At 37.0% G+C, this 144,179-nt stretch overlaps 2 protein-coding genes across 2 annotated transcripts; both read right to left on the bottom strand.

The window, feature by feature from the left end:
• Nucleotides 1-45,714: 45,714 nt before the first annotated feature.
• On the bottom strand, nucleotides 45,715-48,103 carry LOC145001017 (putative CoA ligase CCL7). The gene is made up of 5 exons (XM_078960335.1): nucleotides 47,068-48,103; nucleotides 46,400-46,744; nucleotides 46,248-46,315; nucleotides 46,056-46,158; nucleotides 45,715-45,979 (listed from the first exon to the last, which is right to left on the bottom strand). The coding sequence occupies exons 1-5, from the start codon at nucleotides 48,061-48,063 to the stop codon at nucleotides 45,866-45,868; spliced, it is 1,626 nt and encodes a 541-aa protein (XP_078816461.1). The 5' UTR covers nucleotides 48,064-48,103; the 3' UTR covers nucleotides 45,715-45,865.
• A 28,151-nt stretch (nucleotides 48,104-76,254) lies between these two features.
• On the bottom strand, nucleotides 76,255-137,287 carry LOC145001128 (putative CoA ligase CCL7). The gene is made up of 6 exons (XM_078960477.1): nucleotides 137,156-137,287; nucleotides 77,414-78,440; nucleotides 76,888-77,223; nucleotides 76,694-76,761; nucleotides 76,502-76,604; nucleotides 76,255-76,433 (listed from the first exon to the last, which is right to left on the bottom strand). Exons 2-6 carry the CDS (start codon nucleotides 78,407-78,409, stop codon nucleotides 76,320-76,322), a joined length of 1,617 nt encoding a protein of 538 aa, XP_078816603.1. The 5' UTR covers nucleotides 78,410-78,440; nucleotides 137,156-137,287; the 3' UTR covers nucleotides 76,255-76,319.
• Between the last annotated feature and the right edge of the window lie 6,892 nt (nucleotides 137,288-144,179).

The following is a 144,179-nucleotide window of genomic DNA, read 5'->3' as shown; positions in this document are numbered from 1 at the left end:
GCTCAGGAGTTCTTGGAGCTGAAACAGGAATCAGAATCGGTGACGGAAATTACCAGGATGTTTACTGAGCGGGCGATGTTTTGCCCTGAGTTCGCTTCGGAACAGGCTCAGATGTCCCGATATCTGAGCATGCTAAAGAGGGATATCAGACAGTTTGTGTCTGCGCAGAGGTGCGAGACTTTGCTAGAGTTGCAGGAGGCCGCCAGGCGGCGTGAGTTAGAGATTGAGTTACAGATGCGGGAGCTGAGGCAAGCTCCGGTTCAGTCGCAGCCGGCGACGAAACGGTCTAAGACCGTCGATTTCAGGATGGGAGATCAGGGTGGCCACGTCTGTGGTAAGTGTGGAAGGGGTCATGCCGGGGTTTGTCGGTCTGGTGGAGCATGCCACAAGTGCGGGAAGGAGGGACACTATGCGAGGGATTGTCGGCAGTCGGTGCCGGTTCGGGATTTGAGGATATGCTATCATTGTCATCAGGTTGGACATTTGAAGGTCAACTGTCCACAGATTGCTGCAGGATCGGTGCAAGCTCCAACACCGGCTACGTTGAGGATCACAGGTGGAGGTCAGGGTGGAGCGGAGCCCCCAAGGGCTTAGGGTCGTGTTTTCAGCTTGCTGCTGCGGGTATGTTTCTTTCTGATGTTTCGATTATTTATGATTGTTGTGGAGTATTGTTATCTGCTGGTTTCATTGGTTGGCTTTGGAATTGCGTTTCGGGTCTCTTGTGGTATTCGTTGTTCCTTGAGGGTTTGGCGAGTGGTGATCGAGATTTTGTTTTAGTATCGTGTGTTCCTTGAGGGATCGTTATGGTTTTGGGATTGTACTTCGGGCCATCATTGGTTATCTTTGTGAAGATTAGTGGCGGATGCGGCATTAGTGTGGAGACTAGTTGGATTCTGCAGTCTGAAGAATGGAAAGATGAAGATTGAGTTGCTTCCGAGCGAGTTGTATAGCGTGGGAGCATGATTTGTATGAAAGCTGTCGGTACTGGTGAAACGCACTGGAGTGCATGTGTTGATTCCTGCGAGGTGCTTTGGGAGATCGGTGATGGCGGCCGGTGATTTTCTGTCAGTGTCTTAAGTGGGGGAGAATTGGGAATTCTCCGGATGATTGTTGGGCATGGAAGGTTGTTTAGTCGCTTGGGGAAATGCAGCGGTATTTCTATCAGATGAGAGCAGGCTCGTTCGGGTGAGCAGTAGGCGTACGGGGCGAAATACAGACCTAGAGCAGTTGATTGAGGAAGGCATGGGGGCAGGCCGGGATCGAGTATGTATGATGGAGGTAGGGTTCGGAACCCCTAGAGGGTTAGAACGGTATGCACGGGAGGATTTTCCCGAAGAGATAGTTCGGAACGATGATTGATTGTGGAGCGGTCCGGATAGACTGAAGGCCGGTAGGCGTACCAGTCAGGCCGAAGGCTCGGAGGACGGTCCAGTCAGGTTGACTGAAGGTTCTGAGAGTGGTCCAGTTTGGCTGAAGGCCCGGGGAGGCGGTCCAGTCATGCTGAAGACTCTGCGGGTATTGATAGATCGGTTAGAGGTTATGGGATTGCATTGGGAGGTCTGGCCCCGGCTAGCGATCTTGAGCGGTAAAGGTAGTGCATGGGCTTGAGAGTCCTTGTGATGAGAGGCAGAGTAGCGGTAATGCATGGATGTTGAGTGCGCTGTAAAGAGGTAATGTGGCGTAGGATGAGCACCAGGGTGCCTGTCATGGTGAGCGGGCAGACGAGTGGTTTCCTTGGCAAGGGAAGAGGGAGGAATGAAACTCCGGTAAGGGAGAGCGATTCACAGAAGTGAAAACGGCAGTGTGGAGTTGTGATCACTGTGGTCCGTCGATGGTCTTTGAGTAGTGTGTGCGGCGGCGGAACACAAGCTTATTCGACTCGATATGTTGCCATAGGCGCAGAGGGAATATCGCGACGTGGAGTCAGGGAGAGGAGTTCGGAAGGGATGCAGGGCAAGAGTCTTGGACTCTCAGTGAAATCATGATCAGGGTTCTGGGTATGTATCAGTGGTTTATCCTGGAAGGATGATGAGGATATCGTCTGTATGTCAGGTTATCCGCACCTGAGGGTGCTAGAGCTAGATCGGCATGTATGTGTGATTGCGATAGGAGAACTCGGGGGAGTTGCTCCGAAATGGAAGAATGGGTCTTTCGGTCGTCATAAAAAGGGTGGAGTGGGATTCGGATCGGGAATCCGAGAGTCGTGGCTCTATAGCCATGTGAGTCAAGTGGAAGATGAGATTTGGAGCAGTAAGGCATCATGGGAAATTCTCGGTTGTTGAGTGTGGTTATCGGAGGGTACAGTGGATGCCGGTTTGAGTAGGTGGTGGGAACACCATATGGAAGGAAGAAGTGAGCTTCTGGTTCTACGTTTGTACTTTGAGGGACTTGGTTTGGCCAAGGTCAAGTGGCGCATAGTGGGAAGTAATTTGAAGATGAGATGTCGAAGGCTTCGAGGACGAAGCCTAATTTAAGTGGGGGAGAATTGTAACATCCCGAAATCGCAAGAGTAGAGTTGAAGGGCTGGAAGTGCAAATTTTAGAGGATGACTCGGCGAGTCCATGGCTGACTCGGCGAGTCAGGTCGCGATCTTAGTCGCGTGCCGGGTGGCCTACTCGGCGAGTCCCAGGTATGGACTCGGCGAGTAGGTGCTGTATGAAGAAAACCCTAATTTCCGGGGTTGAGCCCTATATAAGGAACATAACACCCCTCCACAGCCTCTCTTAGTCCCCCCTTGAGTTCCAGAAACCCTAATCTCGTGGAGAAGAGCATTGGTGGAGCAAATTGGAGCTTGGAGAGGTGTTGCTTGGAGGAATCTTGAAGGAGAAGTGGTTTGGATCAAAGGGCTTTGCTTGGATTCGTGTTTAGCTGTTGTTGAGGCATCTTTGGGAGGTAATATCTTCGTCCTTGAGCTGTGCATTTCTAGTTTCATCATTTGGGGTTGTGTGGGATGCTTGGTTGTGTAACATTTTGGTGTTGGAGGATGGATCTGAGGTTGCTACCTCAGATCTGGAGTGGAGAAGTCATTGAGTGCATTAAAGTCCCAACCATTGTGCTATGAATGAAGCTATCATGTCCCAAGCCTTGGTTTTAAGGTGAAAATGGCTTAGATCTCGTTAGATTCACGTAAAGTTTGCCACTTTACGTGATGGATGGATTGTAGGAGGATGGATCTGCGTTTTGGATCAATTGCATGGCCTGGGATGCTTCTGTATGGATTCAGACCGATGGAACTCGGCGAGTCACATGGGTGGACTCGACGAGTTGCTTGAAGATGGCCTTGAACTCGACGAGTTGGAAGAACAACTCGGCGAGTAGGTTGAAGATGGCCTTGAACTCGACGAGTTGGAAGAGCGACTCGGCGAGTAGGTTGAAGATGGGCTTGGACTCGACGAGTTCAGTTGGACTCGGCGAGTCTTGTCGAGGAAGTCCCAATATTTCTGGTTGAGTCGATGAATCGGTGAGTCGAGGGACGACTCGGTGAGTGGGGTGCGAGTGGACTCAGAGTTATTGCACTCGGCAAGTCCTGGGGCGACTCGGCGAGTTGGGTCGCTAAGTGAGGGAAGTTCTGAGCATAAGAACTCGGCGAGTCATCGGGTTGACTCGGCGAGTAGGGTCTGTCAGGAGTTGACTTTGACTTGTCCAGGGTTGACCAGTTGTCTCCCAGGGGTATTTTTGTAATTATGGGTATTTATTGGGTTATTGTTTGATGTTCAGTGAAGGAGTTGTGTCAGAGTTCGGAGCAGCGGGATCTTATCCTTTCAGCCGTCAGTTTCGAGGTGAGTTATCCTCACTATATCAACAGGGTCTAAGGCACCAAGGCCGGCCCTTTATTGTATTGAGATTCAGTTACCTTTATCATGTTAGTGCTGGTTGTGTCTGCATCCTGGTAGTTAGGATGGTACATGCTAGGGGACCTTGTAAAGGTCAGTTCTCGATATGCAGAGTATTGCTATGCTAGTGATCGGTTAGGGCGGTAGCCCGGTTAGAGTAATGATATGCTATGTGATCTGTTTACTCGGTTTGTTGATTATGACTGTTATATGACTGTATGTTTGTGCACATGGTTGTTTGGACTAGAGATGGGTTGAGGCGGTCCTGCTTTGTGCTGTAGGCCAAGATACCCAGGGCGGACCGGTTGTTCCGAAGGCCCAGCGAGCGGTCCGGATAGGCTGTAGGCCCCACGAGGGCGGACCAGACGTGCCGAGGCTCGGAGAGTGGACCAGGCCGACTGAAGGCCCGATGCGGGCGGACCAGTCATACTGTAGACTCGGAGAGTGGACCAGGAGGGTTGAAGGCCCAATGCGGGCGGACCAACCACACTGTAGACTCGAAGGACATGACTAGACCCGGAGGTTGGATCCGAAGGACTGAAGGCCTGTTACGGCGGACCAGTCACGATATACCCGATATGCATGATTGTTCTATGTTCTGTTATGCTTTATATGTTTTGGACCGGAAGGTCACGGCCTGGAAAGGCGTATGCGTGGTTGGTATTTTGGGGGTATCTCACTAAGCTTTCGGGCTTACAGTTGTGGTTTAATGTTTTTCAGGTTCTTCAGGAGATAGTGGCAAGGCGAAGGCGCGATCGTACCATTCCTCATGATTTTGTAACAACGTGATTCTGGGGACACTTAAATGAAATGTATTGAAAACCTTTTTGTAAACATTTTAATGAAAATCGGGTTGTTTTGAAAATTTTAAATTTGGTTGCATTTTTCGGACGTTACAGATCTAAGATCAAGGTACCATCAGTTGCGAGTTCATGAGAATGATGTGCCCAAAACAGCATTCCGAACTTGCTACGGATACTACAAGTTCGTAGTAACGCCCTTTGGTCTAACCAACACACCAGCAGCATTCATGGACCTGATGAAACAGGTGTGCCGCCCTTTCTTACACAACTCATGATTTGGAGTTGGGAGCGGTGGTCTTTGCATTAAAGATCTGGAGACATTATCTTTGCGGAACCAAGTGCACTATCTTCACCGACCATAAGAGCTTGCAGCACATCTTTAATCAGAAGGAGTTGAACATGAGACAGCAATGATGGGTCGAGCTACTTAGCGACTACGAGTGCAAAATTCGCTACCATCCCAGCAAGGCCAACGTGGTAGCAGACGCCCTTAGTCGAAAGGAGTATTCATGGCATAAGGTGAAGGCACTACCAATGACCATCCATTCCTATCTATCCGCACAAATCAAGGAGGCTCAACTGGAAGGCTAAAAACCCGAGAACGTGATGGATGAAGCTTTGCGGGGAATGGACAAGAACTTAGAGGTCAAAGGAGCTGAAGTGTACTATTTCATGAACCGAATCTGGACCCCAAAGTTCGGTGGTTACAGAGAAGTTGTCATGAATGAGGCGCACAAGACTAAATACTCCGTTCACTCATGTTCGGATATGATGTATCTGGATCTCAAACAACTCTATTGGTGGCCAAACATGAAAGTAGAGATTGCTACCTTCGTGGGCAAGTGCCTGACTTGCGCCAAGGTGAAGGTTGAATATCAAAAACTCTCATGTTTACTTCAATAGCCAGAAATACCTGAGTGGAAGTGGGAAAGGATAACCATGGATTTTATCACCAAGTTACCCAGGTCTCCGAGTGGGCACGATGCCATCTGGGTAATTATTGATCGGTTGACGAAGTCCGCCCACTTCCTGCCAATCAAAGAAAGCTTCAAGATGGAAAGACTCACATGGATCTACATGCAAGAGATAGTTCGCCTTCATGGTGTACCTGCATCCATTATCTCCGATCGAGATAGCAGGTTTACATCAAGGTTCTGGCAGTCTTGGCAGAAGGATCTTGGAACTAAATTGGATATGAGCACGGCTTATCATCCGCAGACTGATGGACAGAGTGAGAGGACAATTCAGAAATTGGAAGACATGTTGAGAGCCTACATCATTGACTTCGGCACGTCATGGGACACTCATCTTCCTTTGGTTGAATTTTCCTTCAACAACAGCTACCATACCAGCATCAAGGTTGCGCTGTTTAAAGCCCTCAATGGCCGCAAGTGTAGATCCCCTCTGTGTTGGGCTGAGGTGGGCGACATGCAGTTAGCCAGGGGTCAAATCCCCCGACAGTACTCTCACTGGTCCTGAGATCATCTGATAGACAACTGAAAATATTGTGCAGATCCGGGAACGACTGAAATCCTCACGAGATAGACAAAAGAGCTACGCCGATAAGAGATGTAAACCCTTGGAGTTCCAAGTTGGCGACCGCGTCCCTCTGAAGGTTTCACCCTAGAAAGGCATGATACGCTTCGGAAAGTGGGGAAAGGTAAGCCCAAGGTACAATGGACCATTCGAGATCCTTGCTAGGATCGTTCCCGTAGCATACAAACTCTTGCTATCGCGAGAACTCAGCAAAATCCATCCTGTTTTTCACGTATCAAACCTAAAGAAGTGCCTGTCTGATAAGACACTTGTCATTCCTCTCGACGAGATTGAAATCAACAAGAACCTCAAATTCGTGGAAGAACCTGTCGAAATCATGGATCGGGAAGTCAAACGAACGAAACAAAGTCGCATTCCGATAGTGAAGGTTCGTTGGAATGCCAAGCGGGGACCTGATTTCACTTGGGAGCGCGAAGATCAGTTGAAACATAAGTATCCGCATCTATTTTCTAATCCATGATTTGTATTCTACGTTCGAATTTCGGGACGAAATTCCCTCTAATGGGGGGATGATGTGACAATGCGAAACTCTTTCCGTTTCCGTTACGCGATTTTCGTTAATAAAATTTCAAATTCGTTAACTTTTCCGTCAAACTTTTTGGTTTGGAAAATAATCCAGTTATATTTAATTAAATTATTTGTGAGTCGGAAGCAAAAATCACGCCGAAAACCCGAATATCTCGAAAAATCAAACATTTCCGGTCTAAGTGAGATTACAGTCGTAAACTGGTTTACGACCGTAAACATGTTTACGGTCAGTGACGAGTGGACCCCACCACACCCCTATAAAAACAATGCCTCCGACTTCATTAGGAAGTTTCTGGCCACATTCTCTCCTCCTCTCTCTAAGAAACTCAAACCGTAAACACTCAAAAACGAATTTAAACTCCGAGAAATGTCGAAAAACACTGTTTGGAGCCCTTTGGAATGTCTGGAAACACTCAGCTCGTTGAAATCAGGATCCAAACACCATTTTTCCGAGTTTACGGTCCAACCTTCAAGAACCGTAAACTCTTTAAGCCTTCAGAAACCGTAAACACCCCTTTTTGGTGGTACTTTTGGCTGAAAACTCATTTCTTCGATTCAAGCAAGTCTTGGTAACATTTTTCAACCGAATTCAAGTGTTTTTTTGACACCTTATTTATTGAAATCTCTAATTTAGATACGCATACGTATTTATTTGATAATAAGATTTCAATAAGTTTCACGTGCAACAACTCGGGAATCTTCTTTTCTTCAGCAGTTTTATTTATACCAAATAGAACTAAACACACTATGCATACTGGCTGAGCCAGCATTTTCAAAACCGAATCATTTATGCTACGGTTTTACATATTAAATACTTGTACTTCATGATTAGCTTTAGCTAGTCACATGAGGTAGTATTTTCGCATATCACTACTTCTTTCAGAAACGGACATTCATGGTTGTATACGAAATCGATAACGCTACGTTTTTCACTAAAGAAAATATCGGGTTTTCTTGAGATTATGCACATATTTTGGCTCGTTCATCAACAAGTTTTCATTACAAATTACTGCTTATGAACTCACCAGCTTTATGCTGATATTTTTCAAACTGCTTGTATTCTCAGGAAATCAGTAGACGGGTACTTGCTGGATTTTTGAGGAACTGAAGCATTAAGAGTTTTTTTGTTTTAGTTTTTGCTAAAAAACTATTGAATGTAATTCAAACTAAGTTTCAAATAGATGTAAACGCTTTTACTAAAGTATTCACTATAATGGTTGTGTTGCTATGATTGCTGTTATTCATTGGTTGTGATGCTATACATGACGTCCTCCGCTCCAGAACGTTTCCGCCATCGGTTTCGGGGTGTGACATTGAATATTTTGGCTTATGCAACTCACAAAGATTTTGATGGTTATCAAATGGATGTGAAATGTACTTTTCTTAATGGCGAACTCGAAGAAACAGTTTATTCGAACAACCTCCAGGTTTCAAAAATGAAAAATATCCTGATCATGTTTATATATTAGATAAAGTAGTATATGGGTTAAAACAAGCACCAAGAGTCTGGTATGCAACTCTTACCAATTTCTTAAAACAATCAAAATTTAAACAAGGATCAGTTGACCCCATATTATTTCGAAAGAAAGTTAGGAATCATCTAATGCTTGTTCCAATTTATGTCAATGATATTATTTTTGGCTCTACTAAGCCTACATTGTCTAGTGAATTCGAATGTTTGATGAAAAGCCAATTTGAAATGAGCATGATGGGAAAATCAATAATTTTCTTGGTTTAAACATTCATCAAAGCAGAGAAGAAATTTTCATCAATCAAGAAAAATATACAAAAAATTTGCTCGAAAAATTTGGAATGACAAATAGCACGAAGTTAAGAGTACCAATGGCGGTTGGAACAAGGCTGACACCTTCGTTAGACACTCTTGTTGTTTATCTTACTTTATACATGAGTATGATAGGTTCATTGCTTTATATTACATCAAGTAGACCTGATATCATGTTTTATGGCTGTAATTGTGCTAGTTATCAATCAAATCCAAGAGAACCACACTTGATTGCAGTGAAGTGTATTTTTCATTATCTCATGGGAACAATTTCTTTAGGATTATGTATCCTTCGAAATCTGGAATTTTTATTCAAGCATTTTCGGATGCAGATATGGGAGGATGTAATCTTGACAGGAGAAGTACAAGTAGGGGATGTCAGTTGTTGGATGGGAATCTTGTAAGTTGGCAATCGAAAAAGCAAACATGTGTTGCAATTTCAACTGCTGAAGCTGAATATGTTGCAACTGCTGCTTGCACTTCGCAAATCATATGGATCCAAAGTCAATTACGTGACTATGCAAATAATATGAAAAATATTCTATTATGTTGTGATTCACAAAGTGCTATACGCATTTTTCAAAATCCAGTACAATATTCGAAAACCAAACATATTGCACTTCATTATCACTTCATAAAAGATAATGTAGAAGATGGCAATATTGAAGTTCATTTTGTAAAAACAACTAATCAGCTTGCTGATATTTTTACAAAAGCATTGGATGAAAAATCATTTGTTATAATTTTGACAGGGTTGGGAATGATCGAAGGTGGTTCTGTTCGTAAGAATGATTCGAAAGAATAGAGAATATGGACAGCTGTCAAAGTCAAAGGTTACTGTTCATAGTCAATGCTTCGATACCTTCATTTTTGACATTTGGGAAAGAAAAGATTCGATATGTTGGTAAATTTTTTTAAAGTTTTCGATTAGTCTTTAACTTCGAAAATTTTGAAAAATCAAAAACATTTTTTGTTGTTCTTAGTGTGAATTCTTTTCGAAAAATCAAAAATACCAAAAAGACTTTATTTTGTTATTTGTTTTAATTTTTGAAAAACTCAAAAACACAAAAATATTTTCTTTCTTTTCAAAAATATAAAAGACCAAAAAGATTTTTTAGAATTTTTTTTATTTTGTATTTTGTATTTCCTTCTAATGTGCAGAAATCAAGAATACCTTTCAAGATGCATGCTAGCATTTATAGGACAAGGTATACTTTCGAAACTTTGTACTGGTTAGGATGTCCCTAGAAGCATGTTGCAGGATCACGACTCAAACCTCCATTGACTCAATGTGTGATTTCGAAAACCTTAATGAAATCTTTTCATATGAAAACTTTCTTCCCAATCAGGCTTGTATTCACATTAGTCTACTAAGCTACCTAACTCTTCTAAAATGAGTTAAGAGTTTTCTGTTTGGTCCAATCATAACAGAGGTACAGTTGAATTCTTAAAACAATATTTTTCATCTCAAACATGTAACACAGTTCACACACAATGAAATATGTCCAAGAGGTTATTAATCAAACCTATCATGACTTAGACATATCAAAATTCTATGTTTATGATCTTGATTCATGAGACCGTGATGAAAGTGAAACCCAATTTCCTAAACTTTTAAGGAATTAACGAGCAACTATGTTCCAGGTTTTTACGAAACATTTGTTTCAGTATAAAATTTTTGATACTCCAAATCATATTCTTTCGTTATGAGTGGTCTTGATCAAATGTTCGAAGCCCACGACATTTGTCACCCAACAAGATCCAGCTAAACATTATTTTTCTTTGAATATCATTTCCGAGTGACTATTCATTCTTTCAAATGTCACTTTCAAATTAATTCAAAGAAAACTTGTCACTGAATACACTGGTCAAACAAGTAATTTCTGTTACAATTACTCACCTTATGTTTAGGATGATATGTAATGAAATTCTTAAGCTACCCATGGAACCTTGAAAAAGAAGCCCTTCGATACTTATTTACAAGTGTTCGATTGTATTTCATGGGAAACCACACAAGCAGTTGGTCAATATCTCTTGAAGATTAAGGAAGCAACCTTTTCCCAGGGTTTAACTGCTTTTGTGTAGAAATTGTATTTTTCGACATCACAGATCCAAATTTTTTGTTACCTTGCTGCTTATCTTATTCATTTGGCACACTGCACACACGGAATCCTTGAGGTTCTGAGTAATACCAACTCAGGCTGATGATTTCGAAAGTCTGGCATATGACTTCGCTTTTCATCCTAAAAGTGAAAGAGCCCTACTTTAATATCGAAGGCTAGTGACGGTTACTATTATATTAAGGGTACAAAAAAGGTTGTTTAACAAGACGTTTTTTATTACTTCCGGTTTTCAAGGAGATGTGATGGTCGTTTTTCACGCACGGTTAGTTTATCGGCTATAGGGTGCGAGTTTCAAGGAGCCACGTCGGATCTCATTTAATGCTAAAACAGTTTCAAGTTCAAATTATAGATATACATATAAAAGGATACTCTTATATCTTTTTATAATTACGCATTCCAAAACCCAGATGATCAAAAAGCCCAAATTCTTTGTTCTTTAAAATTACTCTCAAGCTTTCATCAATGGCGCCTACTCAAAATACTACTACAGAAGAAGTTGTTTCACAACCAATCATGAAGATTCAAAGCACTAGTTATCAAGTTGAAGGAGATGTGTCCTTGTATCCAGATGAACTCAAAATGCTGATTGTTGCTCTTCAGCATTCAGGATTAGCTACGACAATGTTTGATGCATTTGTTGTTCTGATGACATGGTTATACGTGGTTGGTTCCACTGCTTCTTACAGCAAAGCCATGTATGTCATCACATTTAATTTGGTGTATGACAAGAAAATTCGACTTACGAAGAACATGTTTATCAAAATCTTGGCTATTCCTAATTCTACTCCATTCTTTCAACCAACAAACTCTCAGGTCATGTTCATGTTTAATGAAATGGGACATCAGCCACCACTTGATAAAATCAGTAAATTCAAGATATCAAGTCTTCCTTGTTTGTGGAATTTTTTGTTTGGTATTTACCTTCGTTGCTTAACTGGGCAAAGTGTAGGTCTAGACAAAGGGAGAATGGAAGTATGCGCTATGGTAGCAGGTCTGTATTGTGACCTCAATGTTGATTATGTGACTCAATTCTGGAAGGAGTTCATCAAAAGCATCGAAAACACGAATGCAGTGAAAGGAATTTTGTGTGCACGCTACTGGAGTTTGATTCTTCAATCGATATATGAGAAAGTTCCCGCATATGAAGAAACAGCAGAATTTATCAACTATCATATTCCGAAGTCTATTAAAGATGATTCTGAAATTTTTCCCAATGTTGCTCGAATTCCTGATGGAATGTTGAAGAAAGTCGATCCAGCAATTCAATCTTGGTGGAATATTTGGCTTGTGTGAATACTTCTCTCAAAACTCGGATTTTGCTACAAGTTACTAATGTGAGATCATCTAGAAAGGTGAAGAAATCGAAGAAGGAAACTGATGGTGTTGTTAAAGAAAGCCCCAAGAAACAAGTTAAGTCAAAGTCTTTGAAGAAGCTTAGAACTGAAATTGAAAAGCCTGAGGAAAAGGTAGTTGCAGAAACTTCGAAAGAAGTGCTTTCTTAGAAATCATGGTTGCTTAAGCGCCTGAGGAAATTATCTCACATGAGAAGACCATCATCAAATGATCAATTTCCTTCATTCCAAAAAGCTCATAGAATGAAAGTTCGTGAAAATCAGGCTTCAATTTCTCCATCTTCAAAGAAGCGCGGAGCTGAAGATATGGAGAAACACATTTCAAAGAAAAGCAAGACTCGAAAGTTCGTAGCTCGTGATGAATCCCCAGACAGTGAAATTATTCCTAAAACTACGTTGGGTACAAATTCTCCAAACCCTTCACAACCACTAATCATTACACCTGTTACAATACTAAGCACAACAGTTCCACCAGAGCTTGTGGTAACCAAATCAGTTTTTGAGGAGGTTCCACTTTCTAACATTGTTGCAAACGTATCTAATACGGGTGCACGTGTTTTCGTTTATGTTGCTCCAACTTCTCAAAGCACTCATACTCCAACTTTTCCCAAACCTATCACCAGTACTTTTGTTTCACTTCCTCCTTTTCTTAAACACATCTCAACCACCACCACTTCACCTACATTTGATCAAATTCTACAACAACCTATCCCTACACTTTTTCAATCTCAATCCACTGATCCACCAAAATCCAATTCCGATGATGAAATAGAAGGAGGAGGTTTCGGAGGAACATTTGAGGAACTTGAATTTGATCCCGAGGAAGAAGACATCCCAGATCACATGTTAATGTCTGGGAAGCAATTCAAAATTATTAATAAGAAGATAAATGCCATAATCCAGTCACAAGTTGATGCAGGGGGGAGTCATTCGGTGTCTAGCATGGAAATTGATGTCATGCTGAAAACTTTCAAAGCCAAATTGTTTAACAAATTCACTGGATTTGTTCAAGAATCAGATAATCGTATTATGGAGAAGGTGGATAAGAATGATAAAAACACTGAGTTAAGGCTTAAGTCTCAGCCTTCCAATTTTATTGGAGAAGTCAAAGATTTCAAAAGAGTTGCGAAGGAACCCCGTGTTCTGTTCGTACAAGATGTGAAAAAGGTGAGGGAGGATGTCAATTTTAAGATTTAAGAGCTTCGTGTGGATATGCAAAAGGAGATTGCCATTGTTCAGCAAGACTGCATCTCTTAATCAAAAGATGGATATCATTGTTGATGTTGTCACGAAGTTTGTAAAGCTATACGAAGCCCCGAGTCCACAACTTACTCAACTATCTGCTGATGACAGTAAAAACTTCATAGATCTCACACCATTGTTGAAAGAGTTAAAAGCATTAATCTCCAAGCCTGCTTCATCTCTTGGTTCAACTTTGATCACACTAGAATTTTTATCATAGAAATTTATGTGATTCAAATCAATCCTTCACAAGCAGTTAGCACCTTTGTCGCAAGTTCTCAACTTTTTACCTTCGAATGCCCCGCCTATTGTCACAGGGGTGCAAGGGGGAGAAAAGAAAGTTCAAGAAGTTGAAAAGAAAAATATAGTTGAGAAGAGTGTATCGACTGCTGCTATAATGAAAGTGGTGTCCACTCAAATTCCAACACTAATTGTTTCTAAAGTAAGTACAACAGAGGCTATCAAGACAACGACAAGACCCATTCTAAAGGGAATTGTTATTGGTGCTTCTACAGAAGGAGGAATTTAAAGCTCTTCGAAACCAAAACCTACAGAAGATGATGGAAAAGGAAAGTGGATTTTAGTTGAAAAATCAAAAGAATAGTTACAGGCTGAAGTCGAAGCAGAAATTGATAGACAAAGAAAAAATCAAAGTATCTTAAGACTTCGTGAAAATGATCCACCAGACATGGATAAAGGTGATCCCAAGAAGGTTTACAGTTATGAGAGTATCGAAGCTAGAGTTGCTTTCAATTACATGTACGCATTCAAGAAGAAGCCAAAGAAGAGTTATTCTATCACTAAGACTGATATGAATCAGCTTGATTTTCCAATAAAGGAAGTGATGTTCATTATTATCAATACAAGATTGTGGAGAAGTTTGATAATGAAGATGATTACATCCACATGAAACTTAGGTTTCATGCAGTCTTTGGGAAAGAACCTGAAGAGATATGGTCCTAGTGAAGATTAGGAAAGTGATCAACATAACAAAAGATGCATTATTCGAGAACATGATACAAAACTTTAGGTATCATGTTGTAAGGGCGAACAATCAAGTCTGTGATTTTTCTGTAGCAGATTTTCCACTAATGAAATTGAATGACCTAATTCAAGTTGCATTGATTTTGAAAGATATGAAAGTTTCACAACTTCAAGGAACTGAGAAAGATGTGTTGAGGCTTGGACTAGAACATATCAAAATTTTCATCGACAATTACTGTGATTGTCTTGCCTTAATAGATGTGGAATTAGCTTCAGCTCTGGGTAAAGAAGTGAATGTTGCGATGGAAGCCACAAAGACCTAGGCTGAGTTGAAGAAGTATGCTGATGGGGAAATCTGTTTGAAACCATTTGGGTTGGTTTTTTTTGGGAAAGACAAGAATGGAAAAGAAAAAAAGATTTTTGTTTCAAGCGTGCGAAGCCGAAAGATATACTACTTCCCAATATACGAACTTCATTGTTCGTATGAATAATTGCATGCAATATATTCAAGGGGATAAAAAGGAGCTAAGGACGATTATGACTTGGTATTCTGAAGTTCGAAGGATGACGCATTATGTTGCACAGATTCTCACAAATTGAGAAGTTCGAAATTATTACAAAGGGGGAGATTGTAGAAGTCGAAGTTTTTGTTGTAATATGTCAAAGGGGGACACAAGAAGTATATTCTCACAAATTGAGAAGTTCGAAAATATTACAAATAGGAGCTTTACTTAGAGTTAGATAAGAGTTCGAATATACTTCTTGTCTACTTTTCTCTCTATAAACATTGAAAGCATAATATGAGTTGAAACCAGATTCTATTTACTCTCATTGTTCATTTACTCAATTACCCTTATTGAATCATATACTCGATTAAACTCTTCTACATAAAATGATCGAGAAAATGGGGATGTCACATCTGATGGGTTTTAACCATAAGAACATCATATGTGCTCATGCAAACCCTAATGCTTCGATCTAGGTTTCTCTATTGTACATGCAATGTATCCAAGACTTACAATCTTAGATGTAACATATTATAAACTGAAATTAGGGTTTAGAGAATTACCTTTGATTGTTATGTGGTAATAAAAATCTCAAATCCTCCTTGTAATGACTTTAGAAAGCTTAGAGTCACAATTGTCACTCCTCTAATGGCTGTCAAACACCAAGAGCAAGAGCATGAAGAATGAGAAGAGAGGAGGCTGCTCAAAACGTCCAGAAACCCTAGTGGAACTCTTTGCCACGTTTTTGGGGCTTAAGGGTACTATATATACATGTAGGCTATTAGGGTTTTCAACTAGGAAACCCTAATCTGACTACTTAAGCCCTAAGCAGCCCATGGACCCTTTTAGAATATCCCTTGGACGATTTCTAATGGGTTTCCCCAAAGAATTCGTCCAACCTATTATTCCAAGGTGATCCATAGCCCAAATGCAATTATCTTATAATTACAGTTCCAGTCCCTTAAGTTTAATTAATCTCTTTCAGCCACAAAATTAATTATCAATTAATTCTTGACTAATATTAATTAAACAATATGATTTCTCCTTTAATATATTATTCTCATAATATATTAATAAATCATAATTAATCCTTTCTCTCCATAATTCATCCTATCAAGGTACTTTGGTGAAGGCAACCCGAAAGGACCATGCACCATCGGGTCAAGTACATACCAAAATAGTTATGGACTTAGAGACTAATCCAACAGTCTCCCACTTGGATAAGTCTAATAACTATTCTACGTGTGACTTTAGATCATGATCTGCAATCGTAGCTTTCAAAAGCCGTTTTCAACTTTGATCTTATCAGATACGCGTGTCCTTTAGATAAGGGATCATATATTCCTCCATTCTAGATATCGTATAGACGTGTGACATGAATTCAAATCATTCTCTCTATATTGTTTCCCAACTTCCGATTTATGACGACTGACAACAGACTACAATTGAACACATCAAATTAGTCCCGACTTGGCCAAGCGCTTAGGTGCCATCACTAAATTATCGAGGGGCCCAAAGAGATCGCTTTTATCCTACTTTGGATAAAAGGAACGGATAAACTTTGATTCAATGCTTGCTTGCACTTACTTACCGAATCACACACAATAATATGTTTTATAACACCAAGTTACTGGTGCGTTTACATATTATCAATGTGCAACTGACTCGCAAGATACAACTCACACATCTCGGTTTCAAGAATATAAGATGTTATCCTCTCACCAATTATTGATGATACAATTCATGAAGTGATCCAAGTGAGCGTGGGTTTAATTCAATGCTCAAAACATATTCATAAAAACTCATTAACGTTACAACAAACATTTTCTTATGTCTAATACACTTTAGACAATCCACACACCAATTCATGACAATCTTCATTCATACCTACTTGTAACATATGAACGACTATGGTCTGTTTGAATAATTTGATTATTATGAAATAATTTAATTATTCAGGAAGTCAAAACATGCAAAGTGAAACACAAGAATAATACTAATCTCGTATGGCCCCAAACTCTGGGTATAAATAAAACATTTTATTTAATCACCATATTGATTACTCAATAATTTGTTGTTTTGGGTAATCAACTTCTTACTTGAATTATTACTACACTTGTCCCATGCTCTTAGCATACACACAATGTTTACCTACGGTCCTTACTTTGTGAAATAGATCAAATGAACACATTTCCAATCATACTCATTTCACAACTCCCAATTCTTATCACAAGTGTAAGAATATCAAATTCTTGCCACTCATAGAATATGCTAGATTCTAACATTTATGCAATGATCCTTTCGTAAAGTCACAGCGCAAAAGTCACAATGACTACTGCCAATGAAATTACAAAATTCTTTATTGGAGATTGTTACAAGACAAATCCATAGACGTGATGACTCTCACTCAAAGTACATTCCTTGAACATCCTTTTGCATAAAATTTTCTAATCTTGACATAGGCTCTCAATATCCAACTCCTAATATGGAAACATTTCCATATTTGCCATATGCCAACTCATTCTTAATAGAATCTTATCTATTCATAATAATATCGATATGGTCCATCCAATACCATACTTCCAACTACTCACAAGCAACCAATCATCAGCGAACTTTGGATCGTCCTTTGATAGTTGTTTAATTATCTTAGTCAAAACCAATTCTTTTCCTTTTTCCCTCTAAATATGCTAGACATTCGGAAAATTTTAGAATGTTCAAATATTATAGCACTTGCAATCGATTTTATACCTGAAGTGTATGGGACACGATGCATAATGTCTTACATAAAGATATGATATTTTATCAATCTTCTGCCATAATATTTAATGTGTCACGTTCTCCGAATTCGAACTATGAAGAGGGATGCCATTATCATAATCGAAATTTTGAGAACGCACTATGTATCCTTAACTAAATTTATTAACATTTCACAACCTAAGCCTTTAGATTTGAAATGAAGCATAATATTCTCTACCTTAATTATAGCAAAACAACTTTTCAACCCTTACGACTTTGCAAAGTATAACTCCTTTTTTCTATAACTAATATTGCTAACTTGCAATACTTACCTTAATAATCATATAAGCACAACATTTATGCTCCCACTATGATGATTATTATCATATAAGCATAACTCTTATGCTCCCACTAGCTTTGACATGTATTCAGAAACAACTTAACTTCCAGAAAACAATACCTATTGAATTTCTTAAGTTCATATTTCTAATACCTAATGCTTTGATAATCCTTTATCTAAGCTTCTCAAACTTATAAACCTTTTCCTTAGATAGTTCATATGTGTGTCTAAACAATTCAGACTAATTGCCAAATCTCACAATTCGAATCATGGAAAGGGATATCGTAACCATAATCGAATTCGAGAATACAATTTCCACAATCACTATCTTCTTAATATCTCTCTTAGTGAAAGCATTTCCTCACAGTCATTTTCATGAAGGAGGGAATCTTATGAAACTTAGATTTTAATGGTGTATGTGTTCCTGTCCATGCGAATTTGTCAAAACCAAAGTTTGTGACAAATCCAGACTCATATGGACCGAACTTTCTCAATCTTGATTTCTTGCCTTATGGTAACACGAGTGCCCACCATGTCTTCCAAGTAGTTAAGCGGCTCACCCTTTCCTATCAATGTACTTTCCATTGATCAAGGTGCTTGCCTTTTATACGTTCAAATGAGAACTCATAGAACTCACATGCATAATTAACTCAATTGGAACGGCACATAAACAAGATAGTGTCAACACGATAGGTTGTGAACCTCAAGTCGTGTGCTAGTGATGATCGATAAGGTTTATTCTTGATTAGTTCTTGAACTTTTGAATACATTTAAGACTCCCACTGACTCCTTGACATATAATATTCTCTTGTCAATAAACATTTCTCGACAAACAAATATTCAAGAGTTAGTGTAGCTTTTATCAAGACAAAACACTTCACAAAATTGATCCTAGTTAGTCTTTGTCTTATCCAAGACATCACAACTTACCAATTCCAAATATGAAAGAATAAGAAAAACCTTTTCCCAAATTTTACATTTGATGAATGTTATAAACCTTCTTAAGACTTGTCACTCAATGTCATCATCTTAGCTCTAAGACTTGTTTTGGAACGAAGTATGATTGACTTTTTGATTTAAACATTTCTTCAATTCTTAATTCCTCTTCTCAGAGATACAATTGTACTAAGACTCACCTAGAGGATTAAATTATTTGCGAGTCGGAACCAAAAATCTCGCGGAAAACCCGAATATCTCAAAAAATCAAATATTTCCGGTCTAAGTGAGATTACGACCATAAACGTGTTTACGGCCGTAAACTCATTTATGACCGTAAACACGTTTACGGTCAGTGACGAGTGGACCCCACCACACCCCTATAAAAACGATGCCTTCGACTTCATTAGGACGTTTCTGGCCACATTCTCTCCTCCTCTCTCTAAGAAACTCAAACCGTAAATGCTCAAAAACGCATTTAAACTCCGGGAAACGTCGAAAAACACCGTTTGGAGCCCTTTGGAACATCTGGAAACACTCACCTCGTCGAAATCAGCATCCAAACACCATTTTCCGAGTTTACGGCCAACCTTCAAGAACCGTAAACTCATCAAGCCTTCAGAAACCGTAAACACGGCTTTTTGGTGGTACTTTTCGTTGAAAACTCATTTCTTCGATTCAAGCAAGTCTCGGTAATATTTCTCAACCGAATTTAAGTGTTTTTCTAAAACCTTATTTATCGAAATCTCTAATTTAGATACGCATACGTATTTATTTGATAATAGGATTTCATTAAGTGTCGCGTGCAACCACTCGGGAATCTTCTTTTCAGTCAACAACTCCACGCAATAACAGTGAGTTCATACCCCTACATTTTTCGCATTTTTAATGTTTTCACGAGGGGAATACAAGCTAAACATAAATGTTTTATGGAATACACATAAAACTTATGCAAATTTCATACTTAAATTTCCTTTTGTACTATGTCGAGCATAAGAACATTTTCTCAAAAATTGCATAGTTTTTCTGGACACGCTATTCGCTACGTTACATACAAACTATAATTGGTAAAGTTTGGGATTTTCCTAAAACTTATCAAGCATAGAAACTTTCACTACTAAACATATGCACTGGAACAGAAACCGTTTACAACTTACATCACTACTTTATCATGATTTTTCATGACTGTAAATATCACTATGCGCGGTATACATACAGATTTTCACTACCGTAGAACACTACTGCATTACATGTAAACTAGATTGTACGATACTGTAAGGCGCTACTTCACTACTGTACCCTTAGGTGTACAGGGATAAATCCTACCACTGTATAACCAGAGTCTCCTGGTGGGAGAGCGTGAGATTTTTGAATAGTTCTATTCGGGACTGACAATCCCACATCTGGACTGCTAGCTACAGTTAGGCGGGCACGCCTGAGATGTATAAATGTCATTTCACTCAACGACTGAAGAACGTTGGAAAGGTCACTAGTCATATCAAGCATGGTTATATGACTCACATTATGTATAAATCACCTTTAGTTTACCAACTTGGCTTTCTTCAGCAGTTTTATTTATACCAAATAGAACTAAACACACTATGCATATTGGCCGAGCCAGGGTTTTCATAACCGAATCATTTATGCTATGGTTTTACATATTAAATACATATACTTCATGATTAGCTTTATCTAGTCACATGAGGTAGTATTTTCGCTTATCATTACGGTTTTTCAAAAACGAACATTCATGGTTGTATACGAAATCGATAACGCTACGTTTTTCACTAAAGAAAATATCGGATTTTCTTGAGATTACGCAAACATTTTGGCTCGCTCATCAGCAAATTTTCATTAAAAATTACTACTTATGAACTCACCAGCTTTATGTTGATATTTTTCAAACTGCTTGTATTCTCAGGAAATCAGTAGACATGTACTTGTTGGATTTTCGAGGAACTGAAGCATTAAGAGTTTTTTTTAGTTTTTGCTATGCAAAACTATTGAATGTAATTCAAACTAAGTTTCAAACAGATGTAAATGTTTTTACTAAAGTATTCACTGTAATGGTTGTGTTGCTATGATTGTTGTTTTTCATTGGTTGTGATGCTATACATGACGTCCTCCGCTACGGAATGTTTCCGCCATGGGTTTCGGGGTGTGACCGATTGGTATCAGAGCCCATGTTTATAGCGAACTAGTATACAAAACCTTACGTGGTATAAAACTATAAAAACTAAAGGGGCCTATGTGTTCTACACTAAAAGTATACATAACAAGATTCGTATCACTAGTAGAGCAGAACAAAAGTATTTGTGTGTTGGAACGCTACGGTTAAACCTGGGTAGTTATGTAAGCATGTCTAGAGCGAATATAGCATGATCAACTATATTCAGTCGAGACATGATCAACATGTGTTTGGGAGTGACTGTTGTGCTACAGCAAGCCTAAAACTTACAAGAATCATCTCACATAAAATATTATAGGAGTATTTTCACTAGAGCCAAACTTAGTACGCAGATTCACTCTAAGTATTGCTACCTTTCCTTCCTTAGAGCGATAACTTACTTGTGTTAGTAACCTTTCTATGATTATTGCTCGGTAGAATACTTTCATTATCAGGATGAGATATATTTTTTTCTTTTATATATCTCGAGGACTTAGCATCCTCTTCTTCCTGATTGTTTCTAGAACAAGATGCCTCCCCGACCAAGAGCCATCAAAAGGAACAACGACACTCCGCCACCACCACCACCTCCTCAGTTCGACCCCGTCGTGTTCCAGGCAGCAGTTACTGCCGCCGTGACTGCAGCGATGACACAAGTGAACACTGGTGGGGATGGAGGTGGAACCGACCCACATAGATAAGATGGAAGTCAGGGACATCAAAAAGAGTGTTCCTACAAGGACTTCATGACTGCGAAACCCAAGTCCTTGTATGGAAATAGAGATGTCATTGCTCTGACTCGATAATTCGAGAAGATCGAATCCATCTTCGAAATCTACATCTGTTCTGAAGCAAACAAGGCGAAGTTCGCCGCTTGCACCTTCACCGACAGAGCCTTGACCTGGTGGAATGGTCGAGTCAAAACCCTAAGCCTGCCAGTAGCTAATGCCATGGATTGGGAAAGGCTGAAATAACTCATGCTTGCTGAGTACTGCCCGAGGGGCGAAGTGCAAAAGTTGGAGCATGAACTTTGGAACTTGAAGATGAAGGGTTCCGACATCGCTGCCTACACTGCTAGATTCTGTGATCTGGCGCTTCTCTGTCCGGCAATGGTCACCACGGAAAGCAAGAAAATCGAGAGGTACATCTGGGGACTTACGCAACCTACCAAAGGAAATGTCTTGGCTGCTAGGCCGACTACATTTGAAAGCGCCAAGGATCTGGCACAGACTCTGATTGATCATGGAATCGATCGGGATGAAGTGGCAGTTGTCGCCGAGCCACCCAAGGAAAGCAGTGGGAAGAAGAAGAAGTCTGAAAACAAACGAAAGGGTCAGTCTTCGCAGGAGCCATCCAAGAAAGATCAAATAGTGGCAGTTCATATTGTCAGTGCTCCTGCTGCTGCTCCCACTGTTGTTCCAACCACCCAATCTCCTACTGGTGCTTATGCTGGAAAACTACCCCTGTGCAAGAAATGCAACATCCATCATCACGGAACCTACTGTGAGTTGATCTGCAACAACTTTGGAAAGAAGGGACACACAGTTCGATACTGCAAGACACCGGCTCAACCAACCAACCAGGCTCCGGGAGCGGGCGCTGGTCAAACTTGTTATGGATGTGGAGAGGCTGTGCACTTTAGGAGAAACTATCCCAAGGCAACAACTGGTGGCAATACAGGGAGAGTTTTGGCTATGGGCCAGAATGAAGCAGTTGTTGATCCTACCATTGTTATGGTTATGTTCCTCCTTGAAAACTCTTATGCATGCATTCTCTTCGATTCTGGTGCGGATAGGAGTTTTGTTAGTCATTCATTCAAACACCTAATCAAATGTAAATCCCAACCTCTAACCGAAACATTTACCGTCGAGATGGCTAACGGGAAAAAGGAGAGCACTAACAACATATTCATAGGCTACACTCTTACTCTAGACAATTATTCTTTTCCCATCGACCTTATGTATGTGTCCATCAAGAGCTTCGACGTCATTATCGGCATGGACTGGTTAAGCTCCAATCATGCTGATATTCTTTGCTTTTAGAAAGCTATCCGCCTAAATCTTCCTTTTGGTGGAACCCTTATGATTTATGGTGATAAGCTCAGTTCGAAACTCCGTATCATTTGTGCATCAAAGCTCAGAAATATCTGCAGAAGGAGTGTCATGCATTCCTAGCTCATGTTGTCGACGAAACACGAAAAGTTAGAAACCTCGAGAGCATCCCCGAAGTCTGTAACTTTCCAAATGTTTTCCCTGAAGATCTCCTAGGAATCCCTCCCGAGCGTCAAGTGGAGTTCCCTATCGACTTGATCCCCGGAGCTACTCCTGTAGCTAAATCTCCATACCGTTTAGCGCCAGCGGAAATGCAAGAATTATCCAGCCAGCTCAATGAGCTGATCAGCAAAGGATTCATAAGGCCGAGTTCCTCACCCTGGGGAGCTCCGATATTATTCATGAAAAAGAAAGATGGATCCTTTCAGATGTGCATTGACTACCGAGAGTTGAATAAGCTTACCATCAAGAACCGATATCCCTTACCCAGAATCGATGATCTTTTCGACCAACTTCAGGGAGCCAGTTATTTCTCAAAGATCGATCTAAGATCAAGGTACCATCAGTTGCGAGTTCATGAGAATGATGTGCCCAAAACAGCATTTCGAACTCGCTACGGATACTACAAGTTCGTAGTAACGCCCTTTGGTCTGACCAACGCACCAGCAGCATTCATGGACCTGATGAATCAGGTGTGCCGCCCTTTCTTAGACAAGTCCATGATTGTGTTCATTGACGACATACTTGTGTATTCGCGGAGTGAGGACGACCATAAAAACACTTAAGGCAAGTGTTGGAAATGTTTAGGGCAAAAAAGTTGTATGCAAAATTTTGGAAATGTGAATTCTGGATCAAGAAGGTTAATTTCCTTGGGAACGTGATTAGCATGGAAGAAATACACGTGGATCCTTCCAAGATTAAGGCGATTGAGAACTGGTCTACACCGAAGACACCCATAGAAATTCAACAATTCTTGGGTCTCGCAGGCTACTACCGCAGATTCATCCAGAACTTCTCCAGAATCGCTAAGCCTTTAACTACCCTAACGCAAAAGGGGTAATCTTTAGTTGGGGAGGCAAGCAAGACACTGCGTTCCAAACATTGAAGCATGCCCTATGCAGCGCAGCTATCTTGTCCCTGCCTGAAGGGACAGAAGACTTCGTTGTCTACTGTGATGCATCCAATCAGGGCCTAGGATGTGTTCTCATGCAAAGAGGAAAGGTTATCGCCTATGCCTCAAGACAATTGAAAACACATGAAGTCAATTACACAACTCATGATTTGGAGTTGGGAGCGGTGGTCTTTGCATTAAAGATCTGGAGACATTATCTTTGCGGAACCAAGTGCACTATCTTCACCGACCATAAGAGCTTGCAGCACATCTTTAATCAGAAGGAGTTGAACATGAGACAACAATGATGGGTCGAGCTACTTAGCGACTACGAGTGCAAAATTCGCTACCATCCCGGCAAGGCCAACGTGGTAGCAGACGCCCTCAATCGAAAGGAGTATTCATGGCATAAGGTGAAGGCACTAACAATGACCATCCATTCCTATCTATCCGCACAAATCAAGGAGGCTCAACTGGAAGGCTAAAAACCCGAGAACGTGATGGATGAAGCTTTGCGGGGAATGGACAAGAACTTAGAAGTCAAAGGAGTTGAAGTGTACTATTTCATGAACCGAATCTGGACCCCAAAGTTCGGTGGTTACAGAGAAGTTGTCATGAATGAGGCGCACAAGACTAAATACTCCGTTCACTCATGTTCGGATATGATGTATCTGGATCTCAAACAACTCTATTGGTGGCCAAACATGAAAGTAGAGATTGCTACCTTCGTGGGCAAGTGCCTGACTTGCGCCAAGGTGAAGGTTGAATATCAAAAACTCTCATGTTTACTTCAATAGCCAGAAATACCTGAGTGGAAGTGGGAAAGGATAACCATGGATTTTATCACCAAGTTACCCAGGTCTCTAAGTGGGCACGATGCCATCTGGGTAATTATTGATCGGTTGACGAAGTCCGTCCACTTCCTGCCAATCAAAGAAAGCTTCAAGATGGAAAGACTCACATGGATCTACATGCAAGAGATAGTTCGCCTTCATGGTGTACCTTCATCCATTATCTCCGATCGAGATAGCAGGTTTACATCGAGGTTCTGGCAGTCTTGGCAGAAGGATCTTGGAACTAAATTGGATATGAGCACGGCTTATCATCCGCAGACTGATGGACAGAGTGAGAGGACAATTCAGAAATTGGAAGACATGTTGAGAGCCTACATCATTGACTTCGGCGCGTCATGGGACACTCATCTTCCTTTGGTTGAATTTTCCTTCAACAACAGCTACCATACCAGCATCAAGGTTGCGCTGTTTAAAGCCCTCTATGGCCGCAAGTGTAGATCCCCTCTGTGTTGGGCTGAGGTGGGCGACATGCAGTTAGCTAGGGGTCAAATCCCCTGACAGTACTCTCACTGGTCCTAAGATCATCTGTTAGACAACTGAAAATATTGTGCAGATCCGGGAACGACTGAAATCCTCACGAGATAAACAAAAGAGCTATGCCGATAAGAGACGTAAACCCTTGGAGTTCCAGGTTGGCGACCGTGTCCTTCTGAAGGTCTCACCCTGGAAAGGCATGATACGCTTCGGAAAGCGTGGAAAGGTAAGCCCAAGGTACAATGGACCATTCGAGATCCTTGCTAGGATCGGTCCCATAGCATACAAACTCTTGCTACCGCGAGAACGCAGCAAAATCAATCCTGTTTTTCACGTATCAAACCTAAAGAAGTGCCTGTCCGATAAGACACTTGTGATGCCTCTCGACGAGATTGAAATCAACAAGAACCTCAAATTCGTGGAAGAACCTGTCAAAATCATGGATCGGGAAGTCAAACGAACGAAACAAAGTCGCATTCCGATAGTGAAGGTTCGCTGGAATGCCAAGCGGGGACCTGATTTCACTTGGGAGCGCGAAGATCAGTTGAAACATAAGTATCCACATCTATTTTCTAATCCATGATTTGTATTCTACGTTCGAATTTCGGGACGAAATTCCCTCTAATGGGGGGATGATGTGACAACCCGAAACACTTTCCGTTTCCGTTATGCGATTTTCGTTAATAAAATTTCAAATTCGTTAACTTTTCCGTCAAACTTTTTGGTTTGGAAAATAATCCAGTCATATTTAATTAAATTATTTGCGAGTCGGAAGCAAAAATCACGCTGAAAACCCGAATATCTCGAAAAATCAAACATTTCCGGTCTAAGTGAGATTACGGCCGTAAACTGGTTTACAACCGTAAACACGTTTACGGTCAGTGACGAGTGGACCCCACCACACCCCTATAAAACCGATGCCTCCGACTTCATTAGGAAGTTTCTGGCCACATTCTCTCCTCCTCTCTCTAAGAAACTCAAACCGTAAACACTCAAAAACGAATTTAAACTCCGAGAAATGTCGAAAAACACTGTTTGGAGCCCTTTGGAATGTCTGGAAACACTCAGCTCGTTGAAATCAGGATCCAAACACCATTTTTCCGAGTTTACGGTCCAACCTTCAAGAACCGTAAACTCTTTAAGCCTTCAGAAACCGTAAACACCCCTTTTTGGTGGTACTTTTGGCTGAAAACTCATTTCTTCGATTCAAGCAAGTCTTGGTGACATTTTTCAATCGAATTCAAGTGTTTTTCTGACACCTTATTTATTGAAATCGCTAATTTAGATACGCATACGTATTTATTTGATAATAGGATTTCAATAAGTTTCGCGTGCAACAACTCGGGAATCTTCTTTTCAGTCAACAACTCCACGCAACAACAGTGAGTTCATACCCCTACATTTTTCGCATTTTTAATGTTTTTAGTGGGGGAATAGAAGCTAAACATAAATGTTTTATGGAATACACATAAAACTTATGCAAATTTCATACTTAAATTTCCTTTTGTACTACGTCGAGCATAAGAACGTTTTCTCAAAAATTGCATAGTTTTTCTGGACACACTATTCGCTATGTTTTACATACAAACTATAATTGGTATAGTTTAGGATTTTCCTAAAACTTATCAAGCATAGAAACTTTCACTACTAAACATATGCACTGGAACAGAAAACGTTTACAGCTTATATCACTACTTTATCATGATTTTTCATAACTGTAAATATCACTATGCGCGGTATACATACGGATTTTCACTATGGTAGAACACTACTGCATTACATGTAAACTAGATTGTACAATACTGTGAGGCGCTACTTCACTACTGTACCCTTAGGTGTACAGGGATAAATCCTAGCACTGTATAAACAGAGTCTCCTGGAGGGAATGCGTGAGATTTCTGAATAGATCTATTTAGGACTGACAATCCCACATCTGGACTGCTAGCTACCGTTAGGCAGGCACGCCTGAGATGTACAAATGTCATTTCACTGAAAGCCAGAAGAATGTTGGAAAGGTCACTAGTCATATCAAGCATGGTTATACGACTCAGATTATGTATAAATCACCTTTAGTTTACCAACCCGGCTTTCTTCAGCAGTTTTATTTATACCAAATAGAACTAAACACACTATGCATACTGGCTGAGCAGCATTTTCAAAACCGAATCATTTATGCTACGGTTTTACATATTAAATACTTGTACTTCATGATTAGCTTTAGCTAGTCACATGAGGTAGTATTTTCGCATATCACTACGTTTTTCAGAAACGGACATTCATGTTTGTATACGAAATCGATAACGCTACATTTTTCACTAAAGAAAATATCGGATTTTTTTGAGATTATGCAAATATTTTGGCTCGTTCATCAACACGTTTTCATTACAAATTACTGCTTATGAACTCATCAGCTTTATGCTGATATTTTTCAAACTGCTTGTATTCTCAGGAAATCAGTAGACAGGTACTTGCTGGATTTTTGAGGAATTGAAGCATTAAGAGTTTTTTTGTTTTAGTTTTTGCTGCAAAACTATTGAATGTAATTCAAACTAAGTTTCAAACAGATGTAAACGTTTTTACGAAAGTATTCACTGTAATGGTTCTGTTGCTATGATTGTTGTTATTCATTGGTTGTGATGCTATACATGACGTCCTCCGCTCCGGAACGTTTCCGCCATCGGTTTCGGGGTGTGACATTGAATATTTTGGCTTATGCAACTCACAAAGATTTTGATGGTTATCAAATGGATGTGAAATGTGCTTTTCTTAATGGCGAACTCGAAGAAACAGTTTATTCGAACAACCTCCAGGTTTCAAAAATGAAAAATATCCTGATCATGTTTATATATTAGATAAAGTAGTATATGGGTTAAAACAAGCACCAAGAGTCTGGTATGCAACTCTTACCAATTTCATAAAACAATCAAAATTTAAACAAGGATCTATTGACCCCATATTATTTCGAAAGAAAGTTAGGAATCATCTAATGCTTGTTCCAATTTATGTCAATGATATTATTTTTGGCTCTACTAACCCTACATTGTCTAGTGAATTCGAATGTTTGATGAAAAGCCAATTTGAAATGAGCATGATGGGAAAATCAATAATTTTCTTGGTTTAAACATTCATCAAAGCAGAGAAGAAATTTTCATCAATCAAGAAAAATATACAAAGAATTTGCTCGAAAAATTTGGAATGACAAATAGCACGAAGTTAAGAGTACCAATGGCGGTTGGAACAAGGCTGACACCTTCGTTAGACACTCTTGTTGTTTATCATACTTTATACATGAGTATTATAGGTTCATTGCTTTATCTTACATCAAGTAGACCTGATATCATGTTTTATGGCTGTAATTGTGCTAGTTATCAATCAAATCCAAGAGAACCACACTTGATTGCAGTGAAGTGTATTTTTCGTTATCTCAAGGGAACAATTTCTTTAGGATTATGGTATCCTTCGAAATCTGGAATTTTTATTCAAGCATTTTCGGATGCAGGTATGGGAGGATGTAATCTTGATAGGAAAAGTACAAGTGGGGGATGTCAGTTGTTGGATGGGAAGCTTGTAAGTTGGCAATCGAAAAAGCAAACATGTGTTGCAATTTCAACTACTGAAGCTGAATATGTTGCAACTGCTGCTTGCACTTCGCAAATCATATGGATCCAAAGTCAATTGCGTGACTATGCAAATAATATGAAAAATATTCTATTGTGTTATGATTCACAAAGTGCTATACGCATTTTTCATAATCCAGTACAATATTCGAAAACCAAACATATTGCACTTCATTATCACTTCATAAAAGATAATGTAGAAGATGGCAATATTGAAGTTCATTTTGTAAAAACAACTAATCAGCTTGCTGATATTTTTACAAAAGCATTGGACGAAAAATCATTTGTTATAATTTTGACAGGGTTGGGAATGATCGAAGGTGGTTCTGTTCGTAAGAATGATTCGAAAGAATAGAGAATATGGACAGCTGTCAAAGTCAAAGGTTAATGTTCATAGTCAATGCTTCGATACCTTCATTTTTGACATTTGGGAAAGAAAAGATTCGATATGTTGGTAAATTTTTTTAAAGTTTTCAATTAGTCTTTAACTTCGAAAATTTTGAAAAACCAAAAATATTTTTTGTTGTTGTTAGTCTGAATTTTTTCGAAAAATCAAAAATACCAAAAAGATTTTATTTTGTTATTTGTTTTAATTTTTGAAAAACTCAAAAACACAAAAATATTTTCTTTCTTTTCAAAAATATAAAAGACAAAAAAGATTTTTTAGAATTTTTTTTATTTTCTATTTTGAATTTCCTTCTAATGTGCAGAAATCAAGAATATCTTTCAAGATGCATGCTAGCATTTATAGGACAAGGTATACTTTCGAAACTTTGTACTGGTTAGGATGTCCCTAGAAGCATGTTGCAGGATCACGACTCAAACCTCCATTGACTCAATGTGTGATTTTGAAAACCTTAATGAAATCTTTTCATATGAAAACTTTCTTCCTAATCAGGCTTGTATTCACATTAGTCTACTAAGCTACCTAACTCTTCTAAAATGAGTTAAGAGTTTTCTGTTTGGTCCAATCATAATAGAGGTACAATTGAATTCTTAAAACAATATTTTTCATCTCAAACATGTAACACAGTTCACACACAATGAAATATGTCCAAGAGGTTATTAATCAAACCTATCATGACTTAGACATATCAAAATTCTATGTTTATGATCATAATTCATGAGACCGTGATGAAAGTGAAACCTAATTTCCTAAACTTTTAAGGAATTAACGAGCAACTATGTTCCAGGTTTTTACGAAACATTTGTTTCAGTATAAAATTTTTGATACTCCAAATCATATTCTTTCGTTATGAGTGGTCTTGATCAAATGTTCGAAGCCCATGACATTTGTCACCCAACAAGATCCAGCTAAACATTATTTTTCTTTGAATATGATTTCCGAGTGACTATTCATTCTTTCAAATGTCACTTTCAAATTAATTCAAAGAAAACTTGTCACTGAATACACTGGTCAAACAAGTAATTTCTGTTACAATTACTCACCTTATGTTTAGGATGATATGTAATGAAATTCTTAAGCTACCCATGGAACCTTGAAAAAGAAGCCCTTCGATACTTATTTACAAGTGTTCGATTCTATTTCATGGGAAACCACACAAGCAGTTGGTCAATATCTCTTGAAGATTAAGGAAGCAACCTTTTCCCAGGGTTTAACTGCTTTTGTGTAGAAATTGTATTTTTCGACATCACAGATCCAAATTTTTTGTTACCTTGCTGCTTATCTTATTCATTTGGCACACTGCACTCACGGAATCCTTGAGGTTCTGAGTAATACCAACTCAGGCTGATGATTTCGAAAGTCTGGCATATGACTTCGCTTTTCATCCTAAAAGTGAAAGAGCCCTACTTTAATATCGAAGGCTAGTGACGGTTACTATTATATTAAGGGTACAAAAAAGGTTGTTTAACAAGACGTTTTTTATTACTTCCGGTTTTCAAGGAGATGTGATGGTCGTTTTTCACGCACGGTTAGTTTATCGGCTATAGGGTGCGAGTTTCAAGGAGCCACGTCGGATCTCATTTAATGCTAAAACAGTTTCAAGTTCAAATTATAGATATACATATAAAAGGATACTCTTATATCTTTTTATAATTACGCATTCCAAAACCCAGATGATCAAAAAGCCCAAATTCTTTGTTCTTTAAAATTACTCTCAAGCTTTCATCAATGGCGCCTACTCAAAATACTACTACAGAAGAAGTTGTTTCACAACCAATCATGAAGATTCAAAGCACTAGTTATCAAGTTGAAGGAGATGTGTCCTTGTATCCAGATGAACTCAAAATGCTGATTGTTGCTCTTCAGCATTCAGGATTAGCTACGACAATGTTTGATGCATTTGTTGTTCTGATGACATGGTTATACGTGGTTGGTTCCACTGCTTCTTACAGCAAAGCCATGTATGTCATCACATTTAATTTGGTGTATGACAAGAAAATTCGACTTACGAAGAACATGTTTATCAAAATCTTGGCTATTCCTAATTCTACTCCATTCTTTCAACCAACAAACTCTCAGGTCATGTTCATGTTTAATGAAATGGGACATCAGCCACCACTTGATAAAATCAGTAAATTCAAGATATCAAGTCTTCCTTGTTTGTGGAATTTTTTGTTTGGTATTTACCTTCGTTGCTTAACTGGGCAAAGTGTAGGTCTAGACAAAGGGAGAATGGAAGTATGCGCTATGGTAGCAGGTCTGTATTGTGACCTCAATGTTGATTATGTGACTCAATTCTGGAAGGAGTTCATCAAAAGCATCGAAAACACGAATGCAGTGAAAGGAATTTTGTGTGCACGCTACTGGAGTTTGATTCTTCAATCGGTATATGAGAAAGTTCCCGCAGATGAAGAAACAGCAGAATTTATCAACTATCATATTCCGAAGTCTATTGAAGATGATTCTGAAATTTTTCCCAATGTTGCTCGAATTCCTGATGGAATGTTAAAGAAAGTCGATCCAACCAATTCAATCTTGGTGGAATATTTGGCTTGTGTGAATACTTCTGTCAAAACTCGGATTTTGCTACAAGTTACTAATGTGAGATCATCTAGAAAGGTGAAGAAATCGAAGAAGGAAACTGACGGTGTTGTTAAAGAAAGCCCCAAGAAACAAGTTAAGTCAAAGTCTTTGAAGAAGCTTAGAACTGAAATTGAAAAGCCTGAGGAAAACGTAGTTGCAGAAACTTCAAAAGAAGTGCTTTCTTCGAAATCATGGTTGCTTAAGCGCTTGAGGAAATTATCTCACATGAAAAGACCATCATCAAATGATCAATCTCCTTCATTCCAAAAAGCTCATAGAATGAAAGTTCATGAAAATCAGGCTTCAATTTCTCCATCTTCAAAGAAGCGCGGAGCTGAAGATATGGAGAAACACATTTCAAAGAAAAGCAAGACTCGAAAGTTCGTAGCTCGTGATGAATCCCCAGACAGTGAAATTATTCCTAAAACTACGTTGGGTACAAATTCTCAAAACCCTTCACAACCACTAATCATTACACCTGTTACAATACTAAGCACAACAGTTCCACCAGAGCTTGTGGTAACCAAATCAGTTTCTGAGGAGGTTCCACTTTCTAACATTGTTGCAAACGTATCTAATACGGGTGCACGTGTTTTCGTTTATGTTGCTCCAACTTCTCAAAGCACTCATACTCCAACTTTTCCCAAACCTATCACCAGTACTTTTGTTTCACTTCCTCCTTTTCTTAAACACATCTCAACCACCACCACTTCACCTACATTTCATCAAATTCTACAACAACCTATCCCTACACTTTTTCAATCTCAATTCACTGATCCACCAAAATCCAATTCCGGTGATGAAACAGAAGGAGGAGGTTTCGGAGGAACATTTGAGGAACTTGAATTTGATCCCGAGGAAGAAGACATCCCAGATCACATGTTAATGTCTGGGAAACAATTCAAAATTCTTAATAAGAAGATAAATGCCATAATCCAGTCACAAGTTGATGCAGGGGGGAGTCATTCGGTGTCTAGCATGGAAATTGATGTCATGTTGAAAACTTTCAAAGCCAAATTGTTTAACAAATTCACTGGATTTGTTCAAGAATCAGATAATCGTATTATGGAGAAGGTGGATAAGAATGATAAAAACACTGAGTTAAGGCTTAAGTCTCAGCCTTCCAATTTTATTGGAGAAGTCAAAGATTTCAAAAGAGTTGCGAAGGAACCCCGTGTTCTGTTCGTACAAGATGTGAAAAAGGTGAGGGAGGATGTCAATTTGAAGATTTAAGAGCTTCGTGTGGATATGCAAAAGGAGATTGCCATTGTTCAGCAAGACTGCATCTCTTAATCAAAAGATGGATATCATTGTTGATGTTGTCACGAAGTTTGTAAAGCTATACGAAGCCCCGAGTCCACAACTTACTCAACTATCTGCTGATGACAGTAAAAACTTCATAGATCTCACACCATTGTTGAAAGAGTTAAAAGCATTAATCTCCAAGCCTGCTTCATCTCTTGGTTCAACTTTGATCACACTAGAATTTTTATCATAGAAATTTATGTGATTCAAATCAATCCTTCACAAGCAGTTAGCACCTTTGTCGCAAGTTCTCAACTTTTTACCTTCGAATGCCCCGCCTATTGTCACAGGGGTGCAAGGGGGAGAAAATAAAGTTCAAGAAGTTGAAAAGAAAAATATAGTTGAGAAGAGTGTATCGACTGCTGCTATAATGAAAGTGGTGTCCACTCAAATTCCAACACTAATTGTTTCTAAAGTAAGTACGACAGAGGCTATCAAGACAACGACAAGACCCATTCTAAAGGGAATTGTTATTGGTGCTTCTACAGAAGGAGGAATTTAAAGCTCTTCGAAACCAAAACCTACAGAAGATGATGGAAAAGGAAAGTGGATTTTAGTTGAAAAATCAAAAGAATAGTTACAGGCTGAAGTCGAAGCAGAAATTGATAGACAAAGAAAAAATCAAAGTATCTTAACACTTCGTGAAAATGATCCACCAGACATGGATAAAGGTGATCCCAAGAAGGTTTACAGTTATGAGAGTATCGAAGCTAGAGTTGCTTTCAATTACATGTACGCATTCAAGAAGAAGCCAAAGAAGAGTTATTCTATCACTAAGACTGATATGAATCAACTTGATTTTCCAATAAAGGAAGTGATGTTCATTATTTATCAATACAAGATTGTGGAGAAGTTTGATAATGAAGATGATTACATACACATGAAACTTAGGTTTCATGTAGTCTTTGGGAAAGAACCTGAAGAGATATGGTCCTAGTGAAGATTAGGAAAGTGATCAACATAACAAAAGATGCATTATTCGAGAACATGATACAAAACTTTAGGTATCATGTTGTAAGGGCGAACAATCAAGTCTGTGATTTTTCTGTAGCAGATTTTCCACTAATGAAATTGAATGACCTAATTCAAGTTGCATTGATTTTGAAAGATATGAAAGTTTCACAACTTCAAGGAACTGAGAAAGATGTGTTGAGGCTTGGACTAGAACATATCAAAATTTTCATCGACAATTACTGTGATTGTATGGCCTTAATAGATGTGGAATTAGCTTCAGCTCTGGGTAAAGAAGTGAATGTTGCGATGGAAGCCACGAAGACCTAGGCTGAGTTGAAGAAGTATGCTGATGGGGAAATCTGTTTGAAACCATTTGGGTTGGTTTTTTTTGGGAAAGACAAGAATAGAAAAGAAAAAAAGACTTTTGTTTCAAGCGTGCGAAGCCGAAAGATATACTACTTCCCAATATACGAACTTCATTGTTCGTATGAATAATTGCATGCAATATATTCAAGGGGATAAAAAGGAGCTAAGGACGATTTTGACTTGGTACTCTGAAGTTCGAAGGATGACGCATTATGTTGCACAAATTCTCACAAATTGAGAAGTTCGAAATTATTACAAAGGGGGAGATTGTAGAAGTCGAAGTTTTGGTTGTAATATGTCAAAGGGGGACACAAGAAGTATATTCTCACAAATTGAGAAGTTCGAAATTATTACAAATAGGAGCTTTACTTAGAGTTAGATAAGAGTTCGAATATACTTCTTGTCTACTTTTCTCTCTGTAAACATTGAAAGCATAATATGAGCTGAAACCAGATTCTATTTACTCTCATTGTTCATTTACTCAATTACCCTTATTGAATCATTTACTCGATTAAACTCTTCTACATAAAATGATCGAGAAAATGGGGATGTCCCATCTGATGGGTTTTAGCCATAAGAACATCATATGTGCTCATGCAAACCCTAATGCTTCGATCTAGGTTTCTCTATTGTACATGCAATGTATCCAAGACTTACAATCTTAGATCTAACATATTATAAACTGAAATTAGGGTTTAGAGAATTACCTTTGATTGTTATGTGGTAATAAAAATCTCAAATCCTCCTTGTAATGACTTTAGAAAGCTTAGAGTCACAATTGTCACTCCTCTAATGGCTCACAAACACCAAGAGCAAGAGCATGAAGAATGAGAAGAGAGGAGGCTGCCCAAAACGTCCAGAAACCCTAGTGGAACTCTTTGCCACGTTTTTGGGGCTTAAGGGTACTATATATACATGTAGGCTATTAGGGTTTTCAACTAGGAAACCCTAATCTGATTGCTTAAGCCCTAAGCAGCCCATGGACCCTTTTAGAATATCCCTTGGACGATTTCTAATGGGTTTCCCCAAAGAATTCGTCCAACCTATTATTCCAAGGTGATCCATAGCCCAAATGCAATTATCTTATAATTACAGTTCCAGTCCCTTAAGTTTAATTAATCTCTTTCAGCCACAAAAATAATTATCAATTAATTCTTGACTAATATTAATTAAACAATATGTTTTCTCCTATAATATATTATTCTCATAGTATGTTAATAAATCATAATTAATCCTTTCTCTCCATAATTCATCATATCAAGTTCCTTTGGTGAAGGCAACCCGAAAGGACCATGCACCATCGGGTCAAGTACATACCAAAATAGTTATGGACTTAGAGACTAATCCAATAGTCTCCCACTTGGATAAGTCTAATAACTATTCTACGTGTGACTTTAGATCCTGATCTGCAATCGTAGCTTTCAAAAGCCGTTTTCAACTTTGATCTTATCAGATACGCGTGTCCTTTAGATAAGGGATCATATATTCCTCCGTTCTAGATATCGTATAGACGTGTGACATGAATTCGAATCATTCTCTCTATATTGTTTCCCAACTTCCGATTTATGACGATTGACAACAGACTACAATTGAACACATCAAATTAGTCCCGACTTGGCCAAGCGCTTAGGTGCCATCACTAAATTATCGAGGGGTCCAAAGAGATCGCTTTTATCCTACTTTGGATAAAAGGAACGGATAAACTTTGATTCAATGCTTGCTTGCACTTACTTATCGAATCACACACAACAATATGTTTTATAACACCAAATTATTGGTGCGTTTACATATTATCAATGTGCAACTGACTCGCAAGATACAACTCACACATCTCGGTTTCAAGAATATAAGATGTTATCGTCTCACCAATCATTCCTGATACAATTCATGAAGTGATCCAAGTGAGCATGGGTTTAATTCAATGCTCAAAACATATTCATAAGCACTCATTAACGTTACAACAAACATTTGCTTATGTCTAATACACTTTAGACAATCCACACACCAATTCATGACAATCTTCATTCATACCTACTTCCAACATATGAACGACTGTGGTATGTTTGAATAATTTGATTATTATGAAATAATTTAATTATTCAGGAAGTCAAAACATGCAAAGTGAAACACAAGAATAATACTAATCTCATATGGCCCCAAACTCTGGGTATAAATAAAACATTTTATTTAATCACCATATTGATTACTCATTATTTGTTGTTTTGGGTAATCAACTTCTTACTTGAATTATTACTACACTTGTCCCATGCTCTTAGCATGCACACAATGTGTACCTACGGTCCTTACTTTGTGAAATAGATCAAATGAACACATTTCCAATCATACTCATTTCACAACTCCCAATCCTTATCACAAGTGTAAGAATATCAAATTCTTGCCACTCATAGAATATGCTAGATTCTAACATTTATGCAATGATCCTTTCGTAAAGTCACAGCGCAAAAGTCACAATGACTATTGCCAACGAAATTACAAAATTCTTTATTGGAGATTGTTACAAGAAAAATCCATAGACGTGATGACTCTCACTCAAAGTACATTCCTTGAACATCCTTTTGCATAAAATTTTCTAATCTTGACATAGGCTCTCAATATCCAACTCCTAATATGGAAACATTTCCATATTTTCCATATGACAACTCATTCTTAATAGAATCTTATCTATTCATAATAATATCGATATGGTCCATCCAATACCATACTTCCAACTACTCACAAGCGACCAATCATCAGCGAACTTTGGATCGTCCTTTGATAGTTGTTTAATTATCTTAGTCAAAACCAATTCTTTTCCTTTTTCCCTCTAAATACGCTAGACATTCGGAAAATTTTAGAATGTTCAAATATTATAGCACTTGCAATCGATCTTATACCCGAAGTGTATGGGACACGATGCATAATGTCTTACATAAAGATATGATACTTTATCAATCTTCTGCCATAATATTTAATGTGTCACGTTCTCCCAATTCGAACTATGAAGAGGGATGCCATAATCATAATCGAAATTTTGAGAACGCACTATGTATCCTTGACTAAATTTATTAACATTTCACAACCTAAGCCTTTAGATTTGAAATGAAGCATAATATTCTCTACCTTAATTATAGCAAAACAACTTTTCAACCCTTACGACTTTGCAAAGTATAACTCCTTTTTTCTATAATTAATGATGCTAACTTGCAATACTTACCTTAATAATCATATAAGCACAACATTTATGCTCCCACTATGATGATTATTATCATATAAGCATAACTCTTATGCTCCCACTAGCTTTGACATGTATTCAGAAACAACTTAACTTCCAGAAAACAATACCTATTGAATTTCTTAATTTCATATTTCTAATACCTAATGCTTTGATAATCCTTTATCTAAGCTTCTCAAACTTATAAACCTTTTCCTTAGATAGTTCATATGTGTGTCTAAACAATTCAGACTAATTGCCAAATCTCACAATTCGAATCATGGAAAGGGATATCGTAACCATAATTGAATTCGAGAATACAATTTCCACAATCACTATCTTCTTAATATCTCTCTTAGTGAAAGCATTTCCTCACAGTCATTTTCATGAAGGAGGGAATCTTATGAAACTTAGATTTTAATGGTGTATGTGTTCCTATCCATGCGAATTTGTCAAAACCAAAGTTTGTGACAAATCCAGACTCATATGGACCGAACTTTCTCAATCTTGATTTCTTGCCTTATGGTAACACGAGTGCCCACCATGTCTTCCAAGTAGTTAAGCGGCTCACCCTTTCCTATCAATGTACTTTCCATTGATCAAGGTGCTTGCCTTTTATGTGTTCAAATGAGAACTCATAGAACTCACATGCATAATTAACTCAATTGGAACGGCACAGAAACAAGATAGTGTCAACACGATAGGTTGTGAACCTCAAGTCGTGTGCTAGTGATGATCGATAAGGTTTATTCTTGATTAGGTCTTGAACTTTTCAATACATTTAAGACTCCCACTGACTCCTTGACATATAAGATTCTCTTGTCAATAAACATTTCTCGACAAACAAATATTCAAGAGTTAGTGTAGCTTTTATCAAGACAAAACACTTCACAAAATTGATCCTAGTTAGTCTTTGTCTTATCCAAGACATCACAAATTACCAATTCCAAATATGAAAGAATAAGAAAAACCTTTTCCCAAATTTTACATTTGATGAATGTTATAAACCTTCTTAAGACTTGTCACTCAATGTCACAATCTTAGCTCTAAGACTTGTTTTGGAACGAAGAATGATTGACTTTTTGATTTAAACATTTCTTCAATTCTTGATTCCTCTTCTCAGAGATACAATTGTACTAAGACTCACCTAGAGGATCAATTGAGATATGGTTCTTAATCATTAAGACCTATCATAAAACATAATAAAAGGTACTCTCCCTTCTTCTTAGAATAGAAAAACTTTTATCTTTCTGCCTACTTGATTCTTCTTATCCGTTCTGCTATTGATTTAAACTCTTTCAATCAATTCAAAATTACACTTAATATTATAAGTATAATCATATTTACTAAACCTTTAGTAAATCATGATGAATATCTTTGTCACTCTTGTGGTGGACTTGATCAACATACAACCTTGTGTACTCGATCTCCTTCACTTTGTCAACGAATTAGTCTAATTTCCAAATATGAAATTTCTCATTCATCATGCAACCAAGTTGCATGATTCCAAGTTTCTGTCCAATTGAAACTTAGGCGATGAGAAACTCTCCCTATTTGGTAAATTCTCGACATTTCCACAAATAACATAATTAAAAATCAAATCCATTATTGCTAATAATAGAAACCTTCAAACATCAATTTTTCATACACGCCATTGCAAGGATAAATAAATAATATAAAATCAAAATTTATTTTATTGCGGAAAATTTTTTCCTTACAATGCAATTCAATGAAAAACTATGTTAATACATATTTCTTAGCAATCTTATTCTAACTCCAAGTAGTAGCTCAAAATTATAATCTTCAAGCAATGCGATCGAAATCCATTTCTTCACGATTAGATTCAGCTCACTTTTTCCCTTAAGCTTCCTTTCTTTTCTTCGATCCTACAAAACATCAAATGTAATCTTATCACATCATGTATTAAGAATCTAGAATAGGAACTTAAAAGAGTTAATTAATGAATTTTACCTAAAGCAGAGCCATACGTTTTGACTCTCCCATCTCTTAGACCTCTTAGGTAAATAGGGAAGCTTCGTCTCCAATGCCCCTTCTCTTGGCAATAAAAGCAAATTGACTCTTTTGGAACAGCACATGGAACTACTTCATACTTTTCCTTTCTCTTATGATCAAACTATTCGATCATGGCATGCCTTTCGTTGTCATTGCCTATATCCATAGAGGTATGGAATGTAGATTCACCAATCAACTTTGCTTTTCCAGTGCGCCAAACCATTATTGATTCAGCAGCAATAAGCATGTAGGTGAGATCTATAAGGGTTACATCGTGGTTCATCATATAGTACTCTCTTACGAACTCACTATATGAGTTAGGAAGCCAATGAAGAACCCAGTCAACAGCCAGCTCCTCACAGACAACGGATCCCAACATTCCTAACATATCAATGTATGACTTTATCTCTAGGACGTGTGCACACACCGACTTTCCTTCTTCATGTTTACTTGTCAAAACGGCTTGAGTGAGCTTGAACTTTTCAAGCCTTCGAACTTCTAGGTTAGAGAGAATAATTGGAGGAGGTGGAGAAAGTGAAGCATGATCTCGAGTTCCCCAATCAAATCTTGGAATATCATCTTCATGTGGAAAGCTTGTTCCACGGGATTTGGAAATACCATAGTTGTTGTACTTCGACATCTACAAAACGGGAGAAAATAAATTCAAGTTAGTTGATTAGAATCCCCGATGCGACACCCAAATGAAACATCGAGGCTAGGATCCAACACAATACTCTACAACCTAGAAGAGGGATGTCATAATCTAGTTGCAGAATATTTGAAGGTAAGTGAATGACGATTCACTAATTTTCTACCATGAAAAACGAAAAACAGATTTAGTTTTAAATGTTTTTGAAAACTCCTAGATCCTTTGAGATTCATTGAACTTTTCAATGGCATGTTTAAATCTCGATATGCCCCTCGATTTGTGACTGGGATGCCGATGATCACAAAACAGGGTGTGAATAACCATGCAAACTTACATGGTGCCCCCAATGTTACAATCACCTATTCAATGTGTCGGTTAACCACGCACCCTCCACCGAACTATGACTAACATTGAGTCACCCTTTGCTACCTTTGCTTAGAACCATTTAGTGTGCCGGTTAACCACACACGATCCACTAACGTCTTCGCAAGGGCACAAAGTGTAATTTCATGGAATTGCATCAATTCACTTTTGCCTAAAGTAACTATGATTTGGGAATTTGTAAAAGCATTTAGTTACTTTAGACCTTCATTATACTTATAATGGAAGGTTTCTATCCTATCCTACCCGTTCGACTAATGACCCTCCACTAGTCAAGAGTGTGGTGGGTAAGAGTGGATACCCATTCAATCGCCATTTTATAAGCAATTTCCTTAAGCACCCCTTATAGACCAGCTTCGTGAATGAGACCTACTAACGGTAAGACTGACTTTTACTCATACATATATATAATATTATACTTTTAATGTCATATATAGTATAGGATGTATTTTACACTTTTAAAATACTAGGTGGTCAAATTTAATAATTATACTTTTAATTTAATTAAATTGTAGACCAAAACATTATGGATTTATTAAATCTCTTTTAATTATACACTTTAATTAATTAATAAAACCATAAGGGTGTGATTTGAACTTTTCAAAACAATACTAGGGTTTTAGAATTTAACATTTCTAAATCAAACTTTTAATCAACTTTTAAATTCCAAAACTTGAGGGCAAGTTTTGAAACATTTCAAAACATTAGGGTTTCAACTATTTAAATTTCAAAACAAAACCTTTAAGTTCAAATTTAAACCATAAAACTTACATGGGCACAATTAAATATACTTCTCACAAATTGAGAAGTTCGAAATTATTACAAATAGGAGCTTTACTTAGAGTTAGATAAGAGTTCGAATATACTTCTTGTCTACTTTTCTCTCTGTAAACATTGAAAGCATAATATGAGCTGAAACCAGATTCTATTTACTCTCATTGTTCATTTACTCAATTACTCTGATTGAATCATATACTTGATTAAACTCTTCTACATAAAATGATCGTGAAAATGGGGATGTCACATCTGATGGGTTTTAGCCATAAGAACATCCTATGTGCTCATGCAAACCCTAATGCTTGGATCTAGGTTTCTCTATTGTACATGCAATGTATCCAAGAATTGCAATCTTAGATCTAACATATTATAAACTGAAATTAGGGTTTAGAGAATTAGCTTTGATTGTTATGTGGTAATAACAATCTCAAATCCTCCTTGTAATGACTTTAGAAAGCTTAGAGTCACAATTGTCACTCCTCTAATGGCTTACAAACACCAAGAGCAAGAGGATGAAGAATGAGAAGAGAAGAGGCTGCCCAAAACGTCCAGAAACCCTAGTGGAACTCTTTGCCACGTTTTTGGGGCTTAAGGATACTATATATACATGTAGGCTATTAGGGTTTTCAACTAGGAAACCCTAATCTGACTGCTTAAGCCCTAAGCAGCCCATGGACCCTTTTAGAATATCCCTTGGACGATTTCTAATGGGTTTCCCTAAAGAATTCGTCCAACCTATTATTCCAAGGTGATCCATAGCCCAAATGCAATTATCTTATAATTACAGTTCTAGTCCCTTAAGTTTAATTAATCTCTTTCAGCCACAAAATTAATTATCAATTAATTCTTGACTAATATTAAATAAACAATATGATTTCTCCTTTAATATATTATTCTCATAATATATTAATAAATCATAATTAATCCTTTCTCTCCATAATTCATCCTATCAAGTTGCTTTGGTGAAGGTAACCTAAAAGGACCATGCACCATCGGGTCAAGTACGTACCAAAATAGTTATGGACTTAGACACTAATCCAACAACATCTACACCTGCAAGAAGCAAGTCTATTTAAAGAAAGGGGGGGGGGAGGGGAAAAAGAGGAAAAATGAGAAAAAGAAGGATATAAGAAAAGAATAAATAAGAATAGCCAAATACCTTTCGCCATAACATCAAATTTCGACATCTTGCTGCATAGTCACCGCCAAGTACTCATCTCGGTACGAGCAAGTACATACTCCGGGAAATGATCATCCACCCCAGAGAAGTTCGCAAAACCCCAGCCATTTTCTCCTATTAGAGTAAAGACCAAACAACTAATTCGAAATCGGAGTAGTTCTATGATCCAGAAACCACACGCTCAGCGTTCACCCAATAGTAACGACTCACCTAGTTCTTCGGAGACTTCTTTTGGTCCACCACAATAGCATGACTGTGTCACCGAGTGGCGAACGTATAACTCTCACCGAGTGAAGCAACAGCAAAATGGAAAAATAACGGAAGACCCACATACCAGGGATGATTTCGTGATCTCGAAAAAACATCTCAAACGTAGCCACCTTGTTTTCCCCATTAGGAACCAGTAGATTGATGTAAACCTTATGATGACGAAGAACCTCTCAGAAGAAATCGAACGTCGGAAGACGGTACCCAACGTCGAAGTCTATTAGATAAATGGGAACTTTTCCCTCTGGTGGATTGATAATGTTATCAAGCTCCCCAGGAAAGGTCACACCATCTTCCGACTGAAACAATACTTCTCTTGGAGAGCAGCAAACTGACCGGGGGTAGGAGCAATAATGACAAAACAAAGAGTAAACGTAGAGTGAGAATAAGAGAAAGAACATTTGAAAATGCAAGAATGAGGAAATATGAAGAGGAAAAGTCTATAAAACATAGAAGGGCGGTACATTCGAAATCCCTAATGATGGAGGTTGATGTCACGGCTAGAAACCGCTGGAGCGTGCAGTCGAAAAGGCGGTGACCAAGCATAGCAGAATACGTTACTTGAGACTAGTCATATCCATTACAACTAATGAACCTTACATCGCTACAGATAAGATAATGGAGACTACATAGCGTGCCTCTTAGGCACGTCATAAATACCAAAGAAATTATCCATATGGCCAAATGTGGCGGCCTCCTCTACTAGCTAGCACTCATTCCATCCTGAATTAGGCCATCCCTCGATGACCAAAATCCGGCCTGGAACACACACAGGAAATCCAACAAGTTACAAACCATCACTTGCTAACTCCAGTATAGGTGCACACACCACTACCATGGAAGGGGACAAAGGTACGATCTACCAATCACTGCCTCTGTCCCGATCGAGGTCTGACACCCCTATCCCATGAGCGGGATCTGTACCCATAGCCTTACTATAAAAAGACCCCATACCTTCAACGGTAAAGGGATATGAACCATAACTCTCTAAGCCTACCAATAAGAACACATTTCCTTCTCTCAGGAACTGGTTTAACTGTCAGAGCGCTCTCCCGGACATCCTCCCGGAGAACGACTTACAACCTTGTTCTTTGTTGTGATTGCAGATCCCCACCAAAATCCACCATAATAATTGACTCGAATCACTCTGGTGGTCCAATATCACATCACCCTTCTATACCAAAAGGGTTTAATTCTTAGTTCTTCACGGTCATCCCGAAGATTATAGATCCCAAGTCCATTAAAGATTTCAGACCTATTAGTTTGATCAGATATCAGTGTAAGATTATTGGTATGCTTCTTGCCAATAAGTTATCTCAAGTATTGGTAGTATGATTAGCTAGGAACAGTCGCCCTTTGTTAAAGGTCGAAAAATCTTAGATGGTCAGTTTCTATTGAGTGAGGTTATTGCATGGAGTAAAGCTTCACTTCAGAGTCTCATGATTTTTAAAGTTTATTTTGAGAAAGCATATGATTCACTTTCTTGGGATTACCTTCTTAAAATCATGAATATTATGGGTATTAGATCGACTTGGTGCGATTGAATTAGGGCGATTCTGTCTTTGGCTAGAGCTTTGGTTCTAGTTAATGGATCACCTATGCTAGAGTTTCTTATTATGAGGGTGTTGAGCCAAGGAGATTCATTGTCTCGTTTTCTTTTCATTTTGGCTACGGAGGGTCTTTATGTAGCTTTTGTTAGAGCCAAGCAAGAAGTTCTTTTGGAGATATCAAAATAAGCGGGACTGAAGAAGAGCCCTCTCTCTTGTTTTATGTCGTTTTCCTCAGAGACCTTCTTGGAAAGTAAAGTCTATATCAAAATGGTGTTCGTCTTACATTATTGAAATCCGTTCATTAATCCATTGGGACTTATTCGATGTCTATTTTCCATGTCCTTCTTTTCGTTTTGAGATCTTTAAGGATATTACGAGCTCAGTTCTTTTGGGGTCTAGAATTGTGAGAGAGGCGTATGCATTTGGTTAGTTGAGATCGTGTTGTGGCTAGTAGAAAGGAAAGGATTTTGGGAGTGGGTAGTCTGTTTTCCTTCAATAGAGTTCTATTGTTCAAATGGAGGTGGAGGCTCTTTTATAGTATGTATGCCTTATGGGTTAGAGTTGTGAAAGTTATATATGGTGAGGATGGGTGTTATAGTTCTTTACTCCACTCCAGGTTCCCTCAAGATCCTTGGAGCGACATTCTTAGATCCACCCAACAATCCAGATTCCTACACATCTCTCTAATCAGGCTCTCGTTGGGTGATCTGACTTGGTCATACTTCATTCGAGACCTCTAAAGGCGTTTGATGTTGTTGCTATTATTTCTTTTTTGGTTATTTGGAATTATAGGTATTCCACTGTTTTTGGGCACATGTGCTCCTAGGAAATCTTCTATTTTTTATTATGTGATAGATCTTATTTTTAGATTTCTAATAGGTATAAGAAATCGAAATTACATTGGGTTGGTTGGCTTCATAACCTTTCTTTATCTTATGCTACTATGTAATGGTTTATTTCTAAAGTCTTGCTAGTTTTTTAATAAATCTCCACCTTTCAAAAAAAAAGATTAAAATATAAAAAAAGTATAATTTTATTTTCCTTTTACATACTCATTTTTCCCCAAAGTATGCGAAATGAAGATAACATCCATAAATTGCTTTAGTTTTTATCCAAAAATTGTATTCACATGATTATCCTTACTAAAATTCGAGCATCACCTATTTGTTTACTTCACATCACTAATCATTACACGAACTACCAAATTCAATACACATGAAATCTTATATCCTAGATCGGATTTCTTCAACAAGTACACGTTTGAGAATCTTCCCTGAAGCCGACTTCTTAATGCGATCTACAAATATCACTCGCCTCAATTGAAAATAAGGTGCCACCTATATGATCATTTATAGTCCAATGAGTATCATCTTTTCTAAAAAAATTATCACAAAAAAGAATATGAATCCTTACCTGGTTAGCAATGAACCTCTTAACATCTTCTTCAGTCAAAAAACAGTTTGGAAACCGAACCACAAATGCAATCGGGACCTCACCCCTTTCATTATCTGGATACCTAATAGAAACGATCATAAAGTGTTTATATAGAACCCTAATTAACAAATGGATATTAAGGTTTGTAAAAAGATTTTCTTTTTGACTTACGGGATGACTGCAGCCTCTAATATTTCAGAATGTGAAAACAAACGTGCTTCAAGCTCTGCGGGTGCAATCTGAAGAACATGAACGTACATCAAAGATTAGATATTATCAACGCAACATCTTCATAATATATGCATGATCAAAACACTTTTTACCTGAAACCCATTTGACTTAATGAGATCTTTAACTCTATCAACCACGAACAAATAACCTTCATCATCAAGATATCCAAGATCGCCAGTATGTACGAAGCCATGTTCATCTATAGTAAGCATCGTCGCCTGAGGATTATTGAGATAACCTTGCATCATGCTTGCTCCTCGAACCCATATCTCGCCAATATGATTAGGTGGAAGAGACTTGTAGTTGTTGGTATGTGGACTAACTATTTGAGCCTCGATTCCTGGTAAAAGCCTCCCGGTTGAACCGGAGAATACTCCATGCTCAATAATTGGACTCCCCATTGAGATGGCTGCTGTTGTTTCAGTCATACCATATCCCTGTTGTATACAAGCTTGCAATTATTACCTCATTTAGAGTAAATTACAAGAATGGTCCCTTTTCTTTCTGATTTTTATCATATTTAGTTCATGAAATGATACATTTTTTCAAATTTGGATGAAATATCAAGGTTTCATATCAAATTTCTTGCCTGAAATCTTGAAATAAGGATAAAAATTGATATAAGACCATGCAATGAGGGCCAAAACGGATTAAGGTTTCTTTCTTGAAATTAACATGTTATAATGTGAAAGAATAGGGACCATTATGGTAATTTTCTCTTAAATTTATTATCTCAAATTCAAATGCAATTGAAGTTTACCTGAAGAACGAAAACATGAGGGAACCTCTTGGCGCACTCCATTAACAGCCCTTTCCCTAATGGTGCACCACCCGAAATGATTACTTTCAGTGACGAAATATGAAACTTCTTGATCACATTTTGCTTAGTGAAAGAAAGTATAACAGGTGGAACAGCCCATAAATGTGTCACTCTATACGTATCGATGTTATTTAAAACCCCATGAAAACTAAACTTCCCCATTGATACAATGGTATTCCCTTCCTGTAATTGAGAATATAGTATAACCCCAAATGCGTATATATGAAACATCGGCAAGAAACACAAGTGTACGTAATCTTGTTCCCCCATTAATCTTTGATCAGAAGTCACCATTTGTGAAGCTGCGATGAAGTTCTTGTGGCTCAAAATCACACCCTTACGAACGCCTATTGTCCCAGAAGAGTAGAGTAATGCGGCAGTATCATCTCCTCGAATCGCGACATTAGGAAGCTCTGAGACTGACCCAGATTTTGAAATCAAATCTTGATATGAAAAACACCCGTTTCTTGAACTTTTTGATCCTAAGAACACAACCGGGAGTCCAAAGTTTTCAACTTTTTGGTACAATTCTTGAACGGTTATGATGATTTTGGGTTTAGAGTCTTGAATTTGTGTTAATAGCTCTTCGACGGTCAACTGAGGGTTGACAGTGGTGACAATGGCGCCAAGAGCGACGATTGAGTATGAGCAGATGGGGTATTGGATTGAATTGGGGGCGAAAATGAGAACGACGTCGTTCTTGGTGATACCCAGGTGGTTGTTTAAGGCGTAAGAGAGCTTGGCGACGGTGGTTTTGAATTCGGAGAATGTGAGGGTCTCGCCGGAGTCGGAGTCAAATAAGGCAGGTTTGTTCGGGTAAGATGAAATGTTGCGGAAGAGAAAAGGAATCATTGATGCGTAGGGGTCTGGGGGAATGACTAGTGGTGGCCGGAGTGATCGGAATACACCGTCGCCTCCATACCCAGAATTCTCCATCGACTCTCTGCGTCTCTGTAACTGCGAAAGTGTTCTGGTAACAAATGGTTTCCAAATGCGCGGTATCTTGATTTCTTGATCTCTTATACGATCAAACTTGTAATCCGTGTATATTTTTTGTTCTTTATATAATAGTATACATTTGATATATTTCATGTACTTTAGTGACTTTTTAATTAAGTTAAACATAAATCAACCGATTATTCAAAATATTAATACGTTATATTTTATAAACTTTTTTATAGTATTTTCAATTTTAGTTTTTAGACCGGTAAATCGTGTGTCATCATAATTGTCTTGTCACTGTTTGCTAACATAGATGCCACATTATATTATAATTATAATTATAAACCTAATTTCTATTGATCGATGTACGTATCTTTCAAAATTAAATTAAAAAATTTATGTTATTTTAGTTAAAGCCACAAATCCTTAAGACATCTATAATATAGTAAACTCTATAGAATTTAATAGATTGTTATATCATCTTTCTACAATTTATACAATTTTTTTTTCTACAATTTATATCATCTTTCTACAATTTATACAATTTTTTTTTCTACAATATATTGAATTCTACAAAGTACAGTAGAATCTTACAAAATGTAATTTATAGTAAATATTTAGAATTAAAAACTTTTCTTTTTCCCATTGAAGATTTTAATGATCATTGAATGCTAATGTGACATCTCATAATATTAGAGTTTCATCTATTAAATGACACTATTATAAATGCTTTTAGTACCCTTTCACTTGAGACATACAAAATACAAACCCTAATTTCCAACTACTTTGTATACATAATTTTGCACTAAAAGATATGATAAAATAACATGAAGACAACAGAAGGCAAATCTACAACAAATTTTGCAACAGATTCTTCTAGATTGCTCATTTTTTTAATTTTTTTTTTTAAATCTATATTCATAAATCTTGGGGATCATAATATTAATATGCATGACACTTTAGACTATACAGAAGAACTCACACATTTGTTGCAAAGAAAACAAAAGTATCAAATGCCAATTATATAAATAAATGTTGATTATCTGTACATGTTCTTATGTATTTTGTCACTTTTGCATGAGATAACTTTCAAAACAACTTTTCCCATAATGGAACCCCTACTACTCATATTTTTACTTATTATCATCCAAAAAAAAATACAAGCGGATGTAAATGTTTATCATCTCATCAACGAGAAATAACATAATCATAATGAGATACTTAAGTTTTTACGTTACTCTATTTTTGACATATGTTGCCCTAAAATATCTACAAGGATCTCCAAAAGAAATCATGAGCATGTAGTCCTAAAAACACTTAAAAACTACTTACTGCCAAATAGTCATGTTGAAATGTAATTCCATGTCATGAACAATTTTACTAAAGAGTCACTCACCAATGTGTGTTATGCTTTAGGGGTTGTGTCCTTGTTATCAAATTTGCTAAAGTTAAATCTCAAAAAATGTATCATAAAGACAAGCCAACATACAAACATAATCATAATCAGTGCCTCATATATCATTATATTTGTAAGATGTGGTCTTGTAACACTAAGACCCATAAGGCCACAAAAGCATATGAGGAAGACTATATTGCTGAGTATACCCCTAAACCAAAAAATGTAATAGATAAAGAAGCAAGTCTCCACTTGATGTTTCTAAAGAAAGGACCTCTACCAACCACTATATCCTCAACCGACCCACACACGTGAACTATTTGCAAAGAACAATGTTGTCTCCCTAATATATACGAGTTCGTACATCCTCAAGCCAAAGAAAAGTTCGGAAATATCCATACAAGATCAAAGAAACAAAATCTCACTCTGCAGGTCAACTAACTGTGGAAGAAGACGTATTGTTGATAAGGCAAAGATTTGAATTAGGAGTATATTTAATTATTTAATCAATTCATTTCTGTTTTTTCTACAAGTTTGTTCAAGTATAAATAAACCCTTATGGTATTTATTAATTTCGTCCCTAACACTCTTCCATTATCAGATTTCAAATTTCGCAAGTCACTTATTCTCTTTCCTTGATTTTTTTAGTGTTTAGACTTTTGGGTGTGATCATTTAGAGGCATTCTACATTGGGTGCTAGACTTTCAGAAGCTTCAAAGGTTTTCAAGATCTACAAGGATTCAAGAAGAAAATTCAATATTGCTTGAAGGTTAGTATTATTAGTTGTTTTAAAAGTAGATTGCTATAACTAGTAAAACCTAGATCCTAGGGTGCATGTACACTTTAGTAAATTTTGATTGCTTCCGCTATCTATATAGAGTGTATTGTTGCTTAGAAAACTCTATAGTGGTATCAGAGCCTATATGTTTTCGTTATATGCACTACTTAATGAAGGAGATTTGAATTGAAATATTATATATATCTAGGTGTTTTCAATTTTAGAGTTTAAGGGTGCAAAGTTTTTTATAATTTCATTTATGTGGTTATAAACATAACCCTAAAGCTAAAATCGAAACTGAAAAAAAAAAAAACATGTGAGTCAACAGGTGCATTACGCCTCCTTTAGGGTGCGACGTGTTTTTACAGATTGACTCAATTGGTTTTGAAACCCTAAGTTGGTTAACAAGTTTACTAACTTGTGCAACAAGGAACTTAAATCCAATTTTTTTTTGGACAATTCCCTCTTGCTTAAAATAGTTATTTAAATCTAAATATTCGTATTTTAGATTAATATGAATTATTACTTAATAAGATTTTGAATTTAATACTTCATTAATTAAAATTTGAATGGTATTTAAACTTTAACTTAAAATTGGAATATTTATCTTCAAATATTATTTAATGAGATAATTAAATTAGAATATTTAAATAAAATGAATATAAATTTAAACGGGTTTAAATTTGTATATATAATACTATTACTATATATATATAATAGTCGTATAACATGTGTCCTCACGTGTTTGATAATAAGTGAGGTATAAGGGAATAACCTATAAAATGATTGTTGAATGGGTATCATTTTCACTCACAGCTTCTTTGCATGGCTGATTGTCGTTAGCCAAAAGGGTTTGATAAGATGGTGTCTCATTAAAAGTATAATGTATAAATTACTAAAACAAAATTTTCGTCTTAGTTATATTAGGAATGTGAATATCAGCTAACACATGAAAAACGTATATTATTTCTTATTTTCTATTTATGGAACGTTTGTGGTTAATCAACACATAAATTTGAAACGTAAGAAGAAGATGATGTGGCACTTGAGATTATAGTTTGGTGGCGGGGTGTGTGTAAGTAACCAACATTTCATTAGAGAACCATAACATAATTAAGAGGTCACATATTTTTAAATGATTGGTTCACCATTTTATTTGTGAGACCTCGAGACACAAATAGAGGATGTGCAAATCTTACATTAACATGTCATTAAATAGATTTAATGAATCTCAAACGGTCTAGGAGTTTCATGGAGATTGAAACCGGCAAAGTGCGTTGCCAACCTAAATAACTTTGTGGTGTGTTTACGACATCTTACAGATCGAAAATCCAAATATAGATCCTAGCCTTAATAAATAATAAATTAGGGTTTAAAAAATTATTTAAAGATTAATAAAACAAACAAGAAATGAATTAATATTGAATAATGTTTACACGAAATATACTGCTATAAAACATCTTAAAGGATTAGCTGATATGATGATCAATCTAGTCAAAATTTGTAGTTTGGGAATAGTTATCTGAAATATCCCAAAAATACTATCCAAAAATTTCGTTTTAAAATCATTAATAAAGGAAACATTAATATCAATCATCGTATAAAAACCATAAATCGTGTAACTCAAAATAACATAATATTTGTCAATGTATCAAATCATATCAAATATCAGAGTAACTCATCCCAGGCTAAAACTGTGGTGTGTTTATACAGTCATTCGGAGCTCTTTCCTTTGCTAGTTGAAGTACTTGAAAACAAAATTGAAAATTGTAAGTACGAAGCTTAGTGAGTCGCTCCAAAATACTGCATACCATACACATAATTACATAATAACATACATTGGGCCTTTACCACTTCATCGGGCCCAGCATGGCATCGGACCGAAGTCCGGTATCGGGCCCCGTCCGACATCGGACCGAAATCCAGCATCGGGCCCGCCCGACATCGGACAGAAGTCTGGCATACATATAACATAACAACAGGCATATAACACATAAACATATAAACATTCATCGGGCTTGCCCCGACATCGTACCGAAGTCCAGAACACATAACACATAACATATAAGCTAGACCTTCCTCAGGCTTGCCCTGACATCGGACCGAAGTACGAAACACGTAAACTAACATATGCAAGAATCACGAAGACATCAAGCATACAAAAATTTTCGGGCTTGCCCTGGCATCGGACCAAAGCCCAAGAACATATAACTACACCGGGATAACCCTAACATTGCTAACATATATAAACGGGACGGTCTTGGTGCCTTAGACCCGTTCCTACTGGAGGGGGACTCACCTCGCAAAGCTGATTGCTGAAATCTCGAGTGAGGAATCAATGAAAGCTGCTCCCACAACTCTCCGACTATTATTACCATAATAACATTAAGTCAAAACCTGATAATTCTCCTTAGGGTAAAATGACCATTTTACCCCTGGTCAAATTCAACACTTTGGCCAAAGTCAACCATCTGGTTGACCCAACTCATTGAGTTGCTCCGTCAACTCGTCGAGTCCTAGAACCAGAAATCGTGATCTAGCTCGTCGAGTTCCCAGGCTACTCATAGTCGCGAGCTACCAAATAAAATCGTCAAGTTCCTTCACCGACTCGTTGAGTTCTAGCTTAAGCTAAAACGGGACATGCCAACTCACTCGCTAGGTCCCTCTTTGGACTCGTCGAGTTCCTCTGTCTGATTTAGCCATCTTAATGGATTAAGCTCTTACCCTTCAAATCTAAACTCCATACTTCATATACACACTGTGAATACACTTTTAAGGGTAAATTTTCCAACTTTACTAACTAGTAGTCCTTCTTAATGGGTTTAGCTCAAAACTAAAGTACACTATATTAGCTCTAGGCCTTGGACATCAATTAGGCATGTAAAGTTCCTAGCTTTCCATCCATGCATGGCCTTTTAGGGCTCAAAAGGGCATAAAACTGTTGTTTAGATTGCATGGGGGCTTCCATGGTCATAAAGTTTGCACCTTTATGCCATGGAACCGCTTGTAGATCCCAGATCTGAAATGTAAGTCACTTAGGACGTCCAAATCCCAAGGACCAAGTTTCTTGAACCAAAACCCTCATAAAATGGAAGTAAGTAGATCTAATGAATAAATGATCAAGTTAAAGGCTTAATTACCAGAAAGCGATGAGGATAGAAGGAAATCCATGGATCTACAATCTTTTCCTTGAACCTTCTAGCTCCTTCTTCTTCTGTTTTTAGCTTCAAGAATGTGACATCCCCATTTTCACGGCCATAAAAGACCGATTTTGTTTATTCTTTATAAAAATCAGAGTACTTCTTTTCATAAAAATGTTGCGGAATTTGTTCCCAGAAAAATACGATAAATACGTTATCAAAATATTTTCGAAGAAACGTATTTTATTCATTTTAAAACGTTTGGGATGTCATCGTCAATATAGAAACATAAACATAAATAGAACTTACATTTATTTACACCAGTGATCTACATCTCTTTAATCTTTCAGTGTAATGTTACTTCATATCAACACCTGTGATATAAATAAACTGAGTGGGTCAGGTTGGGAAAACTGGTGAGTACATAGGGTTTTCAATCCACAATAATATAATTATTATGTTTAAACAATCAAACAATCAACCCAATTACCCATCCCCATTATTTTCTTTAATCTTAAGGGTCTACCCTAAGAATCAGCTATTCCTCGTTCATTCATTCCTAAGGATCATCCTAAGGAATCGGCACAAAGTCCATCGTTGCCATGGTTTACACAACGGACACTAAGTCTGCATAGTCGCCAGGGTTTAGGCATCAAGTCTGCATGATCACCAAGGTTTAGGCATCAAGTCTGCATGATCACCAGGGTTTAGGCATCAAGTCTCCATGATCACCAGGGTTTAGGCATCAAGTCTGTATGATCACCAGGGTTTAGAGTACACCGGGTGAACATATCGTTCACAACACCTACAGGTTGCAAGCCTGCTAGTGTTCCATTGGACTGTCTAGAATAGTCTGTGGTTGTCATCCATACTCTGCTGAATGACGGGGCCATCATTTAGGAAAAAGGCTTCTCACATCGTCCACCTCTCACCCTACCTCGTGGTCTATAACACCTCTCAACTCATCATTCAACTCATATTCCATCTATTATATCTAACCATGTTTACCCGAACATTATCACAGATATAAAATACATATACAGTTTAAATCATTTAAAACATATATAAAATCGTTCATCTAGCATAGACAACAAGTACTCATATAATATGCACACATAGCACGTAATTTATATAAAATACTTCATATCTATGTGTAAGATGAAAATAACTATGCACTTACTTGAAAAGGTGGTGATTCCGAACTCAGACAACGCTTCACTTCTTGAAAAAAAAAATTCCTTCGACGAAACCTAATATTATTACCACTAGAGTTTACTCTATTATTCACCGAGACTAATTAATAGTCTAGCTATTATTACTATTATATAACCGTTAAATAATACTTATATAACCCATAATAATAGCCCAATTACTTATTATATGTTCTTAATAACGTTAATATAAGTAAATAAAAGCTATATTAAAAATATTGTAGGCGTAGCTCACTTACAGCGGGTTTTATAGAAAACCAGACTTTGCTTGGAGCAGCATTACCGTGCGGAAAATCTCTTCTTCTCGGAGTCGTCGAGCACTCAGGGGCTTCCACCTCGTGTTAGGGAGGTTCCTTAGGCTTTTCGCGGGGTTTCGGGGCTAGAGAGATGTTCTAGAGAGAGAGTAAAGAGAAGAAAGAATGAGAAAGGTGTGAAGAAAATGAGGGTGGGAGAGGTTCTATTTATAGGGTGAAAATGGCTGAACTTGGTGCCACATGTCATCATCTAGTGGCAAGACTTGGGGAAAAAGCAATGGCCAAGATTGTGCCACATCACCCATTTTCGCACAGCACACTTCCGACTTCTAAAATCCGTAACTTTCACATACGACCTCCGTTTTGATGTTCTTCATATCCATGCGTAGGTAAAAATAATATATACAGCTTTCGTTTTGACTTTGTCGGCTAATTCTCGACCGATCTTAAATTTAACAGTACGAGACGTTTACACTGTTAAATGACCGCGAAGAATTTGTAACTCCTTTATATGAACTTTGTTTTCGTCTGTCTTTTTACTGTTAAGTTCCTATTAATGAGATCTTCAACTCTCATTTAAGTCACATAAGCCAAAAACCGCTCGAACTAAAATTCGAGTTTCGGGCCGTGCACTGCTAAGCCGAATCTTAGAAAAATCATAACTTCTTCATACGAAGTCAGATTTAGGCGTTCTTTTATGGATTTTCTCGGTTTAACATATTCTACGAATTTTGTTTAGATCACTAAGGCTAAAAAGTCCTCCATCGTAAAATCACTATTTACGCTTCCCGGTGCCGTGCCGGTTCCGTCACGAAACTTCGACGGGTCATAACTTCTTTGTTATAACTCGGATTTCGACGCTCTTTATATGTACGGAAACCTTGTGATATATTCTACAACTTGGTGAAGATTATTTATTCTAAATAATCTTTTGTCTAAAAGTTATTTTCGACCCTTATTACCTCTAAATTGACTAGCCAGGATCTACAGGCATTACAAAGAACACACAAAATCACTCAAGAATGGCTCACACACTCACAAAATGCTCTAGGGTTTCGTGGATTAGGGTTTAGGACTTGGAGGCTGGAAATGAGGCCAAAAGGTGGGGATTAAGATGCTTAAATAGGGTGCAAAACCCCAAAATTAGGGTGTAACAACCCGTTACTTTCAAGTCAAGAAAAGTCAAAACCCTTAAATAAAAATTCGAGTTTTAATTGTTTCATTAAGTTTATGAGGGTACCCCTATGTTTTCACTATTTTCAATGTTTTAGGGGAGAGTACAAGTAAAACACAAGGACTTTTGTGTTAATATCCAAACTGGTTTATTGCTACATTTTAACAACGTATGTTCATATATATATATATATATATATATATATATATATATATATATATATATATATATATATATATATATATATATATATATATAACAGATTATTTACTCTTTTGTACTATGTTGAGCAAGAGGGGATTTTATACAAATCTTTTATCATTACCTTATACACACTGATATCTTACAAAGGTTTTCATTTGATAACTGAACATACATTAAAACTATAGTAGGTATAGTTGGGAAATACTACACTATTTTACAATTTCAAGAACGCTACAGAAACAAGTATATAAACTATAGTAGGTATAGTTTATGGAACACTACTCGAATATACTAATTCAATGGTACACTACTAAATAATTATTTAAGTAAAATTATTTACATTAAAAAATACACTACTACAAGGTAATACATACAGTTCCAAGTACAAGAGAACACTACTATACTACACATAAACTAGTTAATACAGGGTTGTGAGGCACTACTTCAGGGTACCCATCCGGGTACTGTACTAAGTCCTATAAATTCTAACTAGAGTCTTATGGAGGGAGAGCGTGAATTTGTGTATAGATCTATACAGAACTGAAAATCCCGCACCTAAGTGCTTGTAACAGGTAGGCCGGTAGGCCGGCCTAGGGTGACAAGGGTCATAACATTCTGACGCCTGAAGAACGTCGTAAAGGCCACTAGTCATATCAAGCATGGTTATATGAAACTCACAATAGTATCAACTAAAGTATTAGTTTACGGGATTAACACTACTTCAATTTTAATTAATGAAACCATAGTACACTACTTTACACTACAACCAGTAAATTCCAGGCATTCATACAAAAAGGTTTTTCATACAAACACTATCATTACGATACACTACCTCTCTAAGTACAGAGTACACTAGTACAACATATCAATTTAAGAAGCATTCATGATATAGTTTTATTTATTAATATGACTACATTTTACTAATATAGACTATAGTTTACTATTATAAATTACAGCTCACTATTTGAAAGAACAATTCACTATTTCAGAATACAGTAACTACATGCATTTGGACTTAAGGTCTAAGTCTACATTTGATACACTAAAAGAAAATATTGGATTTTTTGGAAGTACACTATAACATTTTTCAATGGCAAAGATAAGCTTCCATCTCAAACACATACTTATGAACTCACCAAATTAAATTTTGATACACTTTCAAAATCACTTGTATTCTCAGGGAATTAGCAGACAGGTACACCCGCAAGATTTTGAGAAGATGGAGCTTTATAGAGTCGCGTCTTTATACATTTTTTATACATTTTTGATATCACACAAACTATTCTATGAACAGACGTAAATACTGTATTTTATTAATGTAATTTTTGTGTTTGCTTTGATTACTATTATGCAATTGTTGTGATACTGTACATGACGTCCTCTGCCCTCGAACGTTTCCACCGTTCCAGTTTGGGGATGTGACATAGGGTTTTACTCTAGCAGACCTACTCATCGAGTCAAGGGCTCTCGACTCGTCGAGTAGATGGATGAAGACCCACGTCCAAGACTCGATTCTACTCAATGAGTCTAGGGCTTCCAAATCATCGAGTAGCTCTATAAAAAGAATAATTTATAAATAAATGTGTACCAGAAACTAGGCGTTACATTATCATTTACGAATAGAAAGATCATGTCTTATATTTGTGAGACCTTGGTATCCCATGCACATATAGAGGATGTGAAAATCAAAGATTAACATGTCATTAAATAGTTTAATGAATCTCAAACGGTATAGGAGCTTCATGGAGATTGAAACCGGCAAAGTACATTGCGTACCTAAATAACTTTGTAGTGTGTTTACGACATCTTACACATTGAAAATCCAAATATGGATCCTAACCTTAGTAAATAATAAATTAGGGTTAAATAAATTATGTAAAGATTGATAAAACAAACAAGAAAGGAATTAATATTGAATAATGCCTATACGATAATCAACTAAAATTTACTGCTATAAAGCCTTTTAACGGATTAGCCGATATGATGATCAATCTAGTCCAAATTCTTAATTTGGGAATAGTTATCATTTACGAATAGAAAAATCATGTCTTAGATTAAGCTCTTCCTAAAGTTCATTTAACCACTGCATTCCAAAACTGTTAACAATAGTTACCAAATAAACATATTGAAGTGAAATGAAATTTCAATTAGTTACGAGTTAAATATGGATATCAACTAGCTGGCGTGTTCATATAATATTTCATTCTGAGTTTGATATGAATAACTTAGAAATGTTCGTTAAGGAGTTGCATGGCATGTAGAAACCCTGTGGGACTAACATGGCAAATCATAGAAACTTCAACTCAAATGCTCCTATATTCACTATCCAAAATAGAAGTATCATGAAGGCGATAACCAATTGCCTATGTGTGAAAGGCGATTAGTGGTGATACACCTAATCACACCCGAAATGCCAAGGAGAATAAGAAGGGATATTCTGAGACTTGTTTTGATAACCTATTTGTTTCTAAAATAAGAAAAGGACTTAGAAATCATTCATGTCTAATGTGTCTAATAGATAAGACTAAAACATGAAAAAGACAATTTGATCATGGATTACAAGCCCATTTTACTATCCATAAGATCATACGATAACTCATTCTCACGAATATTAGTCTACAATTGAATAAATTCACAACACCATTAAAAACTACTTCCAATCCTTGAGTATTTTACTGTAACATCGTGATTTTTCAGCCATTTTTTTTTAAAACATCATTTAACAAAATCCGTTAGCAGAAGTCTTATTTAAATATTATGAAAAAAATCACAAATATTACTTTACTATCAAAACAAATCCATCAAAATAAAAATTAAAAAACCAACTCAAAACAAGTTCTCAAAAACTAAGTGTAATGAAGCTCTACGACATGACCAAAATGGTATCATTACTAACAACAAAATAACTATAACCATCCAAGAGTCCCCATCCTCACCAAGCCATCAAGCTATGCTACATGTATCAATGCATGAAAAAAAAACAAGTAAAGAAACAAATGTCAGCAAATGCTAAGTGAGCTAATCATAAGTATAGTGTTATGGAACGCACATATCCCAAATGGGTCAAATAAATCATCATATAAACATGCATGCAAACACTCACATAGTATGACATCAAATACATCATATAATCATCATAATAATGTTAAATTGTTATTCTTGTTTAGAGCCTTTACTTTTAGTTACACTTCATTATTCATCTTTATAACTAGTTATCACTTCATACACCGCTATAATATTATAAGATAATATTAATCTTCATTTTCATCATTAATAATTACTCTCCTCTTAATTATCATTAATGTATGACGTGTATGTATGGTATGTGGTATTTTGGGGAACTCACTAAGCTTCGTGCTTACAGTTTTAGGTACTTCCGATTCAAAAGGGAAGGGTCGGCATGATCGCATTGCATTCACCAATGTCTAGTATTTATGATTTTGGGATTGTAATCTGATAACTATTTTCCAAAATGTTATACTTTTTATGGTTTTGGTTAACTTAAACAAAAAAATTTATCTACTATTTTTTTAATGTTACAAGGAGAATTTGTTTGTCCTTACGTATAAAAGATCCAAAGGTGTGTGAAGTAACTTCAAAGGCTAAATGTATCATTTGATGAGGAGTTAGTTATTGAAATGGTCCTCAAATCCTTGTCTTATAGTTATGATCAATTTGTTCTAACTTATAATTTGAGCAATACCGATACGACATTGAACCAACTCCATAACCTGTTGCAAACTGTTGAGTCGGGTATGAATAAACATCATGTTACTTCTGTAACAAGTGCTCCTGTTCTGGCCATTGGATCTAGAAAAGGGAAAAAAGTGTAGAATCTAAGAATCAAGTTTAAATTATAATCAGAGTAAGTAATCAGAAATTGAATGAAAGATTGAACAACGATGTAAATAAGATCATGATTCAAATCAATATTACGCTTTAGGTTTTCAAAGTACAAAAGTAGACAAGATTGTAAAACCTTATCTAACTCTAGTAAAGATTCATATTTATAGGAGAGTAAAAGCATACAAAAAAATATACTAAGGACTAGACATCAAAGCTTCGTATAAAATGCCTTAGTAAAATAGATATCAAAACATACGAAGAGTACATACAACACTTCGACTCTTTACAACCAGACTACCCTTACAAAGAGTATGGCTCCTTTCCAATCCAATAGAAAAGGGAAAGCCCATGTCGGAGGATCTAGAAGTGGCTCTAAGTCAAGCCCAACTTTGATGTCTTAGCGATCAATGATCCAAAAGAGGCCACCTTCATTGTGGCAAAAAAGGGTCATTAGAGAAGAGTACATACAAAAATTCGACTCTTTACAACCAAACTACCCTTACAAAGAGTATGGCTCCTTTCCAATCCAATAGAAAAGGGAAAGCCCATGTCGGAGGATCTAGAAGTGGCTCTAAGTCGAAGCCCAACTTTGATGTCTTAGTGATCAATGATCCAAAAAAGGCCACCTTCATTGTGGCAAAAAAGGGTCATTAGAGAAGAAGCTATCATAAATACTTGCAGGACTTGAAATATGGAAAAACCTAGGCATCCTTTTCATGCATTTACACTATTCAAGTTAATAACACATAACTTTCTCATTCTTCGGCCCTTGACATATGATGTGGTTTCCACATCTGTTCTAATTTGTAGGGACTAAGGGAAAGTGAGGAAATGGAACATGGAAGGCTAAACCTGATCATGGGGAATAGGAAACCTTCACCTGTTACCAAGATCGGGACTTACAAATTTATGCTCGGTAGTGGTGTTAGGGTTAATTTGATTGATTTTTGTTATTCGTCTGATATGACAAGAAACATTATTTCATTTATTTCATTGTTCAGAAAAGGTTTTGGATATTCATTTGATAATGCTATTGTATCTATTTCTACTTGTCATAATGGTTTTTTATGTTTAAAGCTTTACCTCTTAATGGTGTGTATGAAACTGTGACTTTTTTGGATAACCTAGGAAATAGTGTGTTTCATATTGATTCATCCAATGGTACGGACAAGGCATGTTTGTGGCATTGTCGACTTGGGCACATAAATAAGAAATTCATCGCCCAACTCCAAAATGATGGAGTGATGGAGTCATTTGATATTTAGACAAATGATGAATGTGAATCTTATCTCTTGGGAAAGATGACAAAATCACCTTTCACTTGTACTTGTGAAAGAGGTGCAAGATTGTTTGACCTAATCCATATGGATCTGTGTGGCCCATTCAGATCCACCACACCAGATGGTAATTGATATTACGCGACATTTACAAATGATTATAATAGATATGGTTATATCTACTTAATCAAACATAAATCGGAAACCATTGAAAAGCTCAAGAAGTTTAAGCACGAAATTGATAATGAATTGGGCAGGAAGATAAAGATGCTCAGATCTGACAGAGGTGGTGAGTATCATAGTATCAATTTCCAAGATTATCTCAAGGAATGTGGAATCATTTCATAATTGACTCCTCCCAAAATACCATAACATAACGGTGTGGCTGAGAGGCGTAATGGAAACTTACTAGATATGGTTCCTTCCATGAAGAGTTGAGCTTCTCTTCCTATTCATTTACAGGCGTATGCCTTAGAGATAGCCTCCCATATCACGAATCTTGTTCCAATAATAAAGGTTTCCAAAACACCTGATGAGATATGGACTGGGAAGGCTCCCTCTCTTGCACATATCAAGGTATGGGGTTGTGAAGCACTCATAACACGGGAGACCCAAGACAAAATTGAACCCAGAGCTGAGAGGTGTTATTTCATTAGCTGCCCACAGAAGTCCTTTGGATGCTTGTTTTATAGACCTAGTGATAATGTGGTCTTTGTAGCTCAAAGATGACTCTTTCGTGTGTGTGTGTGTGTGTGAGAGAGAGAGAGAGAGAGAGAGAGCTTATATTCAAAGAGGGCACTGGGTGTGCTATTTATTTTGAATAAATTCAAGAGTCATCCAATGAAGGAACCTTAGACAACACTAGCACTCAACATGAAGAAGAAGCTCCAGTTGAGCCAGTTGACAACTCATTACCCCTTCATCGTTCCAGTAGGGTTAGCATGCGACTTGAGTTCCATGGTTTTTATATTAGTATAGATGGAGACATGTTTTTTAGTGATTGTAAACTGGTAAATTTGGATGAACCTGCTAAATATAAGGAAGCAATGATAGGACCTAAAGCTGCTAAATAGATGGAGGCAATGGACAGTGAGATCCAATCAATGTATGATAACCAAGTGTGGAACTTGGTTGATCATGTACTTGGTTGAAAGATAGTTAGGTGCAAATGGATCTTCAAGAAGAAGACTAACATGGATGGGAAAGTACAAACCTATAAAGCTAAGTTGATTGCGAAGGGCTTTACTCAAATCCAAGGGATTAACTATGGTGAGACCTTCTCACCAGTAGCTAAGATAATGTCTATTAGGAGCATGTTTTCCATAGCTTCATTTCATTATTATGAAATATGACAAATGGATGTTAAAACTGTTTTCCTTAATGTAAAGTTAGTTGAGGATGTCTACATGAGTTAGCCAGAGGGTTTTGTACATGCCACATTTCCTAATAGGGTGTGTAAGCTTGAGACATCCATTTGTGGATTGAAATGAGCATCTCATAGTTGGAATCTTTGCTTCTATGAGAAATCCAGAGAGTGTGGGTTCTTTAGAACTGAAGATGAGTCATGTGTATATGTGAAAGCTAGCAGGAGTATAGTGACTTTCCTAGTCTTTTATGTTGATGACATACTCCTTATAGGAAACAACATTCCAACCTTGCAAAAGGTTAAGTCTTGGATTGGGAAGTGTTTCGCTATGAAGGATCTAGGGGAAGCATCCTATATTCTTGGAATGAGGATACATTAGGATAGAAAGAATCAACTTATTGGTCTTATCCATAGTACATATTTGGATAAAATACTGAAGCGTTTTAATATGGAGAATTCAAAGAAATGGTAATTACCCATTCATAATACTGTCATGTCGAGTAAGACTCAAACTCCAAGTACAGATGAAGAGATAGCTAACATGAGTCGACTCCCATATGCTTCAGCTTTAGGGTCGATCATGTATGCAATGACATGTACTCACCCTGATTTGTCTTATGTTTTATGCATGGTTAGTCGATTTCAGGGAAATGATGGCATAGACCATTGGATTTCGGTGAAGAATATTCTTAAGTATCTGCTAAGAACGAAAGACATGTTCCTAGTTCTTGGTGGCAGTGATACGTTAAGAGTGAGTAATTACAGTGACGTCCGTTCAAACAGATTGAGATAACTTTTTTTTTGCAGTATGGATGGGTGTTCTTATTGAATGGAGGAGCAGTTACTTGGAAGAGTTCCAAGCAAGATACGATGGCTGATTTCACCAGTGAGTTGGAGTACATTACGGTGAGTGAAGCTTCTAAGGAAGCAGTTTGGATGAAGAACTTTATCAGAAATCTCGGAGTCATTCCAACTATTCAGAAACCCATGGAAATCTTCTATGATAATGAAGATGTGGTTGCTTTGACAAAAGAACCAAATGATCATTGCAGATGGAAGCATATCGATAGAAAGTAACATTATATCTCACATCGAGTAGAAGAAGAACACCTTCTGGTAAAGTGCGTATCATCATAATATAATGTTGCAAATCCTTTCACAAAGGCTATGAGCAAAGTCAAAAACTACAAGCATGCTAGGAGCGTAGGCTAAAGATACGATATCAGTTTTAGTAGTTAGATTATATTTTTGAAACTTTTAACAAAAATAACTGTAATTGATTTGTTGAATGAATTATATAGAATTATTTATGAGTATCGTAGTGCCTTATTCAATAATTTGTTCTTGTGTTTCTTTGTACATGGTTATCCTTCCTGAGTAGTTTGAATTATTCAAACTTCCACAGTCGTTCATACTTTTGGAAGTAGTGAATTAAGACTATCATAATGGATTGTAGATTATCGATTGAGGTTAAGACATTGCAATTTGAATTGTTATAATATTCATGAGTATTTTGAAAATAGGTATTTTAAGTATTGGATAAACCTACGCTTAAAGACTACTTCATGGGTCTTGTCACAAGTACTTCTAAGATGACAATATATTTTATTCTTAAAATAGAGATATATAGTTCATAGTTTACAGATCAGTTATGTATTGATTTGCTCAAATTCATCTTGTAAATGGATGTTATAACGGTTTATTCCATGTGTGATTTGATGTATACAATGTATGACTATATAGTCAAAGTAATTCATTCATTTTTTTCCCTAATAGGAAAATTGATATCATTGGGCCCCTCAACAATTTGAAGTTGACACAATAAGTGTTGTCCCAGCCACGACTAATTGAAGTGTTCAATTGGAAGTCTAATAAATTCTTTACAATCATGAAATCGGGAAACAAAGGAATAGTTGATCACTTATCTTAGGGCCAAGATCTGATTTGAATAAGAGTTTGGTAATAGCTTTAGAAAGCACTATTTGTTGTTTATTGTAAGGTTTGTACTTGCAATTGTAGTTACGAACTTATCTAAGTGTAATACTGTTAGATTAAGGTGTCTAAGTCAATAACGAAATTGATATATTTTTGAATTAGAAGCAATGTCCTTTTTGGGTTGCCCTCAAAACTAATAACTGAATAGATTGACTTTGGAGAGAGAAAGATGATTTGTTATTTTATTATATGATTAATAAATTGTAATATATGATTTATTAATCTATTATATGATTCATTTATTAATTACAAATAGTAATAATTAATTTGGAATTGATTAGAAATTAATTGGAATTAATTTTGGGATTGATTGATTAATTAAAAGTGCATGGACTAAGGTTCTCATTATTCTAAAGTTGAACAAAGGAAGGTTTCCAGAACCTTCCCCATCGGTACGATTTTGGAGGAACCCTTTAGGGTTTCTGGAACCCTCCTAATGATAAAGATACTAGATAATTATCTTGAGTTTGAAACATTATTATTTAATTCAATATTTGGGTTTCTAGGGTTATCCTGCAACCTATAAATAGGAATCCTTGGGAGCATTATTTCGTCCACTCCTCTACACCTTCATAGAGGCAAAAAATTTCTCTTCATCCCCTCTCCTCAAGTGTTATAGTTATTAGGGTTTAGGGTACAAGTTACTAGAGGCATCCAAGGTTTTAGTGCTTGCATTCCAAGGAACTCAAAGGAATATGTTGTTGATTAATTGCTATATTAATCAAAATGTATATAACTCTAATTGTTAAGTGAATTTTAATTTCATATCCTCTCTCTAGGGTTTTCTTGATATTCATTGTTTGTTGTTATCAATAGAGAAAACATAGATCCTTTCTAGGTTGCATGTGAACATAAGGGTTTAAGTGGTTTTCCACCACATTAATTTTATAACCTATAAAACCCATCACATAAAACTTTAACTACACCTATAAAAAATGCATCTACAACCTGACATCGATACTACCTAATGTTGGTGTTGCCTATTATTCTCTCTTCATGAATGGCATTTTGGATTAAGGTATCTAAGGACTTAACTAAATTAGTATAATTGATTGAATGATAGTAAAGTCCTTTAGATTGCCCTCATAACTAGGAAATGGCGTGGATTGATAATAAGAGAGAGATAAGTAATTTTGTAATATATTAAATATAAGTAATTAATTACGAATTAATCATAGTTAATTTAATTAATTATCTGGATTAATTATAATTAATTAACGGTTATAAGAATTTGAGTGCAATTCTTCAAAGGTTTAACAAAGAAGCATTCTAGAACCTCCCTAGGAGGGGAAGATTTTGGAGCCCTCTTGGAAGAGTTTTGGAAGCTCCCTTGGTTGATGAGGAAACCGATTAGCATTATGAACATTTTATTAATATCTTGAATTCAAATAAGCGTTTTCTATAACTATAAATAGGGACCTCCATAAGACCCAAGAACCAAGCACAAACCTAAGAAATTTCAAAAATCCCTCTCTCCCCTCTTTTATTTCGATCCTAGGGTTTGGGTGTGACTCCTTAGAGGCTTCCATATTATTGGGGATAACATTCAAAGAAGGGTTCTTCAAAGTACATTACTTTTTGTGATAATAGCAATAAGGTATGTAGTTTAAACCTTTGTGAATTTCAATTTTAGCTAAGGTTATTTAGAAGTTTGAAATTATGTTGCTATTATGAGATAAAACATAGAATTTTCTAGGATTTCATATGCCCGTTAGTTAGTTATGTGAAATTATGCAAGTACATTAAAGTAATATAGAAACCCCATCATGTCATATCCTCCTTGGCCTGAAGACAAGGGTTCAGAACAATGTTGAATTGGGATTGGACAGAATAATGTTAGACTTAACTGGATGGAACTCAACTGAATCAGACTAGATTGGTTATTTGTAAAGTGTTTGGTAGTAGTGGAACGGTGTATAACATGGTGTTAAAATGACCATACTGGAAGATATATATATATATATATATATATATATATATATATATATATATATATATATATATATATATATATATATGTGTGTGTGTGTGTGTGTGTGTGTGTGTGTGTGTGTGTGTGTGTGTGTGTGTGTGTCAACATTACAATTCATAAGCACAAAATATTGATCCATTAAATTATTAACGTATCTTCATAAAGATTTCAAGTGCATGATTTATAATATTTGATTTACAAAGTGAGAGAAAAACGAAATTGAAAATCGATGGAATTATAACAAAACATAGTTTATAAAAAATATATTTTCTATTTTGGTTGTTCTTAGATATTGTGTAAAGAAAAAAGTAAATAGGTTATATGTGAAATTGAAGAAACTTAATTGCAGTAATGGTGTTTACGGCAAAAAAAAAAAAAAAAAAAAAAGTGTGGAACAAATTGATAATAAGAAAGGTGAAATTGGTTGTCCAGCACAATAATGGAAATGGAAGGTAATTAGATGGGATTGTTATCGTCATTATAAAAGGTGAGACGAATGTGGTTTTGGAACACAAAAAAAAGAGAGAAAAAAACAGGGTCAGGGAAGATAAAATGAATGGAAGAAAAGTGTATTTGGAATTCATAGTAATGCTTCGATTCGAAAAAAACAATGGAGATGAAAGATGTTTTTTTTTTTTTTTTTTTTTTTTTTTTTTTTTTTTTTTTTTTTTGAAAGAGATGGAGATGAAAGATGTTAATGAGAGGGCAAGGGCAAGAGAGGAAACAAGGTTTTTTTTTAAATATATTTAGTTCCACTTTGTTCCACCATTTTGTATAGGATTAAAATCCAACAAAATAGTCTCATTTGATTTAATCAAAGGCTAATCTTATCACAGTCTCATCCATGCCAAATGCTATCCAAAACAGTTTTGTTTGTTCTTTCCAGTCTCATATCATGTATCAACGATGTCTTACTAAACATATCATATTTAAGGGATAGATAAAACTCCTAAAAAGTCGCAAATGAAATAAGAAATGCAAATTATATATCATATAAGTTCGAAAATTCAATTTTTGGATTTGATGGTCATTTTGTTAAATGAAATAAAGTTTGGTTTTTGATTGAAAAATTACATGTCCTCTAGGATTTGTTGATGTTTTGGAGAATGGATAAAGCGTTGGATTATTTAATTTTAAGCTTGACTTTAAGGTAGTGTTTGTTTTTTGTCTGCAGATCTGCAAGATGTCTTCTGTCTGCGCCGCGCAGACCACGCGCAGACATTAGTCTTCGCAGACTGTTTGTTTTTTTGAAGACTGCAGACCTAAAAATGTCTGCGTGCCCTCGTCTTGGCGCAGATGTGGACCAGAGTCTTCTAACATCTTCAGACATCTTCTAGCTTAAAAAAACATATATATCTTTATTTTTTTTAAGTTTTTTTTTTAATTTATATTTTTTCCAACTTTATTAATGATAAACAATATGAAAAAAAAAATTACAAAACTTAAAAAAAAACATTTGACGATACAAACATGATATTTTTAACAAATTTATAAATAAAAATTTATTATAATAATAGTCATTGAAGTTGTTTATATAAATATGAAAAAAAAAATCATAATATATTCTTATATTTTTTTGCCAAAATTTTGTAAAACTTTATTTAATAGAGTATCATCAATTTCTCGAGAAAATATTTATCGTACGTTTTTAATAGATTTATTTGAAAAAATCGAAGTTTATTTCCATCTATTTATGTATCAAATTCTTTGATCACTAATTATAATATTTAGTTATAACTTTACAATCAAAGTTGTTGGTTTTTATCAAATATGTATATGAATTAATACCATTTTTATTTTTATTTTTTATATAATAATACATAAAAGTTGATCTAGATTCGTTATATATTTATAAGAAAGTCGTAAAAATATATAAAAAATTCGCTTTGAAGTTTTAAAAAATCAGTTTTTTTAGATTTTAGTTTATTTTAATAGCCCGCAGATGTTAAAAAAACAAACAGTCTTCTTTTTTCAGACTGCAGACGTTTGATCCACCTCTTCTATTGCAGAGGTCTACAGATGTGGTCCGCAGACTGCAGACAATTTGCCTCAGAAAAAACAAACAACACCTAAATCTCAATTATTGCTAAATAGCACACAACTATAAAAGCTATCAATGTTGTCCAAACCGGTCTCGCTTGGTAAGGCTTTGTCTAACTTAATATTATATGTGCCCTTAATTGATTTTAAGCTTGACTTTAAATCTCAAATATTGGTAAATAGCACACTACTATAAAACCAATCAATGTTGTCCAAACCGGTCTTGTTTGGTAAGGCTTAATTTGTGTAAGTTAATTTTATATGTTCCTCTACACACTACAAGAAAAGTCCTTATTAGTGACTAATTTTTAATAACGATCTAAATTTTCATCACTGAAAACATCTTTTAGTCATCAGAAATTAAGTGGACACTGAGTTTTGGTAATCCTACAAATCTAATGACCAATTTTATGTGGTGGTCACTAACTCAATCACTAAACCGCGAAAAAATTAAACTACTTTTGTTTCATATCATAACAACTATTTAGTGACTAAAAATAACGATCACTATGGTAACTATATAGTGACTAAGAATAATGGTTACTATATTAGATGCTTAGTGACAAAAAAGTTGTCATTGTATTGGAGGTTTAGTGACAAAAAATAATAGTCACTCACTACTTTTATTCAAAACCACATCCTTACTCTTTTGTTATTGAAAACTACTTAAATGGGGAAAAACAATTAGTGACCACTCAATAGACGGGACACTGATGAATTACAATTAAAAAAACAATTAGTGACTATAAATTAGTGGTCACTAGCTCTATATATATAATTTTCATTTAATAAAAATCAAAATATCTTTAATTAATATTTTTTATTTTTGAAAATGACAACAACTTTGTTTTCTTTTTACACATAATTTTGCAAAGACGCATTAAATAACTAGATAGCTGTTAATTTATTTAATGAATATACTTGTATATAAAAGCCTTTTTCCACGTAATAAAAATGAATACGAATCAGACCTTTTTACGATCCATTAACCCATGTTTCCCCCGCTCATCTCCTCACATCCCCTTTGATTATCCCGACGAATCTCTCCTTACAATTTGCCCTAAATCGACACACCAATGATCGGCAGTTCGAAACTAACATCGTTAATCCATCGTTGCTCCATACCCTCCCATCGACACACCTCTGTTCTCCAATCGAAGTCAAACATATACTCTTTTCTCCGCTCCGACCATTGATGTAGCTACATCTATTGCTCTCATAACGCATACATAACTTTCTTGCTAATCAATTGTTCAATTGCTAATCAATCAACTTCCTAATTCCAGGAAACATGATTACTTAGCTTACATCGACTACGTGAAATCACTTGATGCGTTCCTTCTCCTTTTCCGGGTTTGGTATTCATCAATTGCCTTCAACCTATATTTTCAGCATCTAGGGACTGCAGTTCATCTTCTCCCGCATTCAATAGCACGTGTACAATAGTTGTTCGATGAAATGCTCACATGAATTGAGAGTGCATTTCTACTGTGGATCTGCATCTCCTTCGACTTATTGCACATATAGTTCCACTGCAAGTTTCTTCCTAAAGTTTCCTGCAGGATTGGTTGTACCTGAGTATATCCATCTCTGTTGGTTTATAATCAGTGAGCTCTCTCTCTCTCTCTCTCTCTCTCTCTCTCTCTCTTATTTTTCTGAATTTGTCAAATTGATTTCTCTACGTTCTACCACAACTGAATCACTTGTTGGTCCTTAATCGAGTTCTACGATTAGCTGAGTTTCTTTTGCTTTCTCTAAAGTTGTAATTGTTGATTTTTGTTTTGTTGAGTAATTTGTTTAGATTTTTGTGAAGTCTGCATATCACCGGTTCATCACTCTTTCTGATTTTTTCTGATACCTGATTGTCGAATCTTCAACTCTGAATAGCTTCAATTCATCACTCGCCAGTTCTGATTTTTGTTGAGACTTCATATTTGATCAGTCGATTGTTCATTTGTTCTTGGATTGTAAATCAAATTCAGATTGTTTCTAAATTCTGAATCTTTTTTATTGTTTCTGAATTCTTTCTGATTGCAATTGTAACCACTAATTAAATCATTTGTCATTTGTGTTTTTCTCTATGAAAAAGAGTATTGTCAGATGCTTGGGCTGTAGATAATGCTCAAAAATCATATGCATGGCAAAAGCTGAATCAAGAATGTTATAAACCTTCTGTTAGAATGTAAGTGGATATTTTAATTGTAAGTACATAATTGGCCTTTTATAGGCTGTTTGTGTATTTTGTATATGGTTGTAACCATTTATAACAATTCTTGCACCTTGGAGGTTTTATTATTAGTGGTTACAACAGGTAGTACAAGCTTAAATGACAAGTTTTAATGCTTTGTGGTGGAAGAGACTGTGACATCCCCATTTTCACGGCCAGAAATAACCGATTTTGTTTATGCTTTATAAAAATTAGATTACTTCTTTTAATAAAAATGTTTCGAAATTTATTCCCAGTAAAACATGAAAAAAAATGTTATCAAAGCGTTTCTGAAGAAATATATTTTTATTCATTTAAAAACATTTGGGATGTCATCGTCAATATAGAAACATAAGCATAAACATGACTTACTTTCATTTACACTAGTAATCTATTTCTCTTTATTCTCTCAGTGTATAGTAGCTTCGTATCGATACCTGTGATACAAATAAGCTTGAGTGGGTCAGGTTGGAAAACCTGGTGAGTACATAGGGTTTTCAACCCACAATAATATAATTATTATGTTTAAACATTTAGACAATCAACCCAATTACCCATCCACATTATCTTCTTTATTCCACCCTAAGAATTCAGCTATTCCTCGTTTATTTATTCCTAAGGGTTATCCTAAGGAATTGGTACGAAATCCATCATTGCCAAGGTTTACTCAACAAGCACTAAATCCATAGTTACCAAGGTTTATCTCGTTTATTGACAGTATCGTTTGCAAGACTCCTCTCGCAATACAGGTCAATGGGTTTTTATCTTGTTTATCGATAGTATCGTTTCCGAGAATCCACTCGCAATACATGTCGATGGGTTTTTAGAGTACACCTGGTGAATACACAGTTCAAAACACCTACAGGTTGCGAGCCTGCTAGTGTCCGCTGGACTGTCTAGAATAGTCTGTGGTTGTCATCCATACTCTGCTGGATGACAGGGCCAACACTTGGGTAAAAGGCTTCTATTATGGTTCACTTGTCACCCTTACCTCATGGTCTATATCACATCTTCATCATTTTATTTTTGTCACACAGAAACTATTTCATCTACCCATGTTTACCCAACACATTTTTTAGATATAAAATATGTATACAGTTTAAATAATTTAAAACATGTATAAAAATCTTTCACCCAGCACAGACAACAAGTATTCAGACAATATACACACATAGCATGTAGTTTATATAAAGAGTAAATTACACGAATGGTCCTTATGGTTTAGCGTAATTTGCGTGTTTGGTCCCTAACTTATTTTTTTTAATTCGGAAGATCCCTACTGTTTGTTTTTGTTACGCGCATGGTCCCTGTCTTACCTAAAGATACTATTTTTCCCTTGATATTTTAATTTATTTAAGTAAACACACCCCCAACCTCACCCCACTCACATTACCTTACATACCCCACCATTTTTTCCTATTTAAATAATAGTCTTTTTTGGTAACAAAGGGACCAAACGTGTAACAAAAAGCAAACTATAAGAATCAAGCATGTAACAAAAACAAACCATAGGGACCTTCCGAGTTAAAAAAAACAATTTAGGGATCAAACGTGCAAATTACCCCAAACCATAGGGACCATTCGTGTAATTTAATCTTATATAAAATACTTCATATCTATGTGTAAGATGAAAGGGACCATGCACTCACCTGAGAAGATGGTGACTTAGCACTCGGACAACACTTCGTTATTATTAGAACAATTTCCCTCGGACAAAACCTAGTATCAATATCACTAGGGTTTAATCTAACGTTAATCGCGACTAATTAATAGTCTAGCTATTATTACTATTATACAAACGTTAACACAATACTTTTCACCCACTATATACAGACAAGGCCAAACATGGAGCACCGGAGGGCAGGATCATTCCAGCATAAAAGCACTTCTGAATCCAGCAACCCTCCAAACCGGAACCCCTGTACCGCGAGTGGTTAAAAAGACATTATAACAAAACTTATATAACTCATAATAATAGTCTAAATACTTGTTATAAGTTCCTAATAACTTTACTATATTGAAACATAAGTTATATTAAAGATAGGATAGACACAACTCACTTACAGCGAGTTTTCTCGAAAATCGGGCTTTGCTGGAGCAGCGTTCCTGATTCTCGGGGCTTCCTTCGGGTGCTAGGGGGTTTACCTAGACTTTAGGGGGCTTAAGGGAGGCTAGAGAGAGATTTTAGAGAGAGAAAGTTGAAGGGGAGAGGTGTGGGAAATGAGAGAACCCGACACCTCTATTTATAGGGTGAAATCCTGATGGACTCTCCAAGTCGGTTCACTGACTCGTCGAATCGGTGTCACGTGTCATCACATGATGGCTTTTCTTGGGGAGAAAGCCTTGGTCCATATTCAGCCACGTCACCCCTTTTGCAGCATCAACCTACTGACTTCTAAACCCCGTAACTTTCGCATACCAGCTTCGGTTTCGACTTTATTTTTTTCCACATGTAGGTAAAACAAGATCTACAACTTTCGTTTAGACTCCGTCGGTTAATTCTCGAACGATGTTAAATTTAACAGTAGGAGGAGATTAGACTGTTAAATGACCACGAAAAATTCGTAACTCCTTCATACGGATTCCGTTTTCGTTTGTCTTTTTACCGTTGAGTTCCTATTAATGAGATGTTCAACTCTCATTAAGGTTGCGTAAGCCAAAAACTGCTCGAACTAATATTCGAGTTTCGGGTCGTGCATTGCTATGCCAAATTTTAGAAAAATCATAACTTCCTCATACGAAGTCAGATTTGGACGTTTTTTTTTTTTTTTTTTTTTTTTTTTTTTTTTTTTTTTTTTTTTTTTTTTTTTGTATGTTCTCCGTTTAAAGTATACTACAACTTTTGTTTAGATCATTAAGGCTAAAATGTCCTCTATCGTAAATTCATTATTTACGTCTCCCGGTGCCGTACCGGTTTTGCCATAAAACTTCGACGGGCCGTAACTTCTTCGTTATAACTTGGATTTCGGCGTTCTTTATATATACGAAACCCTTGAGACATATTCTACAACTTGTTTAAGATTATTTATTCTAAATAATATTTTATCGAAAAGTAGATTTCAACCCCTATTATCTCTAAATTGACTAGCCCAGATCTACGTGCATTACAGAGACACCTTGTGGGTATTTCCATAATGCTCTCTACTTCCTTCAGTTATATCAGCATTATCTACACCTCATTTCAAAGCCTTTATCTCATGCTCCAGAAGAGCATTTGTAACTTATTATATAGCAGTTACTTTTTTAAAGGGAATTATCTTTTTATACTCTTCATAAGTTTATTCTTCTTACATGCATTTTTTTTCGAGTTTACAGTCTGCACCGGATAATTTGTGGGAATGTTCACTAACCATAATGGTGCATGCAACACTTATATATCTCAATCAACACGAAGCTTGAGATCACTTCTAAAAGAACAAGTACGTCTCATTAATTCCATCAAGGCTATTTTAGTCTTTTTTTTCCCATCTTCTAACTCCTCTTTTTGTTACTATGTATTGAAAGAAATCTCTTTTATTATGCCACTTTGCAATTCCAAAGGGCAACAAGTGAGTATAGTTGTTGAATTTTCAGGTCTACTAAGAGATTTGGCCATGACAAGCAAAGGTTTGAGCCTTTGGCATTCTTAAGTCTGGCACAAAGTGCTGTTTGTTTATAATGGTCCTTCGTTAGTGTGTATTTCTTGTGTTTCTTTATTTTTATTTGTTGTGATTTTAAATCTGAGTCACTTCCATATGTAACTATTAATACGAACAATTTCTATATTGCATTAATGATGAAACACCAGGGAAAAGGTAGAGGTGTTCATGCTCTATTGTGCAGTTATTGGAGTCTATGGTGTAGTTATTGGAGTGCTGGAATTACAGGTTTTTAAACAGTATAAAACCAAGTGATTTTTTCACAAATGCATTTTTTTACAACTTTAGTCTTTTTTTTAAAGAACCTGGTCATTATAAAACTTATATATCTTTGAAATATCTTCCAAAATGATTGTGGATGTGTGATATGTTCTTCATATCACTTATAAAACTTAGCTTTCATAATCATACTTTGTTTACAAAATATAAATCAATCTTAATCTTTTAAACAGTGATGCTGATGGGGTCGCTAGTTTATGTTGATGGTACCGTTTGAAATTGATGCAGTTTCTGCACCTGAGGTTTGTATTTTTGATACACTTTTATTAATTTTGATGTTGTGAAACATGTGTTTTTAATGCATTTAGCTCATAAACTTTTAGGTTAAAACAAGGATGTAAAGAGAATCGATCAACTTCTAATTCCTATTACAATATTGAAATAAAGGATACGTATCTTACTCCGTGGATACTTAGTTGTAATTCGGTTGAATGAAAATGTCATATGCAGGTGATTGCTGCCATGTGCTCAACATTTTGTTATGTTAGCAAAGTAGTCATGAAATACACTAATATGAGCAAGTTTCAAGATAATACAACCACATTTATTGGAAGCTAATATGAGCTTTGATTGATTGTATTGGATTTAGTTATTGTAATTTTATTCAAACATTATCAAGTTTCAAGATAATAGAACCACAATTATTGGAAGCTAATATGATGTTTGATTGATTGTATTGGATTTAGTTACTGTAAATTTATTCAAACATTATCACTTAAATAATTAAATATTTTTTTAATTTATAGCAATTACATCAAGATAGTAAATATCATCTTTTCTTGTATTTTCCTGATTTGTGACGGCTTTTTTTTTTGGTATCTAACAGTAAATATTTAGTGACCACTTTTTGGTCACTATGGTCATTAATATAGTAATGAAAACTAGTGACATTTATGTGGTCATTAAAAGTCGTCACTAAGTGATTAAAACAATGACGATTTTCTTTAATTAATTAGTGACGAAAGGAGTCATCACAGATTTATTGACGAGTATATTTTAGTCACTATTTAGTGATTATATTCAATTTTGGTCACAAAATCGATTTTGTGACGTACCTATAGTGATGAAAAGTGACGACTAGAATTTTCGTCACTAAATCATTTTGTGACGAATCGTTCTACTGTTATTGACAATTTCATTTTGGTCAATAATTGGCATTTTTTTGTATTGCTAATTGCTTTATATATGAGCTAGTAGAATATATTCCCATTAATTGACGATTTATGGAAATACATAACTACATATAGTAGCACACCCTTTGTCTATTACCTAAAACTTTTTTCAAAAGTGATTGAGTAAACTATTAGGAACTCTTATCGGTAGAATTTTTAATGCAATATGTTTTATTAACAATTCATTTCGACAATATCAAAATAAAATTTTAGTACAAATTTTCTTTTTACACCACATTAACAGTTTTTTTAAATTGAAAACAATATCACAAGAACTTCCAAATTCATATATATGAAATCTGTTACATCCTGGATCGATAGTGTTCAACAAGTAAACGCCTGAGTAATTTCCCGGAAGCCGATTTGGGAATGTTGTTCACAAATATCACTCGCCTCAACCGTTTATAAGGTGCAACCTATCAATTATATTCCAATGAGTATTATCTTTTCTTGAAAAACCCAACGTGAAAATACAAATCTTTACCTGCTCATTGACGAATCTCTTGACATCTTCTTCGGACAAACAGCTGTTTGATGACTGCACCACAAACGCAATCGGGATTTCACCAGCTTCAGCATCTGGAAACCTAATAAAGACGATAAAGTGTTCATACAATCATACATACATTCCCTAAATGAATATCAAGATTCGTGAAATATAGCCTTTTTGACTTACGGGATTACTGCAGCATCTAGTATTTCAGAATGCGAAAGCAAAAGTGCTTCAAGCTCTGCTGGTGCAATCTGAAGAGCATGCACGTAAAGATTAAAGATTATTTTGGCCATGCATGCAAGAAAATATTATAAAGAATCTATCGAAACAGGATCTTTAATTACAAGATATGCATGATCAAAACATGTTTTAATTACCTGAAACCCTTTATACTTAATGAGTTCCTTAAGTCTATCAACCACGAATATTTGACCTTCATCATCAAAATATCCAAGATCACCGGTATGTACGAAACCATTTTTATCTATCGTAAGCTTCGTGGCGTCAGGTTTATTGAGATACCCTCGCATCATGCAAGCTCCTCGAACCCATATTTCACCAGTTTGATTTGGAGGAAGAGGTTTATTGGTATCTACACAAACTATTTGAGCTTCGATTCCTGGTAAAAGCGCTCCAGTTGAACCAGAGTGCTGATGGCCCATAATTGGACTACCGAGTGAGGTGGATGCTGTCGTTTCAGTCATACCATATCCCTGTTGCATGGAATGTTGTAATTAGAACTTCACTGAAAGCGACAAAAACTATAAAAAAGACAATTATATTTAGAGAAATTTATACAAGAATGAATTAATTTTTTTCTAAACATGATAAGAATAGAAACAACAGGGACCATATCTGTAACTTCGTATTCAATTTATTATCTCAAATGCAAGTGAAGTTTACCTGAAGAACCAAAACATGTGGGAACTTTTTGGCACACTCGTCTATTAGTTCTTTCCCCAATGGTGCAGCACCCGAAATGATTAGCTTCAATGACGACAAGTCAAACTTCTTGACTACATCTTGTTTAGTTAAAGCAAGTATAACTGGTGGAACAGCCCATAAATGTGTAACTCTATATTTCTGTATGTTCTTTAAAACCGCTTCAAAACTAAACTTTCCCATTGATACAACCGTATTCCCTTCCTGTAATTGAGCATATAGTATAACCGCAAATCCAAAGATATGAAACATGGGCAAGAAACATAAGTGTACATAATCTTTCTCCCCCATTGATCTTTGATCAGAAGTCATCATTTGTGAAGTTGCGATGAAGTTCTTGTGGCTCAGAATTACACCCTTGCTAACACCGGTTGTCCCAGAAGAGTACAATAAGGCCGCAGTATCATCTCCATGAATCGAAACTTTAGGTAGTTCTGAGACTGACCCATATTTTGAAATCAAATCTTTATATGAAAAACACCCGTTTCTTGAACTTTTTGATCCTAAAAACACAACCGGGAGTCCGAAGTTTTCAACTTTTTGGTACAATTCTTGAACGGTGATGATGAGTTTGGGTTTAGAGTCTTCAACTTGTTTGGATAACTCTCTGATGGTATATTCAGGATTGACGGTGGTGACAATGGCGCCAAGAGCGATGATTGAGTATGAGCAGATGGGGTATTGGATTGAATTGGGGGCAAATATGAGAACGACGTCGTTCTTGGTGATACCCAGGTGGTTGTTTAAGGCGTGAGAGAACTTGGCGACGGTGGTTTTGAATTGGATGAAATTGAGGGTGTCACCGGAGTCGGCGTCGTATAGGGCAGTTTTGTTTGGGTAAGATGAAATGTTGCGGAAGAGAAAGGGAATCATTGATGTGTTGGGGTCTGCTGGGATGACTAGCGGTTGCCGGAGTGAACGGAATATTCCGTCGCTGCCATAACCGGATTTCTCCATCGACTTTGTGTGCCTCTAATGATCTCTATAACTGCACAAATGTTAGCGGTTATAACGTATAAGGAACTTCCCCCAGATGGGTCCAAATACGCGACATCTTGATCATTTATTGAGGTTTTTATTTGCTCATACTTGTAGATTTGTATTCAATAGTTTCTCTTGATCTTTTTATCATAAACACATATATTCAATTATCATATATATGTGTACTAACGCATTGTGCTTTGAAAAATCATTTCAATTATAGCATTATATATATTTTTTCTTATTAGGACATTATACTTTAAAAAATGTATCCACTTATAGCATTGTACTTTCAATATTGTTCTTTGAAAAATCTGCCCATTTACACATTCAACATTGCTATAACGGGGTGAAATTTTCAAAGTACAATCTTATAATAACACAAAAGAGTAGGATGCTATAATAACACAATAATTGAATATCCTTTTGTAATAATTATAAGATTATTTCCTTTTTATTACACCCTTAATAACGAGAAAAAAAAACGCGCCAAAGGTGCAGCTAATTCCATCTAGTTAGAATAGAAAGATAGACCATTAATTTCGACCCCACCTATCATGACTGTCGCTAGGGTTCCAAAGAAATTTTTTTAAGGTAAATTGAGTAATCTAATCATTTTTAGGGTGTTTTTTAAAAATATAACCCTTTTATTTATAAATTAAAAAAAGTGAACACTTACTCCGAAACGGGGCATTCCGGAACATGTTTCAGACTAATTTTCGGGTGGGCCATCCCATTACCGTTCTTCCAAAATTCTCATTCCGGACTATCCGATCGTGTTCTGGATTAGGAATTGGAATTTCAAATTCCAAATTAAAAATTGAAAAACCCCGGACCCTCATCTTTATTCCGGATCTTGCTCCAACTTTCCGATTCAACTCGAATAGGCGACCCCGATCATGATTCATATCTTCGAAACGCAACTCCGATCTCTAGCATGCAACTCTGACATGGAAGAAGGACACTATAACCCCGTTATTTTATGGGTACGTTCTTCACTTAAAAAACCTAGTTTGCTTTTTTATATAAGGTGCTTATTCATCTATAATTACTGTTCTGGAATGCGTAGAACACCTTCGGAATGAATTGAAAATGTTTCGGAGTTTAAATTAAAGATGTTATTATTGTAGGATCAACTGAAAAGTAGTTTAGATGTTTGGGTATTGTTAATTTACATCGAAGGGTAGTGTTCCAGATCTTAAAAATTCATTATGGAAGCTTTCGGAATGCGAGGAACTGTTTCGAAACATGAGGAGCCCATCCTGAACAAGATGAACTGCTCTGGAATATTGGTCAATTTTTGTTTTGAAATGAAGTGATAACACTTTTTTTTTTGTGCAGCACGACATGGTTTTTGATGCATCCATTACAGTCTCTTTAAATCCAAAATGGGCAAGGAAATTCTTTTAGAATTCAGAGACATACCCGAATGCATGACCATATTCTAGAATACATGTCTTGGGAGGTGATTACACATTCCTAATGTAGATGGAGATCCTTTAATTCTACATTACGTCTTTTGCCACGAAGTTTTCACCGACCCCCGAAGCCAAGTAGAAAAAATGGGTTTTTAGATTAGAGGTAACAAACCGTCTTTTGGGAAGAAAAATTTTGTCTCATCATTGACTTCCGGTTTGGTGACTATTTAGCTGCTTCTGCATTCGGTGTCGCCTTCCATTCTTGTGCCTTTCCTATGGTCCCGAGGAATGTCTTAGTCAAATTAGACGATGTTATGACGTTGTTTAAACATTCACTTAAAGAGTTCAATGGGCGGTTGCCTTAATAACCTATTATAGAAGAGTATTTTGTTTTGATATCCAACCTTGATGAATTCAATAGGTATAATGTAGTCTATTTTATAATTACTGATTATAATTACTTATCGTTACTAATATTTTTTAGAAATTTAATTGTTAATTAATTTTTATATAGTAGATATCCATGGGGGAGGATAATTTGGAATCGGTTATATGAACAGCTAGTTACAATAAGCTTGACAAACATTGTACATCCAGACGAACCGAACGAGAAACAGCATCAAAAAATGACCTACGCCCTAAATGGGTTTTTATACGTTTTTAAGGTATGTATATGATGAAAATTTTATTATTTATTTTTGTTTGCTAAAATTCTAACAATTTTTTATTTGTTTGATAACATTTAAATTTTGATTCTTGAGACTTTTTCAAATCCATCGGGCTATTGCATGATCAAAACTCATGCCTTTACAAAAGACTCACTGCAACAAGTTTTTACAAATTCGTGATGTATGGTTACTTAGTTATTAATTTTCTTTATAATTTATGTTTATTTATAATTTTATAATTTTGCTGGAAGGATAATAGACTCGTATAGAACTTGGAGCCGACAGAAGTTGAGATGTGTGCTAAATGGTGGATAGTTAGCTTGGTATGGATTAATTGCCCTGATTTTCCCAACACTAAAGTTCACATGACACATTCTCTAACACCATCACCCAAAAACTCTGTGGCCCATAAGCCTCAACCAAAGAAGGCATAGATAGATGATCCATCACACCCGCCACAACTACCATTGTTGGCCGCTGACCTATCAACTGACAAGAACTGAATTATTAGTGTGACTCGCAAAATTAGGGGTGTTCGTTTGGATAGATCAATTCGATTTGATCCAATCAAGTGAATCTAAATTGATTAAAATTTTCAAAACATTGATCCAAATAATTCAAAATAAATTCAAATCCGATCTGATCCAATCAAATTACAATTCGGTTGGATTGGTTCTTATAACATGGTTTTCAAAAACTAAAACATTTGAATACCACATATAATTAGAATATTAGTTAAATTTATAACATAAACAAAAACAAATTATTTAATTATGGTCTAAAACTTATAAACGACTACTAAAAAATATATTATTATTTAATATTTTATAGACACAAAACTTTTTTGAGAGAAAATGATATTAATAGTTTTTATTAGGTGAAATCTTGTTAATCTATTTGAAAAAATAAATTAATAAGCTAATAAATAATTATAGATATATATTAAAAATAAACAAATAATAAATTGTTATTTGATTTTTTGGACTTTTCGGTTCGTATTTTAGAAACCAAAACTAATCCAAAATCCAAAAAAATAATTCGGTTTTATTGAGAACCAATCCAAAAATTCAGATATCTGAACCCAAATAGCTCAATCCAGATTGTCCAATTGTACAGTTCCGTTATATCTAAATAGTGAACAACCATATGCAAAATGAGGTCCATCAATTGAAAAATGAGCTTAGTGAATGTTGCGAGCACTTGAGGTCACATGATGAGCGTTTAGCAGAACATGATACTTCTTTAGTCATAGTTCTAAAATTTATCAATAAAACTCCCGGAGACGATGTTGGTACCTCGAAGGTGGTAGAGGTAGATTATTAATTATTTCATTGTTAATGGTTATGTTTTTGCGTCGTTTACAAGTATGTATTATTGAACCGTAGAGGTTCTCGTCGTACCAAATGCTATGATTATGCGCTAGGCACACTCGAATAGTCGTTGAATGACGACCCTGAGCAACCATCTCCATGTATTCAATCGCCCAGATGTAAAAGAGATTTTGTAGGATGAATACAGAACATTGTCGTCAATACCTCTTAGGCATTTAAGTACCAAAAAGTTATGTCCATATGGTATAAGTCCTCGTGGATACAAACAAAGAGGAAAGATGTTATACGACAACAACCATCACCATTTGACAATCTTTTAAAGCGTACAGTACACAGTGTATACAAAGAATGTGATGGTTTGTTGTTGCTTGGTCATAGTTATTTGATCGGTTTTGCTACGCTTGAGTTTTGGACACGGTTATATGCGGATAGTAATGGAGGATGGTTGTTATGTGATGTAAGTAATATAATTATGTGCTCATTACATACTCCGTTTCTAATAACAATACTTACTTTACTTCAAAAAAAAATTCCCAACACATCATGATGTGGATCTCATTGCTGCTAAAGTGTAAAACGAATGATGCTCTGTGGATGGTTGTGTCGTCAGCTTTTAACACTGATACATTTGACTAGAGTGACATGGCTGGCGGATCCGTTTACCTAGCTTGGGAAGACTGTGATACGATATAATTTTTTTTAGATTACATTACCTAAGTATTTATATACTAATTAATTATTTCTAACATTTTTTATAGTTTTACATCCCAATCAATATACCACATGCTTATTAGTTTTTGGGTGCTTTGCATTTGAAAACATTCAAAATGGTTGTATATGACAATCATCGGAAGAGTGGCTACTCTTCGGAAAATGAGGATTCATTTATAGGTATGAGAGCCCGCATCCACAGACTGCTAGTAGGAGTCAACTACTGGAGACAAATATAATTTGAACATTGTACTTGTAATATAACATACAAACATGTCCATTTATTTAGTTTATATATTTATTAGTTGTTCATTAATTTTAATTGCATTTTACATTTTATCAAACCAAAAGTTATACATTTTATTAATGTAAAACTTATACATAATACAAAACCAAAAATTATTGTAAAAGAAAAACCATGTGTTACACGCAAAGAATAATAATAATAACAAATAATAACAAGGAAAATGTATTCCAGAACCATGGTCTGGAATAGTACTTCGCAATTCCAGAGACCTCTTTGGAACAATGTGTTTCGGAATATACAGTTACTTTACGAAAAAAAAGAACTATGGATCATTTTTATAAAATAGATCTTCTAGTATATATATGCTTTCATTATATACATACATACATATATATATATATATATATATATATATATATATATATATATATATATATATATATATATATATATATATGGAAAAGTGAATATGTGTCTGTCATGTATGTAATATTAGATATAGAACCATCAAAATTGATTTTATTTTGATTAAAAAACACAATTTTTCTTTGTTAGCTTCTTATTGCTTTTGAGCTCATATTATTCATGATTTCATAATTTATCTTCAACATCTTGTATTTCGAATGTGTTGTTTTTATTAGATCTCTAGTAGACTTTATAACTTTCTTTGATACCTACCATATATAAACTTGTTTGGTTCTTTTTGATGTGTTATAGGAAGAAGTTTATTCGGTTTCTAATGAACAATTTTAATCTTTCACTATAATTTTCTATATTAAATTTGAATATGAAGATTTATTGTAGTTGATAATGTATTTTTATACATGGTTTGTGGTGCAAAATAAAATATTTAAAACTTTATAAAAATATGTACAAAGCCTATCAACTACTCTAATAGTGAATATAAGAAAGATGGTAGAGAGATTTGATTGCATTTTGTTAAAACTATGAAGTTTTTGATGGTTCCATACCTAATATTATGTACATAACAGCCACATATTCCCTAAACCCATATATATATATATATATATATATATATATATATATATATATATATATATATATATATATATATATATATATATATATATATAAAAGAGTTCATGTTGAGAAAGAAGGAATGAATCTGAGTCACTTATTTTAAATCTGGTGCTTAAATGGTTCAGTGTATCGGACCAAGAGAACATATCATATTCTTATATGAATACGTATATGGATATGTATATTTATATGTATGAATAAGTGTATTTATATTCCCCTTGTTTTAAATTTTCAAAAATCAACATTTTCTATTATCTTTAAGGATTCATGAATTCCTATTTTGTCTAGCTACAACTCAAAAAACTCAAATAAGAAATTAATTTTTATTATGTTAATCTAGTATATTAACGTTATTCATTCAATATGTTATTGTGTTAGAATGTTTTTTGTTGATGTATAAAAACAAATTGTTATCCTATTATTCGGTTTATTCTGGTTATACAATCCTAATACGGTTTTTTTGGTTTGTTTTTGTTATATTAAGTCTTTCATCATCGTGTACATGTTTTTCGGGTAATAACCGTACCGAACCGATTAATAACCGAAACGAACTGAACCTGTATTGGTTAATCGATCGGTTCGGATTTTGGTTAATGTAATTATCTTTATTCGGTTTTCGGTTTATTCGGGTTTGGATCGGTTTGGTTCGGTCCGGTTTCGACCCAAATAACATCCCTATTTTCCAAGTCAATTAACCTATTTTTACGAAATTGTATGTTAGTATTAGTGTTAGTGATCATAAATTTATTGAAGATGTGTAATTGATACATTGTACTGATTTTACCAATAACCAAAACCAACTTAATATTCTATTAAAACCACATGAATTGCATTTGCCCAGTAGATAGATCAAATCCGAATGTTACTATTGCTCTGGGGCTATACGAAAATAGCATATCTTCCATCATACATATGAAACATATCGTTTTAATTTTTTTTGGTTCTTTAGCAACCCAATCCATCGCAAATTTTCATTTAAAGTTTATTTTTGTTTACAACAAACTTTTATTATTTTAAAATATTAAAAAAATATATAACATTTTGCTTTAGTTTATACAAAGTTTAAGATTCATTAATTTCCAATGTTTTAAGTTTAAAAAGTTTATAAAGTTAGATAGATGAAACTTTATGGGTAATTTTCTTCATTTGTTGAGATAAAAACCATATGTATTTTTCTTTATTTGTATAGATAAAAATCATACCTGTTTTAGTTTAATATTTTTTAGATAGTTATGATGTCTAATTTTCGAGAAGTGGTAGGCTTAAAAGGGTTCTAAGTACATGTGGTTTCATAAAAAATAAAAAATAAATAAGGGTCTTCAGATGAAAGAGTTAAAATTTGGAGACCCAATATTCCAGAAAAATAGTTTACAAAGGACAAAGAACTCAAAGCAAAGATGGATCAATTATAATTCGAGGCTCATAATAGACCTCTCTCCACGAAAGAAATAAGCGAACGAAATGGAAGACTAAAATTGTTGAATTTGAGCATATACAGAATTTGGACAAGTGGCAAAAAGCGAGGCTAAAATGGAACGTAGAAAGGGACGAAAAATTCTCTTTTTTCATGGGATAATTATTGACTATACAAAAAGAGGACTCGGATCAATGTGCAATCTGCTTCGTTTGGAGGGCTCATCTCAATCGAATCCCATTAATTAGCATGCATGTGCACTATTGAGGAGGGGTATCGTGATTGGCTCATCAATTTGTGGTTCGTGTTTCGTGGAGCTGCATGCTCGCTTGGTGTGGTTATGATCAAAATCCCACTTAACAACTTTGGAGACATGTTTATTTTAATTAACACTCAAAGAAGCTACTGAAACCAAAGAAAGGACATGATCTCCATTTGCTATGGGACTCTTTGGTGGATTTGGAAGGCGAGATGTGATCCTGTGTTCAAACAACTTCGCTCTCCTCCTTTGAAGAATGTTGAATGTTGATAACATAAAATCACTTGTTTTCACTTGGATCAAACATAGGAGATAGAATTGTTCATATAATTAGGCTAATTGATGTTTGTCTCCTTTTAGTTGTAGCTAAAACATTGTTTTGTTCTCCTTTTCCCCGGCTAGCCACTTGCTAGTGTGGGTTGATTTTTATATAATTGTTTGCCGGTAAAAAAAATCACATAGTGCCTCGTGGGAAATAGAACTTAATTCCATAAAAGAAGATGTTATTGATTTTTCTTTTCGAAATTCAAGGACCACGTATTATCTTTACCGAAGCTTAGTAGTGCACACTTCAAAAAATCAGCCAACAGAAGAGTGAATTTCTTCAAGCTGAGTTTTCTTCTTGTGAAATCAAGAATGCTATTCAAAGTTGTGCTAGTGAAAAAGAACGGGGCCTGATGATTTTGGGGCCTCATGATTTCATGTTTACATTTAAAAAGGATATGTAGGATATTTTTTAATGCGGTCTTATTAAAACTCTTGAATATTTTGAGTCCATCGGGAATATTTCGAGAGACTGGCACACATCTGTCATTAATTTAACGGATAATGACTTGAAAAGGTAACGAATTACTTTTGTCACATTTAGTCACTAAATTTTTTTTCGTTATCTATTTTGCCATTGAACTATTGAAAGTGTTCACATTTTACCCTTATGACCGGCTGTTGCCGGTCATAAGGGTAAAATGTGAACAGTTTCAATAGTTCAATGGCAAATAGATAACGAAAAAAAGTTTAGTGACTAAATATGAACAAAATCGAAAGTTTGTTTCCCTCTAAAAAATTCAATGAATAAATGTGAACAAACCTCCTTTTGTATTATGTTTTAGCAAATTATTTATTTTTGTTAAATTGTAGCAACATTTGTTGATGAAGAAATATATGAAATAAAAAAAAATAAAAAACAAAACAAAAACAAAACCCTGAAAATATATTTAAAAAAAACAAAAAACCAAAACCGAAATAAAAAACCAATAGTTTGACATTTTCCAAAATAAAAAATCAAAATTTTCAATCTGATTTTGGTTTTACAAAAAAATGAACCATTCTCACTGATGTGAATTATGACCATTGGTTTGGCATGCGATATTTGTGACATCCCATGAATATGTAATTACAACATCGTCTGAACTCGTAATTCATAGTAAGAGGTTAGAGTATCATCACATGAATACGTAGTTACAACATCGTCTGAACTCGTAATTCATCACCTACAGGTTATGAGTCTGCTAGTGTTTCCACTGGGTTGTCTAGAATAGTCCGTGGTTGCCATCTATACTCTGGTAGATGACTACATCGCCACATTGCTGGTTAAGGTTATGGTATCTCCTTTCACCCTACATCACATATTCATCATCATCTATTTACCTAATTATCATCACCTTTCTATCATCACATATCTCTCATCATTTTATTTCATCACACACCAACTATTTCATCTACCCATGTTTCATCCGCAACATATTTGTAGATATAAAATAAATATACCGTTTAAATCTTTTAAAACATGTATAAAATCGTTCATCCAACATAGACAACAAGTATTCAAATAATGTGTACACATAGCACATAATTTATATAAAATACTTCATATCTATGTATAAGATGAAAGTAACTATATATACCATAAATGCTTCCTAACTTTGAACCCCAAGGTTTACTCTACTAAAGCTTCATATTCTCGGCTCTCTGAACCTAGAAGGGTCCAGATCTATAACACCAAAAAGCTCAAGATAGCTCTTCCTCTCACTCTACACACTTAAGCTCGCTAGGGTTCTCATTTATGGGAAAGGTAGTCGCAATTGAAGGCCATAAGTGCCTTTAAATATGGCTCGAGCCCAAAGATTTAGGGTTTCTGCCAACAGCGCGGACTCGTCGAGTCGCCTCACCGACTCGTCGAGTCCATTCATTAATCCGAGTCATCAGTCGCGACCTTACTCGACGAGTTGAGGCATCAACTCGTCGAGTCTCTCTTCTTAACTCAAAAAAAAAAAAATACTTAAATGATGATACCTGGAAATCCGGATGTTACATTTTGTTTTTTTATTTCATAGATTTCTTTATCAACAAATGTTGCTATAATTAAACAAAAATAAATAATTTTGCTAAAACATAATACAACAGGAAGTTTGTTCACATTTAGTCATTGAACTTTTTAAAGGGAAACGAACTTTCGATTTTGTTCACATTTAGTCACTAAACTTTTTTTCATTATTTATTTGCCACTAAACTATTGAAACTGTTCACATTTTACCCTTATGACCGGTAACAGCCGGTCATAAGGGTAAAATGGGAACAGTTTCAATAGTTCAATAGCAAATAGATAACGAAAAAAAGTTTAGTGACTAAATGTGACAAAAGTCGAAAGTTCGTTATCCTTTCAAATCAATATCCCTTAATTTAATCCCTAAACTTCGAGATCTCGGATTTTCATCCAATTAGTTTGATTTTATGTTACACCAAGGTACTCTTGAGACTTCTCTCAATTTGTCTTAAAAGTCATATCATTTGTGGTTTCAGGTTTGCCATGAACTAACGGCTTATGTAGAAGGGCTAATATAATCAATGAAATATACTCTTGGGCCAAAGAAAAAATGGTGTTATTTAAAGTTTGGGATAATGACATAAAAATCATTAAATTTTCAAGTTTTTGTCGATTTTATTTTTTGTGGATTTAAGTTCATTAAAAACGGATGTTTGCAATTTTTATTTTTTAATTTTACCATCTGGTTTATTAAAACCCTTACGTTTGGTAAACGTATACAAATTTACCATTTTTATGGTTCTTAAAAGCCTTAAGTTTTGTTTTATGGTTCATTAAAGTCCTTAAGTTTGATAAAAATTTACAGTGTTACCTGATAAATTTTCAAAAAAGCTAAATTGAAAAATAAAATACAAATTTGAGGCTTTAATATAACTAAAATATGATGTTTGGGTAAAACCAACAAAAACTTACAAAGCTAAAGGTTTTTATGGCATTTAACATTGTTATGGGGTTGTTTTTGGGTCTATATCACTTCAGATCCGCTTCGGGTCATAATGAAGAGCTTGGATTAGTGGTATTCTCAAATCAAGGGGTGTTGTGGACCTAGTAATTAGGTCTCCTACAAAAGAATTTGCATTATCTCCTTTCATGTTTATTATCGTAATGGAAGGATTACACGTGGTCATGAAATCGACGTAGGAAAAACATTTATTTTTTGGTATCAAACTTCCAAACATTTAATGGTCATTATAATTGTTCATGATTAAAATTCAATCCCATTGTTTTGCTTAAAATTTATAAAATTGCCGATGACATGGAGGAATTTGGGGTCGATCTCAAAAAACTTATTCACGAGAAAAAAAAAATATATGTAAAGAGAACTATGGTCAGGAAAGATGTGTGGCTTAGGGAACCTTCTCTTAAGAAGAAAAATTCAAGATTTTATCTTGTTGAAGTGGATGAAAATTGCTTGGTTTTCGATACTCATGTAGTTGAAGCATGAATTGGCGTTGAATTGAAAAAAATAGAATACGTAGAGGTGTTAAGCACGAATTCGTCAATCTAAAACTATGTTTGGAAGATTACAATCCCATTTCAAAAGCCTTAAATACGTAGAAGTGATTGACAGATCCAAACAATATTTTTTCAACAAAGTCTTTTAGATATTTTGTAGAAAAATATTCCTTCAAGTCCAAATCCATTCCTTGTTCTTTGGAACATATGGATCCTTGTAAAGTTAAACTGCTTTGTATGGTGATTAATCTTCAACTATATTTCTTTGGAAAACAATTTGATGAAAAAGGTAAGAAAGTTAACTCAGCAATGCATGCTATATGATATTTTGAAGAGGAAAAATACAATCCACATATTTTAGCACTACCTTCTTGTAACATCCGATTTTCAGGTATTCTCATTTTAGCCCTTGGCCTGATTAAAGTTTTCATATTTGGCCCTTTATGTCAAAAATCATACACTTCAGTCTGTACGATGTTCAAGACATGGAAACACGAGACTCATGCTAGTATGCGGATCGTACATATGGTATGCAGCGTGTACTAGCTCAACTCCTAAACCCTAAATTTAAGGGTTTGCTCCCTATTTAATCCACCTTATACCTCCCTTAGACATTTCTTATTAGCCTCCACTCCTTACAAACCCTAATCTCGATCGAACCTAAGCCTTGTGCATGAAGATTTTGAGGGTTGGTAGTGATTTTGGTGCTCTCTTGTTGAAGAATAGGATTATTGAACCAAGTGGTGTTGCTTGCAAGCTTATGGATCCAGAAACTACCTCGCTTTGTGTATCTTTTGAAGGTATAAATTTTATACCTTGATGTGTTTCTTTCTAGATCTCCATAGATGAGTTTTTATGAGCTTTTTGTCCTTAAGCTTGGACCTTTGTGAGTATGGGTTACTCCAGAGTATTTTGGTTGTCCTTTTAGATATATTAGAATGCTTAGATTCATAAAAATGGTTGCTTGATGGTCCCTTTCCATCCATGCAAGAGTTTGGTGGTGTTGAGTATGGATTAAGTCAGGGTTGTAAATATTAAGCTCTTTTTAGCCATGTAAAGGCTTGAAGTTATGGACTTTATGGATCAAGACATTTTATGAATGCCAAATCTATGTTTGAATTGCATGTCTTAATGATTAAGACATTTTGGAGTAACCCATCTAATTCTTCGAGTACACCATGCGTAGGGGGAGTGTACACCCAACGTATGTTTTGGCCATTTGACTTTTGCTAACTTTTGACTTTTTGTCAAGATTTAGGGTTTTAGACCATGGAAGGGGCCAAATTGTATTATTACCCCTAAGGGGTTTTGGGATTTGGACTTGTGAGTTGAGTTATGAACCTTAATTATTAATTAGGTTTAATTATTGTGTTATTAGGTGGAGTCTAGTCCCGGTAGTTTGGGTGTGAGATTTATCTGTCATTCTGTATCAGGATAGTCTCCTCACTTATTCTTACATGCATTGTAGAATAGTTGTATTTGTGATGACCAGCTGGGTCTAACAGTTATTATTTTGTTATGTTGTTTATGCGTGACTGAGACTGCGGATCATCTCCAGGGTTGCTGATAACACACATGGCATGTTGTTTGCCCACTGGGACTGCTAATAGTCCCTAGGGTTGCTGATAACCCATAGTTGTTTATTTATGATGTGTCGTATATGGTATCTTGCGGAACTCACTAAGCTTTGTGCTTACAGTTGTTGATTATATGTGTTTCAAGTACTTTTGAGGATCGCAGGAAGGCGAAGGTCTGATTGTACACACTCGTTGGGAGATTCTGTTATTTGGCATTTTATGGTACTCTGATATTTTGTGATGATGATTTGTATTTGATACCTGTGTTTTTCCGATGACTTGGTTTGTGAACAATATTTTGGGAAATTTTAAAATGAAAATTTTGGTTTGAAAATTGAGGTGTTACAATTTGGTATCAGAGCCCTGATTTGAGGGATTTAGATAACCTCTAGGGTAATTCCAGACTCAAACTAAGGATCTGAAGATATTCAAAAAAAACTTGTCAAAGAAATAAAGATTTTTACAGGAGAAAACCCAGTGGAGCATTGTGTACAATCATAAAAAGCTCCAGCGGTAGTTTCCCAAAATCTCTTAATTTATATCATGAGTAATGTAGAGTTGATAGAACTGCATGCTAGTTAGTTGTGGGCTAAGGATCCTGCAGGAATGGTGTGATAGGGTTGACTAATATGTGATGCCCTTAGCCTCGGAGTTTGTTCTTATGAGATTGAATATGCCATTGTTATTTTCTTGGTGCATGTTGTATAATATATATATTTAGGATTTTATAGCCTTATAATGCTTTATTTAGCCTTTCTTCCTATTCCTTTTTTGGTTGTGCATTTGAGGCAGAATCATTTATCCGAATTTCTATCGAGTGTCAGATTGTATAGGATTGGCATGTGCAAAGCAAATGGCGAGGACAATAGAGATCTTGTGAGGTGGAGCAGTGTTGGGGAGCAGTCTAGAATGAGTGTCTAGATACTTAGTAGTGGTTCCGTGAAACTAGTAGGGTGAGTGTATAGTTGATCTTGAGAAATAGAGTCCTTGTGATGTAGGGTCTCGAGAGTATGACTTGAAACAAATATAGGTTGGTGTAGAAGGTAGTATTGGGCTTGTACTACTGAAAGCAACAGATATGTACGAGGATCAATAAGGAATAAGGAACTAAGGAACTTGTAGGAGTGTATGGATGTAACGCCCCGTTCCTGGTAAGTATTTATTTTAATTAAATGTTCTTTTGGGAAGGTCTACTCGGTGAGTTGTAGCCCTAACTCGCCGAGTAGATGTCGAGTGGATGCGGGCTTTAAGTGATCTACTCGACGAGTCCACGCCTGGACTCGGCGAGTAGGCCAATCAGGAAGAGACCCTAATCCTTAGGGTTTTCACTCTATTTAAACGCCCTTACAACCCCATCTCAACCTCCATCACCCTCAGAGCAATCCTTATCGAAAACCCTAGCCTCCATTAGTGAGTTTGAGTGATTGTTGCCTTGTAAAGGGACTTTTGGTGCATTTTGGAGCAAGTGGAAGAAGGGAGAAGTTGAAGAGGTCAAGGAAGGGGGACTTAGATCCAGAACACATTCATTTGTGGTCATCCATTCTGGTAATGAAGTTTCCATCTTGGTTATTTATCTATTAGATCTTGTTTTTCCCTAAATTGTTGCTTTTAAGCCCTAAAACCCCAAATCATTGAAGAGAAACCTTATGGTTGGGTTATACTTCAGATCTGGACTCTCATTACCTTCTTGAAGTGTTAAGTTTCAGTCATAAAGGTGATTAAGGTCCCTTTTGAGCTTAGAACCCATTAAGAGCTTAGTTTGGGCATTTGAAGCCTCTAAAGCTATGCATGCACGTAAAGTTTGCAACTTTACGTGATAAACATGCACTAGAAGCCTGGATCTGTGGTTTGGAGCCGCTGCATGGCTCAAAGTTGGTCTGTATGGAAAAAGGACTGGATGTACTCGGCGAGTAGAACGATGGACTCGGCGAGTTGGATGAGCAACTCGGTGAGTCTGATGAAGATTGCCTTAGACTCGACGAGTTGTTCTTCAACTCAGCGAGTTAGATGAACTTGGACTTAGTATGTATGCATTGAGGAAGAACGCGTCGAGTCTTCACTAAGCTCGACGAGTAGAAACGGGTGTAGAACTAGAACAGATGGAAGGGACTCGGCAAGTTGGTGAGCCAACTCGGCGAGTCCGGTCAACCAGGAAGTTGACTTTGGCCAGGATGTTGACTTTGATCGGGGGTAAAATAGTCATTTTTCCCTAAGATTAGTTATCAGTATCAGACTTAGTGTTTATGGAAATTGTAGCTGGGGAGTTCCGATTCAGCAGCCAGGCGCTCAGCAAGCAGACTTTCAACAGCTACTTCGAGGTGAGTTACCTTCTAGTAGCAGTGCGTCTAAGGCCACAATGTCGGCCCACTAGTAGAAATTGTATGATTAGATGATTGTCTTTGTGATATTCATCTAGCGTTGCTACTACCTGTGTTATGCCAATGTGTTTGTATGATATGATGTTATGTGCTAGCGATAGTAGGGGAGATAGTCCCCAGGTTACCGATCGATAGGGTCGAAGGGGCAGTCATGCCCAGCCATGCTAAATAGATTATGTTATATGTGTTATGTGGTAGTGGTAGGGGGTGAAATAGTCCCCAGTATCCGGTCGAAAGGACCGAAGGGGAGACCAGCACCGAGATTTGCTAGTCAGTATCCGGTCGAAAGGACCGAATGGGAGACCAGCACCCAGATATGCTAGTTAGTATCCGGTCGGAAGGACCGAAGGGGAGACCAGCACCCAGATATGCTAGTCAGTAGCCAGTCGAAAGGACCGAATGGGAGACCAGCACCCAGATATGCTAGTCATTATCTGGTCGAGCGGACCGAAGGGGCAGGTCGGGCACCCAGATATGCCGGATAATATTTGTATGTTATTTGGTTATTTGGTATGCGGTACGTTGGGGGAACTCACTAAGATTCGTGCTTACGGTTTTTAGTTGATGTTTTAGGTACCTCTTTAGCCACGGGGAAGGAGCTGGCGCGGTAGCGGCATATCACACACAAGCTCTTGTTTTTCCGCACTATGAGACATTTTGGGATTTGTACTCTGATATTATTATGTTTTACGTTCTGGCTTAGAAAACGCGGGACATGTTTTATTAAATGATATGGTTGAATGATATTTTGTTACTAACGTTTTGGCAAACCACTTAATAAAAAATGAAATTTTTGGTCCATAATTTTTGGGATGTTACAAGTTGGTATCAGAGCCCTGGTTTGAGGGACTCGGACACACCTTCATGGGTGTCTGAACTCAAAGCAAGGGATTAAAAGATTTTGAAAAAGAAAAATGTTTTCTCAAAGGTTAAGTAAAGAGTTTTGAGAAGGAACAAAGTGTGTGATGTGCGCGACCGGCCGAGCACAAGTAAGTATTCCCCAATGTACCCGTACAAGTTTATGTATGGTCATCAGTTTCAGTAGAACGACATGCTAGAATAGGACTAAGGATCTAGGAGTGATGCCTTATGTGCCTACTTTATGTGCTTCATTATATGAAAATTGCATGCTAGGATTGAGTAGACAGCAGTAGGATAGCTTGTTTTGGTTATGCCTGATAGCATGAGCTTAGCATTGTATGCTAGTATAATTTCCCATTATGAGGATAGAATTGCTTGAGTAGTCTCCTATGTCTGAATGCTGCTTGCTTTGTGCTTTGTGGGACTCTAAGTGATGGGAGTTAGCCATTAGGTGAATGCGTCACATCACATGCGAACAGGGTTGAATAATCTCATAGTGCTAGACTTGGCCCTATTGAGCAACTCTTGTCTGAGTCTAACCGTTGTAGGGACGAGCCTTTTACTTGAAGGATTATCTGAGCCTCACCGCATGTGATGGTATTCAGGTGATGGATAATTGGTATCATGAGGAGGCTTTCAGCAGCTGAGGACTGGATCGGGTATAGTCAAAGAACTCCCTAGGGTAAGCCTAGGATGGGAGTAGCAGAGATCATTGGCAATAATAGTGACTTGGTGGAGTCAAGGCAGTACTTGAGGAAAGTACGGATATATGTGGAACGTAGTATGGGCCCGTACTATTGGAAGCAGAGGATCCGTACTCGAATCAAGGAAAGTTGAGATGAGATCAGGAAACTTGTGGTAGTAGTGATTCCTCGAGATATATCAGTGTTCCTGACGTTTATTATGTTGTGTTTCAGAATGGTGGTATTACGCCCTAAACTGGCAGTTGGCAGTTCAGGGGAAGGATCGGGTTCGGGATCAAGTTCCGAGCCGGTGGATGAGAGGCTACGCGATTTCATCACGTCAGAGATCACTAGGGGCATCCTTGAGTCGACCCCCATTATCTTCGGGTCGATCAAGGAGGGGATAGTTGAGCTGATGGAGGATCGCCTTCGGGCATTTAGTAGCGACATGGCATCTATCCAGTCGGGATCTCGCACACTATCCTTCAAGGACTTCAAGGGCAGTGGTGCACCGAATTTTCATGGGGCAAAGGACCCCATAGCTGCCAGACGATGGATTGCAGACATTGAGTCTGCACAGTTGACTAGCTTCTGCCCTGAGGGGTCGAAGGTGAGATTTGCAGCAGGATGTTTGAGGGATCGAGCTAGGGATTGGTGGGAGTCCGTTGGTGAGTCGTTGGGAGCCTCGGTTGTTGAGGCTATGACCTGGTCGGACTTCGTGACCAGGTTTAGGGCAGAGTTTGCACCAGCTGTCGAGCTTCAGCAGCTGGCCAGGGAGTTTTTAGATATGAGGCAGACGACGGAGACTGTGGCAGAGATCACCGCCAAGTTCCGAGAGAGGGCATTGTTGGTGCCCCAATACGCGGGATATGAGGATATAAGGAGGACCCACTATCATGACATGTTACGAGCTGATATTCGGGAGCATGTCAGTTTTTCAGCTTGTCCTACCCTGGACTCTATGATTTCCAGGGCAAGGGAGAGGGAGATAGATCTGGAGCACATTCAGAAGAGGAAGGCGGAAGAGGTTCATGTTATGGGGGCTTCGGGGAAGAAGCCCAAGGGACCAGATGCGGGGACGAAAGGCCAACAGGGGCGGGGCCACTGCAGGAAATGCGCCAAGGTGCACGAGGGAGCGTGCAGGACGGGATCGCCAGGCTGCTATAAGTACGGCAAGTCTGGGCACTTTAGCAAGGATTGTACCGCCCCTGCGCCTGTGGTACAGACGTCCAAGTTGCTATGTTTCCACTGCAACCAGAGGGGCCACAAGAGGGCCAGTTGCCCCCAGTTGACAGCAGCATCGGTGCCAGTAAAGGCGCCAGCTCCAGCGACCTTGCGGATCACGGATGGCCGACAGGGCAAGGCGGAGGCTCCAGTGGTGAGGAGTCGGGCGTTTCAGTTGACTACCAAGGAGGCACATGCTGCACCCGATGTGGTGACGGATATGATTCTTTCCCTCTATTCCATTTTCATGCTGTTATGTTATTGATATATGCTCTGTGTATATGCCTTAGGATCGTTCCATGTGAACGGTATCCCTGTTCAGGTGTTGTTTGACTCGGGTGCCACCCGATCGTTTGTTTCTCTCGCGCTTAGCAAGAAGTTTCCGAGTCTTCAGGCATGTTGGATTGCCATTTAGAGGTAGAGATCGCCGATGGTCGATCGGTGCGGGCATCAACAGTGTTCAGAGATTACGTTATGAGGTTATTCGAGGAGCGCTATTTGGTGGATTTGGTTCCCATTCCGTTGCGTGGGAACAAGGTGATTATAGGCATGGATTGGTTGAGCCCTAATGGGGCAGTGATAGATTGTGCACAACAGCTAGTACGAAGCAGGACCCCAAGTGGGGGAGAGTTGGTGATCTATGGCGAGAGGCCACAACGTGGACCCACGGTATGTTCAGCAGCCAGAGCTAGGTGCTATCTTCAGTAAGGTTGAGCGGGATATGTTGCGTATGTTGTGGATACCCGGGAGGCGGGTAAGGCGATGGTGAATGAGGTTCTAGTGGTGTGAGACTACGCTGATGTGTTCCCGGAGGAGCTTCCTGGAATACCTCCGGAGTGACAGGTAGGGTTCAGGATCGACCTAGTTCCTGGTGCGGCTCCAATAGCCAAGGCACCGTATCGGTTGGCTCCTCCTGAGATGCAGGAGTTGTCTACACAGCTACAGGAGTTGTTAGATAAGGGATTCATTAGACCGTGCAGTTCACCATGGGGAGCCCCGATCCTGTTTGTGAAAAAGACGGACGGGTCGCATCGGATGTGTATAGATTACCGGGAGTTGAACAAGGTAACGGTGAAGAACCGTTACCCGCTCCTGAGGATTGACGGCCTCTTTGATCAGTTGCAGGGAGCATCTTGGTTATCCAAGATTGATTTGCATCCAGGTTACCATCTGATGAGATGAGGATGTGCAGAAGACCACGTTTCGGATGCGTTATGACCATTATGAGCTCGTGGTGATGCCGTTCGAGCTCACCAATGCTCCTGCTGCGTTCATGGACCTCATGAACCACGTATGCAGAACGATGCTGGATCGATCTGTGATAGTTTTCATTGATGATATCTTGGTATATTCCAAGACGTAGGAGGAGCACGAGGAGCATCTGAAAGAGGTTTTGGAGACTCTGAGGAGGGAGAGCTTGTATGCTAAGTTCTCCAAGTGCGAGTTCTGGTTGCGCGAGGTGCAATTCCTTGGGCACCTTGTCAACCAGAATGGTATATTGGTCGACCCGGCCAAGATAGAGGCCGTGATGAGATGGGAGGTTCCGAAGTCTCTATCCGAGATTCGGAGTTTCCTGGGTTTAGCGGGATACTATCGGGGATTCATTCAGGACTTTTCCAAGATAGCCGTACCCCTAACACGGTTGACTAAGAAAGCCGTAGTTTTTCGATGGGGGCCTGAGCAGCAGGAAGCATTCGAGGCTCTGAGACAGAGATTGTGCGAGGCACCAATCTTAACCCAGCTAGAGGGCATAGAGGATTTTGTGGTATATTGTGACGCGTCCATTTCAGGGTTGGGCGTTGTGCTGATGCAGAGAGGGCACGTCATAGCCTACACTTCGAGGCAATTGAATCCTCACGAGGCAAACTAACCGACACATGATTTAGAGTTGGGGACAGTGGTGTTCGCCCTCAAGATTTGGCGACATTACCTCTACAGGGTTCGGTGTACCATTTACACGGACCACAAGAGTTTGAGGTACCTCATGGATTAGCTGAATTTGAACATGAGGCAGCGTCGGTGGCTTGATGTGGTGAAAGATTATGATTGTGAGATCCTTTACCACTCGGGGAAGGCTAATGTGGTGGCCGATGCGCTTAGCCGTAAGGCGGCGTCGATCAGGGATATTTGCATGCGGATGACAGTGGTGACTCCGCTTTTGCAGCGGATTCGGGAGGCTCAGCAAGAGGCCCTGAAGGAGGAACATCGGAAGAGTGATCGTATAGTGGTTCATGCTTCCTCCTTCGACTATGACAGCAGGGGATTATTGACATTACACCGCAGGGTATGGGTACCATACCTCAGAGGCGTGCGACAGATTTTGATGGAGGAGGCGCACAAATTCCCGATTCTCCATTCATCCCGGGGCGACGAAGATGTATAGGGATCTTCGTCTGGACTATTGGTGTACCTGCATGAAGCGGGATGTGGCTTGGTACATCGAGCGGTGCATGACCTGCAAGAAGGTTAAGGCCGAGCATTACAGACCGCACGACAAGATGCAGCCGTTGGAAATTCCGTTGTGGAAGTGGGAGGATATTACGATGGATTTTATCACGAAGCTTCCCAGGACCGTGTGAAGGGTGGATTCTATATGGGTCATCATGGATGGATTGACCAAGAGCACCCATTTTATTCCAATTCAGAAGAGCATCTCAGCCGAGAAGTTGGCCGACATCTCTATTAGGGAGATAGTGGCGCGGCACGGGGTGCCAGTGTCACTGATTTCAGACAGAGATGTGTGCTTTACTTCCAGGTTCTGGAAGAAGTTTCATGATGAGTTGGGCACTCGTTTGCATCTTAGCGTTGCCTTCCCCCCGCAGAAGGATGGTCAGAGTGAGCAGACCATCCAGACTCTTGAGGATATGTTGCGGGCATGCGTGCTAGATTTCGGCGGCAGTTGGGATACGTATCTTCTGTTAGCAGAATTTTCATATAACAATAGTTACCATGCGAGTATTCAGCGCCCTCCTTTCGAGATGCTATACGGGAGAAAGTGTAGGACCCCAATTTGTTAGGGTGAGGTCAGTCAGCGTGTCATTGGGAGCATCGAAGTGGTGCTCAAGACGACAGAGTTGATCCAGCAGGTTCGTAGTAAACTGCAGACTGCGCAGAGTCGGCAGAAGAGTTACGCCGACAGGAGCCGTTTAGACTTGGAGTTTCAGGTGGGCGACATGGTCCTCCTGAAGGTATCACCCTGGAAGGGTGTCATTAGGTTTCGGAAGAAGGGCAAGTTGGGCCCCAGGTTCATTGGTCCTTTTAGGGTTTTGGCCCGGGTGGATCGGGCCGCCTATCGATTGGATCTTCCAGCAGAGCTTAGCAATATCCACACCACTTTTCATGTTTCTCAGTTGAGAAAGTGTTTGGTGGACGAGTAAGCAGTTGTACCCTCGGAGGATATTCAGGTTGATAGCAACCTGAATTATATCGAGAGACCAGTTGCGATCTTAGATCGAAAGACGAAGACCTTGAGGAACAAGGTGGTTCAGTTAATGAAACTATAGTTGCAGCACCGGAAGGGTTCAGAGTGGACATGGGAGGCAGAGGAGGAGATGAGGGAGCACTACCCCGAGTTATTTCTAGGGACAGCAGACTTCAAGGATGAAGTCTAAGATAAGTGGGGGAGAATTGTAACGCCCTGTTCCTGGTACGTATTTATTTTACTTAAATGTTCTTTTGGGAAGGCCTACTCGGCGAGTTGTAGCCCTAACTCGCCGAGTAGATGTCGAGTGGATGCGGGCTTTAAGTGATCTACTCGGCGAGTCCACGCCTGGACTCGGCGAGTAGGCCAATCAGGAAGAGACCCTAATCCTTAGGGTTTGCACCCTATTTAAAAGCCCTTACAGACCCATCTCATCCCCCATCACCCTCAGAGAAATCCTTATCGAAAACCCTAGCCTCCATTGGTGAGTTTGAGTGATTGTTACCTTGTGAAGGGACTTTTGGTACACTTTGCAGCAACTGGAAGAAGGGAGAAGTTTAAGAGATCAAGGAAGGGGGACTTAGATCCAGAACACATTCATTTGTGGTCATCCATTCCGGTAATAAAGTTTCCATCTTGGTTATTTATCTATTAGATCTTTTTTGTCCCTAAATTGTTGCTTTTAAGCCCTAAAACGCCAAATCCTTGAAGAGAAACCTTATGGTTGGCTTATACTTCAGATCTGGACTCTCATTACCTTCTTGAAGTGTTAAGTTTCGTTCATAATGGTGATTAAGGTCCCTTTTGAGCTTAGAACACATTAAGAGCTTAGTTTGGGCATTTGAAGCCTCTAAAGCTATGCATGCACATGAAGTTTGCAACTTTACGTGATAAGCATGCCCTAGAAGCCTGGATCTGTGGTTTAGAGCCGCTGCATGGCTCAAAGTAGGTCTATATGGAAAAAGGAATGGATGTACTTGGCGAGTAGAATGATGGACTCGGCAAGTCCTATGAAGATTGCCTTAGACTCGACGAGTTGTTCTTCAACTCGGCGAGGCAGATGAACTTGGACTTAGTATGTATGCATCAACGAAGAACGCATCGAGTCTTCGCTAAGCTCGACGAATAGAAATGGGTGTAGAACTAGAACAGATGGAAGGGACTCAACGAGTTGATGAGCCAACTCGGCGAGTCCAGTCAACCAAGAAGTTGACTTTGGCCAGGATGTTAGCTTTGACCGGGGGTAAAATAGTCATTTTTCCCTAAGATTAGTCATCAGTATCTGACTTAGTGTTTATGGAAATTATAGCTGGGGAGTTCCGATTCAGCAGCCAGGCGCTCAGCAAGCATACTTTCAGCAGCTACTTCGAGGTGAGTTACCTTCTAGTAGCGGTGGGTCTAAGGCCACAATGTCGTCCCACTAGTAGGAATTGTATGAGTAGATGATTGTTTCTGTGATATTCATCTAGGGTTGCTACTACCTGTGTTATGTCTAGGTGTTTGTACGATATGATGCTATGTGCTAGCGATAGTAGGGGAGATAGTCCCCAGGTTACCGGTCGATAGGGCCGAAGGGGAAGTCATGCCCAACCATGCTAAATAGATTGTGTGATACGTGTTATGTGGTAGTAGTAGGGGTGAAATAGTCCCCAGTATCCGGTCGATAGGACCGAATGGGAGACCAGCACCCAGATATGCTAGTTCGTATCCGGTCGAAAGGACCAAAAGGGAGACCAGCACCAAGATATGCTAGTCAGTATCCAGTCAAAACGACCGAAGGGGAGACCAACACCCAGATATGCTAGTCATTATCCGGTCGAGAGGACCGAAGGGGCAGGTCGGGCACCCAGATATGCCGGATAATATTTGTATGTTATTTGGTTATTTGGTATGCGGTACGTTGGGGGAATTCACTAAGCTTCGTGCTTACGGTTTTTAGTTGTTGTTTCAGGTACCTCTTCAGCCACGGGGAAGGAGCTGGTGCGGTAGCGGCATATCACACACATGCTCTTGTTTCTCTGCACTATGAGACATTCTGGGATTTGTACTCTGATATTATTATGTTTTACGTTCTGGCTTAGAAAACGTGGGACATGTTTTATTAAATGGTACGGTTGAATGATATTTTGTTACTAATGTTTTTGTAAACCACTTAATTAAAAATGAAATTTTTGGTCCATAATTTTTGGGATGTTACAATGGATGTTTATCTATGCCATTTAGCCTGATTTTGATGGTTTCTTGTGTGTTTCAGTGTGCTGGTTACCGAAGGTTTAGGCTCCAGGGACCCGAGAGGTCGAGTTCTAGTGATAATGAGATACGTAGGATTGTTGCCATTGAGGTGGCCGTAACGATCACTGGGGTTATACCAAAGATGTTCGGGTTTATCAAGACGATGCTTATTGAGACTTTAGAAGAGCGATATGTCAACTTCACTATGGCTGCTGCTATTGCAGCCACTGTAGCTTTTATTGCTGCAAGACCGCAGAGGCATGATTCTTTGTGGTATAAGGAGTTCAACAACATGAAGCCACCCGAGTTTGATGGGACCCAGGTTCTGATTGTTACGATGAGATGGATTTTTGACATTGAGGGTTGTTTTTACACTTGCTCTTATTTGTAGAATCTGAGGGTTTGTTTCCCACTGATCCTGCTTTGCTTGAGAGCGAAGGATTGGTGGAAGTTTGTGACAGTTGATTATTCTTTAGCATATCATTTTGCGGTGACCTAGGTGAGATTTACTGAAATGTTCAGATATGAGTTTACACCAATAGTTATATATATATATATATATATATATATATATATATATATATATATATATATATATATATATATATATATATATATATATATATATATATATATATCAGTGTTGTAAAAATCGGTCTAGGCGACCGATTAATCGGGGATTAATCGTTAGGCGGTCTTCAACCAAATAGGATTAAGGCTATTCGGTCGACTTAATCAGTTTTGGTCAAAGGGGGTCAAAGTCGGAGCTAGATGATCCTAATCGGTCCTAGGCGGCCAAATCGGCCAAATTTTCAAAATTTTAAATGCTAAACCAAAATTTTCAAAATTTAAAAAGTTTATAGTATTTCAATGTTCAACTAATATATAAAAAAATTTAAGTTTTTCTCCAAATTTGTCAAATTTCTATGCTTTCAAATATATAAATACCTAAATTTACTTGTTTTCTTAAGATATATTAAAATTTGAATAATTTTTCTTGTTAACTGCAGTGCTTGTTAAACTTATTATTAAAATTTTATGCTTATTTATTTATATTTTTACAATTAAAGTTAGATTTATAAATTTTGAATAATTTTCTTAATAATTAATGGTCCCTAATTAATCGTTGCCTAGTCGATTAATCACTAAACCCCAGTCCTCCGAATTGCTAACATCTAACGTCTTTTGCAACCTTATATATATATATATATATATATATATATATATATATATATATATATATATATATATATATATATATATATATATATATGGGTGTTCGATTAGGTATCTAAGCCAAAAACTATATTTAATATATACTTGAATTCATAGTAGCATTGTACTTTTGGGTTACCTTCATACTGGTAACTAGACAAGATGATTAAATAAGGAAGATGAAGAACTTATTAATTTGATTGATAAATTGAAATAAATTATTTATTAATATATTATGGAAATAGTATAGTAATTAAAAGTCATACTATTAATTAATATTTAATCATAAATTAAATTGGAATTAATTTTTGGATTAAAGGAGTTAATTAAAAGTATAAGGGTTGTTTTGAAATTAATTAATAGTTGTGGTTTGGGCTTTTAGATCACCCTAAAGATGGTTGGCCAAAATTTCTAAGGGAGGCCCTTAGTGTTTCGTCCAAGGCCTTATGAAGGTGGATCTTTGGCCTACTTAGGCCTTAAGCTGGAAATTAGGGTTTTCACTTGAAAACCCTAGTTTTGGGACTAAGTAACCTTGACAATAAAAGAAGCATCGCCCCCATAAAGTTTCAGAGACTCCTTGGGAAACCCTAGAAAAGCCGAAACTTTAAGTGCCTCCCTCCTCTCTCCTCTCTCTCTCAATCATCCTATTTCCTTGATGTGTTTGTGAGCCATTAAAGGTGTTACATTTGTGGCACTTGTTCTCAAAGTCAAGATATTCAAAGGAATCATTGTTATTATTACATAACAATAAAGGTATGTATCTAAACCCTAGTTTTATTTTGATTTTGAAAATTGTGCATGCCTCATAGGGTTTCTTGTTTTTGTGTTTAATGCTTATATGTCTAATAGATAAAAAATAGATCCAATCTCTAAACCCATCAAGTGGTTGGCCCAAGAGTTACTGTCACTTAAGTAGAAAACTAAGATGGTGACTGAGATCACCATGATGTTTAATGAGATGGCCTTGTTTTGTCCTTAGCACATGTCTACTGAGCAGGTGCGTATGAGTCAGTATTTGAGTATTCCGAGGAGGGATATCCGTGAGTTCATGGTGAACACTTTCTATCGGACATTGGTTGAGCTGCAGACCAACGCCGGGTGGAGAGACATTGAGTTGGAGACCAAGGCTAGAGAAAATATGGAAATCCATGTGAGAGATAGGAAACCAGTGTAGTTGTAGCCAGAGACTAAGCGGTCTAAGCTAGTTGACTCGAGAGCTGGAGGCCAGAAGGGTCGCGCTTGCATTAAGTTTGGCAAAGGGCTTGAGGGACCATGTTGGTCAGGGACTGCTTGCTACATGTGTGGCAAGGAGGGGTAATTTTCTAGGGATTTCCCCAGGGGATTTCAGGTTTGCTTCAATTGCAACCAGACGGGTCGTGTGAGGGCCAAGTGTCCTCAACTTGCATCTAGGGCGGTTCAGACTCCGACCCCTCGACCCTACGTATTACTGATGGCCAACAGGAAAGGCCGAGACTCCGAGGGCTCAGGGAAGAGCATTTCAATTGATAGTAGAAGAGGCCCGAGAAGCTCCAGACGTCATGGCTGGTATGTGTTCTTTATTATTCTGCTAATTTATTTATGTGCTTATGTTTTTATCATGTAGGTACTTTCCTTGTGAATTCTGCACCTGCGCTTGTGTTGAGAGTTTGTATACCTGACGAGCTTCTAGTCTCTGCTACTGACATCTACCGAGGTGGTGTGTTAGAGATTTTTGGTGTTGTGTATCTGATATATCTTATTTCTATTGCCATAGGAGATGTATGTGTAAACGTGGGTATGGATTGGTTGAGTCGGTTTGGGGCTCTGATAAATGTGAGTGGTAGATGGTGATGGTTTAAGATCCTAGTGTGGGAGTGCGGACCATTTATGGCGAGGGAACTAGGTCAAGATCAGCTTTCTGTGTAGCCACTAGGGCGAGGCAGAGTTTACAGTGTGGGTGTATGGTTTATTTAGCGTATTTAGTGGATACCCAAGTTGATGAGAAGAAGTCGATTTCTATTTCTAATGTTCCTATTGTACGTGATTTCCCCGATGTCTTTCCCGAGAAGTTACCGAGTGTGCCTCTTATGAGACAAGTGGAGTTTTAGATTGATCTGATCCATGGTGTGGTGCCAATTATGAAGTCATCGTACCATCTTGCACCTCCTGAGATACAGGAGTTATCCTATCAGCTTCAGGAGCTATTAGCAAAAGGGTTTATTCGGCCAAGCAGTTCTCCTTGGGGAGCACCGATTCTTTTTGTTAGAAAGAAGGATGGTTCACAACGAATGTGTATTGATTACTGGGAGTTGAACAAGCTGATGGTGAAGAACCATTATCCATTGTCGAGGATTGATGATATTTTTGATATGTTCCAGGGGCATCTTGGTTTCCCAAGATCAATCTGAGGTCTAGCTATCATTAAATGAGGGTGCGAGAGGAGGATATTCAAAAGATGGCCTTCCGAACACGTTACGAGCATTACGAATTCGTGGGGATGCCTTTTGGACTGACCAACGCACCAACATTGTTCATGGATCTCATGAACCGGATGTGTATACCTATATTGGATGGCTCAGTGATTCTCTTCACCGATGACATCTTGGTCTATTCATAGACCAGAAAGTAGCACGAGGAGCATTTGTGAGAGATTCTCGGAGCTTTGAGGATGGGGAGGCTTTATGCCAAGTTCTCCAAGTATGACTTCTGGTTGCGGGGTTCAGTTTCTAGGACACCTCATCAACCAAAACGGTATATTGGTTAACCCATCCAAGATAGAGGCAGTGATGTGGTGGGAAGTGTCAAAGTCTCCATCTAAGATTCAGATCTTTGTTGGTTAGGTGGGATATTATCGGAGATTCATTCCAGACTTCTCCAAGATTGATGTTCCTCTCACTAAGTTTATGAGGAGGGATGTAACGATTAGTTGGGGGGCTGAGCAGTAGGAATCATTCAAGACTCTTCACTAGAGACTTTGTGAGGCACTAGTACTTGCCCTCCTTAAGGGAGTTAAGGATATTGTGGTCTATTGTGATGCATCCATTACAGGTTTGGGTGTTGTGTTTGACGCATAGGGGGCATGTAATTGCATACGCTTCAAGGCAGCTGAAGCCACATGATGCAAAGTATCCGACTGTCGATTTGGAGTTAGGGGCTGTGGTTTTCACTCTTAAGATTTGGTGCCACTATCTTTATGGTGTTCGATGTACCATCTATGCGGACTACCAAAGCCTGTGACAACTTATGGATCAACCTAACAAAAACATGAGGTAGAGGTGGTGGTTGGATGTAGTGAAGGATTATGAATATGAGATTTTGTATCACCAATGCAACGCTAATATGGTGGCCACCGACTTAATCTGGAGGACGGTTAGTAACCCCATTTGGGATGTGTATGAGGATAACTGTGATGACCTTGGTTTTGGAAAAGATCAAAAAAACATTGTCAGAGTAAGTGGGTGAGCGGTTATATTTCAACTTTTTTTATCGACAACAAGGGGCTTTTGACTCTTCATGGGTGGGTTTGGGTGCCCTATTTTGGTGGGGCTCGATGGGTATTGATGAAGGTGGCCCACAAGTCAATATTTTCCATTCATACAGGGGCTACCAAGATGTATATTGACCTGCAACATAGTTAGTGGTAGTCGTGTATGAAGAAGGATGTGGTCTAGTTTGCAGAGAGATGTTTGACTTGCTAGAAGGTCAAGGCCGAGCACCAACACCATCATGGCAAGTTGCATCCATTAGAGGTTCTACTATGGAAGTGGGAGCATATCCCCATGGATTTCATTAAAACTTTTCCTAAAACTGCGAGAGGTTTTAATGCTATCTGGGTGATAATGGATCGTTTGACGAAGAGTGCTCACTTCTTAGCCATACATGGTGGCTCTTCTGTAGAGAAGCTTACAAAGATTTATATCTAAGAGGTGGTGGCTCAACATGGGGTTTCAACTTTGATTATGTTGGACTGAGATTTTTGTTTCACTTCCATGTTTTAGAAGAGGTTTCACGAAGAGTTGTGTACCCAGTTACATTTTAGTACTGCATATCATCCGTAGACGAATGAGCAGAGCGATTGTTACATCTGTTTCCTTGGATGAACCGAATTAGGGTTTCGGTGGGTCAAAATATTTCATTTTCGTGAAAAATGGGTCCTCGCGACGTGAGGTATGGAGGCTCACGATGTAGGGAGGGCCGCACGAAGATTTTATCCGTGGATGAGCTCACGACATTATACATAAGAGCTCGCGATGTAAGGATCATTGCAGCCCAAGACCATGATGTTTTAGGGTTTCCCACGTATTTAAGTCCCCTTAACTTGCTTTTAGGGTTCATTTCTCAGCCTCCTCCTTCCTCTAACTCAGTAAAGCCCTAACCCTAGCCTTTCTTTGTGTTTCTTGAGCTTTTGGTGGAGTTTTGATGGTTTGAAGAGGAGGAGATCAACATGGAAGCATAGTTGCAGTTTGGAAGCCTCACTTGCAACATTTAGCTACACTTCTGAACCAACATGAGTAATCAAGATCCAAGCTTTATGTTTCCCTATTGCTAGATCTAAGGTTTTAAGCATATTTCTCTAGGATCTTAAGAGTTCAAGTGTTGGGACTCCATAAAGTTGGCAATTTTATGGGTCCTTAAGGTCCCTAGATGCTTATAGGTCATGGATCTAAAGTTTGGATGATGTTGGAGTTCATGCATGAGACTTGATCCTCTTTTTCTCCAAGAATGGCCCATTTTGAGCTTGTGCCTTGTATTGAACATACAAGACGTTAAATCATCGATTTTTATGACCCTATGAGTGTTAGGAAGCCTCCTGGAAAAGATGGATTGGTAGCTTAATAGATTAAGAGATTTTTGGATCAAAATAACATACAGACGGATCTCACGACGTAAGGAAGATGCATGTCACGTCGTGAGGGTTACAGCCTCAATTATTTTGTCCTATAACGGTTCACGGCATAGGCCATAGATGGTCTGGTCATGAGTGCCTGCTGACCATTGACTTTTTGACCAAGTGTGACTAAGGGTATTTTGGATAGTGTTTGAGATGTGGTACTGGGCCTTGGTTTCGGGCCAAATAAGGAAAAGGGTAGAATGGTCTTTAGAACTTTATGAAGTTGGATTATGGATTGAGCCTTGTATTTTGGATTATCAGGATAATTATTTATTAAGACTGTATTTCCTAGTTGGCATAGTGTTATATGGTTCAACAACCCGAGTAGGCATTTGATTATCAACAAATTGAGGTGAGTTTTCCTTACTATACTTTCAGGTCAAAGGCACCAAGGCCGACCCTCTGGGATTTGATATCCTATTATGTGATAGTATGTTATCGTGTTGTAGTGATCTGTTAGATTGATATCCTAGTATATAGGATGATGCTATGCCTAGTGATCGGTAGATCTGCCTATTATCTGCTTCCTGGGTATATGTTTATATGTGGTATATGTAGTCGTAGTACAGGTGGGTTGAGATTGTACCACTTTGTGTTGTTAGTCAACAAACTCGGTAACGTTTATATTGATATGTAATTATGGTTTACTAGTTATATGTTTATTGGATATGTATATGTCGACATGTTGTGTGTGGTTGGGTTGAGGTTCACTAGTGTAGACTGAAGGCTAAGAGACTTAGGTCGGCCTGGATAGACTGAAGGCCTGTGAGGCGGACCAGTCAGGCCGAAGGCCTAGAAAACGGTTGAGATAGGCTGAAGGCCAGGTGAGGCGGCCCAGTCATGCTGAAGGTTCTTTTTGTGGTCCAGATAGTCTCTAGGCCGATGCGGAGGTCCAGTCATGCTGAAGGCTCTATATGCATGTTGTTGGCTTGTTATCTGTTTGTGTAGTGGTATTTTGGGGGAACTCACTAAACTTCGTGCTTACAGTTTTGGTGTATGGTTTTTGTACCTCAGTGGCAAGGTGAAGGAGTGATCGTGCACATCCTTAGTTTTACGATTGAACGAATCTTAGGAAACTCTGATTTTAAATAATGTTTTGGAAATAATGATTTTGTAAACACTTCTATTAGTAAATGGGTTGTTTTGAAAAGTTTAAATTTTTTGAAATTTTTGGGATGTTACAACGAGTGGATTATTCATACGGGTTAGGATATGGTGCGTTCCTGCATCATTGATTTTGGTAGGAGTTGTGACTCCTTTCTCCTGTTGGCCAAGTTTTCTTATAACAACAACCATCATGCAGCATTGGCATGCCTTCCTTTGAGATTATGTATGGGAAGCGGTGTCAGAGTCGTATTTGTTGGGGCGAGGTCGGACAAAAACTCATAGGGAGCACGAAGATGGTTCTCAAAATGACCGAGCTTATCCTGCTAGTTAGACAGAGGTTGATGATATCCTAGAGCCGCTAGAAGAGTTAGGCTGATCGGCGACGCTCTGAGCTAGAGTTTTAGGTGGTTGATTTTGTGCTTCTGAAGGTATCACCCTGGAAGGGTGTTATCCACTTCAAGAAGCAGGGCAAGTTGGGCCCTAGGTTTATTGGCCCTTTTAGAGTGTTGGCCCGTGTGAGTAAGGTGGCTTACCAGTTTTAGCTGTCGGAGGAGTTGAGGCAGATTCATGATACCTTCCCTGTTTCCCTATTAAGGAAGTGTATAGCTAATGCATCAGTTGTGATTTCTTTAGAAGACATTCAGGTTGATTTTTTCCTGAATTACATCGACAGGCCAGTCACTACAAGAAAAAGACCCTTTTACGATGCGCAAATTACGACACTCAATGATTTATGTCACGCAAAAGAGAGTGATATTAGAAAAGTGTCATTTATTAAAAAAAATTAAGGATTTAGGTCACGCATTATTGCATGCCCTTAAATTAGTGTCAAAAGAAAAAAAAAATTAAAAAAACGAAGGGCGGTGTATCTTAAATGTGCGCCCTCTATAAGTGTTGCTTTATATTTTTAATGAAAGGCGCGTGTAATGGATACGGGGGAAATGAAATTCCCAAAATTTTGAAAACCCGCTTGAATTTCTCTCCATTTCTCTCTCACGATCATCTGCAACCCTAGTTATCTTAATTTCTCTCCATTTTTCTCTCTCACGATCGAAGGACAAAACAAGACACGAATTTCACTTGGAGAAGAGTTGGTGATTTCTCTCCATCTCTTTGCGAGTTAGGAATAAAGACACATATAACGTAAAAGAGGAGGAAAAGGGCACACACACACATTATGTGTGAGGTGCGGCTTCCATAGCTTTCACTTCCAAAAGAGTCGCTAAGAATCGGTGATTCCATCTAGGGTTCTACAAGCTTAATCCATATCTCAACATCTTACCTCCTTCATCATATTTCTTCAACCATTCATGACCATTCTAGAGTTTAACATGTTCTTTAGCATTCTAGGGTTCGACATCTATTGAGATTCTTTAACATTGTTCACTAGCCTTCTAACCTTTCTCTGGATAGGCATCGACTCCAAGGTAAAAATAGATCTGTTACATTACTTTATACAATCCTATCATCGATTTGGTTTAATTTCATTTTCCATGCTCTGATTCTCATCTATTCATAAAGAAAATTTATGCATTCTATCCATTCGATGAAATGCCTGACTTAGATTATGCAATTCTAGAATCAGAATAGGATTTGTTAATGTCTTTAAAATAAACGTATCAAAAGCATCTCCCTTCATGTTTTTTGAAAAACGTATTGGAAGAAAAATTAAATAAACAAATATAAAAAAAAAACATTTTTCCATGGTTTCCTAATACTGAGAAGTACTTGCTGAAGACTTATTACATCCGGTAAACTGCTTGCCTTTTGCAGCCCTAGAAGCCAAGTTCGTAAGAAGGGCTGCCTTTTTAAAACATAATCTATGGATCACACCGTATGCTTGTGGTGAGGATTTCCTCGGAGGAGAATTTCCCAACCAAAACTCATGTGTTGTGAAGGTCTGGCTTCATGGGTCCAGCAAAATCGATCTCTTGAAGAAACCGACATTGTTCTCTGGTGACTAAGTATATTTCCTTGTTTTTTTTAATCAGGTTGTGCATGCTTTTCGTACAATATTTTCTTATATGAAAATTTGCAGGTATGTATTTGGGATAACTCATGTTCCTAGGTTGGAAGATTGGTCTGTGATGCTAGTGGAACGGATTGGGTTTATGCTTCAGGTATGTATGTTTTTAATTGGTTATGTATGTTTATTTTATTTACAAAAAACTAATATATATATATATATATATATATATATATATATATATATATATATGTTTTGGTTTTGCAGCCACATGTGTTCTTTAACTGCTCTCCTGCAGTGGATGTTCCCCTAGTCCTAGAGCTTGTGAGTCAGATGTGAAGGAAGGCCATGTGAAAGAGACGATTAACACAAAGTTGGTTTCAAATGGGTTGGTAGCCATGCTTTGAACATCCATTCAAAGATATGTGAGTGTGTCTAAGTGTATAAGTGTGTTCAAACCTGTATTAATTTTTGTGTTCATCCCAATGTTAACAGGGAGACTGTAAACAGAGGAAGACTTTTGGAAACTTAGATGAAGATGTTGGTGACTCGAGATCATATTCTGTGATTTTGCTCAATACAAATGCCCATAACAGCATGGTCAAAGATAAGGTCGGGATTTCAATATTGTATTTATTCCCAGTTTATATATTCATTTTTTTTTCTGATTTTGATGCTTTGGTTTGTTTATATGTAAGATGAGTAAAGCTAATTTTATTCGGAACAACCGTGGGATTGATGATGCAAAGGACTTAGCTGAAGAGTATTTGGGTGCTCTTTATATATGATGGATAAAACATAATTTCTTCATCACTTATATCTCCGTTGTCCCATTGTCCATTTAGGTGATAAAACTTAAGTTACTGTTTTGGACCCACTTCAGCATTTAGTTGATTTAAAAACAATTTAAATACAAATGCCTGATCACACACGATGGATCCATCTCTCTTTCTAGGAAGAAATTACCATATACTAAACGATAATTTTCAAAATCTACTTCAACTTCCACTTGTTCTGCATCAAAAACTATGTCTTCTGCTAAGGGCATGGAGGGTTTGGAAAAGTTTACAAAGGTAACATTATCAATGGATCAAGTGTTATTGCTGCTTCCTTTAAACGGTTGGATTTTATGTCCAGTCAAGGTGCAACAGAGTTCTGGGCAGAAGTTGAGATGCTTTCAAATTTGCATCACTATCACCTTGTATCCTTGGATATGCAGATGAAGTAGTGGAGGAGCGAATTGCAGATGATGATGTCATACTCATCAAAGGAACTAAAACAACAGGGGTTGTATGTGATTTAATATTTCTTTATTTTTTTAATATAAAAGTAATTAATTTTGTGACAATTTGAATAGGTGTCGATAATTCTGAGAGGTGCTAATGACTTCATGCTTGATGAAATGGATAGGGCAGTACATGATGCTTTATGTATTGTCAAAAGAACCCTCGAATCCAATATAGTAAGAAAAAAAAAAGAAAATATTAATTTTTAATTTTATTTATTGATTGATAATTTATATTATTGTTGTTTTTAGGTGGTTGCAGGAGGGGGTGCAGTTGACGCTGCTTTATTTGTGTATTTAGAGTACCTTGCTACAACTTTGGGGGTCTCGCAAACAGCTGGCGATTGCAGAATTTGCTGAGTCATTGTTGATAATTCCAAAGATTTTTATATTATTATTAAAATTTGAAAAATATATAATTTAATTTCTTATGAATAGTGATAATTTTATTTTTTGATAATGCTCAGGTTCTTGCTGTGAATGTTGCAAAGGATGCGACTGATGCTGTTTTGGGTTTGATTTTTTTTAGTGAAATACCGAAAATGCCCTTTTACTGATGTTGTTTTGGGTTTGATTTTTCAGCTATTAGGAGAAGGTGCTTCATCTGATGCATCTTTTTTAAGTGGATCAAACATTAAAAAAGAAGAGAAATTCGTGTAAAGTCCAATTTCACATCCTTAAAAAAGAGTTGTTCTTCTTGAGCTGATGTCGTTGATAAAAAGCTTGCAAATGATGACACGGTTTCCTGGTCCACTTAATTAGTGACAATTTACCTTTTTGCCCCTCCCCCATACCAAAAACAAATTCATCAATTCTATTCTGTACAATATGAATGAGAAGTTGAAACATTAATGATACTGTTGATGATGCTTAATGATTTGTGAACTAATAGGTAGTTTTTATTCCAATTTCTTAGATAAGGTTTTAATATTGATAATTCTAATTTAATTAAATGTAGTTGAATACAAACGAAAAACTCGGATAATCACAGAAAAATGTCTTGATGGAATATAGATTTAGGGTTTCAATGCTTGTTTATATACTTAACAAGTGTTGTTTTTCTTCAAAATCCAGTTGTAATGGATCTTGTTCGAGGCAGTTCTTATATCATAGGACATAACTATTTGCTTAAATCCATATATTGTAACAGGTGCAAAGAGATTTTGAAGAATTGCCTTCTGAAGCATTTCGTTCACTACGTGATTCTTTAAATGTAAGTAAATATAAAATACTTGTACCCTTTTGTATCTATTAATGTGGTGTTTAACAGTTGGAGTTATAACTGCAAAACTTGTTGAAAACATTTAATAAGGGTAACCTTTTGTAACCAATTTGCCCTTGTAAAAATAAGGGCAAGATTTTTTTTTTTTTTTTTTTTTTTTTTTAATGATTATTGCATTATAAATTGATGTTGAGTTTTTGCAGAAACTTTATAGGTGCAGAAACTTTTTTTGTAAGATTTCTCTCTCTTTTTTCATATATATTTTTTATTTTTTTATTTATTGTTTTAAACTAAAATTCCTTAATATGTTTTTTTAGGTGTATGTATTATTACTCGTGATGGTGTTGCTGGATTATATAGAGGTTTTGTGCCAAATGCATTAACAACGTTACCAAACAGCAAGTTTAATTTTAACTTTTTGTGCCCTTAAAATTTAAATCCTTGTCTATTTTCCTTCTTTTTCTTTATTAAGTTTTGTCTGGATATTAGAAAAAAAAAAGATATGAAAGGAAAAAACCTGAGGGTAAATTTGTAAGAAGTTAGGAGTTGATAGGGAAAGCTTCGTTTTCATGACTTTCTATATTAATTGGTATACTGATTTCTATTTATTTTGTTTTTACTGATTGTGATAACTTACATTAGCACATCTATCAAAACTCAAAAGGTGGAGTAAAATTACTTTTCTGTCCTTATTTCATAAAATTAATCATATGTCAACCAAACCCATAAAGATTCACATCCAAACACCCTTAGTTGCTGACTGATTCCCCTATGATTTGAACATAGTGGATATTATCTGTAGCTTTCTATGATGTTATTCTTATGCATACTATTTTAATTTTGAATTTTGATTTTTTTGTTTAGGTTGTGTAATGATGAATCATGTAGGATTTGGGATGCTAGGCATTCTCAATTCATAAGAAGGTATACTTATGAAACCATACATTTTTTTTATAGAAATATCTTTTAGTATAAAAATCAGCATTCTGATCGTGATATATTTTTAGGATAATTTTGTGGAATCATCTACAAAGCCAAGTATATCATCAATTCCAACGTTAAATGTGGCTCCATTTTCTGTTGCCATTAATAATCATGTCCAGATTCATAATATTACTTTTGAAGCTACATTACTTATAGGTTTTTAGGATATTTCTAACACAATGGATTTATTTACTAATTGATGCAGCATTAGGTGGCTCAACAAGGAAAACAAACAAAGAGTTGATGAGTACAAATATACTGGGATGATACAAGAAACTGGTGGTCAACAGTCCATGTAAGTTTCTTGGTCCTTTAAAATGTTGGCGAGGTGGGTTATGCCTTTCAAGATCTATTGGAGATAGAGATGTTGGGGAGTTCATTATTCCAGTTCCTCATGTTAAACAAATGAAGGTTAGTTTAGTAATTAAACTCAATTTATTCCTCTTTTTTATTAAAAACTTTTATTTATTCATGATCTTCAGCTATCTTCTGCTTGTGGGCGGCTTGTAATTTCAAGTGATGGAGTCTTGGATGCTCTTTCCACTGAATCAGCTCTGGAATGCAGTCGCGGATTGGCTCCTGAATCAGCAGTAGCACAAATTGTCAAAGTACGGAAACAAAAAAATGTCAATTTTGTAATAAAATATTATGCAATGGATTCTCTTTTTTGTATATGATATTTTGTATGACATTAAATTTTATGAAATGTATTATATTTTTTGTATATGATATTTTATTTTCTATTATGAGGCATTAAATGCAAATTTAATTTGAAAATTATTAAATCTATAAAAAATTTATTTTTTAAAACATTTAAAATTATGATACGCAAAAATGTATGTCATCTTTATTAATGACATGGCCTTTCTTGACAGGGGCTTTCTTGATACGCATTGCGTGTCATTAACACGCGCGTCCTAAGGTTACGACACGCGAATGTGTGTCGTCTTCCTTTATGACAGAGCCTTCCTTGATACACATTGTGTGTCGTAAACGCGCGTCGTAACTGCGCGTCGTAAATGAGCGTCATAAATGCGCGTCATCTCTCTTTATGACAGGGCCTTCCTTGATGCGCATTTGCGCATCGTCTTAGCCTTTTACGACGCGCAATGAGCGTCGTAAAAGGCTGTTTTTCTAGTAGTTAGTAGCGATTATGGATTGGAGAATGAAGACTTTCGGCAAAAAAGTAGTGAACTTGGTCAAGGTTCAGTGGCAAAAATCGAAAAGTTTGAGAGTGGACGTGGGAGCTCGAGATTGAGATGCGCGAGAATAACCCTGACCTATTTTCCAAGGATGACTTCTAGGGAAAAGTCTTATTATTGTAGGGGAGAATTGTAACATCCAATTTTTAGGTATTTTCATTTACCCCTTGCCCTAATTAAAGTTCCCATATTTCTCCCTTATGTAAAAAATCCTACACTTCAACCCATATGCTAGGCATACGTGAGATACGCGCAGTGTACATGTTGGATATATGGAAACACTGGAATCATGCTAGTACGCGGAGCATACATATGGTATGTACGACTTACTAACACAACTCCTAAATCCTTAATTTAAGTGTTTGCTCCCTATTTAATCCATCTTAAGCCTCCTTTGGACATTTCTTATTAGCCTCGACTCCTTACAAACCTTAATCTCGACCTAAAGCCTTATGTGTGAAGATTTTGAAGCTTGCTAGTGATTTTGGTGCTCTCTTGTTGAAGAAGAAGACTATTGAAGAAAGTGGTGTTGCTTGCAAGCTTGTGGATCCAGAAACTACCTCACTTTGTGAATCATTTGAAGGTATAAAGTTTATATCTTGATGTGTTTCTTTCTAGATCTCCATATATGAGTTTTTATGAGCTTTTTGTCCTAAATCTTGGACCTTTGAGGCTACTCTAGAGTATTTTGACTATGCTATTAGATATATTAGAGTGCTTATATTCATAAAAATGGCTGCTTGATGGTCCCTTTCCATCCATGCAAGAGTTTGGTGGTATTGAGTATATATTAAGTTAGGGTTTTAAAGACTAAGCTCTTTTTAGCCATGCCAAGGCTTAAAGTTATGGGATTTATAGATTAAGACGTTCTATGAAGGTCATATATATGTTTGGATTGCATGTCTTAATGATTTAGAAATTTTGAAGTGACTTTTGGGAACATACGACATACATCGAACGTACTACCGGCTATGTCTAGCATAACCAGGTTTGATCAAGACCCACCTAGTTCTTCGAGTATGCTACACGTAGGGGGAGTGTAGGCCCAGTGTACGCACTGGGTAGTTAACTTTTGCTAACTTTTTACTTTTGGTCAAGATTTAGCGATTTGGACCATAAAAGGGGTAAAATTGTCTTTTTTCCCTTAAGGGGCATAGTTGTGGGATTTGGACTTGTGAGTTGAGTTATGGACCTTAATTATTAATTAGGGTTAATTATTATGTTATTAGGCAGAATCTAGTTCCTACAGTTTGGGTGTGAGATTATCTGACATTTAATATCAAACGAGTCTCTTCAATATTATTGCCTGTATGGTAGAATAGATGTTGTAACGCCTTGTTTCGAATCGTTTCCCAGGCAGGGTGATGATCAAGGAGAATGTATTAGCAAAATTAGGACCCTTGAAAAATTTAGATTTGGGCACATTTGGAGGTGGATGATGCAATTTGGACGGTCCGGTGTCTGGTTTGTGTTTTGGAGCCAAAGGGTATTTGGGTAATATGTCAACTCAGGCTTTTATGGAAATTGGATGTTTGTTTGGGAAATTGTAATTCAAGTATGAGTTGTTTAAATTGTATAGCTTTTGTTACCTTTTTATGGATATATGGATCGTTGGAATCAAATTTTATAAAGAATAAGTTATAGCCTTCGGAATATATTAGGGTTTGAGGGGAAGCCCTAGTATATAGGGGGTACCTAAGGAGTACACGGGCTTACTGATGCGAAGGACATTACGCGGGGCGTAGTGGACTGTACACTTAACGTATTGCGAGGGTTGGATCTAGGGTGCAAGATTTCGTATTTGGGCGTACGAGGAGTACGCAGGGCGTACAAGGGGAAAATGAAACCCTAATTTTGATGTTGTACCCTATATAATCAAATTAAGTATTGTGGGCTAGCCTCTTCACCAGCCTCCAAGTTGCAAAAACCCTAGAAATCATTCCTTAGGCTCCATGGTGGTGTTTTTAGCTCAATATGTGCATCTTGGTGTTTTTGGGTCATTTTCAAGAAGATGGAGTTTGGTGAAAGGTTATAGATCATGGAAAAGCTTATGGATCCTGATTCTCTACTTTATTACCAGCTTGTTTGAGGTTAAAAGCTTTAAAATTGTTCCTTGTTGACTTAGATCTATTTTGTATGAGTTTTTGTTCCTTTTTGGCCCCAAGAATGAGATATAGTGATTTAGTACCACTCCAGGAGCTATGAGTTGCCACTCTTAGTATTTCTATGGTTCTAGATGCAAAAAGTTGCCACTTTTAAGGTCTAGATTCATCCATGCAAGATTTATGTCCATTTGATGAAAGTAGAGTGTTATATTTTGAAGTTGCGTTCCTTTAGGACATGCAAAGTCACCAAGTGAGTGACTTTATGGTTCTAGACACTAGTTTGTAATTGGATATATGATTTCGGCTTTTGCTCTTAAGCATTAAGAGCTTAAGGATGATTTTGGCTTAATGGTGGAGTATGTTGAGCATATAAGTTTGTACACATGACGCACAACCCAGGTTGTGTGTACGCTTAGCGTACAGCTAAGTATGCCCTGCATACTCAGTCAAATGGGTTTTGTGTTTTGGGCTTCAAGTTTGGGCTTTCATTTGGGCTTGGGTGTCTGAGTTCTTAATGGACCATCTAAGTACAATTGTTTTCGACTAGGGAAAATGGTTCGGCTTAAAGTTAAGTCCCATGTAATGGGTTTGGGCCCAATTTGGAAAACTAGGCCATATTTGGGCCTTGTTAGATTATTTGGCTTTCTGGCCATGTAGATTGTGTGTTTGGGCCTTTATCTTGGACCAAGATAAGTTAGGGTTAAAATGGTCTTTTTACGCCGCTTATGGGTTTATGGATATGGATTGGGACCCAAATATTGATTTGGTGTTGTTTTGATATTGATAGTTCTGGGATCTGTCAGCCAACAGCCAGGGATTTTCAGTATGATTTGGCAGTACGAGGTGAGTCTCCTCACTGTGTTTAGCGGGTCAAAGGCACCAATCCCCGCTCATGGTTTAGTATTGTAGCATGCTAGATGTATGCGTGATTGTTTCATGTATATGTATTGGTATGTATATCGAGCGGGGCTCAATGTCGTGCAAAACCTGGCGAATGAATTGTACATTGTTATCTTTGTGATGATCACATGTGTTGGTAGGTCTATGTGTTTGTATGTTGGGTGGGGCCCGATATGCGAGTGTGGGCAGGGCTCATATCTCAGTGGGTGGGGCACGTATCTTAGTGGGTAGATCCCGTTATGTGAATGTGAGTAGGGCCCACATCTCAGTAGGTAGGGCCCATTATGTGCTTAGTTATCTATGGTATGAGGTATCCTGGGGAATTCACTAAATTTTGTGCTTACGGTTTTCAGTTTATGTTTAATGTGCTTCAGTTTTCAAACGGAAGAGTTCAGGGATGATTGTAGGGCACACACCACATGTTTCTGCATTTTGTGATTTACTCTAATTTATTGATGTTTTTAGCTAAGTTTTATTACCTTGGTTTTATGGAAATGATACGTAAAAATAATTTATTAAGTCTAAAAATGAAATTTTTATGTCATTATTTTTCAGGACATTACAATTTAGTATCAAAGCCTTGGTTTGAGGGATTCGGACATACTCTCGAGTGTATCTGAATTCAAATTGATGATTTGGTAAAGTTTTCCAAAAATAAAAGAAAAATGATTTAAATAGGGAAAACAAGTTTTGCAATATAAGAAATGGTGTGGTGCATGCAATCGACCGAGTTCAAGTTAGTTTCTCGTAAAACACCTATACATGTTATCTTGTATGATTTGATTTATGAATCTATGAATCGCATGCTAGTTAGGGCTAAGGACATGCTCAGCTTTTGCATGATAGAATGCTAGGAGAGATACCTTGTATGCCTAATATATGAGCTTGTAGACTTGCATGATAGTTAAGATAAGCTCGTGATAGGTTGGCCTGATATATGATGCCTTGTAGCCTAGGAAGCATGTGATCCTAGATTGGGTATAATTTGTATGCTTAAGGCAATTAGTAACGGAAGTGGGCGTTGTTAGTATGAGTTGTAGCATGTGGGATTGGATGTCTGTTATTATTCTATGGATTGAATTGTGACTACATGAGTACTGCTTACTTTGTGCTTTGTGGTACTCATAAGTGATGTGAGTTAGCTATTAAATGAATATGTCAAGTCACATATGGAAAAGGTTGGATAATCTCAGAGTTACGGATTTGGCCCTATTTTCCAGCCCTTGTTTAAGTATAAGCGTTGTAAGGATAAGTCTGTTACTTGAAGGATTATCTAAGTTTTGTTGCATGTGATTGTGTTCAAAAGGTAGGTAACTGACATTATGAGGAGTTCTTCAACAGATGATGGCAGGGAGGGATCAGGAACCTAGGAAAACATAAGGATTGCTTTAGTGAGTTTTGTTGTGATAGGTAGCAAGTGTTTGGTGTATGGATTTGAGAAGGTCACTTAGAGGATTCGGGAGGATTCTTGAGGAAAGTATGGATATGTGTGGGAGGTAGTATTGGGCTCGTACTACATAAAGCACAGGATCCATACTCGAATAGGGGAAAGTCATAAACAATCTAGGAATCCTGTGGGATTAGGATTCTTGGGCATATTCAGATATTTTACATGTTGTTTTCAGTATGGTGTTGAGAACTCGACATGGGGTCCGTGTTCTGGTTCCGGCTCAGGTGTAGGTACTGAGCCATTCGATGCACAGATTTAGGAGTTCATCTCATCGGAGGTTACTCGCAGTATTTTGGAATGCACCCCGATGGTCTTTAATTCAGCCAAAGAATGGATTTTTAAGCTCTTGGATGGACATCTCGAGGTCTTTTGGGTCGGGGTTGTAGTAGGGCGGTTGGAGGCTCATTTGGATCCCAAAGCTTGAAGATCTCTAGAATCCTTCAGGAAGTTGGATCGTATCATTAGTTCTTGTCATTTGGGATTGGAGGTGAGTTTTGCACCATGTCCTCAGGATGGTTAAAGTAACTCAGGATTCCTTTAGATGCTTTTGTAGGTATGTTATCTTCTAGGTTGACATTGGGAATTTGTATTACGTTGGAATTTTTCTTGGGTTTGACTAAGCAATATCTCGGATTGGTTCTCTACTATTGTCTAGGTTATCAAGGATTGTTATATGCCATTTTAAATGATAGGAGTCTTTAATGAATCTTTAGAGGGTCGTATCTTGTTGAGCAGGTTTCAGGGTGTTCAGTTGTTGATATAGGTCTTTGACGGGATCAATTCAGGGGTATTGCTTGGAGGATCTTTGGTTAGGGTTAGTAGGTTAGTTCTCTTATGAATTCAGGTTTTAGTGGTTTTATCATTTGATTTGGTATGATCGGCAGTTTCCTATACAAGAACTTTTGGGGTTCAAACACTATCGTTGCTAGGAGAGGAGCGGTAACAGGAAGATGGCGGTTTCAGTTGCATGAGTTGTTGTTCATTGGAAATGTCAGGGGAGTTTAATATCTGGATGGCTTGTAGACGATTAGAATTCTATGATTCTTTGAGAATGGAAGTTGGGGTGAAGATTCGTCAGTTCATGGTAAGTGTTATAGTTTCTAGTCGCCAGTATAAGAACTCAAGAAATTGTCATGGTATCGTGGGAGGTGATTTGGAATATCAGAATAGTTAAGATTTCAAGAGTATTCTTCAGAATTTCAGGAATTGGGCGATCATTGAGTTTGACTAGCAATGGAATGCTAGTATTGATTAGCGCAGGCCTTACTCGGTTCATGCTATATGAGGTTGTTGGGTCGGGAATCCAGCGGATTTAATAGGTGTGGGAGCTTTGTCAAATCTAAGTGGGGGAAAATCGATCAGGATTACTGGGAGTTAGGAAAGGTGTGGAATTAGGGCAAGTTTCACATCTTGGTCAGGAGGAGAAATTACTCAAGTGGCTATTTTTTTTTAGGTTGTGTAAGTGAGACTTTAGGAAACTTCCAACCAATGGTCGACGTCTTCTTTATTATGCATAGAAGGCTTCAATTTGAGTCCAGGTTGAGGGCTTCAGATTTCAAAGTATGACCCGAACACTTGATAGGATGTAGTTGGATGTAGGTTTCGGCTCAAGATGCATGGGGTTACAAAGGATAAGGTGTGGTAAGGTCATGTGTGGTAACCATGGTTGGTTAGAAGTGTTGTAAAACTACGATGGGATCGTAGCATTCACTAGTTTGAGGTAGACTATCGTTGGAGGTGGTTATGAGCATAAAGGGGGAATCAGTTCGTGCCTTAGGAACGATTTTCAAGGAGTATTTTTCTATTTTAGGTTGAGGACCATTAGGTCTAAGTCGGAGTCGGGCCTGTGTAGCTCTAGATGGGTGGGACCCATGGGAGAGGCCCATGTGATTATATAAATACAGGTGAGACCTGGTAGAGACCGTTGGGTTAAGGTTTTGGATCTTGAGTTGCAGGATTAAGTGGGTGGTCATTGTGTGAGGAAGATGGGTTTTAGGCTGGGTAGCCTTGTTATTTGGACTCTTAGGAACTTGGTGGTTGGACTAGGTGCAAGACTGGTGGTCTCAATGATGGTTCAGGAACCTTCTTATCTTAGTCTACTGAGGGGTTGTCGTGAATTCTAAGGTTTTGGGTAAAATGCAAGTGCAGCTCCATGGATCTCAGGTTATGAGTTGAGTGTCGAATTGGTTTTTGGGTGAGATCTCGACTTGGGAATGACCAGTGCTTATGTGTAGGATTTTCTTTTCAGTGATATAAGAATTAGGGTATCTATATGACGAGGGAATCAAATGAAGGGTTCAGGGGTAAGGAATGGATTCAGTATTGATGATAGATCAGACCCTTGAGATTGTGTCTCAGACTGGTTCTATCTGTAAAGGGTATCAAGATATGTCAAGGCGGTATTATTGATTTGGAGCTCATGTGTGGTGTCTCTTGTTATTTGTAGAATATGTTAGGTCACTTGCAGTTTGGATTAGATCATCTCGGAGTAAATGATTTGACCCTGTTGCGCAACTCTCGTCTGATGCTAACCATTGTATGGATAAGTCTTCTACTCGAAGGATTATCTCAGTCTTTTGTCAAGAATAAGTGTTCTGCAGTAATAATTTGTATGTGATTTTGTTTTCTAGTGGGAACCTCAAACTTATCAGAAGTTGAGTAGTCAGTTGGGAGATAAGTGGAATGGATTTAGCAATGGTTATGTATGGGTGGTCTGTCAGGGAGTTAGACCATCTCAAGACTTTAGATATCAGGTTAAGTAGATGTGGTTATTTCGCAAAGGATTATTTTAAGGTGGAGAAAAGGATTCGTTCATCTTCGGGTTGGAGAGCCCTATTATGGTTGGTTTCGGTTTGCTTGGGGAAGGTTGTGGTATGCTCGGGGGTATGGCCATGTTGCTTAGGTTTTCTGGCATGTCAGGGATGGTAAGGAATGATTTTGAGGATGAAATCTAATTTATCTTGGGGATAGTTGTAACGCCCTGTTTCGAATTGTTTCCCATGACAGGGTGATGATCAAGGAGTGAGTATTAGTAGAATTAGGACCCTTTAAGAATATATATTTGGGATAATTTGGAAGTAGATGATGCAATTTGGATGGTCCAGGTGCCCGGTTTGTGTTTTGGAGCCAAAGGGTATTTTGGTAATCTATCAACTCGAGATTTTATGGAATTGGATGTTTGTTTGGGAAATTGTAAGGCAAGTATGATTTGATTAAAGTGTATTGATTGTCGGATTCGGATTTATAGCGAATAAGTTATGGCCTTAGGAATATATTAGGGTTTGAGGGGAAACCCTAGTACATGGGGCATGTTGATGTGAAGGACATTACGTGGGTTGTAGTGGATTGTATGATTAGAGTACTAAAAGGGTTGGATCAGGGATACAAGACCTCGTACGTTAGGCGTACAAGGAGTAGGCAAGGTATACAAGGGGTAGATGAAAAACCCTAATTTTGATGTTGTATCTTATATAAACACATTAAGTCTTTTAGGCTGGCCTCTCCACCAGATTGCAAGTTCCCAAAACCCTAGAAATCATTCCTTAGCCTTCATGGTGGTTTTTTTTAGCTCATTATGTGCATCTTGGTGTTTTTGGGTCATTTTCAAGAAGATGGACTTTGATGCAAGGAAGAGCTTATGGATCTTGATTCTCTACTTTATTTCTAGATTGTTTGAGATAACAAGCTTTGAACTTGTTCATTGTTGGCTTAGATCTATTTTATGAGTTTTCATTCCTTTTTGGCCCTAAGAATGTGATCTAGTGGTTTGGTACTAGTCCAGGAGCTATCAGTTGCCATTCTTGGTGTTTCTGAGATTCTAGATGCATAAAGTTGTAACCTTTAAGGTGTAGATTCATCCATGCAAGAGTTTATGTCCATTTGATTAAAGTAGAGTGTTATATTTTGAATTTGGGTTCTTTTGGGGTATGCAAAGTCACCAAGTTAGTGACTTTATGGTTCTAGACACTTGTTTGGACTTTGATCTATGGTTTCGGCTTCTGGCCTTAAGCATTAAGAGCTTATGGTTGATTTTTTTTCTTAATGGTGGAGTATGATGGGTGTACTAGTCCGTACATGTGGTGTACAACCCAAGTTGCATGTAAGCTTAGCGTACAGCTGAGTACACCCCGCATACTTAGTTTGGTGGGTTTTTGCATTTTGAGCTTCAAGTCTGGGCTTTCTATTGGACTTGAGTGTTGGATTTCCTAATAGACCATCTGAGTACAAGTGTTTTGGACTAGGGAAATGGTTGGGCTTTTGGTTAAGGCCCATGTAATGGGTTTGGGCCCAATTTGGAAAATTAGGCCATATTTGGGCCTTATTTGATTGTTTGGCTTTTGGACCTTTCATATTGTGATTTTGGGCCTTAGTCTTAGAACAAGCTAAGTTAGGGGTAAAATGGTCTTTTTACCCCGAGTATGGGTTTATGGATATGGATTGGGACCTAAATGTTAATGAGGTGTTCTTTTGATATTGATACTTCAGGGATCTATCAGCCAGCAGCCATAGATTTCTGTATGATTCGCCAGTGCGAGGTGAGTCTCCTCACTGTGTTTAGCGGGTTCAAGGAACCAATGTCGGCCCATGGTTTATCATTATAAGATGCTAGATGTCTGCATGACTTTGGCATGTGTATGTATTGGTATGCATGTCGAGCGGGGCTGAATGTCGGGCAAAACCTGATGACTGTATTGTATGTTGTTATCTTTGTGATTATCACATGTGTTGGTAGGACTATGTGTTTGTATATTGGGGCAGGGCTTGATATGCGAGTGTGGGCGTGTCCCGTTATGTGAGTGTGGGTGGGGCCCGTATCTCAGTGGGCGGGGTCCATTATGTGCTTAGTTATGTATGGTATGAGGTATCTTGGGGAACTCACTAAGCTTTGTGCTTATGGGTTTCAATTTATGTTCCAGGTGCTTTGGTTTTCAATGGAAGAGCCCGAGATGATTGCAGGACACACACCACATGTTTCTGCATTCTGTGATTTAGTCTGATTTTGCTAAATCTTGATAACCTTTGTTTTATGGAAATGATATGTATTAATAATTTATTAAGTATAAAACCAAAAATATTATGCCATTATTTTTGGGACGTTACAACTGCATTTGTGATGACCAACTAGGTCTAACAATTATTATTATGTTATGTTGTTTATGCGTGACTGAGACTGCGGATAGTCTCCAGTGTTGCTGATAGCCCACGTAGCTTTTTGTTTGCCCACTGGGACTGCTGAAGGGTTTTTGATAACCTATAACTGTTTATTTATGATGTGTCATGTGTGGTATCTTGGGGAACTCACTAAGCTTTGTGCTTACAATTGTTGATTATATTTGTTTCAGCTACTTCCGAGGATCGCCGGAAGGAGAATGTCTATTGGATATATTTTCTGTATATATATTGTCTCCTTTCCTTATTCCTTGATTTTAGCCTTGATTGGTAGAGATTATTTCTTCTTTCCTTTTTATCTTTTTTGCTATTTAAGTTTGTATCCTCTATACATTTTATAATTTAAAATATACATGTCTCTGATTACCAATCTTTTCATGGTATCAGAGCAGGTTAAAATCAAGAAATTCTAAAACCCAAAGATCTTAGACCGTCATTTTCCTCTATCACCTCCACCATGCCTGACAAAACCAACATACCCGGCACGAAAGATGGAACCACTTTCGATAATGATTCACCATATTACATCCATCCTTCAGACTACCCCAGACAAATGCACATTAGTGAAGCCCTCACCGACAACAATTATGTTGATTGGTCTCAAGAGATGATCAGTTTACTTCTTGCCAAAAACAAAACGGGCTTCATCGATGGGACCATAAAGAGGCCAAAACAGACCGCTGCGGAACACATGGGATGGATGAGATGTGATGCAATGATTAAAGGATGGCTAAATACGACAATGGAGAAGGAAATACGAAATAGTGTCAAATATGCTAATACAGCGGAAGAAATATGGAACGATCTAAAGGAGAGATTTGGAAAACAAAGCGCCCCTAGGGCATACGAACTGAAGCGGATACTTACAGCCAGATAACAAGATGGAGTCGTTGTCTCGACAGATTACACAAAACTTCGTGTTTTGTGGGATGAACTACATTCAGTTTTGCCCCATCCAAGTTGCTCGTGTGATGGTTGCTCCTGTGAAATTAGGAAGAAACTAGTGGATTTGAAATAAAAAGAAAAACTCTATGAAATTTTACTTGGTCTGGATAGTGAATTCTCTACTATCAGGACACAAATCTTAGCGATGAATCCCATGCCAACCCTTGGGGCAGCATATCATCTAGTCTTAGAAAATGAACAACAAAGGAATGTGACGATAGGGAAGCGAAGCACGGTTCATTCTAAACATCAACAAAACAAGAACAATCAAAGGGAAAGAAGACGAACCATAGGAGATCCGATTGAGCATTGTACCTTTTGTGACAGAAACAATCAAAATCAAGATAGGTGTTTCAAACGGATTAGATATCCAGAATGATGGCCGGGAAAAGGAACAAAACGTGAAAAGACCAAACCTAGAGCTGCATGTGTTGACTCTGAAACAAGCCCAATAACAGGTCTAACTGGTGAACAATATTAAAAATTTCTAAACTTCTTTGCAGGAGGAGTGAATACTAGTGCATCTCCGGTGGCTAATATGTCGTTGACTGCCCCCATTACCGACATAATAGGTAACTATGACAGGAGGGACAATTAGATTGTGGACTCTGCTGCCATAGACCATGTCACACATATGGCTTCTATCCTCGATAACAGAACCAAAGATATTCACAAACCACTTATCACCATACCAAATGGTGAAAGTATAGAAGTGGAAGGAAGAGGAGATTACATCTTCAAAAATGGAACACAACTAAGAGGGGTTTTACATGTTCCTAAGTTTAATTGCAACTTACTATCTTTTAGCAAAGTGTTAAAAGACCTACAATATGAAGTAACATTACTCCTTGATTTTTTTGTTATGCAGGGCTTTACCTTGAGGACGTTCATTGGAGCAAGTAAGTGCAAAGATGGTCTCTACCAAATGGGGATAGTTGAAGAAAAAAGAGATGCTAGGATGGCAACTATTGACATTTGGCACAACCATTTGGGTCACACTTCACATAGTAAACTTGCTCGTATTGAATTTCTTAAAATTTTTTCCATTAAGAATACATATTAGTTTTGTGATTATTGTGCTAAAGCCAAACACGCAAGATTACCTTTCCCTAGTAGCTCCATTAAAACTCATAATTGGTTTAATTTAATGCATTGTGATATTTGGGGTCCTTACCGTACTCCCTCACTCTCAAATACAAGATATTTTCTCACAATTGTGGATGATTATAATGCAGCAATCTGGGTTTTTCTCCTTTATTGCAAAAGTGATGCAAGTTCGTGTTTAATAAATTTTTATAAATTTGTAAAAACACAATTTGAAAGGAATATTACGAAACTCAAATGTGATAATGGGTGGGGGAGTTCACATCAAATCGCATGCTTGAATTTTACGCCGATCATGGAGTTATTCTTCAGATGACTTATCCACACACACCACAACAAAATGCTATATATGGTGGAACGCAAGCATAGACATCTCCTTGAAATGGCACGTGCATTAAGATTTGAAGCAAAAGCACCAACCAAATTTTGGGGATAGTGCATATTAACCGCAACATACCTAATTAATCGATTGGTATCGGAGGTCATAGAGAACAAAAGTCCTTTCGAAATCTTATACAATCAGAAACCAGACTACAATGTTCTCAAGGTCTTTTGATGTTTAGCATATTATATAAATGTCAAAGCTAAAGGAGATAAGTTTGAAGCAAAGTGGAGTCCGGGTATTTTCATTGGGTATCAAAGAGGGACAAAGGGATATAAGATTTATGATGCAAAATGTGGCAAAATTGTTGTTTTAAGAGATGTAAATTTTCTAGAAGGAACTTTTCCAATCTCCTATGTTAATAAGAAAGCTAAAGAAGAAGAGTATGTATTTACCTTTCAAAAGGAATGGGAAATACTTAATGAAAGTAGAAGAGAAAACAACAGTCCAACAGAAGATATGTCGGCCCAAGGAACCAATTCACCTGATCAGAATGATGAACCACCTCAGGCGACTTCATCATCGACTCAAATAGAAAATATAGAGGGAAGTGGCAGCCCAAAGCAAAGCAACACCACACAAGCTCATTAGACTGAGCCAATTGAAGTAAATAATGATCCTGGTGACTCAGACATAGAAAACAATCATGACATGAATCATGACGAAGAACCACCAAAACTGATCAGGGAGAAAAGAAACAAGACACAACCAAAACGCTTTGCTGATTCTGATGTTAAACTTCCCATATCAGTAGACCATGCACACCCCGTCACCAATAATGAATCCTCTACGGTACATCCCTTGGCTAAATTTGTTTCTTACAGTAATTTCTCTAAGTCTCATAAAACTTATCTGACAGCCATCGACTCCAATGATGAGCCAAAATCTTTTGCTCAAGCCGTTCAGGATGAGAGTTGGAGACAATAAATGAAGAATGAAATTCAAGCTCTTAAGAAGAACGGGACTTGGACAACTGAAGAACTACCAAAAAGCAAGCGTGATATAGACTCCAAATGGGTCTATAAAATAAAATACAAGCCCAACAGTGAAATTGAGAGATACAAGGCACGGTTGACCGCGAAAGGTTATACCCAGATAGAAGGATTTGATTACCATGAAACATTTCACCGGTGGCCAAACTAGTTACTGTTCGAACTCTCCTTGTTGTGGCTATTAAGAAAGGTTGGCTGCTACATCAACTAGATGTTAACCATGCCTTTCTGCATAGAGAGTTAGACGAAGAAGTATACATGAAGATGCCTCAAGGTTTTTGCAAAAGGGACAAAACAGGAGTATGCAAAGTGAAGAAATATCTCTATGGTCTTAAGCAAGCTTCTCGAAATTGGTACCAAAAGTTCACGTTGGCCCTCATTGAGATTGGTTTCAAGTAAACCAAAATGGATCACTCTCTTTTCATTCACAAGGATGGTGACGCATTTGTCACAGCCCTCATCTATGTAGATGATGTGATTATCACCGGAAACAATTTGGAAAAGATTCATGAGACAAAGAACAACCTTGATGTAAAATTTAGCATTAAAGACCTTGGAGTAATAAAGTACTTTTTAGGAATCGAAGTGGCACGAACATGTAACAGCCTTGTACTAAGTCAAAGGAAGTACATTATGGACATTCTGAATGATTGTGGTTTACAAGGGTGTTGGTCTAGTAGTTGTCCTATGGAAAAAGGCTTTAAGTTAGACAAAGATAGTAGGGGACCTAAAGTTGATGCAGGCCAATACCGAAGACTTTTTGGAAGACTACTTTACTTACAAGCTACTTGTCCTAATATTGCATACTCTGTCAATGTGCTAAGACAATTTGTTGCCGACCCATGTCAACCACACATGGATGTAGCCACCCATGTTCTACGATATCTAAAAGCTACCTCTAGACAAGGGATTTTGCTGCCGTATGAAGGAGGAACCGACCTTGTAACATAATGCGACTCAGATTGGTTGGGATGTCCTTTCAGTAGAAGGTCAAGAACTGGATATCTCCTACTCTTGGGAGGAGCACCAATTTCATGGAGATCTAAGAAACATTCAGTGGTGTCTCGATCCTTTGCCGAAGCAGAATATCAAGGAATGGCAACCATCGTAAGTGAAATATTGTGGTCAAGATGGCTTCTTAATGAATTGGAGGTAAAGCAAAGTGGACCGACGCCCTTTTTTGCGATAATCAAACCGCGAGACATATTGCTAACAATCCCGTGTTCCATGAATGTACGAAATACGTTGAGATAGATTGCCATTTTGTCCGAGAAATAGTAGGGTCACAAGAGATACAACCGTCGAACATCCATACTCGAGCACAAATTGCCGACTTGTTCACAAAAGCTTTGGGGGCTCAACAATTCCGATTATTACTTGACAAGTTGGGCACTAAAAAGCTTCATGCTCCAACTTGAGGGGGAGTGTTGGATATATTTTTTGTATATATTATTTCCTTTCCTTATTCCTTGATTTTAGCATTGATTGGTAGAGATTATTTCTTCTTTCCTTTGTCTCTTTTTGGCTATTTAAGTTTGTATCCTCTGTATATTTTATAATTGAAAATATACACATCTCTAATTACCAATTTTTTCAATGTTTGATTGTACGCACTAGCTGGGAAATTTTGTTATTGGCCATTTTGTGGCACTCTGATATTTTTTGATGATGATTTGTATTTGATACTCGTGCTTTTCCTATGACTTGGTTTATAAAAAATATTTTGGGAAATTTTAAAATAAAAATTTTGGTTTGAAATTTATGGTGTTACACTTGTTATGGTGGATATTTGTTTTCGGTCTCTATATGGGATGGTGTGAACTTTAGATGTTTCCTTCTTAAAATTGTTCTAAAATATGGAAGTATGTGTAAGCTCTTATTTGAAAAAAGCTAAAAGTAATTCATTCCCTTATTGGGTCTAGTTTTTAGGTGGCTTGGAAAGCTAGAAATGATGTTGTTCTATAAAAAATTGAAGACCTCATAAGAAATTTTGGAAGATGACATTCAATCATTGCTTTTCTAATGGTGAAGTATAAGGGGAAAATAATACCATTTAGATAGGATAGAATGGTGTAATTTTCTTTTAAAGCTTGCAATATGTAAAATTATGGCTTAATACTATCTTCGAGGTGAGTGGGGGAGGGGTGAGCTTCGTGTGTGTTTTGTGGGTGTGGGTGTTTTGGTGTCGTATATCTTTTCTACTAGGTTTTGTCATAAGATTTTTTCACAATTGTATTTTTAGGTCCTCATATAGATGTGAAACACTTTATATTCACTTGTTATAGATCGCATTATCAATTTTTTCATGTAGTGTTTATCACTTGGATTTTTGGAATTAGTTTTCTTTTTCATAGTGTGTATTTATATTCCATAAGTTGAAGTCTTTAGATAAGGCTAAAAGCTTATGAAAAATGTGATGAGAGATCAAGGAAGTGGAGTTTAGAGTTTGTGATGTGCTTGGGGTAGAGTTTTTTTTTTTTTTTTTTTTAAGAAGAGTCTCCCCTAACAAGCGTGTTTGGGCCACCTTATGTGCACTACGACTAATCTGTTATGCGAATGCGCGAATATGAGGCTATGCATTATGGGTTGGAGTCACCATAAAAGAACCTCCATGGTCACAAGAGAAAAGGGAAACAATTGGATTCGAACTCGAGTAATATACTTTGAAGGATTTACTCGAAGCAAAAAAATGAACCACCCATCAACTAACTAGATTTTATATTGCAATGACCCCAAATGTTGAGCATCTAAAAACAATGAGTAAGTTATACGAATGGTCTCTATGGTTTGTGGTAACGTGAGGGTTTCGTCCTTAAATTATTTTTCTAACTCGGAAGGTTACTATTGTTTGTTTTTGTTATACGCTTGGTCTCTGTCTTACATAAAAAGTCTATTTTCCCCTTGATTTTTTAATTTATTTAAATAAACACACCCAACCCCGCCCCCTCACTTTACCTTACATACCCTACATATTTTCCCTATTTAAATAATTATCTTTTTACTTAAGATAGGGACCAAACGCATAACAAAAAAATAAATAAAGACCAAACGTGTAGCAATAACAAACAGTAGGACCTTCCGAATTAAAAAAAAAAATTAAGGACCAAACATGCAAATTACTCCAAACCATAGGGACCATTTGTGTAATTTACTCATTGTTTTTAGATGCTGAACATCTGGGTCATTACAGGAGTTACTTCTGTTTCATTTTTTGCTTGGAGTAAATCCTTCAAAGTATATTACCATTTTGAAGAGAGCTACAAAGTTTAATGGTTTTTGGTTTAATTCTTTACAAGATATTACACATTCATATTTCAAATCTAATTTTTCTACAGCTATTGGAACTGGGGTTTTTTTTGTTAGTGGTGAACCTTATCAACACAGAAACAAATTGAGATAATTGTCTATGTTATCAAGTTTATTTTTTGTGTTTATCTATTTCTATATTTTGGTGTGGGGTTTCTTAGTTTTTATTCTCAAAGATAACTGGTATTGTGTTTTGGTGCTGCTAAATTAAATCCTCAATCTTCGTTGCAATTTTTGTTAAATGGGTAAGACATCGAGTTTGGTGTGGGGTTTCTTAGTTTTTATTCTCAAAGATAACAATCGAGTTTGCAGTTTTTGCAATTTTCGTAAACTAAAATTGCTGATCCATACACAATATTTTTTCTCTATACACAACAATTGATGCGTTAAAATATTGTATTGTATAACTATATAATACATGAATTGTTATGTATGATAAAAAATTGTTGTGTACAGATATGCCATTTTATTTTGTTGCTTTTCATGGTTCATTGGAATCTTTATTACCAAGTTTAGTTTACGTGTATTGCCTTGGTCTTTAATGTACTTTTTCCAATTTTTTGATGTATTGTCAGCTTTATTTATATTATTATCAAAAATACACATCATTGGAAATATATTCATCGCTACAATAAGTTAATGACTTTTCATAATTAAGAGGGTTCTTTTGGGTTATACATATTTAAGCTAATTTAATAAAAAGAAATTAAATATCATCTTACATTTTCTTCTTAATTATCTTTTTATCCATATGAAATAGTAACAATTATCATGTTTTGATAAACTGAATAATATTTTAAGATACCGGTCAACATTTCACATGAGCATTAAGAAAAATAAGAAGAAAAATAAAATCCTCTTTAATAAAATATAAAAATAAAAGGGTTAGTTTATTATAAGACATCAAAGGTATGTGAGTTAAATTCAAATTGAGTAAGTACAAACGCTTAAGGTAAATTTATATTCTTAGTAATTATATCTTATTTTATGGATAATGGTAACTAAGCAATAAAAGAGGATAATCACCAACTTTAAAGGGATAAAAGACTTAAAAAGAATAAAACCGATCATTAAAAGATCAAATCCCCCCTCTTGCTTTTCCTTGCACGTTTTCTTTCACGGTTCTTAGACCAAATCCAAGGTTAGCATTATAAATCACACTAGTTTTATGCAAAAAGCTCACAAAAACCATTTTCAAGTTCAACCACACACTAAAAACTAACACTATAAACATATTTTGATATTATAATTATAAAAGCAAAGCTTTCTTATTATTAAATGAGTGTTCAAAATAAATATATGTAATATTATAATGTATATATATATGTTTAGTGGTGATGAATATTTCCTCGCAAGTTTACTGTAGCACCACACAAAATTGCTGGCAAGTTTACAAATCCATTGGAACAAATTGGGCCTGCAAAACATAGTTTTGCATTTCCATTGGAGTTGCTCTTAAGCAAGAAAATACTACTCATTGTTCATCATGAAAGCAACAATTTTCGGCAAGGAAAATAATGAGTTTCTTTCTAAAATGTTTGAATCATTGTCTTGGGGTTTTATCTAAAAAAAAAAAACTTATCTTTTTACTATTAAAAACAATATATATATATATATATATATATATATATATATATATATATATATATATATATATATATATATATATATATATATATATATATATATATATATATATATATATATTCAAATAATTCAACTATTTGATATAAAATAAATATCTTTTAGTTTGTCTTTAATGCAACTAACCCCCTATGAACTATATTTCATTTTACTCTCTAATTAAAATTAAAGTTTAAATCTTAGTTCTTTATTAACTAATGAATTTATTTTAATAAATATTAAATAATATTTCATTTTAAGTTTAATATTAAATACTAAATTATTAATTACAATATAATATCTTTGGTATTTTTATTACTATGTATGTAAGAATGTAGCGTCTTTCATATTTTCGAAAAAATAAAACCCCAAGCTTAATTTAATTGTCGAAATAGTTAACTATTTGGGTTGTAGATAAAACATGTGAAATATATGCCGGATAATCTATTAACTCATGTTTAAATCATGACGTTGCTCAAGTCTTGTGGCCATGGAGGTATGTTTGTAGTGACTCCAGAACATCAAACATATTCTCATGTTTGTAGGGGGTGATTAGTTGGTGTGTGAAAACTAGCCCAAAACCCTGATGGGGAAACTTCTTTCTCAAATAATAATAATAATAATAATAATAATAATAATAATAATAATAATAATAATAATAATTGTATTGTAACCTATTATTATAATAAAATGTGTTATAGTGCAATATTTTATTTTATTTAAAAAAAATATAACATTTGTGTAAATTATGAAAATTTTGATACGTGGTTTTATAGTACATTTCATAGAGATAAGATTCGTTATTTACATAAAAAAAAAAATTTAATGACTAATGATTAGAAAATGTTTAAAGTAGTAGGTTTTTGTTTAACAGAGTTAGTGTTTTCTAAAAAGTTTGTCATAATTTCGCCATTGTGTGTCATGGTTTCAAAACTTGTATTTGACGTCAAGTGTTAATAAACTGCTACCCTTTTTAGTGAAACCGACTCTCAAACCGACACAGTCTTAACCCGCTCTGATATCAATTGTCAGCACAGGTCCTTAACAAAAGCACACAATCACACACACGTAGACAGCGGGTGTTATGTTGGTGATTTTAGTGTCACCATATCATTTTAAGTAACTGAAACTAACATGTGAGCTAAGGGGTTTCATGATTTGCACTCTAATACATGTACGGGGGTTGTGCGGAGTGCATGTATGTATAAAATCGAGTCAGAAGGCGGTTCGACGACTAGTTGGGGGTCCGGGGGCAGCGCCCCCGGGTCCGGGGTTTCCAAAGTGGCAGCGCCCCTAGCGGGGTCCAAGGGGCAGAGCCCCTGGTTGGGGTCCCGCTTGGATTAATATTACTTGCTTCCAAAGCAACTAATGACGGCCTAACCCTAATGAAACCCTAATCGTGTTTAGTATATAAACAACTCTTCCTTTCCAGAAGGGGGACTTTTTCTGAGCTCTCGTTTTTCATCACGCATTCACAGAACCCTATAGCATATTAGCTTACTTTTTCTGTGCCTAGAAACGTAAGTGTCCGCTTGAATTATCCTAGGCTGAATTTCTTGTAACCCAGTCATAGGGTAGAAATATCAGTTCGGAAAGTGATATCACGATCCAAGGTGGTATTCAGATCTCCACTACAAACCCTAATTTTCCCAACATGTTATTATTTTTTTTTTGGTGTATAAAACTCAAATGTTGTTGTGATGAAATTAGCCTTTAAATTTGCGTGTATGTTTATCAAATTAGCCCTCATTTCAAAAGCAACTCAGCAACTAGAGAATGTTGATCATGTGTTTTATGGCTTCCTAACTGGCAAAATTTTGTGACACTTTTATTACTCTTTTTTGGAGATTATATTGATTTGGATGATTGGTTTAATGTGAGATTAATATTTTGTACAAAAAAAGATCTGGAAGGTATAGGATTATAGATCCAAAAAAATGACAAAACTGAGAAATTAGAGGATGTGGATAAAAAAATTCTCAGACAAATCTAGTTTGCAGAAAAATTCAGGAGAATGAAGAAGAGGATAAATAATATCTAGACGTTTGAGTAGGTGTTGCAGTTTTAAAGATAGGGTAAAGTTTTTGAGGATGTATATGACCAGATGTGTCTAGTTTCTTTGAAATGATGTGTAATCTAATTTTGAAGTCATTATTATAAAAAATGTTGTTTCAAAGTAATATAATTATTTTGAACAGTCAGTTAGATACAAAATGAAACAACAAATTTCAGTAAGAAGTTAACTAATAAGAAAATCTAACATTAACTTTGAGTCAGTTACAACTATCAAATGACCGTTAATTTTCGTTATTTATATATAAATTTCCAATAAATAGTATGATCATAGTTGACTGGTTGGCGACACTTTTATTTGAACTTTAATATCTATTTATAAATATATCTATTTTTAATCTTACTTTTCATTATATCGAATCTACCAACCCTTCATATTTTTCAGACCCCTCGAGGCCTCAACCCTAGTCGCACTAAACTACCACTGAGGAAATAAAGGATAGGACGAATTACAATACATATAAGTATTAGCCGGCTTGCGAGGTACTTCTCACATAAACTAAATATACACTTTAAAATCGATGCAAGCCCAATATGATCAAATGGCCCGGTTTAGCAGTGTATATTTTGATGTTTTAATTGTATATTCTACTCCTATTTTTGTTAGGCTGGAGGGAGTGGTGCCACCGAAACCGCACTCCCTCCCTCGCCACGTATGCGCCACGTCACACTTTACCACTTAAGTGTGGTTTCTTGCCACACCAAGGGTGTGGTGCTACAGGTTAAAGAAGAGAAAAAAAAAAAAAAAAAAAAAAACACAAGTGCATGGAACGAATACGGTCAAGGAACAAACCAATCACAGCATGCGGTCTTCTATGGCCGTAGTGCGGTCTCCACGGTTCGAAACCGCACCCTGGGGGCGGTGTTCGTGTCCCACGTGGCATGAGTGCGGTTCCAAACCGCGTCCCACACCTTAAAGCCTTACCTTATACTTTTGATAGAGTGTTTTTAGTATATTTTCTACAAATCTTATTCGGAGTTATTTTTAGTCCGATAATGTTTCTTTAACACTGCATTTCGAAAATGTGTAAAATAAATTATTTTCGCAATAGGTCAAATTTGATAAGAAGTGTTAGGATTTAATTATTTTTCGGTTTAACTATTGGAAATCTTTTTCTGATATAACTATTGAGCCTTTGGTTTTCTCTTAACGATGGACATTATAGAAAAGTTTTAATTTTATATAACCATTATAGGTTGAAATTATTTGAATTAATAAGCATAATATTTTTTTTATGATTAACCATAGAAACTTGATGGTTAGTTTCGTTATCTGAAAACCCTAAAAATGTTTTTTTTTTCTTGAAAAAAAAAATAAAACTCATATTAATTTAAATCAGAAAAAAAAAAGCTTTAGATGGTTTAAGAAAAACTATAATGGTTTTTATAGATTTTATCCTTTACAATACATCAAATATGTTATATTAAAAAAGTCATGCATACACTAAACATACATATACAATGTATATATTAAAAATCACAAATATAATGTAGTTTAATGAATTTGTTAAGGACTCAATTTTAATTATTTATATACTTCTACAAACGTATAAACAATAAACATGCAAAAGAAACGTACTTGAAGTGACTTGCTTGGCTTTCTTCTTGACTTTCAGATTAACTCCTTCAGCCTTTCCTTCTTCGTTTTCTGCTCTTTCATACGAGGTTTATTCACTATTTAATATTTGATCTCAAAAAATGGCTAAAGTATGATATAAATACTTCAAGGTGGTATAGACGGGATCCATACCTGGCCATTTATTTAGTTGTAGATGAGGACCACGGATGCATAATCAACCATTTGATTATTTTGTGGCTTACATTAATTCCGTTAAAGGTGATATAATATGTTGTAATCATTGTTTGGTATCTATATTGATGATAAAATGTTATTTTTCATGTTTCTTTATGTGGTCATTATGTTGTATACGTTATAGTTTGGCACATTTTTGACAAGTTTCTACCTACAAAACCTCTTAAATGAGATTAGGCTTTTTCAATTATAGGTGTATATCTAATTAAGCATGCCAACCAACTTAGTAGTAGCGAATACCAAGTATTTTTATTTTTATTTTTCCCCCTAACTTTAAAGACATTTTGAACTTCATCATCACATGTAAAGGTTAATATCAGTTAGACATCATTATAATAAAATCTGGACTTTTTTATTTTTTATTCTTGAATGGTAAAATTCTATATAAAAAAACTAGCCTTAGTGTGTAGCTAGACAAAAGGAAATTTACAAAGAGTTAATGATATTAGTTCGGCTATGAAGTGAACCAACCCAATTAACCCCAAGTTTAATACTCCTATTCTAAAAGCCTAAAAAATATATCAATGCACTATGAAATAAAAAATAGTGAACTTTTATGTTTAACCATTCGAAAGAGTGTCTCATTACGAAAATTTCAAATTGTCTAAAACTATGTAAGAGTGATCGAATGAAACTGAAAAGTTCCAAAAGTTGTAACATTCGATTCAAGTACTATTATGTTTAGACCCTTGGGGTGTAATGCTTTGTAGAATTGGTCCCTTAGGGGGGGAGAGAGAATTGTCAACTTCAGGAAAGTAGAAGTACACTGGACATACTCCTTGTACGATGGACATACTTATGCTTGTTGGCCGCGAAGCTCATTCGCATACGTTGGGCATACGTTAGGCGTACGTGAGCAGTTTAGAAACCCTAATTTTAGGGCTTGTACCCTATATAAACCATAAGATAACCTATTTTGACATTATTTAACCAACCTCAATACCTTTGAAAATCCTAGTTCGTCCCTTGCCTTTATGTGTTGCTTTGAGCTATTGTTTTGATCATTGGTGGGTGTTGTGCATCTCGAAGTAGTAGAACAAGAAGCTTGAAGACTCATTCTTTGGAGGAGAGCCTTGAGATCCAGCTTTAGCACCTTCATTTCATGGCTTTTGAGGTATGAAGTTCAAAGCTTGTCATCTCATTTCATAGATCTATTCCTTGGCTTGCTTTTGGCTATTTTGGTCCCTTGTTGGTTGGTTTTGTGAGCTAAGGATGTTTATGGAGCTTATCCATGTAGATCTGGGCACAATAAGGATTTTTAAGCATAAATGTGCAAACTTTATGGTGGTTTTGGTCTCTTGCATGTGTTAAGTCATTTATTAAGCTCTTTTGATCTCTAGAGCCCCATTAAGCCATGCATGCCCAAAAAGTCGGCAACTTTACGTGATAAACCACCTTAAGGAAGTCAGATCTAAGTTTAGGTTGAAGTCTTAATCGATTAAGAGATGAATAATTGAAGTTGGCCAAGATGGTGGAGTACATTGGGTGTACAAGCTGGTAGTACAAGCAGGTACGTCACGCGTACAAGCCCTAATGTGAGTAAGCTAAGCGTACAAGCTGAGTACACCCTATGTACACAACAAATTAGGCTTCGAACTTTTGGACTCTCGATTTTGAGCCATGTTGGACTTTAGTTGTCTGGTGCCTTCTTAGGTCATCAAAATTCTATTGTTAGGCTGTTGATATTTTATTGGACTCTCTTAGTTGAAGGTCCATGAGAGATATTGGGCCCAATTTGGAAAATTGGCCATATTTGGGCTTTGGGTGATTATTTTGGAATTTGGGCCCTTTGAATAATTTGATTAGGCTTTGGCCATGGGCCTAGTTGGATAAAGGGTAAAAAGGTCTTTTACCCTAGTTTGGACTCTTAGTGTGAGTTGGGATCCAATTATTAATTGGATGTTATTTTGTGATTGATAGCATGAGGATTTTGAGCGGGTCAACAACCAGAGATTTATTTGTGAGCCTCAACAGTGTGAGGTGAGTCTCCTCACTGTGTTTAATGGGTCGAAAGCACCAATGTTGGACCATGGTTTATTATCTTACGTTGATAGATGTCTCCGTGACTCTTTCATGTGTGATGTGTTGGTATGCTTACCGGATATGGCTCGATGTCGAGTGGGGGTTGATGTCGGGCGGTACCCAAAGTTAGGTGGGGCCTGATGTGTGATAGATCTGTATACTGAGCGAGGCACGATGTTGGGGTGGGGGTGCGATGAACGATGGGTCACACTATATGTTTGATGTATATGATAGTGGTACGGTGAAATTGAATTGATATCCGATTGAAATAGACTGAAGGGGATTGCATGGACCCATATATGCTTGACTGTATATATATATATATATATATATATATATATATATATATATATATATATATATATATATATATGGTATTCCGGGGAACTCACTAAGCTTTGTGCTTACGATTTTTTGTTATGTTTTAGGTACTTCTGATTTCAAAGGGAAGAGCCTAGGATTATTGCAAAGCACACACCACTCGATTCCGTATTTTATGGTTTACTCTGATAATGATGATGTATTGATAAAATTTGATTAATGACAATGATATGGTTTACTGTTTTATGAATGTAAAAATGAAAGATTTTTGGGTCTTATTTTTGGGACGTTACAAGTTGGTATCAGAGCCTTTGTTTGAGGGATTCAGACATACTCTCGGATGTTTCTAAACTACAACTGTGGGTTTTGTAAAGTTTTTCAAATAGAAATGTTTTTTTAAAGAAAATGGCTTTCTAATACAAAAAAGGGTGTGGTGGATGCAATCGACCATGCTCAAGTAAGTTTTACCCCCAAAATACCCACACATGTTATATGATATGATTTACGTTATGAATTTGTGAATCACATGTGTAACACCCCATTTATTAAATGAATAAATAAATTAATTAATGAATGTATAGTAGCCCTAAAATCAATAATTATATAGCATGGTGTTGGTCTCGAGGAGCTAACTGTCATAATTTAGAAGTTTGGGGTTGAAAGTGTAAGTTTCGGATTGCTTTGGAAAATATTTATGAAGGCGGGGGCTGAATGGTAACATATGGACTTCATTTGGGAATAATTTGTAGAGGAGGGACAGAATGGTAACTATTGGAGCGGATTTGAAAAAGATCCTAAGGGGGAGGGACCAAACTTGTAAAAATGGGCAAAGGTTTGATTTGAAGCGGGACTTGAACCCGAAATCTCCTTTCCTCCAGTTACATTACCTAAACCCTAGCCCTATCTACACTTTCAGCCGCCATCTTCATTACTCTCATTCTAGCCGCCGTTGATGCTTTGCCAATGGATGCTGCTGCCACTCTGCCACCACTGGAGACGTTGAGTGCGGCTCGCATGACTGCTGGAGGCTGATGAACAGAACCTATCTACTACTGGGTGGTCGTGAGCGGCCAGGAATCTTCAGGTAAGGCCATCTACTATCTTTTCTTTTCTCTCCTTCAGTCTTCTAGGTGGATAGAAGTCGGGAGCATTGATTGCCACCAGCCTCCTCAACCACCTAGTCGGTGGTTGGGAGTTGTTGTCTCGTTTGTTGCCACCAGCCACCATGCGGAGGTGGTTGTGTGCGTGATTGTGGTGCGTATGACTGTATGTTGGAAAGATAACGTTGTGTACATCATTGCTTAGCCACGAAGCGGAAGGAACTCATCACCACCACCTGTTGCCGCCATTTTGTGAGGATTTCGTCGCCACCATATGCCACCAGGAGGGTGGATGGATGCTTGCAAATTGAAGTGTGGATGGGTGTGTTCCTGTTTATGGCATGTTTGTGTGTATAGTGTAGCATGGCCGGAAAACTAAGAACAACCACCACCACCTGCCACCACTAGGGTGGATGTGTGTGTGTTTGTATTATTGTGTGTGTGTGTGTTTTTGGGGTTAAGCATTGTAAATTGTAATTAGAAAGTAGAATAATGAAAAGAAACTCAAAAACCACCACCGTAGGGTGGTGGCTTTCGCCTCCTGCCGCCACCAGTCGCTGTGTTGGGTGGCGGTGTGCCTCGTTTGTGTTGTGAATCGTTTGGGATGCTTGAAACCCTAAAGTGCCTAATGAAGCCCTAATTGACCTAAAAGCCCAAACATGTGACTAATGGGCTTTGTGAAACGCTAATGGGCCTAATGAACCCTAATGGATCTAAGGACTTTAATTTTGGGCCTATTGGGTTATGAGTGTGCTGGAAACCCTAATTAGGGTTTAGAAAACCCTAATTTTTGATATATGGGTCTTGGACTTATCGGGACCCACATTTGGGCAATTGGAATGGAATTATAAATTACACCCAATCAAACCATATGAATTATCTAGTAGAGTGATGGACTTAATGGATTAAGTCCTTAATGGCTTAAGTGAGAAACACTTAACCATAACCATCATTTTATGTGAAACCCTAATTTCACTTGGGCCTTAAGTTGGGCCTTTCTATTGGTCTTTGGTGATTCGGCTATTAATGGGCCATCCAAAAACAAGCAAATGAACTGGAATAATTTAATAGGCTTTAGGGTAAGGCCCATAATAGGGTTTGGGCCCAATTTTCATAGATGGGCCATAATTGGGCCTTTATGATTATGAGATATTAGGCCATTAGAAATGGCAAATGTTTGGACGGGACTAAATGGTTCGTCCTTAGAATAAGTCCATGTAAAGGTTAAGTCCCAATTTGGAAAATTAGGCCATATGTTTGGCTTTGACTCATAGTTGACTTTTGGGCCTTTGGATTGGGCCTTGGGCTTGAATCAAGCTAAGATAGAGGTAAAGTAGTATTTTACCCCAAGCATGGACTTATGGATATGTGTTGGAACCCAATTATTAATTGGGTGTTATTGTGATGTTGACAGATTCGAGAATCTGTCAGCCAACAGCCACAAATTTATCCGCGGGACTTCAGTAGTGTGAGGTGAGTTACCTTCTAGTAGAAGTGGGTCGAAGGAACCAATATCGGCCCACCAATAGTTGATTATAGTTTAGATGATTATCTTCATGATAATTGTCCAATTTGCTACTACCTGATATGTTTATGTGCTAGCGTGATATGTTATATGTGATAGTGGTAGTAGGAGGGGAATAGTCCCCAAGTTTGGTTGTTAGGACCGAAGGGTAGGTCGGGCACCCCAGATATGTCTGACAATATGTTTATGCTATGTTTTGTGTGGTAGTAGTAAGGGTTGAAATAGTCCCCGAAGCTGGTTAGGATAAACCGATGGGTAAGTCAAACACCCCAGAATGGCTTGACATACGTAGGTCAAGCACCCCATAATGGCTTGACATGGGTAGGTCAGGCACCCAAAAATTTCCTGGAAGTATGTTATTGTATGGTGTGTGGTATGATGGGGGAACTCACTAAGCTTTGTGCATACGGTTTTCACTTTTGGTTTCAGGTACTTCGTTTTCAAAGGAAAGGAGTCGGCTCGATCGGAGCGCATCACACTATATTTCTGCACATGAGATCTTGGGGATTACACTCTGAAATTGTTTTATGATAACATGTTCTAATTATTTCTACTTTGGTTTTGAAATGGGATGTTATTATGGATGTTTTTATACATATTGTTTTATAACAACTTATTTTAAAAATGAAATTTTTGGCCTTGAATTTTGAGATGTTACAGCATGCTAGTTAGGGCTAAGGATCTACTCAATGTTTGCATGATAGAATGCTAGGAGAGATGCCTTATATGCTTATTGTATGAGCTTGTAGTCTTGCATGCTAGTTCTGATTAGTCAGTGATAGATTGACCTGATATGTGATGCCTTGTATCCTAGGAAGCATGGGATGGTAGATTGGGTATGATTTGTATGCATAAGGCAATAGACAACGATAGTGGAAGTCCCTAGCATGCGTTATATAGTATGAGAGATTGGATATTCTTGGTTATTCTATGGATTGGAGTGCTAATGTACAGATGCTGTTTGCTATGTGCTTTGTGGAACTCTTAAGTGATGTGAGTTAGTTATCAAGTGAATATGTCAAGTCACATGTGACGAGGGTTGGATAATCTCAAAGTGACGGATTTGACCCTATTGCGTAGTTCTTGTTTGAGTCTAATTATTATAGGGATGAATCTTTTACTCAAAGGATTATCTAAGCTTTGTTGCATGTGATTATATTCATGAGGTGGGTAATTGACATTATAGGGTATTCTTTAGTAGCTGATGGTAGAGTGAGGTCGGAAACCTAGGAAAGCCTAAGGAGTGCTTCAGTGGGTTTAGTTGCATTGTTTAGTGAGCTTGTGATTTATGAGTTAATAAGGTGACACAGAGGATTCTGGATGATTTTCTAGGAAAGTATGGATAGGTGTTGAAGGTAGTATTGGACCTGTACTACTGAAAGCATATAATCCATACTCAAATTGGGGAGAGACTTGAAGTATCTAGGAAGCCTGTAGGATGAGGATTCTTGGACATGTTTTGATCATTTGCATGGTTGTTTTTCAGAAAGTTGATAATTCCATGGGAAGGAGGTTTGGATTCGGGTTAAGGCTGGTATAGATACTGAGCCGATCGATGAGTAGATGCAGGAGCTCATATCGTCGGAGATTACCCAAGGTATTTTGGAGTGGACTCCTGTGATCTTTAGTTCAGTCAAGGATGGGATTTTGGAGCTCTTGGCTGGTCATCGATCCTTCAAGACTGAGATTGTAGCAACACAATTAGGTGCTTATCTGGAGCCCAAAGCTTGTAGAGCCCTATAATCCTTCAAGAACGAGGATCATATTGCTATTTCTCATCCTATGGGATCATAGGTGGGTTATGAAGCATGTTTTCAGGGGG

Source organism: Lactuca saligna, chromosome 6, assembly GCF_052625555.1.
Source record: "Lactuca saligna cultivar CGN05327 chromosome 6, ASM5262555v1, whole genome shotgun sequence".
NCBI classification, from domain to species: domain Eukaryota; kingdom Viridiplantae; phylum Streptophyta; class Magnoliopsida; order Asterales; family Asteraceae; genus Lactuca; species Lactuca saligna.
Note: the sequence above shows the minus strand (reverse complement) of the source record. Positions and strands in the feature narration are given on the sequence as shown.

What these genes read in the sequence shown, in the direction of transcription:
- LOC145001017 (XM_078960335.1), bottom strand. Translation starts at nt 48,063, where the DNA reads ATGGAGAATTCTGGGTATGGAGGCGACGGTGTATTCCGATCACTCCGG. An exon ending in CTCATGTTTTCGTTCTTCAG is followed by an intron (nt 46,745 to 47,067) that starts GTAAACTTCAAT and finishes TGTATACAACAG; the next exon opens with GGATATGGTATGACTGAAAC. An exon ending in TTAAGTCAAATGGGTTTCAG is followed by an intron (nt 46,316 to 46,399) that starts GTAAAAAGTGTT and finishes CATGTTCTTCAG; the next exon opens with ATTGCACCCGCAGAGCTTGA.
- LOC145001128 (XM_078960477.1), bottom strand. Translation starts at nt 78,409, where the DNA reads ATGGAGAAATCCGGTTATGGCAGCGACGGAATATTCCGTTCACTCCGG. An exon ending in CACATGTTTTGGTTCTTCAG is followed by an intron (nt 77,224 to 77,413) that starts GTAAACTTCACT and finishes TCCATGCAACAG; the next exon opens with GGATATGGTATGACTGAAAC. An exon ending in TTAAGTATAAAGGGTTTCAG is followed by an intron (nt 76,762 to 76,887) that starts GTAATTAAAACA and finishes CATGCTCTTCAG; the next exon opens with ATTGCACCAGCAGAGCTTGA.